Source organism: Xiphophorus couchianus, chromosome 4 (assembly GCF_001444195.1).
Source record: "Xiphophorus couchianus chromosome 4, X_couchianus-1.0, whole genome shotgun sequence".
Classification (NCBI taxonomy): Eukaryota; Metazoa; Chordata; class Actinopteri; order Cyprinodontiformes; family Poeciliidae; genus Xiphophorus; species Xiphophorus couchianus.
The window spans coordinates 20,922,292-21,028,298 of record NC_040231.1 but is presented as its reverse complement, the minus strand read 5'-3'; the positions used below and the strand labels follow the sequence as shown (position 1 = coordinate 21,028,298).

The window sequence follows — 106,007 nt, the reverse complement described above, 5'->3', positions numbered from 1 at the left end:
GTTTTTCCTTTGAAATATGTTGAACAAAGTACATACTTATAATTCACGTCATCGTATAACAGCTGAAATTAATGTGACATTAGTCAAAGTCCTATAGGCCCACTCACACTCACGGAGGATAAGATGGCTCATTGATGGGACTTTGAATTGGGTATTTCACTTCTTGCTCTTTTAAACAGTCTTGAGAGGGAGGGAGAAAGGAGCTGCACTTCTTGTGAAAGGAAGCCTGCTGCCGCAACAGCAGGGGAGGAGGATGCTCCCTCTCTTCCTCTCTATTCCCTGCCGCTGATTGATGCTGGCAGCCTTTTACCTTTTAGTACACCGGCTCAGTGCAAGGCTCAGCTTTGTCACTGGGAGCTGCACCAATCTCCGGTCTGCTGCTGGGCGCTGAGAGCAGCTCAGCAGAGACTGGCGACATTTACGTGCTCCCTCAACAACAACTAAAACCACAGCAGACAGAAAAAAGCTTTTTGGTCAGATGTCGAAGTAAAGTCCTTGCAGGAGAGAGACAGCGAGTCGAGGTTCCCAGTTTATAGCTACTCCTGGCTGCTAGTATGTCATGCAGTTTTCAAGTGTTTCCAAATCGTGTTTGCTTTTGTCAGTCAAAGCAATAAAGATGACAATCAGAAAATGACAATTTGACATTTTTAGCTATTTCGCCTCATCACTGTTTACTCCTTTATTAATTGATGAACCTATGAATGCAAAAAATTATCTTGGTGGGTTTTAATGTGAAACAAGCTACATTATGGTCAGTTTTCCATAGAGAATTGGGTTTTAGCTGGAATGTGTTATTATATTCTGCCTCTGTACATTCACTGAATTCCTTTTGTCTAACACAAACATGTACTGGCTAGATAATCTGTCATTTCTGGTTTAAGACCAGGAAATTATACCAGCAAACCACTCTGATTGTAACACATGAGCCAGTCTGTAAAAAAGTCAGTGAAATGTGTCACAGATGCCAACAACTGAAATCCCAGAGTGTCACAGCTCACAAGAATGATGTATTGTGACGTTAAAAAAAAAAAAACAGGGTTTTGTGAGATTTCTAATCCATAGGTGGGTTTAGACAAGAGGAATGGAGGGAGCTTGTTTTCTTATGAAGATGTCGGTACAATTTGCAGAACTAGAACAATTTAACGATGCATAACTTTTCACAATAGCAAAACAGGCATTCATATGGAGAGTTACTCTTTAGTAGTGCACAGTTCTAAGAAGTGTTAATGATTTAAAATCAGCAATAATACTTTGATTGCTTGGAAACAAACTGTTATGTGTTCAGGTGGTAACCAAGCACTGTCGGCCTGCACTGTGATGCTACAGAATGTGTGCTTTGCATTAGGCAAGACGAGACTCTTGTCATGCTTTAATCAAACAGTGAAGTGTTTACTCTGGAATCAGGACAAATATATTTTTAAAAGGCTTTACAAGAACTAAAGTGGATCATGCTTTCCATTTCAAAGTATCTCTGATGACCAACTATTGGATAACTACTGAGAAGATCTCCAAAATATATCTGTCACTAGAATAAATCTGGGTGGCAAACAGTTTTTGTTTGTTTTTTATGTATGTATTTGCTAACCTTCAACATATTTTGTATTTCTTTTTTTTTTTTTACTTTTTGACTACAGTGATTTGTCAAAATCTGAATTTAAAGAAATGAGACAAGCACACTATCCTTTGGGGAAATGTTTTAATTCCCCCATGCTGGAGGGTTTCAATATGGTTAATACTACAGTATATGTCGTATTTAAGTTGAGACTCTGATTGTGGCACTCCAAAATTAATTTTCTTCGTCATTCTATCAATCAGGTTTATTTATCACATTTCTGTAACAAGGTTTACCATTCGAAGCGCTTCACATCATAAAATTTCAAAGTCATAGAAGACATCACACAGTCAAAACTGAGAAAAGCAGTAAACATTACATTTGTCAAGTGCCATCGTTGCACATCAAGATGTTGGTCAATGTTTTAATTATGGTGAATTGCTACTATTCTTTGGATCCTCGTCCTGCTGCAGACCAAAGTGTGATGGGGCTTTAGTTCCTAATAGCTGAAAAGTTTGTCAAGATTTTCTGACGGAGCGAATATTTGTTTTTTTTCCAACACTTATGGAAAGTCATCCAGGTCTTGAGAAAGCAAAGACCCTTAAAGTCTTGCACTGCATGATGGTCTTTCTGTTTTAGGTCAGATGTAATGAGACACATGTCTTCCAGAAAGGTCCACTTTTGTCTCATCAGTCTACAGAAAATGTTCTCTAATGTCATGGGGATTGTCGATGTGTTTTGGTAAATAGGACTTCATGCTCTTCGTGGTTAGCTGTGACTTTCACCTTGGAGCTCTGCCATCTGGGGCTGTTTCAGCCAGTCTATCTTTCTCGCTCATCTGGGTTGTTTTCTGACTTTCTGGTCAAATTGTTGCTACTCTCTTGGAGTGCTTTTGGTCAGCCTTTCTTGGGAAGTTTCACCACTGCTGGATGTTTTCTACAGTTGAGATTTATGGCTCTTACTGTGAGCCTCTGTAGTCTCAAAGTGTTAGAAATAGTTTTGTAAACTTTTCTGGACCGATGGCTCACAATCCTTGTTTTTCTAATGTTCTCTGAATCTTTTTCTGAAGTGTTGCTTTGATGATCAGGCATGGGTTTAGCTCGTAAAATTAAGCTCAGCTTCCTACAAAATATAATTGCAAGACATAATTTAACAAGGGGGACCATTGTCATTTTCCAGGGACCTAGTTGGTTTGGATATCTTCTTACCTTGATTTAAATCATTTAAAAAATGTTTTCTGTAGTTACTCTGATTAACTATGTTCAATATTATAATCAGTTTGATGATCTGAACAGTTTCAGAGTGACGGCACTCAAAACCAGATGAAATCTCTAAAAGAGCAAATACTGTTTCACATCACTCTAAATTAAACTGAAGGGTCATACTTTGCATTCAATCACATTTCATAACTACGTTCTCGTGATTTTCAATAAATAGTTGCATTTTGAGCCTTAAATAAACAGAAATGAATGAGCATGTTGAGCTAATTTCCTGCCTTGAGTGAGCATACATGAATGAAGTTGAGCAAATGAGACGTCAAGATTGCAGTGGTTGAAAAAAAGACTTCTTTGGCTGAAGCCCAAGATGTACCAAGAGTAGTTTTTCCTGCTTTCTCACAACAGCAGATCTTCGAATGGTTGTGGGCCAAGAACATGTTTCAACTTCACATGTCTTCTCTGTTCCTGTCTGAGATTCAATTCAATTCAGAGTTAACCCCCTTTAACTACTGACATCAATAATAAATAGAAGAAAATTAAATACAACTTTTTTATATACAAGGAAGGTAGTGCCCCTTTCTAGTGGTTATTGGGTGAGGGGCAGGTTACACTGTGGACAGGTCACCTGTCTATCACAGGGCAACATTGACATACACAGTCATGCACTCATTCCTAATTTAAATTACAATAGTAACATAGAGAGCAGTTCACCCAACAGTCCTGGTTTTGGACTGTGGGAGGAAGCTGGAGTATCCAGAGAGAGCCCCGATAGGAACAGGGAGAATGTACAAACTCTGGCATCCTGCATGTTTTAGTTCTCTCCCTGGTTTAATGCACCTGGATCAAATGATGGCTCATCAGAAGACCTAACATTGACTTGCTGAGAAGGTTGTTGCTACCACCAGGGAGAGAACTAAGACATGCAGGATGCCGGCCCTCCAAGACCGACTTTGGGCACCGCTAGCCTAGTGTGTACCAAGCAACAGCTTGTCATTTTTGCGTTGTTTTGAATATATGTGGCATTAAGTTTAAAAAAAAAAAAAAAAACTAAAAAATAAACTCAAGTATCACTGTTCTAAACATCTGGTACAGTAGCAAATGGATGTAATCTCCGATTGTCAGATCTGCCACACACTTTATATACATGATGAAAAGTTCTCTAGGTTGTCACAAATCAGAAACGCCATGATATTTATATATCATAGCAAATGATAGATTTACTCAGTCTCCTGATATGCCATGTTATGCCAGTGTTCTGTCTGCACTGATGAAGTTTCCTTCATGATGATTTGCCAGATATCCAAAGCAACAGAAGTTGGATTTCTAGTTGAAGTTAATAATCTGTCCTTCTAGGGCACTCACAGACTGAGTGTAGCCATGAACTTTCAGCAGGCAATCCTTGAAAATGAAGACTTAAAAATCAAGACAAACATGTGACTAGTGCCTATACTAACCTGTATGCTAAGGACATGCATGCATGTTCTGTGTAAAGCAACAGTATTTGTGCTGAATAATTTTAACATAGCAGTTTGAATAATTAGCACAGTAGCTGTCAAATTTAACACAAAATGTGTTATATAGACACATTATTGTGTTGGGATTTGACTACGCTTGTGCTGAAATGATCACATTTGTTTAAAGAGTTGCACTATTTTCACTTTTCCTCCCAATGAATATGTAAGATGTGTAACTAGGCAACATAAATATATAGACACATTTTTCAAACATTACGAGACTTGATATTTCACAACAACTTTTCGTGTTACGCCCACGTAAAAAGTATTTTTAGACAGAGCAGCATATGACAAGATAAGGAAAACGGTGACAGAAACTTGAGAGAAGAAAAAAAAAAACAAATATGGGTAGAAGAACCTATTAGTTTAATTAATGCTCGCTTTAGATAAACTAGCTCTATCTCGAGGACCTTGAATCCAAACATCCTGAGGACTGTTAAAGTAGCTTATTAATACAATCAACCATAAGTTAGGTGAATCAAACTTCCTCTGTTATTTATTTATTTTTTTTACTTTTGGTGTGTTACTTGAAGCTTTCGTCAGGGGTGTCCAAGTCCAGTCCTCAAGAGCTACCACCCAGAAACCTTTAGATGGATCATTTCTCCAACACACCTGGATCAAATGAATGGCTCTTTAGCTCTGCAGAGCTGAGTAACAGCTACAAGTTGAAGGGTGGGAGGACTGGAGGATGAAAACTGAGTCGTTTATGCTTTATATTAAAACGTATTACTGAGACAAAATGTTCAGTTGTTTGAGATCTGAATACTTTCTGAACCACTTTTGAGAGTAGGTAAATTGTCAGATTAACCACTTCACAAGAAAACAAAACTTCAAGAAATAGTTTATTTTTTCTCTCTTAAATACATCTTTATGTTACATTAAGTACTCATTTGCTGTGTCACACAATTGAAAGTGTCATGTACAACATTGAACTTGTTGTGCTGGTGTTGTGAGGCTTTGGCTTGTAAAATAAAACAAACAAAGCGGAAAACTATGCCTGTTTTAATTTGATTAACTTATTTGTAAAACAGCAACTATACAGTTGACATTAACCAAAAACTTTTGACTGTGAAAAGGCCATTTTAGATGAAATGAAAGAATGTTTTCACATTCAGCATTCATCCTAGTTTCTCTTCTGCTCCCACACACCTGATCTATACAAAGACAAACAGAGCTTGAATTATTTATTCATGTGCACCTCTCTGTGTGAACAGCATGCTGAGTCTGTATACTGAAGGAGTTGGAATTAAAAAATGCAAACAGAGTTGAACACAAGCAGGTCACCATGTGCTCTAGATGGAGACTGGGAGGGAAAGTGTGAAGGATTTAGCACACTGCTGATATAAAGAAGGCCAGCAGGCTGGCGTTATCTGCAGCTCTGTAATTTGGCTAATTTGGCTCCCTTCTTCTGTCTCCCTCCTGCGCTTTGTGTACGCAGAAGTGTGTGTGTGCATGTGTATATGTGCGAGAACATTAATAGCATTTGGTGATAAGAGTTTTCTTCAAAAGAGAAAATAGCATGCAGTGAGTGAAATGTGCTTGGGAGGTGTTTTATCGGCAGCGACACAAATCTCTTTCACAGGGGACAGAAAATGTGATTGTGGGAGAAACTCTATTGCTTCATGTGAGCATAAGAAGAAAACAGGAAAATTTAAACCAAGGAAATTAAGCCTTTGAAATATTTTAACCAGCATTTATGACTAGATTTAGAACAATCAAACATTTCTAAGACAGGTTTAACTATGATTTTTTTCCATAGTATATTCAAATTTAGAGAAAACATGCTTAGCCTTGTTTTTTTTTTCTTTTATCTAGTAGAAAATAGAGTGTACTATATCCTGTTTCTGGAGCTGACATTGGGGGAAGAGTTGTGGTCCATCCTTCCTTTTTCCTGTCCAGATGGCAGCATCAGCTGACAGCAGATAGAGAAAGTCTCTTCTTTAGACATGTCAGTCTTTGAAGCTTCTCGGTACTGTAAATGTGCATGAGGGTTGGTAAAGTAAAGTAAGGGTGTGTGTTGGTGTGCCAGAAATTTAGGGAACATGGGCCGTCTTTAAAAACAATGTATTTTACAACGGCAGCTTCAAATGCTTCTCTGTGAATGATTCACTCTGCAGCTTCTCTAATATATATTTTTATTGCACGTTTGTATTTACGTTCACTCTCACACACAAATCCTTTTTTGTATTAGACTTGATCCTGGGACAGCTTGGATTTCTGCCCCAGGATCCCACAAGAGAAAAAACATTTGATTACTGTACTTGTCAGCCAAAGAGAAGCCCCTCTCCTCCTCCTCCCCCTTCGCTTCCCTGCCCAGGGGAGATAAAAAAGACTTCTGTGTTATGCTGCTTTTGAAAAACAGCAACCAAGTTCTCTTTTTCCAGCAAGTTGATGTAATGTTAGCTTTATGTGGACATTCAATATAAATCACTTGAATTCAATGAGCCTTGATTGGGAGAAGCTACCGGGGCGTTTTTCTGAGCTTGGTTTAAAATTCTGCTAAGTGTGCAAAAAGATCATAAAAAAAAAGCTTTTCAGTTAAAACAATTTCACCATTTAGCAGCTGATTTGAAATGTAAGTGAAACACAGGAAACACAAACACGGATGATTCTTTGCCAGATTATTTATATCTAGATCCAAAACAGTCACTCTGACTTCCTTTCTTCTTGACCTTTCAACCGTTGGCTGCTACAAAACCGTTGTGCCTTAAATTTATTTCAGCCAATATTTCAGCAAATGCTCAGCTGGCATTAGTGGTCACTGATTACTTACCTCTGTGCATAAAATTGTTGTTTTTCTTGGTTGCAGAGAAAAAAAGATGAGGGATGAATAGATCAGCGTAGGAGTAAAAAGGACCTGACTGTTTTTAAAGGAACAGATGATGATACAGTCGGTTCACCTCAGTAGATTGGAATGGCACAGAAGACTTGATGTATTTCAATAATTAATAAAATGACTCATGTTTATGATTGAGTATTCTATATGATTATTTCACTTAATTTAGTTGATTATGGCTTACAACTAATGGAAAATACATTAGTCATTTTCCCCTAATAAAACATTTTTATAATCTCATACAATGATTATAAATACAGAAACACAACTTGAACTAATCAGGGGGGGAACTGTTTAACTGTTTAGCTGACTGATGTCCAATATACAGATAGTGAGACCCTCAACAGAGGGTTTGTTAAAGAAGTTGGTTGTTCAGAGGGCTTTATTAAAAACTATTAATGAAACGTTGAGTGGAAGCAACTGGGATACAATTCATCCATTCAAGTATTTGGTAATGATTCACAAAGAATAAACTGTGGCTGGAGTTGGTGCTTTAAGAGCTGCCGCACACATTCATGTCAGGCCGATATTGATTTGGGATCCGGACTGAGAATCTGTGGAGTACTTCCTGAAGAAGAAGACACCAGGTCCAACAATGTAAACAAACCTAAGGCTGAAAATAAACCAACCTGGGAAACAGGGTGATAATCTCTATTCTGCAGTGAGTCACACAAAAGGAGTCCAGACCAAGTACTGAGCTCATATACTATGCAGTACATAGACCTACCTTCCAAAAGGCTGAAATTTCAGTATTTAAAAATCAGTTTCTGTCCTAAAATATGTATTTTTTTCTGACGGCATGTATCGAGTTGTCATCAGCTCTAAATATCAAAATGAAGTTGAAAATATTTGACATTTTCTACTCAATTTCCAAACATAACCTGAGTTCTTGATATTTTATAGTTTGGAAGGTGGAGTAAGAACAACAATATGGCAGATAGTGTTAAAGTGTCACACTTTATTTGCTGTGTTTTGAATAAAATAACTTTACATGATCTCAAAGCACAAAAGAAAACATATCAAAGTGTCATAAAAAGCAACATGGAACAATAGGAAACAAAAATGTAATAAGGCAACACACAACATGTAAGACTTGATAGCATACAAGTGAAAACCCAGACTGAATACAGTGCACATTCTAGTGAGTATGTTCCTCAAGCATCTCCACAGCGACATTACAGAGTAAAACACCGACAATGAGAATGCTGGGGTAGTTCCTAACATTTCTGCCACTCTGGGGAGAAAACTTGTCATGAATTTAAGAACAAAGCAGCTTCTCTAAAAGCCATAAAGGTCATGAGGCCAGTAGCCATAAAAATAACCCAGTGATATTATCTGAAAAGTCACGCTTGTCGTTGCTTGTAGTGGAGAGATTTATGAAGGAGTTTGAAGTTTCTTGCTGCAGAGAATCTGACTGACCCTAATCTGCAGACCAAGAACCTGAATCTAAAGGCAAAGTTGGCACTGGTATTATGTTAATTAACTTTCTGTTACTGTATGTAATAACAGCTTTGTTATTTCTCCCAAAGCTGTCGGTAGTCTGCGGGGTCCACCAGCTCATCGGCAGAAGACGTACTCAGTGTAGCTGGTCCACAGTTTGTCCTCCGATGGGTCGTTGCTGCCGTAAGAGCAAGTCCCGGTGGAGTTGCAGGCCACCATGTGGAAGCCAGTCTCCGCCAGCCGGTCAAACGCTTGCTCTAAAAAGTTATACTTCAGGTAGTAGCGAGCCGTGTATTTGTCCGGGGGCCGGTCCGGGTCGCGGCTCTCATTCAGGGTTTCCCCGAAAACCTCCTTGGCCAGAGAGATCTTTCCGCACACTGTTATCCTGGCAACCCTGCGGAATTTGGCGTCCGCCTGGATGTCTCTGCCGATGGTGTAGGTGCCTCTGTACCCGATGGTGATGTAGCCGGAGTTTCCCCCCGGAGAGCGCAGGGGTCTATCCGATGAGGAGGAGGAGGTGACCGGGCTGGTGAGTTCAGCCTCCTCCGGCTCCCCGCTGTCCTCCGCGGAGGAGCTGTCTTTACTGGCCACCGCCAGCCGCCTCGACAGCTCCGGTAGCTGGAAAAAGTCCGCCTCTTTCTGCAGCCTCTTCCTCTCTTTGAAAAACTCCGGCAGAAAAAGCTCCGAGTCCCGTAAGTAATCCAGAATGTAGCGGAACAGAAAGCCGTCCCGGTCAAAGAAGAAGCGGCCCTTGCTGTCTTTAGGCAGGTCGGCTGGAGTGCATTGGGTGAACTTGGTCCACAGGAGCGATCTGGGCACCGCGGTGAGAGTCTCGAAACGGGTCACATACACCTGACCACCCACGTTGAGCTCCACTACTTCAGGGAAAGTTGAACTTTGAGCCATCTCTGCCTCCCTCTCCCTACAGGGTCCCAAGTTGCTGACCTCAGGACGGATAATTGGGGTGGATCTTCAGAGTACAGTAATGTTTATAGTGGCTGAGGCTGTGTGGGAGGAAGAGGAGGAGGAGAAGGACGGCCAGCAGAGACATTAACTGTTTAGTGGAAAGCTCAGTGAAAAAAATCCTGCTGCATTCAGGGGTCGTCTGTAATCCTCAACGTTATTTTTCATATGTTTTATATGTAATTCTCAGCAGCACTTAGGAGCTTTTCTCCGTGTCGCAGTCTTTAAGTTATAAACAAACCGAAAGATCAATTATCCAGATTTGCAAATGTATGAGTCAATCCTCCCAGAATAAAGATTTATGATTTTTGCATGCAGCTGATTTATAGACATTTTTGTTGCTTGCTGTAACATCTTTATGGTAAGACATAAACTGGGTCATGTCTGCTGTAATTCCTAAGGTCTGTATTGTTGCAAAGGCCATTCCTTGAACCATTTAGCAGAAGTCTCATAACACAACTGAAACTTTTGATCATATTACATGAAACCCATCAGGGGAATTTGTTCATATTTTGGTTCTGAATCTTTCAAGAACCTCACCCAAACAGACATAACATTTAATCTTTCATCTCAAGTGTTTAAAAATGATTATAAAGTGGACATCAATGAGCACAGTGTGACACTGTACATAGTTTATTTTTCCCCAACTTTTCTAAAATAGCCTACTGTAAATGTGCTTTTTTCAAAATGCTAAACTGTAAAAGATGGCATATAGAAAGCTCATGTTACCACTATGTTTCCAAAAAACCTAAAAAGAGGAAATGGTACAAAAACCACAAAAATCCTTAACATTGGCTTGTTTTCAGCTTTCCAAGGCCTAAGGTATAATTAAGCTAAATTCTCCTTTTCAATCCATGATCTAAACTTGCAGTACAGAAAGCTATGTGTTCATTTCCCAAATAAGATTTACAACTGAATGCCAGATTCTCAGCCAATGGCATCATCTTCAAAATTTTTGAACGAAATATGTAGTTGGTCCACATGTCAGATGTTAGATATGCAAAGATTTTTCTGCACGTTCTTCAGAGATAAAAAAAAAAGAAAAAAACATCCATCTTGAAACAAGTTTTACTGATACAGAACAACGATTCCTTAGCAGCAGTAAAAAAAATCACTGAAGTCGGTAAAGACGTGAGCATGAGATTGAAGAAGACATTGGTCATTTATTTCTAATTTAGTATTGAAGCAAAAGGTTAACATAATAGACAGAAAAAGTTGACTGTCCAATTTTAAGTTGGATATATTTTAAGCAAAAGGAAAACAAAATACATTTTCAAATGTTCATCTTTTCCATCGCAACAAAGTTTTTGAGTTGTTCAGTCTTCATAAATATTGAGTTATTTTTTTTCTGGCGATGTCCTGGTCCACTTTATCTGGATTACACTGACATCTAGTGGACAGAATCCAAAGAAGCATTTTGTTTGTCTTCTGGTGGCATTGTCTGCAGATGTTGCGATTGGTGACATTTTACAAGTTTGGAAGCACTACTTTAAAGTGGCTTTATGCTAATACGTTTTTTTTCAAATGTACAGTAAAAAAACAAAACTGTTAAAATAATTTGTACTTATTTCACCTTTTTACGTTTTGTAAGATTACACCCATTCACATCAGTGTGTTTTATTGGACTATTGTTTGATAGACAAACACAAAGTAGTGCAAAATAGTTTTAGTGGAAGTGAAACAATATTTAGTTCAAATGTTTTTAAACTAACCTGAAAGTGTTTTGTGCATTTTTATGTAGCCCCTCTGACCCAATGTGTCATATTACCACTTTTTGCTGCAATTTCAGTAAATGTCTAGTGTAGCTGGGCATCTCAACACTGACATTTTTGCACAGTCCATTTAGCAAAATAACCTTAATCATATTCACATAGCATGTCTGTGAGCAGACAATATTAACAACTGAGACATTAAAACGCCTGAATTTGCTTGGATATGAACTAGCTCTAGCTTATTCTGTTTTAGAGTTGTTCTGCTGGAAAGTAAACCCCCATACCAGCCTGAAGGCTTTTCTTGATTTTAACAGATATTCTCCCAATAACTTTGACCAGCTTCTCTGGTCCTGCTGGCTTCCTCATGGTGGGCTGCAGCTCCAAGGGGGTCTGCTCATGTGGCAGCTACACTGAGTACATCTGGTGCTAATGAGCTGATGGACCCCGACACTACCAGCAGCATTGTTTCACTGTTCTGATTGTGTGTTTAATATTGGCCTCAATTACCCAGAACATCTTCTTCCACATATTACCTGTAGGGCTTGTGGGAGATATTAAATGGACTTAACATGACACTCTGTCATTCTCTAAGTGAATAGCAAAACAAAAAGTTAGTTGCAGTAATGTCTGAAAACAGGCACAAAGTGATTAAAGAAAGTAAAACTTCCAGACCCTCTACCTGCACCTCAAAATCCAAAAGGTTTCCTTTGGCCAGTCTTAATCTCTTGGAAGTGTCATTTTTGATCAGATGTGGCCTTTTTATTGCAGGCTGAAACAAGATAATTAGATGAAAGAGGTTGTAAAACTTATCCACCTCCTGAAGGAAAGGAAGGAAAGTTTCAACTCATTCATGGACCTCATAAGAAAGTTCTCTGTCTCTATCTCTAATGGCTGTCATTTCTGGGATTCAACAGCTCATGTAACCAGCCCAATGGTCTTTAATTGAGCTTTAGATTTTTAAAGTTTGATTTACATACACATTATGCCATTTTTTTTTATCTTCATACAGACTTTGCATTGATTTCCATTCATTTATCATTCATTTATATGGCCTAACTTACTCCTTATTCCTAACCATTACTAGTACATGCTAAACCTTAAACCTAACCTAAAATCAATTCATGCCTTCGTCCAAAACCTAACTCCAAAATGGCTTTAATTTTCTTGTAATGGGTTCTGGGCTTTGGGCCCCATAAGGAGCGATAAGTCCTCACTATTTTAGTATTTGTTTGAAAAATTTTATTTTTTAGGTGAGAAATCCTATAAACACACAAGTTTCTATTTCTACCCATATTAGGACTTTGTATTGACATATATTTTCCTCTTGAGCTTCAAATATCATATGTACATTTCAGACTAATAATTTCAGAAATGTCCCTTGGTATAAATGCTCTATTAGTGTTAGAACTGTAAATATCTTTTTTCCCATATATACTCATCATTAACTTTAAGAACTGCGAGATTCTTTTATTTACTTCTCCTATGTGTGTTTTTGTGAGAGATGTCTGCAGGAAACTGATAAGCGTGCCAGATTGGAAGCAGATACCAGTCACTCTGGAGCCATAACTAAGAGCTGCTCTTAGTAAAACACCTAAAGGCTAAAGGTCAACGGTTATGACCTAGGGACATGAGAACTGCTTGAGACCTCACATGCATTAAGACAGGAGATTCATTGTATAGAAAAGATTTATGACTGTGTGTTAGCAGTTGGGTTTTTTATCTGCCCCTCCCTCCTTCATCATCTGGTAACTTGTCTGTGTAACCAGGGTTTCCCCAATGATCAATAAAAGGAGGAGAAGCAAGAGAGGATTTTTAGAGCGAGTTTGGAGACTGTGAAAATCAGACCCTCCTCTTGCTCTCCTCGCAAGTAAAATCCAATTTATTTGTCTCTCTCTTCTTTTTGTCAATGTGTTTTAAGGTTGAACCTGACAATTACTTTCTTTAAAATCTATATTTTATGTCAAGAAATTGTAATAAAATCAGGACAATTTCACTATAAGAATCTATTATGATACTATTTCTGCCATATTGCCCACCTCTGATCTAGCAGTTGCATTTTATTTCTGCAGAAAGGAAACATGTCAGTCTCCACTTCAGAATAATGTTGATTTTAAATCATTATCCTGTATCTGAACTGAATAAACTACTGTGCTCTGACTGAGAAATAGTTTTAAAGCATCACAAATATGTAATTTTCTTCACAACTCTTACCTGAAACATTGCATGTGCGTGCACACAAACTGATCACGTGACCGCTGCTTATGTGGGTCTTTCACATGACGTAGCTGTTTGTTGACCCATTTGAACTCATTCTTTATGAGAGTGGACATTGCTTTGTGTCTTTGGGTGAGTGTGTTAGGCAGAGTGAGAGAGAAAGCACGGTAGAGAGCGTTCTTGTCACCTCTTCTCAGGGTTACATCTGCATCCCTGTGCTCTTCAATCAGCCCTAATGGACCTTCTGGCTCAGACTCAACCGGGACTCTGATTGTGATCCAAAAGACACTCAAATACACACACGTAAATGCGCACACATTGTGCAAAGTAAGACTGGGCGTGGCTCAAAGCTTATGTACGTCGGGATGAGCTAAGAGGTAAAATGACCCTTTGAGCATTTCCCCAAGTCTTTGTCCTTTGTTACTTCACCTGCACTTCCCTACAGTTCTTCTGTTCTACACTTTAATTTTACATTAGCTAATTAAATGAAATAGATGAAATGACAATTGTCATTCAAGTCCACTTGGGCCTTGGCTTTCATCTTAAAAATGTTCTAAAGTTTCATGATTACCAGCTGAAAACTACGTAAAATATAAGGTTTATTGTTTCAAATGGTCCATCTTCCTTCCTTTTGTCACTCCCTATCAGCCTCCTCATCAGGGACCTTCGGAGTAGCTGTGTGTATGTGACCGCTTCACAGCGGCCGATCCACCCTGCTTTTCTTAGCGGCTTCATTCAGAGGGTGAGCAGGTCCTCTGGGGATAATGTGTGCTTTCCTAAGTGTGTGTAAAGGAGTGTGTACATGGCCGCTCGATTATTCTCTCCACTGATTTTCAATGGTATAAGAAAAATGACAGTCCATCCAAGGCACTATCCTCCTTTCTGTGTTAATAAAAGAGATGGCCCTGCTTTACAGACATGCTGCAAAGCAGGGCAACACTACTGGATTTAAAGTAGAGGAATACTGGGAAACTTCAGATGTTTTTGGACAGATTTAGTCTTTTTTCCTGTTTCGTGTAAATTCAAAGACTGTCAAACAATTAATATTTCAGTGATTTACTTTCCTCAATAACATGTTTCATAGAAGACAAACTGTACTGCAAAACCAAAAACCATTTGACATGAATGTTATTTTATGCAGATGTCAACAATCCACAATTATACATGCAAATTAAAATCCGCTAAATGCTTAAAAATGGATTATACTTTTTTGCAAGATAATGATCTCAGATTAAACAAACAACAAAACACATTAACCAAAAATTATTTTCAACAAAATTATTGGTGTTGCAATTTTACATTTGCTATAATTCCTAGAAAAAACATGTAAAAAAAAAAAAAAACACTTTTGATTAATACTTTGATTTTTAAGATAATTCATGTGTCAGCATTTTTTATTCAAAACTCCTGACTTTGTTTCCCTGTGGTACCAAATCAGTGTGAAACAGAGATCTGCTTCTCCTAACACTCTTTAAGTTGAAAAATAGAAACTGGCAGTCAGTCATGGCAAATGTGTCTTCATCTTCATAAGTCAGGGAATGGCTAAAAAAATAGCAACTTCCCCAAATTTGGATTCATTACAGTGTAAGCGATACTTAAAATAACTGGAATTACGAGAAAGAGGCCAGATGACGACCCCTGTTTATTTTGCCAGAGATCATGATGGGTAGATAAAAATCCCACCCAAACCACTTATAGTTAGAGCTAAGATAACCACAAGAATGAGTGGTATGTTGGGGTCACTGAGTCTCCATAATAACCTTTAGACACTATTTTGTTATAAAGACATGACAGGAAAAAAGTATGTTCAATCTTGCCGTCACAAACTAGAACCACAGTTTTTGATCAGCTGAAATTCAGATTGAGCTTTTCCACACATTCAGTGTGGATCTAACAGACAACTATTTGAAATATTGCCATGAATAGATATAAATGTGTGGATCTGTGATGCTGTTGGTCTGAATCTTATATTCTTCTTCCAAACTTAGAACAGCTGTAAAACTGTAAAGACTTACCCTACAATTTTACTATAGAGTTTCTGAAAAATAATAATAAAGAATTAATGGCAAATCTAACTGGAAACCCAAAACAACAGACAGCAGTGTGTTGGACTTACATCACTTTTGTTTATGTGCCTACTCAAATCAGTTGAAATAATAGATTACTGAGAGGTCAAATAAATCAGCTCATCTTAACACAACACACTGGAATAATCTCTTAAAGTGGACATTTGCATTGATGTAACTTTGACAGGAATCTCCACATAACACAGTGATCATCTACATTAAGATTTTCTTTTGGTTTGTTTCTTTTATCCATTATCCACATACTGACCATAATACAATAAAAAAAAGTATTCGCAACCACCTACTGGAGGTGATATCACTGACAAAGTGTCAGTGATCCTGAGTGAAGCTGATTCACAGCTCTGACTTATTAAGAATTACTGAACTTGCAGATTGTTAGAAGCCTGTCTCGTTCCTGTGGTGAGCTCCAGACTGTGTGCACCTGCAGCCGACCCGAGTGGAGCAAGGCTGCTCTATAATCAGGTTCCCCTGGCTGATTTGATTTCAGCAGTCGCTGTGTTCGTTTTGCTGTAGATGCTCCTCTGCTCCTTGAAGGGACTAATGGAGGAGATAGGGAGATATATGGGAAACAATCAGGCATGACATTATCGCAATGTGTGTGTGTGTGGGTGTCCAACACCATGCATACTATTAAACAGCTGCACGTTCATCCCAAAAGACAATTTTTGCTCTCATTTACATCAATATAAGATGGAGGCACATTTTTACATTTTTATTTATTTTTTTTTTTTACCTCTCCTGCTTCCTCACCCTTTCCCAGTCTTTCATTGACCTGACTTCCAATTAAATTACAGGGGACATTACTTATGAAAGACATAAATAGAAACCTGCCATCATGATCATTGTTCCTTATCCTTATTTGAGATATGGAAGGTCTTGTGACGCATTGTCCTGAAAGGAGATGCAGAGACCACACCCAGTGGTTTGAATGCAGTCCCATTTAGTTATAACTGTAAACACAACATGTTGAACCTTTGCTGTTCAGAACTCGGGAAACTTAATGGACTACAATTTTATACTTGGTGAGTTAAGTGTTATGTTATTGATAAATAGAACATGATTGTGAAACTAAAGTATGATCTCAGGAACAATTTAGTGAAGCCCAATGATTTAAACTTTAAACAAATTAGCTTTTCTTGACAAGTGTGGCTATCTTAGTGCATAGATCAGTCCATACAAAATTGTAATCTGCTTCAAAACTTTTACAGTCCAACTAAAACTGCATGCTCATCACAATAATCCATTTGAACAAGTGCTTTGCTACCTGGACATCCAGTTTGCCTCGAGCCATCTCTCCAAAGTCATCTCCAGTTACAACACATCAGATGTTTACCTAAATGTATCATCCACTGCTGGTAATCTCATCACAGAAATCCCTTTCTTTTCATTTTTATGGAAGAAAAAAGGACTGTAACAAATTAGGAAAGACAGGGTCAGATCATGCACAGCAAAGAAACGTGCTTTCATTTAATTTCTCTAATCATGCCGCCTGCTCAGTTTGACTCAGTTTGACCCCTCCTTGAGCTTCTTTTGATTTTCAGATATCTGACCATCTTCAAGCCTGACTGAAAAGAGATACATAGGATGTTTTTACAAGAACCTTACCCTCCCCATTACTAAATCCAACATTTTAAAGTATTTTGCCCACATAAAACACAATAACATTGTAGGATATTATGAACATAACTGTGGCTGTAGCAAAAAATGTTTTGGTTTGTATCTAAACGTTCCACACAAACCATCCCCCATCAGTCTCCTCTCCTTCTGTGAAGCGCTAAAGAAAAATGGATCGCCTGTTGGACAAGCGACAGTTTAGTTTCATAATTGTTAATTATCATGAGTGCTCTGAGAGTCACTTTCTCTGAATGGAGGCAGGAATCTTTCCCCCCCCACCACCATCTCTCCTTTTTATGGGATTGGTCTAAGTTCTCAAGGACATCAAAGAGGTCAATGACTATGGGGGAGGAGACTCAGGGAATGCGTCAAAGACTTGCATCATTTCCTTGCATCCAGGTTGGCGAATTCCATGAAAATGGTCGTTGGTGGGCTTCTTGCCTCCGCCTTTCATCCATTTTCCCTGCCTGAGCAACAGCGACCCCACCCAACCCTCCCTGGCTCCTCCCCTTGTCCAAAGCCAGAGAGAGTACAGCACTTAAAGTAAATAAGCAGCAAGGAGAGCTATTTTAAGATACTGTCTTTTACTGTGGACAAGGAGGGGGACAAAGATGCAAGCCATGCGATTGTAATTTTAGTCACGTCTTTCGACATGTAGTCTTCCTCAGTCCTACTCGCTGAACGGCCCAACAGACATGAAAGAGCTTGGAACAACATATTTGTCCCGTTTTGAACAGGAAAAAAAAATGAAAATAGAGATTTTAAAAGACCAAGGCAATTGGCACTACTGGAAATCAAGCCTTATATCTATCAACTTTAGACCTAAAGATAAACACAAACAACATTAGGTGACGCTTGAGAGAGATGATTCAATCAGAAAGCAACAAAATAAAATATGTGAAGAAGTTCTGCTTTGCAAAACTGAGTCTGAGGTTAACATCTTTGGTTTAGATTAAATACACTGTTATGGCATAAAGACTTGGGTGCATTCTGTTAGTTGAGCTTCCCATCAAGCCTGAAGATTTCCTGGATTCCAAGACACATCAGCAATTATGCAAATGTTTGACATTTTTCTAAATATTGTTGAATGAAATCAAAGAATTTAAAATAAGCCTTTACCTTAGGTATTTGGCCATTTGAGTCAGTATTTTTCTTTTTTTTAACAAGAAGGTTTTTACAGAAAATTTACATGTTTTGGAAACTTTCTGTCAAAAACATTCTACAGCTTTCCCTTTGCTTTTAAGAAGAAGATTTAAACTTTATATACTAACAAGAAGTTCTGAACCTTTTTTATCACAACCTCATCAGTACATACCAACAACAAAAACAGTATGCACACATTAAATAAAAATATGGTGAGTCTTGGACTTTTTCAGTTAATTTGGTTTTTCAAAAGGATCAAAAATGCAGATGATCTCTGTTTTGTTTGTTTGTTTGTTTGTTTTTTTATAAATCATAGACCAATAAAAGCAGCTACAAAGAATTTACTTTGGCATATTTTATCGTCATCTTCACTCTTTTGAGTCTTTATTATTTTGTATCACATCAAAAATAAATAAACATTTATAATGAATGTTTTTTTTTTTGTCGCATATGGATAATTCAAACAGCAATAATTGTTTCTCTTACATATGTTTTACCCTTATACAGCATGTATACAAATACACATGTCACAAGAAAATAATCTATTCATTGCTTCTGCAAAAACAAGTAACCGGCAGAAGGTAAGTCAGAGCCTGCAAACACAACGCTCTGCAACATGAAGAAGGAGAAGAAGTGTCCCATTTAATTTAAACCAGATCTTCTGCAGATTCTACATTCATTGTAAAGTCTTTCTTACTCCAGTGTGGTCAGAACAATGAAAGCAAAACATCTCTTTTAGGAGCATCTTTAAGGCAGTTGAATACAAGTTCATCTAAAACACCAACCTTTTTTTTTTTTTTGACTAAACTGTTTCTACGGCCAACATTAATGAGAGCAAAAGCAAATGCTTCAGCCAACTATAATAATTTCTGCTTGGATATTTTTGATTCACTTCATTGCATTTTTTTCAAATCACTGTTTGTTCTTTAGTAAGAGCATAAAATAATAATAGGAAATATAGTGGTGTTTCTATTCAAAGAAACACTTCCTTTTTAAATCAGCAGCTTCAGATTTCACCGTGAACCACTGACATATTGAAGAATAGATGCATTTTTTCATAATTACCTACAGCTGATCTATTCTACTGCTATAGTTATCATCAGGTTACATTGCAATTGCTGCATGTGTGTGAAGTTGTATATCTTATTGCTTTTTATTAATTCCCTTCCAAACAGTAGTTGTGCTGTCAATTCTTATAAATGATTAAAAGATATTATTTGTCAATTGTATTACATTATTTTGGATGATAAAGAGAAATCTGAAGACTTTCTTTTCTTTAGTGCTGAATAGTCAAATAAATTGGACTTATCATATACCTCTAACCCAGTTAAAAAGGCATGAGGTATGCAAGGTGACAATGTATAAGTGCGTTCTATGTATATATTTAAATATGTAGGTGTGATAATCAGAAAGCGGCTATAATTAGAGTCTAATATCCTGACATGTGGCTCTTATCCAATTAAGTGGGATGTCCGAGTACTTTAAAGTCCAGAAAGAGGATATTTTCTTCTTGTCTCTTGGCCTCCTGCCAGTTCAGTCAGGTATTCTGTCTTTACATTTTTATGAAATCCAGGTTTTATTATTCTTCGTTATGTGAGAAGTCAGGGCTGGACTCTTCCTCTTCCTCTTCAACTGTTTCCTCTGGCAGCGTGTCACGGCGGGTAAAGGCGGCTGCCAAGGTCACACTCAGCCGCGGTTTGACAGGCGCTAACTCCGACAGCCCGATGTTGTTGCCTCGGGTAACAAGAGTAGTTTTATCCATTATTTCCCCACTGCGGCTGGACACCACGGCATCCAGAAAGTCATATTTGTATGAAATCTTTCCGCTCTCGAACAAGTACTTCGCCAGGTAAGAGAAAACAAAGTTGCCGAAAAAGGAGGCCAACATAGAGACAGTCTTAAAGGGGAACCTCTGTATGATAATTTCCTCCATTTCGTCTGAGTCCTGGTGCTTCCGCTGCTCGGTTGTCCAGCCTGGGTAATAAATGAAAGGAGGCAGGTGCAGGTAGGGCTCACCCCCGCCTATGCGCAGCACCAGGCCAAACATGTACGCAGCCACCGAGCCGTACGTGTTTGTACCTTTGACGAAGAGCACGCTGAGGAGCTGCGGGAAGATGATGACATAAACCAGATCTGAGCTCAGGTACCAGAGGCCATAAACCGTGCCAGCGCCCAGGGCCATCAGGGTGGCAAGGCCGCCAAATACAAAGATTGTGATTCGCATCACCCACACAATTTCACGGTCGGATGCCTTGGAAGACAGAAAATAGACATAAGCAACTAGATAGACAACTTCAGAAAGAGGCAATTAGTAACGAAATCCTTGTTTATGTTCCTGAACTTACTGACTGTCTGAAGGCAAGCTGGTAGATGTTTCTTGCAAACATGGAGCTTGCAGACAGAATGGAGGAGTCTGCAGAGGACATGACAGCGGCAGACACAGCGCCCAAACCGAAGAAAGAAACAAATGGCGGACAAAGGTGCTGCAGCACAATGGGGAGAATCATTGCTGCTTCATCTTTGTCTTTAGGGGCTTCACCACCATAACTGGTCATGTTCCAGTCTGAGTAAGAAAAATAATCATTAGTTCTAATGGACAAAGACATGCTCTGTTTCAATTTTTGTAGATTAAAAAACAGGAACAAACTTATTTAAAATTATAATTTAATTTAATGCATTTTCAGTATACAATCTAAAACATCCTTTATCCCTGGTAGAGACAATCTACTGCAGTAATCTCTTATTGAACAGTTTGGTGAAATCCAGAATTATATTTCAGTATATGTGTTGAGATGGGAAAAAAAATCCCATTACAATATTTACTTTTAGCAGAATATCAGACACATGGTTTGAGCATGTAGAGAAAGATATGTACCATTCTTCTTAGTACAATCTCTCTAAATGATCCAGAGCCCGGTTCCTCTCTTATGTTTATTTCTCTTCAGTTCAAAACAGATTTTTTATAAGATTAAATAAGATTGTTCAGGGTCTTAGATGCCTGTGAAATGATGCTAAATGCTGTCTGATCATTTCTAAGGTCAAACACTGATGCTGGACAAGAACACCTAGCTTACAGTCTGGACATTTATTCATCCTAAAAATTTTCTTTTGGGTTATGGTCTGGAATCTGTGGAGTTCACTGAAACCAAACTCAGTCTGGCATGTCTTGACAGCTCTTGTTTTGTGAACTGAAGTGCAGTGATGATTGAAATGAAAGGGGACCAAACCGGTCCCAAAGATGAAAGGATAAAATGATCCTAAATGTCAGATACATCTCTCCAGACAACATGTATCTATTGCTGAAGAGCCTGTTGGTACTTTACCCCACTGAATCAAACATTTTGCATCGGATTTGGGAATGTGTGGCTTGGTGCTGTAGAGACAAAAACCAAACCATAAAGCTCTGCAGGCTAAGACCTCAAGCCAATCTGAGAGCCACATGAGGTTTGAAGACCAGTAGTTATTGACTCTGTAGAAACTTAGCAACTCCTGCATTCTCTGTGCCTTTGCACAGTTGTGCTATACAATTAATTTTGTTGCAAAAAAAAAAAACTATTACATTTTTAACTGCAAGATTTTTTTCTGTGTAAGATTGTTATTGCAATAAAATATGAATACATGTTAGGGTTGTGAAAACAAGGAACATATTGGGATACCAACGTGTGTGAAGGGTCGAATCTGGACGCAGCAGAACATTACGTTTGTCTGTTCATCTTTCTTTATTTTGGTTGTTTCTATTTGGGCCGTCTTATGGCATTAAGCTGCACATATTGAGCAAATTCATAGAACATGATAGAACACATTTGTGTCATCACTTCTCCGTGGAAGAATCTGACACCTAAAAATCTGGAGATCACAGCACTAATTTGGTCCCTTGCCTCGCTCTAATGCAATATTTACAATCCAGCACGGTTATTAAACGGATTGCTGCTTCATTATGGATGAGGTGAACCAGCTGCTATTTACCAGGTTTTCTTAGATCTAAGGGCAACAAGAACCCACCCAGAGCCTTCCCCAGCAAAACAAACACACAGGTGAACACAACCAGAGAGTGTGTATGTGGATGTCTCTAACCTGTGGAGGCCCCAATGGCTCCGATGAGAACGGAGGGCACGGCCATGACAAGGCATCCAAACGCGGCCAGGAAAGAGAGAACCTGTGCATAGGTGGCGGAGGAGGCAGATAACACCCTTTGGAAATACACTTGCCAAGGTATTCCTCCCAGCATCTGCAGCATAATGACCACCAGGAAAAACATATTTAAAATCAGGTCCAGGATTGTGAAATCTGAATCTGAAAGCACCAAAGTCACAAATTCATCCTGCTCTGTAGATTTTAAAAGAAAGAGAAAATGAATATGCTGAGAGACGGTATTTAAAGTTCAAAATATGGAGGGGAGGACAGAGCAGATTTCTTAAGTGTAAAGGAACAATTAAGTAATTTCATAAGGGAATGATTGTGTTGGAATTAATTAATTCTTTACTTGGCCAAGTGTCTAACAATGTAACAAATTTATTTACTGAATAACTTCTAGATTAACAAATGAATAAAGTCAATTAAGTTCATCTACTTTTAAGCTAAACCCAACAAGATTAACACATTAAACAAAGTTGTTGATAAAATCATTTTGCCTGTATTCTGGAGTTTTAAGGTCTAATATTGTGAGACGAATAAACATGTAGAGACAGTACCAGAAGACAGAAGTTGTCAACCCACATCCAGGTGTCTTCCTTCTTGATGCTGCCTCTCCACGGCGACTGATAAACCCTCTTCACTGCAGTGACGGTGATGTCTGACACCGCAGCATTAGTCAAAGCAAAAGGGACGCTGATCCACTGCAAGCAAACAGACGTCAGTAAATACACAGGAAAAACAACACAAACTAGGAACAGAAGAGTTTTAAAACACATTGAATTTCTTTCTAGGGAAACATGAACTTAACATCAATGCATTTCTGTCCATTTCTGTCTATAATTCTGAGAGAGATTGACCAATGCATAACATTAATCAAATACAAGTCCTGAACTTACAAGGCCAATAAAGATACAAAACAGCTGCACCACATCCGTGTAGGCCACAGAGTACAGTCCTCCAACCAGGGTGTAGAAGATGGCTATGAGTGCAGAGATAACCACTGACATCTTGATGTTGATGTCCACAATGACACTCAGAGTAGCACCTAGGTCAAGAGCAGGTCAAAGGACATCACAGCCCTTGTAGTGTCAGAAATTCAGATACATTTTGAGGTATTTCCAAGAACATTTTTGTTCTGCTGTGTGCAAAACACGTGGACTTACCGAGGGCGGACAGGATGGCAGCAGACCAAAAAATCTCACCCATGAATGCAGGTATGAAGAGAAGACCACCCATGCGCTTCCCATAAAGTTGCTGGAACGGGTCCAGCATGGTGACATAACCCCTGGAGCGCATGGGCTTAGCAAAGAAAAGACCACCTGGGATAAAGAGGGAGAACTTGATGGAAATACATTTCAGAGCCCATGTCTTCAAAGATTCTAAACAAAAAATGGATCTCAATGAAATAAAAATTATTATTACTTTATTATTACTTGATATGTATTTAAATGTTACCACTGAAAGGTGAACAGAAGAGCACTTGAGACAGTCAGTCTAAAACTCTTATTCAAATATGTTTAGCCTATAAAGTAGTGCTTTGGTTTGTATTCCTTCCACATAATACATTTTGCCATTTAAGAACAATATACTACTTAAAAAAACTCACCAACAACCAGACTGAGAGCATATCCAAATGGGGCTTGAGCCCAAGCCAAGCCGTAGTCGGGAAGATACACATACTCAGCTGTGCCATTGATGTATCCTCCACCCACCCAGGTCGCTGCAAATTACACAAACACGTCACTGAACGTAACTTAAATTACAATTATTTTGGACCGAAAAATAATAATAAAAAAAAAAACTCTCAAAGGTAAGGAATAATTCTAGTATAAACTAAAAACAAAATGTTACATATTTTTTACACAATTCAAACAAAGTTTGCATCGAAAAAAGTCGCTCTTTAAAAATATATCCCAGAACTAACACAACAAGCCAGTTTTAGTGTTTAGTTAACACAAACTCCACCTGTCATTGTGAATCCACCGACAAATAGTCCGATGTCTCTCCCTCCGACCATGATGGTTTCGCTGCGGTCGGTGCCCTCCGCCTCCCCGGAGTGTTTGTTCTTCCATGCCGCCCAGATGCCCACGAACAGAATGAGGAGATAGAAGACCACGATAGCCACAAGCCCCTCTGCATGGATGGTCATTGTCGCAGTGGTCTTCTGCTAGGAACGGGAGGACATGAAGACCTGCAGAGCAGCAGAAAATATAGTTATGATGTTATGCGCGCCTTTGTGTTTGTGGCAAGTGAATTATCAACATAGTTTGGGGTTTGTAACACAGTTAGTTTTTTTTGTTGTTGTGTTTTTTTTTTTTTTCTTTTTGTTCCGATTTGAAATACTGACCAGACACGCTGAAACCTGGTTGAAAAATAAATACGGGTCTGAGAAAGACCAATGAATAATTTTCTTTAACCACTACGTAAATTACATGGATTTAAATATTAAATTGAACTTTGATATATTTTGTAAAATTACTCATAAAATTTGGTGATCCTATCATTACAAATAAGACGGAAATGGTTTCATAAGAAACCTTGAATATTAGTTTTTTTTCTTGTTGGTACAAATTCCCAATACAAATAACTGAAAGATTCAATTAATCCCCCCCACCCAAAAAAATCTAATATAAACTATATTTAAACAAAACAATTAACTCCGCATTACTATATTTTTGCTCTGTTAAATAAGTCATGTTCTTTTTGTTAATTTCATTTGGCTCTTTGTGGAGGATGTGTGTGCGTAAAAGCCCTATTACGCACAGAAATACTAAATCCAAAGAAGCACAAATTATGATAAAAAGATCCCTTCTTTGTGTCTTTCTTTCTTAGTTTCTTTTCCATATATAAAGGACTCCAGAACTTACCAAAAGTCTTTCCAGAGTCATGCGTGTGGGCAGATGAGCAAAGAAAACGAGCATCACAGTTCCAGCAGCATTGAAATACGCGTCCCTCTTTGAACGGTGGGCAACTGTAAAGCGAAGCGGCGGTGGGGGTCTCTCGGGTGACTTGCTGAGGCTTATAAAGGGGGCAGATGCCGTCAGAGGACCGAGACACGCGTCAGAGAAACCACCCGTCCCTCTTAATGAGCACCTGGAGAAAAAAAAAAAAAAAAACGTCACGATGTCCGGGCTGATGTTACTGGAAGAGGGTCGAAATTCCTTTACTCAATAACACTCTTTCCTCACCGGAAGGGTCACGAAAGGAAGGTTGTTAAATGCGTCGCATCACGCTTCGAATAATTACAAATTTGTGAAGGATTTTTGTTTTGTCCGCTTCTGATGCTACTTCTTTATACTCAGTGCAAACAACTCGTAAGCAACACAGTTCAGATTACCTTCTGTTAGTCAGTAACACTATTTGCTTTCCTTTGTTCATCTGAAGGATGCTGAGAACACACCATCAAGAAACTCTGGAGGGATGAATATGATATTATTAAAACATATAGCCAGGAATTACAAACACCCTCTCAATGAGAAAAATTCAATTTCCTCTTTTTTTTCCTGTGATCAAACGAAATCGTGGATAAAACACTCCCCACATTTAAGCAATTAGACCAGTCTTAAGTGTGTGTCTGCCTCTTCCCTTCATGATATATATCTTTGAGCTGCGTCTACTTAATGGCCACTTCAACTTGCGCTCCGTTTATCTGAACAAGACTTGTCGAAACTGGCAGGCATCCAATTAGGAAGGGTCCCGAGCATGCAGTGAGGTTTAATGATGCAATCTGACTTTTTAAAAATCCTTACACACATACACACAGCAACAGGAGAAAAAGAAAACTGTCTTGGAGAAGATGCTTATTCGTCATGGTAAATGGTGGCAAATGAGCAGGACTGTCTTAGAAGTCAAACAGAGCGATTCAGCACCATGGAGAGAGACCAAAATATGTAGAACAGGTTATACAGGGTGGGCCATAAGTTTAAATACATAGGAGAATGTAACCTGTATATTTATTTTATATTTCAGATACCCAAGAAGATGCGTTTGACAAAAGAGCAAAGAATAGAAATTATACTGCTGGCTGGATCGGGAAGCAGTCGCATGGTTGCACGAAACTTTAACAGAAAACGAACGAGCATCACACACGACACTGTGGGAAAACTTATTTCCAAGTTTCAGAAAACTGGAAATGTTGCAGATCAACCACAAAGTAGTGCAAGACGTGCAGCGATTACAGAGTCCCACAAAAATAAAAACAGTTGTCCAATATAAAATGTTTATTTTTTCTTCTATGTATGGAAACTTATGGCCCACCCTGTATGTGGGAGTGATGATACAGGACATCTATGTTGATATTTCATATTGCTTTTATGTATCATTAAAAACTATATTACATATGGACATTTAGCTTTTACAACAAATATATTCATGTAGATGATAAAAAATAGATTTGAGCTATATGTTTATAAATATTAAGCTTTTCTTAAAGTTTGTCACTAATTCCAAAACTATTGAAATGAAGCCTTAACTCATGTTTCTAGTTAGCAGTTAATACGCACAGTAATAAAACATTCTGCACTGGCAAACTACATTATATGTTTTTGTATGGCCGCATATTTAAAATCTATTACTAACATTACATGCGTTACACACAAACCAGCTTTTGGATCAAAATACAATTATATGTGAGAACTTTTGAGAGCTGAATGATTCTGGGAAATATTTATGCCAAAAAATAAAAGATCCGGCAGACAGCTGGAAAATCTGCTAACTGCATGTTGGACAGATGGTTGATGCAGAACCTGGAGGCACTTTTAAATCAAACACTGAATCTTAGCTTTGGCATTCGTGTGATTTGTTTATATTAAGAATCCCATTAGATATAATGCACATGTCTAGTGCATTTCTGAGCACAACTATTGTAAAACCGAAAAAAATTATATTGTGTTCATAGAAAACGTTTCAACATCTGTAACTTCACTGATTACATTCAACCAAATAATTTGTTCGGAGTCATAGGACTGGAGGTTTAATGAGCAGCTGTTGCTGGCAGCTCCACAAGATCTCTAAAAAAAAAGCCTGAGTAAAAGGAAGAGAGACGGAAAGAGACGCAAGATTTGGAATAACATCTGATATATGAACATTACACCTGAACATGAAGAAATGTTGGATTTCCACAAAATTTATTATTTGAAAATTAAAACACAGAATAGAATAGAATAGAAACAGGCCTTTGAAAAAATGCAGTTTCAGCAAATAATCTAGAAATGATATCAGTTTAAAATATAAAACATTATTAATCAAGGACAGTTGACCTTCAGAAATGATCTGAGATCTCTACAAGATACTGACTAAACTCCTTACAGCAAGTCAAGATATTTTACAATCACAGAAATATTCCAAATCCACATGGTTTCCACTGTTATAGTAAGGAGGAGTTTTCTTGATTTGGTTGTTTCACAGATGAAGCGCTGAAGAAAAAACATTGTCTGCTGATGTATGAGACTAACATGCTCCAGCTTTTCACAACGAAAACAGCATCAGAGGGTCAGATATAACATTTTAAATAACTAACATAAATTACAACATATTTTGCTATGCTTTCCTGACAACTATCACAGACTTTTAGCATATGTTCCCTAACTATCTAAACAAATTGACAAGGTTTTGTTAATAGTTTAGAGTATGTTCTATGTGTGTGAGGGTGAGTGAAGAGCTTTGAGGTTCTCTGAACTTTATTAGCTATACAAGTACGAGCTACTTCACATCTACCATTATGTTTTACAAATACCTCAATAACTCTTCGATATGATTGTTACTGAAACAGCTACCTCCATCTGCACCATTTTAGTTACATGTCATTCACATTAAGGAAAACATCTTTGACAGACCACAAGCTGTAATTAGTTAAATAAAGTCTTGCTTTTGGAACAGTTACTTTCTGAGTTGTTGCAGGAGGGCAACATTAAAAATGATGATAGAAAAAGTTGTTTCCGTTTCTGTTTGGCTTTTGCTGCTAAACCTTATTTAGCCACAATTCACAAACCTTTGACAGAGCATAGATAAAGAATTAAAATAAAGAAATGTGTTGATTTTAATTTAGTGCATTAAAGTAAATTATTTCTTAGAAATAAATGCAACCTAAAGCCTTTGTAGCTGCCACTTTTAAATCTATGAGCTGTTAAGCTTTTCTATCTATCTATCTATCTATCTATCTATCTATCTATCTATCTATCTATAATACTGATTAATTCTAACCAAAAAAGGCTTAAAAACACAGAAAACAGTTTTAGAAAGCAGGGCTGAAGTAGCCTAGGCTAACATGGACGAAACAAGCTGCTTTTATGGCCAGCTCTAGGTCAGTCTATATAAAAAGATCAAAACCTTAAAAAAAACAAACAACAAAAAAAAAACTATCTTTTGTATAGACTGTAATTTTATGCTTTCTTGTCTGCCTTTGATTCATTGAAGTACTGAGAGTGAACTGAAAGCAGCCTTTTTGAATGATTACATCTTGTTCAGTAGAAATGGAATCAAGCCAAAAAGAACAGTGGCTGGAATTTAGCTTTGTAGAGACTCGTTTTGACTTATATTTGCAGTTTTCACCTACTTATTTCACATCTGTATATATACCAACTTAATATTTGTATATGACCATTACAGCTAACTATGTTGTATTTAAAAGGGCACATTACAATTGGTATTATTACACATGTATTATATTTCCTTTAAAATAGGTAAATTTGTTACAATTTCTTTTTCATTTTTCATTTATTTTTTGTTTTATTATCGTAGAGAAACTTTGCTTAAAATTGAGCAGAGCTCCATTCTAATTTATGTGAAGTGAGGACAAAATGCCTGTTATTAGTGTAAGCACAAAACAGCCAATGTAGTTTTGAAAAAGGCAGGGATCTGAACACATTTAGCCTCTTTCTTCTTCTGATTCCCAATGATTTTACAATGAAGTCAAATTTACCCAAACAACAATGCATCTTAACAAATCTTAAACATTTTATAGGAAGCATTTACCACGTTCACCTGCTGCTTTTTGTTCACTTCTCTAACCAAGTGAAACTCTGGTCCACTTGCTTTTTGGACATTTGCATTTTTTTGTTTTAACACTGATATATCATCAGAAACAGCATCTGCTTCAAGTGGTGCCTCAGAAACAGCAAAACAATTATTTAAAAAAATATCTGTGAATCCTGGTGTTATTCTGGTGGTTGCTCCTCATGCGCTCATGTTTTCATTGTTTTGATTTGATCTAGGAAAGGAGGAAAATGGTTATTCAGCAAAATATAACACATATGTACAGTATTTTAATAACAGACAGCTGTTTCTTTGAATTCTCAGGATTACCAAAAGAAAACTGGACAAAGATGGGTCAGGATGAAGAGTTTACATGGTGGGTTTAATTTAAATCTAATGCTGAACATACTGCATAAAATAATATCTACTGTATGTGTTTAAGTAATATTCATTTCAGTAATGATACTCTTCAGGTACCACAATCCCTTCATGGATTTCCTATTAGCAAGAGCCAAGAAGACTAAGATCAAATTGTTTGATACTATTAGGTTTCTAACTTAAATACACTGCTTCATGTAAACTCATGTACTTAGGATACAACAACATAGGAAAGGGAACCAGTTATAAATCCTAAACAAATACAATTCAACAAAAGTAGTATTAAAAAGCAACCAGTACTCACTGTATAATTTGATCTATGGAAGGATTTGAATGAGGGCATTAAACATGACAGAAAAAAAGACATGGACATTCTTGGAAAATGAAACATATTTGTAATGAACATGCTTTGGAGAAATAACTCCGTCTTGTTAAGAGATAAAGACATCTTGAAATTTTAGATATCTATAGGTCAAGATAGCAATGAGAAAATGGCAGAAACAAAGACACTTCAATAAATGATAAGACAAAAATGGTGTAATAATCCTCATTCACATGACTGCTCCCTGTTATTGAGGTTAGAACTAAATGTCTCATTGTTTTATCTCTTCCTCAACCCACAACCACTCCACCTACTTAACCTGATATAATAACCATTTCTTAACAGAACTCTAACTAGGTTGGAAAAAGTAAAACTGGAGTATTACTGTGGATAGAAAACTAATCTGAACAGCTGCAGTTACATTAGAAAATAGGCAATAACAGTAGCGGTGGGTTAATTTGATATTACAACAGCTGCTTCGAATAAATTGGCAGTCTGGTATATTAATTAACCAAATAAATAAAAGCACTTCCCAATCTTTCTAACTCTGTTCTGTGTATGAAAACCAGCTGTGAGAAGTTTTTCCTCAGTTTTGGAGCCTAATTAGCCTGACCATTGCCTTTCTATGCAATTCTACTTAGTTATCATCTGCCTTCAGTGATCCACTGGGATTTCTCCCATTGACCTGGATTTCTCCGGTTGAGTTTTAACCTTACCAATCAAGAAAACAGAAGGAGGAGTTGTGACTGTAGTTTGGTAATGACAACAGAGGAAGTGCACAAAGCCATTCAGTTCTTATTGGTTAAACTTTCAAATTTTGAGGAATTAAAGTTGGAGCAAGAAAAATGTACAAGACAGTTTATTGCTGGAAAATATGTCGTGGCCTTACTCCCCACTCATTGTCACAGCCAAACGTTAGCCACTGGGTAAAATCAGATTCGATATTTTAAAACTTCAACAAAGTCTAAAAAACAAAACAAAAACGTGGAATATGACCAAATGTGTGTTTTTGTTATTTTATTAGATTTTGAATGCTATTCTGGTCTCAAATGGGCTAAAAAGTAATCATGTAAGAATAAAGTAGATAGCAGAGTAAACTTCATATTAATCTAGGGGGAAAAAACAATCATACAGCATTTTAGTCTTCAATTATGCACATCAGGTCTCTTACCTTGCAGCCAGTCGACTCCTTCTTGTAAACCGTCTCCTCTGATAGCATCAGTGGCACTGGAAAACAACAAATTTGTTCTGAAAAGCAAAAACCTGCAGCCACCCAGGCATTTCTACCAACCATGCAGAAAAAAAAACACTTTTAAGAAATCCCAAAACATTTTACAAATATCTATGACTACATTCCTGTGGTTTAATAGTTATGTTAGATTATTATTAGTAGAGTACAGTTTATGAGACAAGTACTTCAAAGAGTTTTAATCTGTTCATACCAGATGTACCAGGGCTTGTCTTTGATGTTCTCCAAACAGAGCAGCTGTGAGACCTTGACAGAAGACAGAGCATCTCTGACATCCATTTTGTTAGCAAAGAAAAGGATGGGGATCCTCCTGTGTTTAATATCTGCAGCAAAACGGTGAGCAAAGTGTAAACAACCCACAGTTGTGATGCTGAATAAAAAAGAACAATATTTTGACACTACTGCTTAATATTTGATACAATATCGCTTAGTATGTGTTCTGCAAAGTGGTCCACTGTGTTTCTCACTCGTGGAATACATTGTTTTCCATTCACACACACATACATACAAAGAAACATAAAATGGGTTTGGAGTCATTGATGTTTGTATCTTTTTATAAAATATAAACCAAAAATCTGCATTCATATTTGTATGGTTTAGACACAGAACAGTATAAAAAACTGTGTAGACAAATAAGAAAGAGCTTACCGGGATGATTTAATAATGTGTCCAATTCTTCTTTGGCTACAACCATTCTTAGCTTGTCTGCACTATCAATGACAAATATTACAGCCTGCCCTTCCCTGAGAAGAGAGTAATGGGAATAAAATGCATGTATAATCACCAAAAAGGCAAAAGATTGTATGTGTGCACTCACTTGTAGTAATGTTCCCAAAGATTCCTGTATCTGCCTTGACCGGACATGTCAAAGACGGTAAATGAAAGACTGGAGAATAGAAAAAAAATAAAACAAATAAAGTTGGAAACCTAAAAGTTATCACAAGGAGCAAATATTCTATCACTTATTAGATGAAATGTTCAAATAAAAACAAGGTGGTAAAACAATAACACATTACATTTTTACTATATGGCATTGAGTATCTACCTGGATGTCTTGAACTTCTCTACACTGAAGCCAATTGTTGGAACAATGTCTTGCACCTGGGCCTAAAAGAAAAAGACTTTCAGGAATGGCTCAAAGGCAAGCTCACACAGGCAATGTTCATTTTATTGTCATGTAAGAAAGGATTTTTGTTTTTTACTTAATTCCATTGTAAATAATGTTGTGCAACAGCAGATCAACATAACTACAGGACAGTCTTTTTGTAAAAAGACACTTTTTGTGTCTTTTTAAAACACAAACAGAACACATGCACAGCATATATCAGTGCAAGCTGTATTAAATACAACAAGTGCACACATTTCACTAGATCATTAACTTACATTGGAAGGCTTGAGTTTGTTGATGATGGTGGTTTTGCCACTGTTATCCAGGCCCAGGCAGAGAACATTCACCTCCTTCTTTAAGCCCAGCCATCCGACCAACTTGTCAAATAGTCCCATTGGCTAGCAAGCAACCATCGGCTGTGAGCCTTCAATGAAAAAAAAATTAAAAGTTAGTAGGTTAAAATTACAAATAAGAAGAGGTAAAGAACAGAAAATAAATCTGTAATAGACACAAGTTGATCACACTTTCCCAGCTGCAATGATGATATGAGTTTTAATGAACTCATATTTTTCTCTTCTTTTTTTTCAGCTATCATTATGCGCCTTCCCCTCTTGTGACCTTTAGTATCTCAAACAATGAGATTTAAATAAGATGTAGGTGGGTAATGTCTATCCAACAGGCTAAATATATTAATGCTTTGAAGAAAGTGGATCTTTGGCTACTAATATTATACCATATTATATACACTACTTTAGAAGAGTCCTATTCAACTACCAAAATGAATTAATATAGGGCCTTTCCATTCATTACGGCTACTCAACAGCTACATTCATCCAGTCACACTTTAAGAATGGAAGTTGTCTAATTTTGATATTACAATCAATGACACCTGCAACCAGCTCTGATTAAAATTAACATGTACTGTGCAAGTGCAAAAACAGATGCATCACACTGATCTGGATGCTAGCTAAAATGTTTTAAGGAAAACTACAGCCTCCTTTACGTTTAGAAAAGCCCAGTGTATCCTAAAACAGAGCAAAGATCAATGTGGAATAGAAATTAACTAAAAAGAAATCTCTCGTACTGTTACGTTCAGTAGTCCATATCCCTCATATTAGCTGACCCATTCAGAAAATATATTCATGGTGCTAAGAATCTTTCACAAAACATATCATGCAGAGCAAAATAATCCTTTGATTAATAATGAATGTACAAGGAATTCGTTTCTTTTAAATAGCAACCACTTTATTTTCTATGAACATCAAACTAACATTTAGCACACAATTGTATTTAAATCTATATGTAATTATGATTATATTAGTAATTAAAAAAAGAATATAAGAGCATTATCTACACACATAGGTGTTTGGTGGCTCTACCCAGATTTGGTCGCATTTACTACACGCTAACAGCTATTTAATCTGTTAAGATAGTCGCTAGCAAGCCACTGCTAACCGTTAGCTGTTTGAAAGTTAACTACTTCAATCATTTCAATACGACATAAACAGTGCTTTCCGTGGTCTTTCTACAAAAAGTTCACAATATCTTTGCACTCTAAATAAGCCAAATGTAGTTATGCAATTGTAGCTAATACCAACACCGCTGTTAGCCTAGCTGCGATATCGCTAACTTTAGCCCGTATTATCCTGTCGCAGATTGTTAAGTAGAGCTGTAACTTACCTGTAAATCGCCCGTGCTATGTTGCTAGTATTGGGTCAGCTAGTGCAGTCCCAGTCTTTGTATTTAACTAACTGATGCTTCATTCATTTCTCTGATGCTCTCTAATACTACCTAGAATAAAAAATATAACTGGACATTTACACTACGTTGCTGGGAGACCACTGTCTTGCCGCTAGGTTGGATCACCGGGGCAACGGAAAGCACGTACTGGTTTTCTACGTCAGCCGCACAGGGGTCTGCCGTAATTGGTCGTTGTGTTGCTCGGCAACGATTGGTCTACTCTGCTGTGATTACATTGATAGCGGCGTAATCACATCCATGGATAGAGGTGCAGTAATGTTTGGCAAACCCACAATTTAAAACCTTTAATCGTAATGACTGTAAAGGAGCAAATTGAGTGTTATTATTTATTGCCCGTCTGTTATTTTTAAAAAGCCTGCAAAGCACATATCTAAAACTTGGAAAATATGCAATTTTCCGCTTCTTTTGTCAGCTAGGACTAAATTACACAAAATAAAAAAAATGAAAAGTGAATTAAAATTGTATGACTACTAGTCTCGAGGTTCTTGTGGGGTGGTGGTAGGGTTAGAGCAGGGGTTCTGCAATGTGATTTAATTGTTGTTAAAATATACTTTATTATAATAAAATTGGTAACATTACTAACCAAACCTGTTTTCATGGCATACAGAAACCAGTTTCTCGTAAGGTTAAAATGTCCATGTAAATCAAGATTTAAAACAAATTGAGAAGAGAGTGATATTGGGTGAAATTTATGCATCCTTTCCTGATTTTCATCTTTTACCCGCCTGTTTGTTTAAGATGAAAATATTTAAAATATGAAATGATTTTACATCTAGTCAAAAACAGATTGCACCATGTGATTGATCAATAAGCAAAAAAGGACTATGACCATGTACTTATCACCATATGACCTTCAAGTGTCTGTTTACATACCTGATAAGATTTCATGCCTTGGAGACTGTTCACATGAAGATGATCGTCTACAGGTGCTTAAAGTTTCCCGTTTATTGTTGTGCATTAACCACAAAGCCAGCGTGGCACAAAGATGTTTTTTAGAGTTTGAGCAAAAAGCAGCATTAAAATATAGTTGTTTATTAAGGAAGAAACTTACAGAATAAAACATACGACTTTCACAACACTTTTTTTGTACAAGACATACTGCATTATCATGAGGAGAGAACATACATTTCTAAAAAAAAAAAAAAAACGTTTGACATTCAGTGGTCTTCAGTTCAAAAATCATTGTGGATTTTTTTTTGTTTAAAACCAGTTGGATATCTTAGAACCACATTGTTTCTCATACATCACCAGATGGTATATATCCTCTCCTCATCTTCCCTGGTCATGAGGTAACTGACTTGACACCTTTCAAAGTCAATAGAAACCATTGGATTGTCACTCGGAAAGATAAGAGGTATTGGTGAACACTTGAGTAGACACTAGAGACATGAAGTCCTAAATTCAAGTGAATGCTAGTACTTGCTGAGATAATAAAAAGACCTGGTTTGGCCAATGCTGACAGAGGTTGATTGTTGTGGAAGCTGTCCGAAGAGATGATAGTTGGGATTATGAGTGCAACTTATCTGGGCAGCCATGGGTCTAGTACCAAGACCCCTCCCTCATGAGCAGCATGTGGTACTGGCAACACCTAACAGTCCAGTGTTTGTGCAATTGGTTGGATGACGATGCCAAGGATCGGCAGCTGGATGTGTAAAAACACAGTCTGGTTGTGTGACATGGTCTCAAACTTGAAATCCACTCTGATGGATGTGATGAAGTTGCAGTCGAAGAGATTGTATGCTGCTTATGATTCTCCTCTGGTGGCCAATCAAACAGACTCCAATGCGTTTGATGTCTCTGAAGAGGAAAAGGAGAATTTTAAATAAGAGCATAAGACAAAACTTTTGCTTGGACAGAAACCTGAACTTTAAGAGCTGAAATCAAAGAACTTTGAAGAAAGGTAGGTCTAAAATGTTTACATATTTAGTATAGCAGGAGTGGTGTAATAAAAACAAACATCCATCCATCCATCCATCCATCCATCCATCCATTTTCTGTTCACCCTTGTCAAGGGTGTCATGGGGACAAGGGTGAACAAAAACAAACATCAAAATAAAATTTTATATAAAAATATTAAGGATCCTGAAAATGTGATGAAGTTGTATATTTAGCTGCTTTTAATGTGAACTCAAACCAGACCTCCATACATTTGTTTGGCATGACAAAAACCACTAGCATCCTTCTTTAACCTTTTGTATCAACTACATGCCTTCTCATATACATCACTTTGCACAATCCTCACAGTTCTTGATGCAATGCTTTGACAGTGTTCCCATTTCTCTTTGAGTTTAATGCAATTTTTTATTCTATTTGTGTGTAGCATCACTCTTTATAATTTAGCTCCACTTACTCTATACTCATAGTTGCAATAGAATCCAATGTAGTGTATCCTGCTGCAAGGAAGTTGCTCTTATACTGGCTCATTTTGATGGAGTCTAGCCAGTCGCCGATAGAGATGAAAAGAGGGTAGTCTGGCATCTCCTCAGGAGAGTCTGAAAAACTGAGAAGACAAACAGCATATTAGCTGATACAACGTCAAGTTGGCATGCCAACAAACTGAATGGTTGATTTTATTTGGCTGGTTAATAGTGCAAAATGATTAAAAAATAAATAAACAAATACACTTCAGAAATGCTACTCTTCTTTCACTTTGAGGTACAGGATGTACTGTATTTTTCATTATTTCACTTCTTAAAATATATTCCAATTATTATTAATAAAGAACAAAAACAAACTGAAAAATAACTACTTTTTGTAAAAGTGTAATTGTAATTTTTGCTCTTAGGGCTATGCTAAGAAAAAAAATATTACAAGAATAAAGTCATAGTAATATGACATTATTATGACTTTATACTTTATTATATTATATATAAAATATTATGACATTATTCTCATATTATCTCCACTTTATTCACATATGACTTTATTCTTGCAATATTATGATTTTTATTCTCATAATACAACCTTATTCTCATAATATTATAACTTTATTCTCAAAATGTTATGACTTTATTCTCGTAATTTATTTTTTTATTTCTTTCTTAGTATTGTCGTAGTACTCCGTCTTTGTTTGTGGTTTGAACTCAGGCACAGACATTTATAATAAACTGACATTTACCTTAGAGCGTCATTGACCAGAGTCAGCATACTACTGGGATTAATTATGAGTTTGTCAAGGAAAGAAACCACATCGTTAAAGCTTGGACGTTGGCTGTACTCCTTCTGCCAGCAGTGCAGCATCAACTGGTGTAGGGTCACAGGACAGCCAATTGGTGCTGGCAGACGATACCCTTCTTCAATTGATAAAATAACCTAAGAGAAATGTCAGCAAAAAACAACTACTGGATTAGATTGTTTTTAATCTTAAAATGACATCAGTTTGATAATCTTGCAGCTTTTATTGATTGTATGTAAATAGAAACTTACATCTTGATTGGACATTTCCCAGTAGGGCCTTTCACCATATGACATCACTTCCCACATAACAATGGCATAGCTCCATATGTCACTAGCTGAAGAAAACTTTCCATAAGCAATAGCCTCTGGTGCTGTCCAGCGTATTGGTATTTTTCCTCCCTGATTCAAAGTAACACAGAATCATCCTTTGACGCTCAGAGTTTGTTTAACCATAAAATTATTTTTGAGCTGCCATTTCCACACTCACTGTAGCTGTGTAAGCGGATTCAGAGTCATCTTCAAGGATCCTAGACATGCCAAAATCTGACACTTTACACACCAAGTTTTCATCCACCAAGATGTTGCGAGCAGCCAGGTCTCTGTGAACGTAGCCCATGTCTGAAAGGTATGACATGCCGACTGCGATGCCTCGCAGCATGCCAATCAGCTGGAGCACAGTGAACTGGCCCTCACGGGTCTGGAGTTTGGAGATGCAGACAACAGAGAAAACAAGATAAATAAGTGAGTGTTTTTTCTTTACACTATGATGATGTACAAATAAATATCTGAATAATAAAAAAAACTCAATACCCGCAGGAAAGCGTCAAGTGCTCCATTTTCCATGTATTCCACTACTATCATCACTGGTCTACCTGAGAGAATGGAGAAAAGTACTTGTGTAAAACGATCTGAAAGTTGCATGCAGGAAACAAAAGGGGATTGGATTTTAAAAACGAGCCTCTATTGAAAGGTGATTACAAATAAACATAAGTAGACTGCCGGTAAGATATGTAAAATATCAGAAGATAATAAAACCATTGTTTTTAAGAATAAAATACAATGGTTTTACACAAAAAAATAATAATTCAGCTCACTCTTAGTGACAACTCCCTCCAGCCTGATGATGTTAGAGTTGTTGAACTGTCCTATGATGGAGGCCTCGCGCAGAAACTCCCGTCTCTGCTCTTCCATATAGCCACCTTTAAGGGTCTTTATTGCCACAGCAACGTCCTTTCTTCCAGGAATACGCAGGCGCCCACTACACACCTCTCCAAACTCACCTGTTAAAACAAATCAAGACTAACTCCTGTGTACTGTATCAGATTCTTTAGTAATGTATTATAGTTATTTTCCTTCTGGTATTAATTAACTCTTTATATTGAGCTTTAGCAGACACAACTTTACATAGGGTAATAAAAAAATATTTGAATATTTGAATATTAAATGTTTAATGTAAAACTGTAACAGAACTTTCTCATTTCGCCTTTATCCTGAATATTGGTAATTGCGCTTCTTGTCCACTAGATGGAGACTGTGTGACAGGAAATTATCAAATGGCAGAAACCCTTGGTATTTAGTGCAGGGCCCATCTGTTCAGTTTAATGAAAGGTGTTGATTGCAGTCCGCAGTTTCAACTTTTCATGTCTAAGCCACAAAACCATAAATTTCCTTAAAAACAGCTACAATTAGACCCCATAAAAACCTTCAATGACATGTTTATAGTATTAATCATTAATTTTTACTATCTTCCTTGACATAAAATGAGATCATGTCTCTTTCTCAAGTGCCCAATAACAATAACTGAGACAGCTGAGGCAGACTTGTGTAATATTTTTAGAAAACAGCACCTAATTTAAGGTGACACCACACTTCCAGGCACTGTGTAGAAGTTCACAAATTGTAGCAATCTACTGATAAGGATTAGTAATAATCTCACCAGCACCAATCACTCTGTCAATGCATATGTATGAAGGGTCTATCTCCTTTGCAAATTCTTCCACAGCCTGTGTCGGGTCTTCATATGTGTCTGGATCCACGTACGTCTTTATTCCAGAAAATGGGACTGATGCATAAAAGACATACATGAACATTACAACATGATATTAGATATTTCTTTCAAACTTTCCATGGATGTTTATCATGGAAATGTTGGTATGAAAAAACTACGCAATATATACATGCAAAGTAGAGAGATTCTGTAATAACACAGAACCACTTACATGAGCTGCACATCATATTTCATTCCTTAATCAATCTGTAAATGTGTGTTTAAATCACAAGCTGACAAGCAATTGTTTTCTGATACTGTTTCAGTACATGTACTTTTGATATTGATATTTATACATCATGAGCTTCTTTAGTGTCCTCTTTCCACTAGAGTTTGTCATTTGCTTTGGTCTGTCTGCACATGAAAATATATATAGTAACTATCACAAATGTGTACACTTAAATTACTTTTTTAAATCTTATAGATACATATCTTTTAATTTGACTCTGTCTCCCTGTTTTGAGCCTTGGGTTAGTTTCAAAATATATATTTTTTAATCACTCTGAGCAGTATGTGCCAAATCTTGAACCTTAAGATCTCCCAACAACTTTCAAATTATGAAGTAGAAAACTCCTCAAAGATTGGCTTATAGCAGCTCATAGCTGCTCATTATATGTGGGCTAATTTTTCTTAAGAGACAAGGCTTTTTCAACCTAGACATCTTTTTTCAAACGCTGTCAGGGAAAGTCCCAAAGAAATTTGTAAGCCAATAACTGGTGGAGTACTTGTTTCTATTATCTTTTAACTTTGCTGTATTTCTGTCAAGAAATGGAAAAAAAAAACTGTGGAATAAATATGAAGTATGAAGGTGAGAAAAATCCCCAAAGTTATAACCCCAATACTAGAGGCAGCCAGACTCCAGCAACCTGCTGTTTGGGCGAGCCTTGGGATGTTGCTGCAGAGCAGGGTAGATGATGACTGGCACAAACGCTAACTGGAAGGAGACCATGGGACACCTCTAGCAGGAGAGGTTGGGACAATATGTACTTTATAGCTTTGTCAGCTCACATTGCAGAAAGTTGAAAGCTTTGTTTGAGACAGATTCAAGTCTGGAGTCTGAATTGCACCTCTGCCTCTGGGGTGTCTGTAGAAGAAGAAGTAGAAGAAGCTGTTTTTTACTAGTTTGTTGAGCCTGCTGGCACTACCTGCCTGACTGAGCCTCCAGTAAAAACAACAGGAAAGAACAAGCAAGGAAATACCAGGGAAGGCAAGAATTACAGTTATCAAAATAACATTAAATTCTTTCAGGGATTTCAGCAAATAAATGGAAACAATATCATTCTACTTTCTGAGCTAAATGTAGTTTAACATAGAGCTATCCATCCATCCACTGTCTATTGTTGTGCCTATCCAGCAGTCATTGGGCAATGGGCTACACCCTGGACAGGTCGCAGCACATCACAGTAGGTTAGCATAGATCTAATTTATCACAAGAATTTATATTACGATACTTAATTTCTTGGTTGAATTTCACAACATAAATAATATGCAATCAAAACATATTTCTTTATTGTCAAAGACTTTATTCTTTAAATATGATAATTATGTTTTCATCAAATTAAAAAAGTATCTACTTGCAAAAACATTTAGCAATTATGAAACAAAATAAATCAATTTTGGTATTACTGTTTAACTCAGACTTGTAAGCAATAGCTTAAATAAAATTATATAAAAGTATCTAATAAATTATATGTCAGGTTTTATAATTTGTGTTTTATTCTTTGAGAAATTCAAAGTGCCAACTGCAAAAGAAAGCATAACCATACAACAAATAAAATGTTTGCCTTCAACAATGTATGTTTAATGTGCCAAACTGAGTCTAAATCAGCCTACATAATCTACTGGAGGCAAAATCATAAATGTGCAATACTTGATGAAAGGCCTCGACACTATGCAATTAACAAATTAGTGAATAAATTTAAATAACTTCAATCTTTGGAATCATCGTCAACCAAGAAGAAAAAAACCCAGTAAAAAAAACAGTCTTTATTCATTAAGAGAAGAACAACTGAACACAGACAATAATCGCAAGCTCAAACAGAAACTGTGGTAGGTTAATGCAACAGCACAGCAGATCTGTGAATATATTGGTTAATTCCCTGTGTTGTAGTATTAATCTTCACTGTCCTGCTTGTTTGTTTCAGATCAATCAAATATCTCGCCATCCGGCCCAAACAAGACAGAACAGCTTTCTCAAGAGCCTGACTAGCCCCCCCCCCCCCCGATGGAATCAAATTGAAAATCCACGGCACAAATGGTTTCAGTATAACACGGAGGATCACTTAGTTCCCAAAGAAAGATACATTGTTCCTTCAGGGAAATCAATAACTCTCAGTTATCTGTAATTTTAGCCCCATAATATGGCCAGTGCAGCAATTCTCAAAGGAAAGAGCGTATTTTGTAAAAATCCAATAAAAGGAGTTTACTATGATGTTTGAAAGGTAGAAAAAAGACAAAAGCTCTCCAAAGCGGATGTGTCTCATTGCAGTTTTCTTGGATATGCTTCTAAATTAACCATACAAGGCACATACTGCAGCTGATGTAATTTACATTTCATTATATAATATTTTAAACTCCACTTTGCGACAATCTGAAAGTGAGTTGGATTTGTTCAGTCTTTCTACACAACTACTACTGTTCATCTGATGTATCCTTTGGTCATTTGCTCATTTTGCTAATGTGTTCCTTCACTTTCGGAAAGCAGATTTCTTTTTTCCTCCTATTTGTCTCTGATTCTATAAGGTGAACAAAGACAGCTGCTGATCAATTCTCTTTCTTCTTCAGTCACTTAGCTTTCTCAAACTATAAAGCAACATGTCTTTCTCAATTTGTATGCCAAGACTCACATATCAACTTATTTTGCCAGCCTTCTTAGAGCTAATCAACCCCTGCTTCAATCAATATTGTTATTGGGAATCTTTAGAGATATTATTCTGATTATCACTTGAAATTACGTGAATGATGTTTGAGAAATTTAGGCATTTTCTCAAGGATTCTGAATAAATTCAGTTTAGTTATTCTTGTAAGCAGTAATTCCTTCAAGCCTTTTGAGACTGTCTGTATCCTTTTCTCCTTAGTTGTCAATGCTACCTCAAAAATCCTTTCAACTAAAATGTCACTCAGCTCCAAACAACCGTTGTATTTCTTTTCAATATTTTAACTTTTTCCAACAAGTGATGCATGAAAGAAGGGATTGTGGCTTTAGAGCGACTTAAAATATATATTTCTGGTTTACTTATGTTTCAACAAACAGAAAACAAAGATAAATAAAGACAACATGTATTAAAGGATATAAGCTTTCATTACATGTTAAATCTAACAGCAACATTTACATTTTCGCACTCAGATATTGTAAATATCTCTCTCAAATCCATATCCTCATATAGAAATGCACAAATATTGCACATTTGTAGTGGTGACTAAGACATCACTGCCTTCTTTGGGATGTTTATGCTACATAATTAAATAACTTTGATTGTATAAACTGGTAATATTTGCATGTAAATATTCATTTAAATATAAATCTTTTTAACAACTTCAACAAACCCATCTTTTGTTGCAGAATTTCAACGTGATCTTTTACAAATTGTCTTTACAGGTGGGACAGACAAACCTCCATTTCCTCCATTTAGGTGAAAATTTAAAACAACAACATTCAGTATTCTTTAATTGAAAATATTGTGCATATAGTTTTTTTATGTAAATATAAAAATATTTAAATCATAAATATTTTTCTCATGAGTAAGTGTCCACAGTCATCAGTACAAAGCACCCAAATTCAGTCAGTTTGCTGTTGTGAGCTCTGTCACAAGAACATCCAAACAAAATAAGTGATGTTACCTTCATGCTGTCATTCTGTTAGTTGGGACAACCAGGCAGAGTAACAGTCTGGGTTCTTTGACAGTGCAAATTGGGTCTGTGGGACCAAAATGGTAGACCTGAGACACCACTGTCTTCTTTGGGGTGTTTATACAGCCACATGACATTGATTGTATCAAGCCCTGCCTAGGTTAAATCTGAGGAGGGCATGTTTGAGTGTGAAGAACAGGAGGAAAGCAGTAAGAAAGAGTATTTATGCATGGGGAACTCAGTACGAGTCCAGAAAGACAGGACAAATTTGCAAGCAAACATGGTTTTTTAATGAGAGGACGTTTCAGAGACGAGTAAAATATTTGAGAGTGCAAATAAGAGCACCTGCTTTTAAATTGAAAAGAGAAAGAATGCATCTTTTCCAAACTAGAGTCTCTTGCACAAATTTATGTGGAAATTAAAGGTTCAGGTTACTATACTAACCAGTGTGAGGCAAACTAAGAATAAAAAACACACTTGTGCAAGGGAAAGAGAGAGAGAAAAAAAAACACAACTTTATATACAGTACCATGTCCACTGTGGAAACGAGTTCTTTTATCCTCTGACTTCATCCTGGCTTTAATGTACCCCTGACACCTGCGCAGAAGAACCAAATGAAGAAAAGTGTAATTTGGCCTAAATCTGATAAGAATAACTTTCAAGAGATGTTTTTGCTAATGAGAACTTTGGATTTTCCAGAACCACATAGTTAAATTGCTAATACAGCTAGCATTCTACCTAGAATCTGTACTTATAGCACATTCCTTATTTGGTATAAATTGATACAAAATAAGCAATAAAACTAAAGGAGGCATTTTTTTAAGTAAAGGTGGAAGCTTGCTCTTTGAAAATGTCATGATTTAAAATGCAGCAGGACTTTTTATTATTGCTGTGACCATATATGTAAATAGTTTTACCATACTTTTATTGAGTCACTGATGCTTATATACAGGTCAAATATAATGGATTGTAAAGGTCATTTTCATGCAATACATTTTCTGACACGTACTCATAAAAACTGGTACTGCATCTCTCCCAGAGTACAAAGTACAACAAAACAACTTTCATTCATATCTGGTTAGGAATATGCACTGAAACAGAAATGTTACCATAAACGTTTTTCCACTCAAATACAATGAAATTCAAGTAAAATTGGAATGGAAATGTTAGTGACTACAGTCAGGAACAAAGGTTAGCATATTAAAAAATAGCCACACCATTTGTGAAGGACAACAATTTTCTGAGCTCAGATAGTTTCAGTTTACATCACTGCCCAGAGGTAAACTGAGTAGATAATTATCAGAACTACAGCTGTGGTTTATTTATTTTTTTGTTAATTTTTATAGGTTTTTTTTAACATGAGCTACTAAAGGTAAATCCCTGTTAACGAGAGGTGAAGAGACGACAACAGCCTGGGCAAACCTGTGGAGGTTAATGGAATGGAGCAAACTGCTGGTACGTGTGTTACATGCTGGGCAATTAGGCAGAAAATGGGTTCAGCCATTTGGAAAATAAGAGTGTCTGCTCAGTGGCAAAAAAAAAAAAGAAGAGTCCATTAACAGATTTCTGAAGCATTACTTTGTAGAGTTGGAGTAGGAATGGTGTTTGTACAGAACGGCAAATGTGTGAGCAGTCGGTGCAGAAAGAAACCGAAGAAGCCTCACCGTCCTGTGATGAGGAGGAAGAGAGTAAGGATGACCAGGAGGGAGAAGCCGCCAACAGAAGCTGTGACAACGACCAGAACCTGACCCTGATCAGCAATGTCTGAATCTACAGAAAGAAAGGAAAGTAAAAGGTGATGATGGAAAAATGATCAAGCCGTTTTCAAGCACAACACACAAAAAATGGAAATATCATGAAATTTATTAAAATTTTGTCACTTATTTCAGGAAGTGAAAGTTAAATATAGTGTTGATTTATTTACACCTAAACTGAGATATTTCATAACCTTGTAGCTTATAATAAAAACCCAATATTCAAAAAGTCTTAGATAATTTGAGTAATAAATAAGAGCAATTACAATTGGATATTTTAAACACAAGTGTCATTTCAGAAAAGAAAAAAAAAGTGAACCAACACCAGTAGATGTTATGGCAACTAGAACCATCACTATCTGTGGAAGCTTCACACTGGACTTTACTTTTATTTGTATCTATGCTGGTGGATCCCAGCTGATCTTTAATTCAGCTGCAGTTGTTGACAGAAATTCTCAAGGTAGCTTCTGTCAATTTAGGGTGATCTGCCTATGATAGACAGCAGTACAGTTTGTAGATCATTGCATTGATTTGATCACTTCCCTGAGGAGGGGCTGCAACAGCAAATAACATACACCAAAGGGTAATCTTACAATTAACATAAAGAAAAATGTTCAGATGCGGTTGCTAGAAATAGGTTTTGCAGACAATTGGTGTAAAAAAAATTTATATAAAAACAAATATGAAAATCTCCAAAATTATATGTTTGAGTTTATTGTTTAAACTTATGAAGAGTCATATTACATTATATTATTATATTATATTATGTTATATTATATTTCTAATGAAATCAAAAGCAGATTTGAAGAAGTTTTGAGCTTGTGGTATAGCTCACAGCTGAACAACAGTAATTAGTTTTATTGATCTGCGGCAAAGAAAGACCACAAATTTCTGTAAGGATTTAGCTGATGATAATGATTTGAGCATCCAATGGATTGCTTGAAAAGCTTGTGACTTGAAAACATGCCCTCTTTCTACCTCAGACCGAGCCTTTATGAACACAAACTCCAACATTCACCCTCATACCCTCAGGTGCAGTTGCAAACTCAAAGTTGGGGCTGTAAGCTGTGTAGCCGGCTGAAGTGCGAGCCCGCACATGAAAGACGTAAACAGTCGAGGGTCTGAGGCCTGTGACCACCACTCTGGTGGATTTGGTCCGGGTTGACGAGTAGCTCAGTTGCTCCTGCTCCTGGACGGGCGTGAACAGATAATGAGTAAATGCTAAACAAGAATTAGATAACTGGGTTGTACTCCTGCTTGTTATCAGAGACCAAGACACATCATTTTTTATCTGAATATATTTAAAATCAGACGATAAGAGTAATAAAGTATCACTGATATTTAATAATTTTACCTTTTCATAGTATTTGACTTCATAGTCCACAATGTCTGAAGGCGGCTGTTCTACTTCTGACCAGGAGAGGGCGATGCTGTTGTGGGTGGCCCAGTCTTTCCTTACTATTCCCACGAAGGCAGGACCTAAGTCAAGGCAGAAAAGAAGGGAATTCAGAGAACTGAAATATTACATGAAAGACAAAAAAAACTGAAGAAATGCTCCTTAGTCTTAACAAGTTTGGAGCTGACTCAAGAAGAGTCCTTCTTAAGAAGAACAGCAGACTATAGAAACTAATGACCTAAAAGAGTTCAAGTCATCAGAACACAGTGTCACTCACTAAACAAAACCTTTCAAAACTTCTAAGAGCTAAAATAGCACAACAAGAAGATAAAGTAGTGATTTTGGGAAATGCCGGGTCCTGTAGATCGTCACTTCAAAACTTGTAGAAGAAAATCTTTATAAAATGATGTAACAACTTCAAAGCAATTTACCAGATTTCAAGAAAAGCTAAAAGTAAAAAAGATGAACAAGCACTTATTTTACCACCAAACGCTTGTATAATGTGCAGAATCAAAGCAGAAGTCTTTTTTTCCCTATCACCACACATACGTGCTGTTGAAAATGGTTGCATCACCTTTGAATTTGTGCAAAAGGATTCTACAAACATGATCAAATCATCAATCAGAAGTTCAAATATTTACCACCAATTATCCTCAGAGCTGGTGCGGTAAGATTCAACAAACTAATAGAGCTCTGTTGCTGAGCTTACTGTTTGAAGGATTATCACTGGAATACTAATTCAGGACCAGACTTGTTTCCTAAAGGGTTCTCACGCTCAGAGAAGCAGATAACCTGGTCCAGACAGATGGCCGCAGACTCAGAGTGGACAGGGCTCTCAAAGACTGCGACATGTCACTACATTCATTCACTTGTGCTTGTGTTGCAAACCCAACTTTCCCATCTTGTCGTGAAGCCAAGATTTTCTCGGCTCAGACAGAACACTTCACAGTTCAGCAGCTCAAACACTCACATTTAAAAAAGCAGCAGAGGAGAAGTGGAGCTCGCCGAAAGCAGGAATCGAATGCTGACACTTGCAAAAATATCAGTTTTTCATATAAGCACACAGAAATTCTGACTTTTGATACAAGTCTGGTTTCATACAGTCGAAAACATATTTTTATTTATAAGCTATAAAAGGTTACATAAACCTTTTTTTTTTACCCTCACTGTCTGACATTAAAACAGACTGGAGCTATTTTCAGCCAATTAAAGATACCAAAATTATTTCTATTTACTAAATGCCACAACAATTTCTCCAAAAGAGTAATGGTTCAAAAGTCAGATTAAAGCCTACAAATGTATTCTGAGGCGAATACCTACATTTTAGGAGACAGGCTTGTGTATCCCTAAGAAACCATCCTAAAGAAGGGGATTGGCAGCATTATGTTGTGGGGGTGTTTTGTTGCAAGTAAAGAATAAAACTGAATAAGAAGTCTCTCTCATTCTGATATATGGAAAAAAAAAAAATTTTTCTTAATCCTAACAGACTTGAATTAAGAAGAATTTAGTTTTATATAAAGTCAGACACAGAGAAAAATGTTATATTTTTTCACACAGTGTATGAAAATATTTGGTTTCAGCTTATCATGAGGTGAAAATGCTACATTGCTCTAATTGGTATACATGACAACAGGATCACATTCTGTCAAAAGCACCAACTCTTTTGACCAGTATTGTTGCTATTATTGACAAACTTAAAATAATAATAATAATAATTTAAAAAAACATTTGTTTCATGACTTAAAGTTTGAAAGCAAACAAATTCAGTTTGCCGTTCTGTGACCAAATTCTGGTTTTCAGTTAAATGAAAATATATAGTCCTGTCCACTCTGTTTATTTTATAATTTCACGTTTCAAATTCTTGAAAATGAAACACTGAATGTTTTTACTTCTGCATTGCCTAGGAAATCCACAAAACTTTAGCAGGGAATATAAAGGGTTAACTTTAACCCACAGAGGCAGAACATCCACATGCAGAAAGGAGACTTTTCTTTACGTGGTGACAGTTTGTCAGCTTTCGTGATGGAGACGCATAATGCTTGGGCTCTAAGGCCTTCAGGGATTTCTTGCATGAAATAATATGAGATTAATTCTTGTGATTTGAAAGGATCTGTTGAAAAATATCTTAAACTCAGTAGCGCTCAGAAACTTTGAATAAGAATAGAAAATTAGTTGTTAGTAGCTGTTAAAGACATACTGTACGTAAACCATATAAGGGACATTACTATGCAAGATTTTCTCAGCATGCTTTTTGCACAGTTTATTATTTAGGCTCAAATCCAACAGAAAAAAATTCTTTATGTGCATCAAGATTAAAAAAACAAATTTGAATATTTAAAAAAAAAACCATACCTTCTTATACAATAACCTATTTTAGTTTGGCTCAAAGCAATCGCCTTTCAAGGTACCTCTATCTATGAGATTCTCTAGGAAAATTGCTTTAATTTATTTACAGAACTCTCAGCCTAAAGTAATAGAAAATCTGAAAACATGTGAAAATGGGTTAAACCTTAGCAGATGCTAAACAAGATGAAGAAAACGAAGGAAAGGAAGCCAAGAGGAGAGAGCGAATGAGTGAACAGGGAGAGCTGCAAAAAATCCCATGAGGTTGCATCTCCCCAGCATCTGAGCATAAAAATAGAAGACAGTTTTTTTTTGGTTTTTTCCCAGAGCATGGGGGTGAAAACAGAGGAGAATCAACTGAAGGGAACGGGGGGAAAGCATAGAGTGAGAATCCTCCACTGAATCAGGACACCAAAACAGTGGAAAACGTTCACGAGACCAGTTGTTCCACAAAAGGATAGATCACTCTAATGGGAGCAGCAGAGCAATAAAGTTTACAAGTCAAGATAATTTGCTAAGAATAAATTAGATGCATTATGCATGTACAGTCACACTTTATCATTTCTAAAGTTTTATGCATCAGATCATAATAAAACTGAGCGGATTTTCACCATGCACTGAAAATATATAAGCCTAACTTAACATGTGAGATTGCACACTGGATTTGTTTATTAAACAAAAGGAAAAGATAAAGTATGTCTTGTTTTCTGTATGAAATTATGAATCTCACATGGGCCAGTCTACTTTACAACATTTCATTGTTTGCATAATCCAACATTAGGAAAGAGTCAGTCGTTTGGAAAGTGTCCTAAAACTTGATTCAGGTGCTACTAAACAAGCCCAAATCATTACTGTAATGAAGGAGTAATGTTTCATTACTCCTTTGACATAAATGGCTCAAACCAAACATTCACCGAGTGTCACAGACATAAAGCTTTTGTTCTTTTACAGAACATGCAGACAATTTTGAAAACGTAATTTTTCTATTGTAAAGCAAATAACAAATAGGACAAAATAACTGAAAACTTTCACGTGCATATCTATTCACCCCCCTAAATTTGGTACTTTTTAGAGCTGCAGTTTGCAGCGATTACAGATGCAAGTTTCTGAATAATTCTCAATGAGTTCGCCGCATCTTACCACTGTGATTTATCCCCATTCCTCAAAGTCACACTGCTCCTTCAAGTTAAACGGTTTCCACTAGTGAACAGCATTCTTCAAGTCTGACCTCTGGTTCTCAATTTGATTATAGTCTGTGCTTTGAGTAGGCCTCTCCAATACATTTACATGTTTCCCACTCAAGTGTTGCTGTGGCAGCATCTGTGCGTCACTGCCATGTTGGAAGATGAACCTTCATCCAAAGCTTAAATCACGAACAGACTGAAACCGTTTTTTATCAAGGATATTCATCTTCCCCTTGAATCTGAATGGTTTCCAGGTGCCTGCTGCAGAAAAATGTCCCCACAGCATGATTCTGTCACCACCATGTCTCATTGTGACGATGGTTTTCTTGGGGTGATGAGATGTGTTGATTTGCACCAAACAGTCTTATTGGTAGCTGAAAAATGTAATTTTGGTCTCATCTGACCAAAGCACCTTCCACCATACATCTGACGATAATAGAATTTGTGGTATTATGATATCTAATGGATTTGTGATATCTAAATCTGTGATAATCTGCGGACCATCATAAATTTAGATATGATTTTTAAAACCCAAACCTTATATTACTTCTGAACAACTATGTCCCTGGCTTGTTTTTAGATGTCTTTGGTCTTCACGGTGTTGTTTGGTTAGTGATGGCGTTGCAACATTTGGGGTCTTTCAGAAAAGGTGTGTATTTACCGAAGATCACGTGACACTTAGATTGCACACAGGTGGATCTTAGTTCACTAAGCATGTGACTTCTTAAGTTAATTGGTTGCACCAGAACTTTTAAGAGACTTCATAGGAAAAGGGCTGAATACATAAGCACATGACAATTTACAGTTATTTCATTAAAACAATTTTCATGTGTTTGTATTTTTCATTTCAATTCACCAACCTAGAATACTGTATATAATGCAGATGCATTATACTTTAACACACAAAATGGCAAGGGGTGAATACTTTCACTAGGCACAGTAACGTTAAGGTTGACAACTTTCCTGAAATTTTTTCCACTTGTGAATGATGCTGTTTCACTGTAGAACGATGGACTTCAAAATGTTTGAAAAGGGCCTTATAACTTTTAACAGATTGACAGACAGAATCAATGCTTCTCTTAGATCAGTGCTGATGCCCATCCTTCCTGGCATTGCTCTAAAACACATTTATTCACTCCAGACAAAATGTCTAGTTTAATAGACGGTTTTAGAGCTGCTAATGATAAATGAATTGCTTTCATTAGCACAACGTGGCTGCTGCTTAGCATTTTAAATGAGATGGAAGCAGCAAAGGTATTCTCAGGTTTTTACTGCATCTCCATTTTGGCTTTGCTTTAATAAACAAATACAGGTGGGTTCTCTTGCATGGTTTCGTACACTTATGGTTAGAGTCTAGTATGTTCTTCTAGATAAATAATCTAAATAAAAAAGTATAAAACTTTAAAACTTCATCCTGGTAACAGTGCATTTTCGCAACAGTTTTTATATTATTTACGCTAAAAATATACAACGCCTTTACAAAGTATTCATATTCCAATGTCAATGTATTTTGTTGCAATTTTAGAGATAGACCACAATAATACACTATATGGAAGAAAAATAACCTGGTTTTTACATCTCTGTGAGGTGTGGGAGCTGTAGGTTTTAAATGCTTTAGTGTAAAGACTTTGGAGCCAACTTTTGCTGCAATTACAGCTGCAAGTTATTTGGGTTATTTCTTTACCACCTGCGACAGACTGGCGTCCTGTCCAGGGTGTACCCCGCCTCCCGCCTGGAACGTAGCTGGAGATAGGCACCAGCAACCCTCCCGACCCCATTAGGGACAAGGGTGAACAGACAATGGATGGATGGATGGATTTCTTTACCATTTTTACACATTTAGACACAAAGTTTTTAATTACTCTTCTTTACAAAATAGATCACACTCAGCAACTGAACAGATGCTGTCTGTGAACATCAGTGTTCAACCTTTGCCACTTTCCCTATGGACCCAGCACATATATCCTCTAAATTAAACTGTCCTATTGTACGTCTGCCTGTGTGTAGTGCATTATTGCTGTGTTGTTTTCTCAGGTCTTTTTGCAGCCTGTAACATGTTAACTTATAGGATTGCCTGGTTTTAGCTTCATCTACTTTCCCAATAATTCCAACCACATTTCTTGTTGCTGCTGAATAAAAGCATACCCCAGCATGATGCTACCACCACTGTGCTTCTTTGTGAGGATGCTGTGCTCAAGGCAAAGTCCAATGTTAGTCTTAGTGATTTCCATTTGCTCAGAAAGATTTATTTTGGTCTCATGTGATCAGGAGACTATCTTTGAAATTCCTGCTGGGTCTTGTACAATCTTTAAATATACCTGAAACAAGCATGGCTTTTTTTCTGACCATTCCTCTCTAAAGGCATAAAAGAGACCAATAGTGTTCCAGTCTTTTTTTTATCTTAATTATGTTGTTTGTTCACTAATATTCTGTAACAAACCATGGAGGCTTTCCCAGAACAACTTTACTACTAATGTGATTCAGGAAAGTAATTGTTTGCACTCTATTATATTCAGAGATATGAGAGTAAAGGGGGGTGAACACAAATGCACAACAAACTAGATCATATTTGTTCTGATATGCTTCATACAGAGGGAGGCTATGTTGGTGAATTCCTGTTGGTGCTGCACATTTCTGATCTGTGCAGCAAACCCCTTGCACCAATTTGCACTCACTTCTCTATACTTCTTCAAAGAGAGCTGCAGTGAAATAAGTGGGAGGAATCTTCAGTGACAAATGCTCTGCTGAGCAACAACTAGCTCACAGCGTGTTCTGGGCAGAGCGCAGCTCAGTCTTCATAAATAGAGAGATCATCCAGCTCTCCCAGCGCTGCGCCACTACTTTGAGAAACGTCAGGATGACAGCTGACCATCATTGGCCGGGAAGAATCTTGGCTCACCATAAAACTAGTTATGCAGCCACAGATGCACAAGCAGCTTGTAAAGTCTGTTGAGAATTAGTAGCTTAACAGAGATGACTTTAATCTGATTAGTCTACAAAATCCAAAATATCAAATTATGTATTTTGTATGATGGATTACCTACAATATATGATATGAAGAGCTTTAGCTTTAGAGAACTAAAGTTAAACAATGAAAATAATAATTGTAGTGATTATATGCAAATTTTGTTAATCGGGTTTAAAGAACAAGATTTAAAGCCACAGGAAAAAAAAAAAGTGAATCTTGTTAGGAGGAGGAAAATGCTAGAATCCAAAGATGGCACTGAAAAAATCTTTGGAAAACAATGTGCATATCTGTAGGTGGTAATTGTGTGCAAATGTCATTTTTATGAATCTTGTTTGTTTACATATGTGCCTCGTTGTGCATGCATACAGTATGTCTGCTGAAGAAAAGCAGTTTGACAACTTAATCCAGCCTAAACATCCTAATAGGAACATCCCCACAGGCTGCCTGTTCTCCTCTGTGGAGATTACTTTGCATTCTGACATCCTCCCATCAGTCTAGCAGCTTTTGCCAGGGAGAGTGGAATGTGGTGACACACATACGGCCGACATCTGCTTTTACAGAAAGATGAATGTTTTGCAGCATATCTACTCTAAAAACAGATTTATAAATTATTGTTCTCTATGCACTAGAAGGCAATTAGGTAGAGATACGGTTACAAAACCTGGTATTATGTTAGCACCAGTGGACTCTACATCAGCTTAGTCAAGCAATTTAATTAAAACCTACACGGCTGGATAAATGAAAGTTGGGTAAACATGACAATAAATTATTAGAAAAAATCTTACGATTAGCTTTTCCTATTTGAAAACACAATCTAAATATGTCCAGAGGCTTAATTCATGACAGTGAAAAAAAACAAAACAATATTTTTCCAATTGGTCAAATTTCTATTTAAAAATATAATGACTTAATTACTTGCAAAGCATCTTACTTGAGTCACGTAACAGCAAAATCCTCCACTTTTCCACTTATGGATATTGCTATGGATTCCTTTAGTGAAATTGCTACAACATGAACTGATGATGCATGTTTTGGAACAAACAAGTCCAATGGCTTTCTGAGATTGTACTAATAAAGTCCTGAAGGATCGCATTTTCCCTGCCAGTAGGAACTTACTAATGGTATAACAACTGAACGGCACACTGTGCTGCAATGTTACTCGTTCAACAACATGCATTCACTGACAATTGAAACATGGCTTTATTTATTTTATTATTTATTTATTTAGGTTTATTTTCCCATTTGCTCAATAAACTATAAGGTGCAGTTACTGGTATTTTGAAGTTTTGGAGGCCAAATTTCAGTTTTAAAAAAAAATATTTTCTCAAACTCTTCTAAAAATTACAGAGGTACTTCTCAGTAGACAACTGGAAGCAATACAAGGAGACTAAAATGGTAATGTGGTTTATGCCAATGTGACATCCAAAAAGCTCAAAGTAAAGTGTTGTCTGTTCTTTTCTTCATACACACAACTATTTCACAAACTAGTGTTTTATAACCACTGATTTATTGAAACTGGCAGTACTGAACTGAATTAGATTATAACTCGGATTGTTTTGGGTCGTAATATTGAATTAGAATGGACTGGAAAGAAACAGGATTAAATTAAACTGAAAAACTCAGAGTAATTTTTTGTTTGTTTTGGACCCTTTCAGACCTGCATTGTGCAGATGAACGTTCTGATCAAGATCACTGTTCCTGCAGAATAATGGAAGATTTCTCTCCCTTAAGAGACAACAGGGATGTCAGTTGTTTGTAGTTTACTTGTCAAAGTTGCCAGAGGACTAAACTAAACTAAACTAAATTAAACTTTCAGAAAAAGAAAACAAATCATTTTCACTCTATATAAAGTTAAGTTAATTTTGTATAAATTGGACTTTTCAATGGTTCAATCCATATGCATGGACAATTTTTATTTATTTATTTTTGTAAAAGACTGTTTTATGTGGAAAGGTGAAAACTTGGCCAGAGGCAATCTGACATTGACATTGTGGCACCAAAGAGTCTATGAACAAAGAGGGCTGACAAGCAAAACACATCTGTGGGGTCATAAAAAGCTCAAGCCAGCATAGTGAATAAAACTGAAGGAAAAACGAAACGCACTGCCACAAATTGCAATCCAAAGTCACAGCAACAAGCTAAAGCTTGATTTTGAATGCACTAATGATTATTGTAGCTATTTATTACAACATTAACTATAAGATATGACTGATATTGGTGAGTATACTTAGAGTGAAAGCTCTGAAGCATTGTAAGAGATATAATTATAGGATCTACATTGAGTTTAAAACATAAAAGCTTTGAATGTTGCACAATCTATCTATCTATCTATCTATCTATCTATCTATCTATCTATCTATCTATCTATCTATCTATCTATCTCCATAGATATAGATATATGTATATCTATATCTATATATACAGTATATACTTGACTCCATCCTCAGAGACCACATGGCTATAGCTGCATAATAAAACCCTGATGAACGGGATCAATGTACAAGAGGTGGATGTTCGTCAGGCATTTATTATTCATAGTAAGCTTCTCACAGCATATGAGAGAAGAAATTACACTGTGAGTCTGAAAAATTATTTTGTCCCACTAGAGGCTCACTGTGGTGTGAGCGTTCCTCATTGGAAAATAACACATTCAGTGGGTGGTTTCTATTGTTGCCTGGCGCTAATAATCACTTCCATCATTAGAGCTTAATAAGTTAGGAGAATTGCATCAAATGTCACAAATTAACGTTTTAAAGAATACAAAGTAAAACATTCTCCCAGAAAAAATGAAAACACACATGCCACATTATAAAACGTATGATATTAAAGAGGCATCACTGCTTATCACTGGAAAAATTATTATTATTATTATTATTATTATTATTATTATTATTATTATTATTATTATTATCAATAATAATAATAATAGTATCAGATTGTGTTCCACCACTGGAGACATTTGTCATCCTTATAAGCTGTGTTATTAAAAAACAACAGGCTAAATATGAGGAAATTCATATGATCTGTTACAAGACAGTCATAGGATTTATCACAGATGTACTGTATACATTTTTGGTGCAAATGGAGAACTGATCAGATTGTAATATGCTGCTAGGGGAAAACAAATACACTGGAATAATGTATTAACCTACCCCATTCCACCTTCATTTTGACCTTATTAATCAGCTATTCCTTCAGTATTTCTGCCCTTGAAATTTAAGTTTGAGGTTAGACCTCAGGTGTTTTTATTTTTGCTCATTCAAGTCCAAGACAATGATCCCTTGTGAACCCGTGGCGCAGCAGACTTCAGGTCAGCTGGGTTCTGCTAATTAGAATTAGGTTCAGCTCAGAGAGGCTCTGTCAGCTCTTCGAGGGTCACAAGTATGCGTCACACATTGACTCATTAAGTTGGACTACAAGGCTGGTCAAGTGGGAGCACGGTGCTCAGGAAGCAAAACTGCTAATTTTCTAGTGTATCATTACGAGCTGCAAACTGAACATTATTTAAGTATGAATCATAATGAAGCACATACATTTACATATTAATACGCACAAAGTAATTAAAGGCCAATTCAGTATTGACCCAAAAAAGAAAAGCAAAGTTTAAGTAAATCTAGTGCATGAAATTTAACTTTGTGAAGGCATCTGTATATAAAGTACCCAAAACAAGAAACTGTTTTAAATCAGTTGCAGCAATTAAAAACTCTCGCCTGAAAATCTGGAAAATTTTTAATCTGTCTCCACATGGCTGGACAGGCAGGATAACCCACTGGGACTATTGCAAGCAAATTAACCAAATACCTCTTCACCGTCTCTCCCTCATTCTTAGTCTGAACTTTACCTTTTGCACATTCATGCTAGGGCACAGGAAGTTCTACTTATACCATTGTTTTAGTAGTAAGAAAATAGTTGTTATGACATTGTGAGCCTAAAAACAAGGATTTTTTAGTGGCACATTTTCCCAGAACCTATGTGATGAGACTGCTGTCTGGGAACTGCCAGTATTTTCAGATGTTGACGTTTCAGAGTCATCTGACCTTGAACCTGGTGTAGTTGTTATGCCAGGACACTAAATGGCGCTATGATTTTGGCTTGCATAAAAATATGCATGTGCTTTTGACCCTTTACTTCCACCTCATTTAGAAAACAGTAACTTGTCTGTCTCTGATGAAACAAATGCTGGACATACAGGTACATACACAAATAGAAAAATTTGTTCGCACCTAGTTATTATGGTTTAAAGTAATAGACTACCATCCAAAATGTGCTGAAATGTAAAGGTGGAAGACTTTTTTAAAATAAACTGCACAAAACCAAACTGCAGAAAAAAGTCAAAAAGAGGAACTATGATTGAGATCATAACCTGCGATACAAAAGACACAATGTGTAATAATTTTATAAAATAAAATGACTTCCGACTTGTATAGCACTTTTTAGGAACCTCAAAGACCATTTACAAAGAAATCAGTCATTCCCATTCACACACAGATGATGGTAAGCTACTACATAGTAGCCACAATCACTCTGGGGCAGTCCGACAGAAACGAGGCAGCCATGTTGCACCATTGGTTCTTCTGACCAGTACCAGCAGCCAAGGTGGTAAATATATTGTCCCAGGGCACAACAACAGAGGCAAACAGGGTGGGAATTGAACCAGTGACCCACCAATTGCTGGGCATCCCAGAAGTAAAACCAACTTCAGTTTAAAGATAGTTTCCAATTATTCACACATCTTATAAATAAAGTACATAAGAATAATCACATACAAGAATGCAGCAGTGTGTTTACATTATTCAAATTTAACCCTAACCCTACTCAAAACATGAAGTCTGTAAAATATTCAAAAGCGCTTTGATGAGAGCTTTATTCTCAGAATATGCAATTTTGCGACAACAGCTCACTCACCGACTTGTTGTGCATTGACGGTAACATTTGCCAGTGATCGCGGAGCCACACCCAGTCCAGAGACGCCATTCACAGCTTCAACGTGGAAGGTATAATTGGTATGCATCGCATAATCCAGTATCGCCACAGATGTACCGGTTATACCGAGCGGTCGGGGGATAAATCTCAGGTCTGGTTCACATGGCTCACATTGGCTCACACCAACATCACCACCATCACATCGTTGGCACAGAACGTTGTAGGTGATGTCACTTCTTCCTCCTGTGTTGATTGGAGGCATCCATTGCAAGAAGAGAGCAGTGTCATTGATTAGCGAGATCAGATTTCTTGGAGCTGATGGGGGCCCTGAAGAGAAGCGCAAACAGTAGAACACAGGAATTCATATAAAAATAAAAATAAAACATATTTTTTTAAACAAAAACCTTATCCTAAATTCGCTCCTCATATGACAAGTGGGGGGACAGTGAGTGTTGCTGAAAACTTAGGCAAATAATGTGCAATGAGAGTGAGTGTGTAGGTTGTTGAGGATAAATATATCTTTGGTCCTGGATAGAAATCAGCTGCTCCTCGTCTTTATTTTAGCTTCCAAAGCTGTCCATGATATCATTTGGCAAAGAAATGTGAAGTTTTGTGAGCATGTCCTTAAATGTCTGTGTGAAGTTGTGTGGGTGGTAGGTTTTCACAGAGTTTTAAATGTTTTGTTCTAGCATCCAACTTGTCAATCTCTCGCACACAAATATCTGAAATTTCCATGCCTGTTATGGAGTACTTTGTTTTTAACTGCTTTTGAAACCAAAAAAATACAACTTAGACTGTAATGAAAATCACCGTAAAACCATGTTTAAACTGAGGATCACAAGTTAGAATGAAATAAGATTTTAAATGAATTAAAACATTGCTCAAAGCTTGGAAACTGCAGCTTCGTTGAAGCACTGCCTTGGAGTGGTTGCACCGCTCGTTTTGCGCAGCCAAATGGCCGCCACTGGAGATTAAAGGATTTCTCAAACATGGATTAAAGAATCAAGACAACACCCCAGGTATGTTTATGATGAGAAAAAAACTTTATAACGTCATGTAAAGCTCAAAAAATTTGATTTTACATAATACTGCCCCTTCAATGTCAAGTGAGTATGATAAGAAAGCTTAAAGTGTTTATAAGGATATACATAAATGTGGCTACGGTAGGAAGGAGGATACATTAACATGCAAATGACTACAGTAGGGAAATGGATTCCCACAGTCCTGATTATAGCAAAAGTTAATGAGATCATGATGACCACTGATAACAGAAAATAAAAAATATATTGAAAATACAATAAAATATATCATAGTTTATAAAATGTAAACTTGAGATATCCAAGGGAAAATCCAACCTTCTGGATTCATACTGTGGATGCTATCTTTACCCATCTGTGGGATTCTCTGTTCCCTTCTAAAAACTAAAATGGCTGCAACTTGAAATGTTTCCTTCATTTATAGTTCTACTTACTGGTACAGGCCATTGATGAAGGATCTTTGATACCTCTGTAGAAGCCTTTATCGCAGTGACAGATTGTGGCAGCCTGGTCATGGCTGGAGCTGTGCTGAGGGCATTTGGAGCATTTAGTGTTCCCAGCAAACGCCTTGAAGTAGCCAGGTTTACAAGCTGGAGAGCAGAAAAAGACAAAACAAAACGGCTGGGAAAATTTAGCATCCAAAGGTAAAGTACCATGTTTGAAGAGCACCTACTTATTTGCTCACCTAGATAATTGCACAAAGCTGTACAAGCGCAGCTCCAAAAAATTGTATCTTTTTTTTAAAGCTTCAACACTTTTTGTCACTCATTTCAGAACGTGAAACTCATGGCTCATTTTCATCACATTCAGATTTTTGAAGCTGTGCTTGTAAGGTTCTGTTCAAAATTCAATTCACAGTTCACTAACATGTTTTGAAGTGAAAAGAAAACAAAGACACTATGAGATTGTTAAGACACCTACAACCTCTGGATTTCCTACTCATCTCCAGGGAAGCTCATTTTAGCTGCATGTACCAACGATTTCATTCAGCTCATATTTCCCTATTATCAGCCCGTGGCACTGCTTAGGTGTAATGAAAGTGCAGGTTTCTTATCATATTTCTTTATCAACACTCTTTCGAATCAAGAGCTTTGTATTTTGACTCTTTACAGCTACACACTGAATTGATGTACTGAATTGATGGAACCCCGTGAACTGTGTAAAAAAAATACAATAACAATGATGACAAATGGCAGATCAAAAGCCACAGACCAAGTTTGAATAGTAATAACGATGACTGTGAGGAGCTCATTTATTTTCATTAAATTGGATTACAAGATTTTTCACACTGAGAATACCTTGAAAACAGACAAAGAAAGTCCATTTATAACTGAGTGCTATTAAAATACTAAAGCGAATAATAATAATTACAACTGAACTTCATAATGTTTAGTTCTATCAGATGGCCAAGGTATTCTCAAATTTTCATCCTTACACAGCTCGGTTGTTGAATTTCCAAATTAAAATTCTACCTTTCCATTTCTATTTTTCTGTCAATATTTCCTATATTTTCAATATTTCATATGTAGCTATTCCATTTTCACCTTTTCTTGTTTGCCATCTTTCTTCCAATACATTTCCTCTTCCATTTGCCTCCCTGCTTTACTCTCTGTTGCCTTTTTTTTTCAAAACTTATCAGAAGATGGAAATAGCCATTACACATTTACTCCTATCTTACCTAACTTCCTTGAATGAAAAGTAAAGCAATAACGGTGGTTAATTTCTGGGAATTTATTTTTCAGGACGATTTGCATGGGAAAACATTGTATGCTCCTGGGAAGGATAACAATTACAAAATTAGCGAGTACATATGCCTGCTACTGGACAGGAAATGAAATGATAGAGCAAAAAAATTAACACCCAGAAAACAGGGTGCGGGTCACATGAATTGTTTTCTCTCACTCTGCCTCACATATATTCATTAATCCAGACACATCTTGTATGTTATGCAAGAAACTTCTAATTAAAATTTACATGTTAAATTGAAGCTAAATAAAATACAACAAAATACAGGCAATTAATAAGATTTCAGGTTAGAAAATAACTGATGTGTGCAATATCTACAATCCAGCTTTGTTCAGAAGTAGACATACAATCAGCATGAACTTGAAAATGACTTTGTGCACAGTCTAAACCTAGACAGTGGTGCTCCAGCAGCTTTTTGCTCATGGCAGCTTTGACATTTGGTGATTCTTCCTAAGTGTCCCTGGACGTCCTAATTTATTTCCTTTAATCAGAGAGGAGTAGGCTTAGTCTTTTCTTAGACATGTAGAACCTTTTGAACAATGATTTAGAAATCACCCCAAAAAGATTGATCATTTGTGTAAATCTACACTTTCCTTGTCTTTCTGAATTCCAGGACGTCAAGCAAGGTCTGTGTAGTAAACCGTTTTGTAGCTGGTTGAATAAACAACAGAGAACTCTAAATGTAATGGAAGAGTGATATGGGACCTTAGGCAAATCTTGCATTATGATTTTCATGACTGGTGAGGCACAGATTGCCTCAGAATCAAATGTACAAATCTAAAATCCAAAATCTTAAATGTGTTGCATTTTACAATGTCAACTTGTGGAAAATGACACAAAACATCTGCCTTAGGTTTAAATCTCAAGGTGCAATTTAGTAAAACCAGATTCAAAAATTGGAAAACAACTAAGTGACATAGTAACAAGCTTTTTATGGGAGGTATGGCTCCTGGATTTAGCCAATCTCCTTTTACCTTCCATAAGTTAACAAACAGCACTAAAATATCTCCAGCTGTCCCCCCTCCCCTGATATGAAGTAGGTAGCTATTATAATGGAAATTACAGTAAAATCCACCCTGAGTAATTAGTACTGAAACTTTGAATCACTGTAGATTTTTTTGGGCGTAATTCTAACATACACATTCATCCAGAAGATCAAATCTATGGTTTAAAAACATCCATTGATTTATTTTCTACAGCTGCTTCATGTACAGGGTCACAGGAACAGAAATGTATCCTTGTTCCCTTGGGGGACAGTCTACACAGTGTGCCTTCAGCTGATCTAAGCACTAACCATCTCTGTGAAAAAAAAACAAAGCACCCCATAGCAAGCCGATGAACACCACCTCTGGATAAAACAAGAAAAGCACAAATGAACAAACGAAGGGTCTGGAATCAGACCAACACTTAAGCATGAAGAAGGAAGAAGCAGTTTTCACAGTCAAGCACAATCAGTAGCTTGTTTATTGCAGTACTTTGAGTACACATATACAAAGAACAAAGCATTTTTTTAAAATACTTCTTTCATCCATCTATTGATGGATATATGTCAGTTATTTAACTAAAAATGGAAAAGAAGCTACAAAAATATTTTAAAAGAGTTCAAGTAAGGTATCATTGTTTGGGCTCAGTTAGTTTTAAAAGCTAGACAAATTCTTACCTCCAGAATCAATAACTTCGAAACAAACCATTATAAAATCACAAGCTTTACCTCCTCAAAGTAGTGCAATAATACAAACTAACGTTAATCAATATAAGTTATATTTTGGCTGAATGAGTTCTCTGAAACATGATGCAGACCAAAGTACCAGGAGCTCAAACTCCTTGGAGGTATGGACTGGAAAACTCAAGTTGTGCAAACTATTCACCACACTCAGGAAAAAGCAACGCACAGAATCAGGCTCCACTGTCACAAAGAAAGCATCAAGGTGTCTGACTGAAGAGGCAGAATATTTGGACCACTGTGACTCATTTTGATCAACATGTCTGTACTCACAGTGTACTGTATGAATTGTGTATATAAATTCACAAGATGTATGTAAGAAATCAGCATTTTTAGCTGAACGTTTAGCCCAAAGACGTACAAGAAACATAGTTGCAAGTATTGAAAATTATTTGTAATACAGTTGATAAGACATGTACTTCTTTATACATCTAACAAATATTGGCATGAAACAAAAGAAACCACTGCGGACTAAACGGGCTGAAAAAACAAAGAGGACTATTTTTCTGACACCACACATGATTTTAAAAATCACGTATCTTGTTTAGAGCTTTCTTGCATATTTTTTTTTGCAAGAAAAAAATATGCAAGAAATATATTTCTTGCATATTCATATTTTTTTATAGAACTTGTCAGTCAGTAAAGATGATTGAAACTCTGCCAGAAAATGTTGCCAAGAAGGTGTCTCCACAGAATTAATTTCTCATCAACAAATGTTAACAAAACACTGGGAAACATTCCATGAAACACTCAGACACATCCCCAGATGTTGGTGTTTATTCTGACTGTTTTGTCATTCTGTTGCAAATAAAAGTCTAGATGAAGTAAAAGCCATATAAGCTCTGCTCTACATCCACATCTTGTAACAATAACTGTTGGGAAATTAGGTTTGAATTTATGCTAAAGCTTGTAGAATCTCATTTGCTCCAGATCTGCTGTCCTCAAGCTTTTTTTTTCTGCACATGATGAAATCAACAACTAATTTCCTCTGGTGCTTAATTTTAAAACACATTCCAGGATGCAAGGAAAACTTCATTTTCCTCCACAAATAAAAAAATCTGCTAATTCTTTCCCTTTTAATGAGGAATCCACATAAATAAAAATAGGAAGGATTACACAGTCATCAAGCTCATCTTTTGACTTCAGCTTGAGTATTTCTACTAAAACTTCAGTTTCAGCAGGTCACCCTGCAAAGAAATGGTCCATCAAAGAACATCAGTTGTGTATTTATCAAGAATGCATTGTAGGTCATTTTGAGTTTACCGTCCAAGGTTATAAGCTGTCTCTTGGCTTTACGTTGTCAGAAACAGATGGTGCCAGAGAGTATGTTTACCCTGCCTGGTCTCTCAGCTTTGATATGCAGATGGGAAGTTCACACAGAATGAGATATGTTCTAGGTTGCCTGCCTGTGCTGAGTTACAGGCCCGAGTAAACAATCCTTAATGGACCTAAGAGGGGCACAGCAGCTCAAACATAACCAAGACCTTATCGATTCCCTCATTTCTTATTCCATTTTACCTTAAATTTAAGATCAGAAGGCAGCATTGTATGCCTTCTATGTATTCAATTTTAGGCCAAAATATACACATTTTATTGTGTCACCCTCAAATCAAATACCATTAAATGAACATTAACAGGATATCTATCAGGGACACGTATGAATTACAATCAAGATACAGAAACTCAGAACTGCTACGTTTAATCCCAAAATATCAGAATGTCTCTGCTTGGTCTGGTCTCGTATGCGACTGGTGGGTTTTTGATTTTTTGCAGAGTATCTGCGCTGATTCAAATGGAATTTGAAAAGACATCTCTATTAGCTTCCCCCCGCATTTCGTTGCATCCTTTTGAATGTATTTCGCTGCATCCTTTTGAATGTTGTGCTGTGACGAAAGGATGTGGAACAAATAGAATCAGCTCTATGATGTTGCCTTATCTAGGTCATGATATAACCAGCCTATCTCTGAGTAATCCTCTTGTGACTGACACTGAAGGAAAGCAATAGAATAATAAAGTGCATGATTGAGATGTCAGAACAGTCTGGTAGAATGCTGTTGGGGTGGAAAGCCAAGTTTGATAAGCCCCAACGCCTTTGTTTAGGCAGCTGGGAGGGAAAGATGGACATGTTAGTGCCGAGTTCTGCTTATATTTGAGAGCGTTGGGGTTTTCCCTATTCTCTCTCTGACTCTCTCATCCTCTCGCTCCCTCTCTCCCTCTTTTGCTTTTTTCCCCATGCTGCCTCTCAGACAGCTTTGATCACAGCACCCTTTGAAGCAGTGTTCCAAAATGAAAACGAGGAGAAAGCAGAAGTCATCGAAAGTTCACGCCTAAACTTCCTGCAACTACTGTTGAAGTGCATATCTTTATAACAGCATAGGCCCTGACAGGAATATAGAAATTATTCATCCAAAGAAGAAAAAAAAAAGATTGGACATAAACCGTTAAGGCAGTAAATAATTGATCATAGTGCCATGCTGTGTTGTTACTACACACACGTCCTTTTGACTAATTACAGTGAGTTGGAGGATGCTGTTTGCAAATTCCACAACAGATTTTTTTAAATATATTGGTTATTGAATACTTTAATAAATATTGTTCAGACAAATAACAGAATTCAGTAAAAAAAAACTCTGATTGTGACCCTAGTGTAGTGAAATATGAGAACTAAGATTCGTTAGGAAAAATGTGTTTCCTTTGAGCGCGTGCATATTTCTGAGGTTTTTCAGCAAAATGAACAATGATCTAAAATGGTCCTTTACTCAGGTGTTGAAAAGCTTTTGAGGCTTATATCTTATCTTTTAATCTTTTAATTTATTTAACTAACATTTTTCTTATTGGAAGTAATGTTAACATTTTGAATTCTGTGCTGAATCTGTGGAGGAGGTAAACAAGGTGACATGGTAATGGCAGGGACTTACAGCTCACAATCAAAGACAAATTGTAAATCACTGATTCTTGTGATAGGTATAAATAATGTTTACACATTTTTATGCAGATGTGAACAAATACACTTTTTTTTTTTTTCAAAAGTGACACCTCTTTTTCATGCTTTATCACATTTTGAGAGGCTGCTGTCTTGTTTTGAACCAGAAACAAGACTCTTGGAGCATTTTTAAATAAAGGAGTTTCTTCTCTCTTTGCTTCTACATCTGACCACGCCTCCACGGCCAATCAGTGAACAGCAGTAAGTTTACGTGACAATAAAGTACATACTCATCTCCGGCAGGCCCCTCTCCAGAGCAGAGAGTGTAAAAGCAAAACGCTCGCTAAGCAGGTTGGGTAGAATGGAGCCAGGTAGAGCAGAGGCTGTGGAAAAGGATCATCAAGATGTCTCTCTGCTTCAGCACATCTGGCTCCAATATTGGCTCATTAGCAGAGCTCTGTAGAGCTAAACTACATGCTAGTGAGGCACTTCAGCCATTTAATGCAAGTATGTAGGAGAAAGGAAACATCTGAAAGTTGTTGGAATGACACCAGCAGTTTAATTTATTAAACTTAAATCAACCAACTATGGTTTTAATGAAAACTGACTATTTATTTTGCCGTTACATCCATCTGGGGCAAAAAAGTAAATAATTTTTGGAAAGTACAGTTTATCACTATAAACATAAGTCAGCTTTGCAGTGTATACTGACAACACTTCAGCAATTGCCTGAGGTATCTGTCACATTGTTTTCACAGTGCTAAGTGGGTCACAACTCCACAATTTATGGGCATATAGCTGCTAAGGCAGCCTAGGGTTTTGCAACTACTGAACTATCAGGAGAAGCCACCACTGTCAGCAAAAGAGTGAACAGGGAGAGCATAGATTTGGGACGTATACAGGAGACTTCATGAGACGGCTGCTTCTAAGCCGCCGTCTCACTGGTAATCTCTCCTGACAGACTTCAGCATTGTTTAACTTGGTATGATTGAGTGTGAAAGTGAGTAAAAAGATAAATAAAAAGCAGATAAAAGAGACGAAGATAGAAGAAAAATTACACCCGAGGAGCAAATAAAGAAGATATTACAGACTGTCCTACATATCAGCTACTAATGAGTGTTTGAGCTGCAAGACCCTGAGCAACTACATCTCCACAGGGGTACAACATGAATTTCACCCCAGCCAGCCGAGACTGCTGTAAGTCTGCAGAAATGCAGTAAGAAACAGGGAGGGCACTGTAATTGTAATCACGCAGTGTGGCTCAATTTAGCTACTGCCTTAATTACAAGAGTCAGGCAGGGATGAAAGAGGGGGATGGGGGAGTTTTAGAAAAGACTAGGTGCAAGCTAAATTATCTGTGAAACTAACAAATGAAGGCAATTAGCCAGCTAGCTCCCAGTCTGGCTGCACAGTCGAAATGAAAAACCAGGCCAAAAGACTATCTAGAACAAGCTAATGGTTTCTTTAACTTTTCATTAATGTGTTCAGTTCATAATGCGCTACTTTCAGGTGATGCTGAGAGTACTCATTAGAGAACAAGCACCCTAAAAAGCCATTTGCTGAAACGTTGTGGCGTTCATCACCGCTTTTTACATGTGGACGTCTGTGTGTACATTGAATTCCAACTGATTCCTGCTAAAGTAATGGTGTGTGTGTTGTAGTGTTTATCTCCTGAAGGAAAAGTGTGAGAGTTTGACTCATCAAGGAGCAACTGAAGGACAATTATAACAAAGGGGGAAAATGAAGAGTAAACAAAGTGGACAAGAAAGGAGGAAGATGATGAAAAATGAAATTAACAGAAATTTGGATTGAAAGGAACACACAAGGAAGGGTGCCTAATCTCAGATGAGAGGGGAGACTATAAGCTCCCACTTCTCCTAATTTCCAAAAGGGCTCTGAAGACCTGATAGTGTGACGTAAGGCTTTCTTTTCTCATTAGTTTCCTTCTGTTTACAGTTTTGCATACTGTTTAAAAATTGAACTGCTCTAAAATGATCACAAACGCTTTCAGAAGAGCGCAAAATGCAACTCCTTACCTCGGCAGTGGTCGTCCACCTCCTCGTGGCCAATGCTACAGATGCAGCGACCCAATGGGACAAGCCAGTCTCCGTCAGCGCCACAGTAAAGTTTGGGCGTGTCCCTTTCCTCTGCGTTCTCCACACAAGTCCCTCTCACTTCCACTAGAGAAGATGAGTCCATGTGCGGCACGGTGTCAGGAAATGCTGCCAGGTTTCTTAAAGTCGATGGGCAGCGTTTGTAGAACACCTTAAGCAAAACAGCACAAATTGAATTTTTGAGAGGGATTTGACAATCATTGGAAAATTTGATGAGAGTCACTTATGCAAATAAATGTCACACAGTCCAGTTCAACAGACCTTGACAGAGACAAGGGCAATACAAGCCCCTACGTCTTGAAATGCTAAGTAGAAGCCCTTCTTTGTCACGGGCCCCACCTCCCTGACCTCTGTATTGAGACGAAGTACACGATCTCCAAGATCTGTCTGTGTGAAGCTTTCATCTGCTGCAATAGTGTCCACCTTAAATCCAACAACAAATACTTTGTGCTTAGTTTTCAGATATGACAGCAGTGTACCTTAGAAATATAACATCGTTGATCAGCTAACCTTGGCATAGTCAGTAGGGCGAAACCGCGTTCCTCCAGGAAGCGGTTCATCCGTCTGCAGATAAAAGAGGTTGAAGGTTTCCTTACACGTGCCAGACACCCAGGGAATGGAGTTACAGTCTCTTAGTGTGAAACGTAGCTCTACATATACCTGAGTAGAAACGTTTTCAGAAACAGAAAAAAAAATAATAATTTGTGAGCATCTTTTTCATCATTTTAGTTTGGGTGAACATGTCTGCTTTGGCTCAAGAACAGATTTGGCTTCCTGTAATTCTACTATTTAATTGGCTGCATTTAGAATGTTGGCATAAACTGTGCAATAATTAACTGTGCGCAAACATCTTGGGAGACAATTATTTAATTTTATAAATGTGCAAAACAAATAGGAAGCACTCGAAAGTCTACAATAATATCCGCGCTCCTACTTATTTTGATGCAGCATTCTTTCAAGAGCAACATTTTCTTATTCTAAAATTTGCCCATCATTTTTCTTGTATGAGATGTCAAAAAGTAAATTCCCTCCGGGGATTAAGACATGTCCTCTGTCTAAGCTGTGACAAGCAAAACCCTGCTCTTGCATAACTTGATTCCAAATGGATTTCACAAGAAAATGTCTAGCGTAGCAATATGGTCCAGACCCGCTGAGCAGCTTGTCGCTGGATCCATCCGGATCGCAACCAGTTGTTCTGGTTTGGCTCCATCACATGGCAAACCTGAAAGGTGTGAATGGGTCTGTTCTGTTCATCCATTTCTGTGATGGCATCCCACTGCAGACAAGTATCAGACAAAACAGACACATATACTGTAAGTAGTTAATGCAATGTTAAACTTGTGAGTCTTCTTAAATGTTCGACATAACTTTTATATATTTTATATTTATATATACAGAAAATCATGAAAATTGAGAGAGCATGAATCAGTTTTGCTAAAGTTTTCAATTAAACATCAAACATTCAAACTCATTTGTTTTCTCCTCTTTAACAATCAGAGCTCGAAAAGCCCTGAAACATCGGCAAGACTCATCCATTAGAAATACAGCAGCTGATATTGTGCCACTTGTACAGAATATTATTGCTCAAGAACATTCGCTTTTTGTACCTAAGATTTTTGAGCAATAATGTCCAGCTGTATGAAGATGTTTTTGTTTCTATTTGCGGAGAGAGAATGGCAATATTAAACATCACAATGACAGTTTTCATGCAACTTTAAGTTTCTGGAATTCAATTTTAAACACATTTTAAGGGGAATTATATTTTAATTTCAAGCTAAAAATCTTTTTGTATGCAACTTAAACTCTTTACTATTTGTATTTACTTTCATAGCCTACAGAGTGAAGTCTACACTGCAACATTTTTCTCAGGGCATTTTCAGTCGGTGTTCTTCCACAGATCATCAAGCATGGTTAATTAGATTAATTGGTGACTCAAATTAACCTGTGGAGGGAAGAGGGGTTTCTGTGTTGGACATGTTATAAACTCATGATCTGTTTGAGGAAGCTCACCCATCCACTATCCCAACCCTGAAGCCGTGAAACATTTTATATATCGTACCTTTAAGTCTTTGAAAAAAAGAATCAGCGTGATGAGATGGGGAAAGTAACCACCACCTGACAGTTTGTTCCTGCTACACCGACACACACACACCTTCTATCTGGGGGTGTTTATGAACAGCAACACACAGACTTTAAAGATGTAACAACGCCTGGTGTCCCACAAAATCATTTTCACTTCCATGCTTTGACCAACATAGCAACATAACACACATATACTGTACATACATATGCAGAAAAAATTTACATAAATAAAATTGTAAAATGTGGTTTTGTTAGTACAACTTAAGGTATTTTAAATAAAAGCTGGGGAAATGTTTCTCCAAGATGGTTTTATTCATGTTGTCAGATGGGCTTTAGGGTTCCATTACAAGCTTACAAAATATGGGAGAATTTGATCAATTCCTTAATTTCTCACTTATACCATTCACAGTCTGCAATCCATAAGATATAAATAAGTTAGTTTTTCCTCTGAATGACTAAACCTTATTTCATCAAAATGAAAATTACAGTGATCAAATCTTATACTGTGTTGTCATGGATGACAAGGATGCATTCACAATATATTCAATAAAAAAGAAATACCAGAATTTATGGGAATTTGTGCCCAGCAAATTTCCCTAATCAAAACAGCAGCCTATTAAAAAAAACATCTACATATTTTTACGTAATAAAATTTCCTGTAAATTTCAGTGATCAGGCATTCAGCCAATCATGGATGTAGAAGGAGAGAAAATTATTAAAAATACAGTAAGCCATAAAAGATACATACAGAGTACCTCAGGTAAATTTTAAAATATGACTAATATCAGTTTATCATAGCCTCAAAATAAATTAAAAGACAATATTTAAAGCTGAGCACAGAGACTCTGAGAATCAAACAGGAAATTAAACAACTGAGGTAGAGTGTTCTCAATTATAAATTATTGAATAACACTTTAACCTTGACTGGAGTGCGCCAAAAGCAATTAATCTTATATTAATTAAGCTATGTAAATTATCTCTATGTGACACCCCCAGGCCAAATGATTAATCAATCATACTCATTTTCTCTTTCACTTGGTCCTCTGGTCATCTAACAATGCTGTTCCTGTCCCTTAATAATGTTTAGTAAACTTGTTAGACTGTAATTATGTGCAGTTCTTTGTGGTGTTAACTTAAAAATAAGAGTACGTTTGGTTTTGCAGAGTGTTCATGCTTCACAATATTTTCTGCATGAATACACCCTTATATACAATTCATTAATTCAAACCATTAAAAATGCATCAAATGTGTTTAACTCAACTGTTTTTCCCCTCACTAAATAATCTGATGCCTGCAGGGATGTAAACTGTTTTAAAAGGAATCTGGTCTTTATGCCAGTTCACCATTTCATACTTTTGGAATTTTGTCATTTTGCTCTGTAAAATGGTTTGTTTACATTTTCAAAAAAAACATACATGTTCTCAGGGACAAATGTGGAACACTACAATGCAAAATATGGAGACAAACTGATTTGGACCTGTTATGGTTACATTTATTTTCAGCAGTGTCTTAAACAAAAGTTACTGGAAAACTTAAGTTACCGCTTGTATTTCAGAAATTCAAACTCTAAAATAAAAACATATATATATTGGCAGCTTAAATACAAAAGATCTTAATAAGGTTTAGGAAATAATCAAAATATACAATATACAAAAAATACATAAGCAGTTTGTAATAACTAACTGGAGCATTCTTTGTCATTTTCTGTATTACCACTGTTGCATGAAAATAAAGTCACCAGAAGGTCAAAAATACCAAACTTTTTTAACACGTGTCTTTGGGAAGTGGAGTGACAGCAACTAAAAGGGAATTGCATGAAACTCGGGTTAAAACTGAGTGATTTGTCCTGATTACAAATAATTGAAAGTGTTAGAGAGATGATTAGATTACAGGCGTTAAAAGTGTTGCTGTGACATTAGTAGTGTTACTTTAGCTTTTAATTTGTTCACAAGCAAGAATCCAGCCAATATAACAAAAACTATTTGAGGATGACTGATTGAAGCCTGACATTTTATCAGTCTGTCATGATTTGTACCAATTCATCCAGTGATAGATTTTTCATTATTTCAGCTTTACTTTATCTACTTTCATATTCCATATTAAAAAACATTGTCGTTGTTTTTTACAATACCAGGATGTATTTACTGAATAAAATTAGATTTCATATACAAATAATAAAACCGAATCGGGCCTCATTGCACAGCTCCCATGTTTTATGTAAGAGGAGCCTATTCTCTCATTTCAGTGCCTCCTTTGGAGAACTTGAAAAGAAAACTGAGGATCTAGAAAGAATTGTTTTGCATATGATCGGCATTAAGTAATTAGAGTTCCATGATGCATACAAACAAGCAAAAATGGTGATTTGTCACTGCATTTGCCCCAGCCTTTGAAAATGTACCCCTGGGATAAAACATGGTTCAGAGCAGATAAAACAAATGCGATGAGTATGAAAGATGAGCTGCAGCTCAGACTCTAAGAAGCGATCAGATCTGTGCTTACTAATCGCTTTGACTATTAGTAACAAGCTCAGCAGACAGTAACACGGATTGTAAGAGCAAGAGGAGAACAAATTAATGTACAGAGGCTCGTAATAATGTTGCAATAGGATGGTTCAGTACAATATTTTGAGACTTTCATTCCTACAGGTTACTTTGCATTGGTAATGTGATGAAACATCACAAAACACAAAACTAAGATCAAAACTACCGTAAGGACGCTTTCTGTACCCATGCTTGTGTTGTCTTGTGGTTATTCATTTGAAATATTTTCAAGACCATACTAGATTTATTCATGCTTGCAGCACAGCAATTAATTTTACTGTTTGCATTCATTTTTCGAAGAAGGGTGAAAAATAATACAACAGTTAGTCAAAACACATAAGTCTCAGAGAATTAAAAAAAAACTTAAGGGTTCAAAAAGTTGAAAATAGGAAAAGCTGTTTTGCGATGCAGCTCGGTTTCCATCATAACTTTGCATTGTTCAGGGTTTTTTTAGTTTTTCAACTTCTGTATAAGACGTACAACCTTGAGACAAAAGTCCTTGGCAACGCAGCTTATCGGGCTTTTTTCAAACATTTGATTATTTGTCTATCTGTCATACCTATACAAAGAATTACAGATTGCGTTATGTCGTGACCATGCCAAGTGATGTTTTTGAAAAGCTTATGCATTTCTCAGTCTTGCTCATTGAATTTATAAACCTTGATTTGTTCATGTATAGCACTTATTTGGTTCTGTTTTGTCAATTTTAATATTAAGATGGACTGGCAGAAAAAAGACAATAACTAAACCAACTAGACAAGGATCAAACAGCACATTATGTGTATACAATAAATCCTAATGTATAACCAGGACTCCAGAAAGGGCACTTAACATCTTAGGTAACATACACATCTTATATCACCTCCTGAATAACTTTCCTTCAGATTCTCTCCTTGACTTCTTGATGCGCAAAGCCACATCATTGTGCAGAGATGTTCAGACATTCCTACAAATACATTTTTTTTTTCTTTCATCATGTTTACCAGCAGTATAAGGTCTATATTCTCAGTTTCTGACGGGTGCCTTTGACAGCCACTGAATTTATTCTGTCTAAAGTTATTAAAGTTTAGATGCAACTTTGTCTCACAGATTCCTAAGGACACTGCTAAGAACCACATCAGACATGAGGGAGACCCATGTGTTCAATGACGCTATGCAACAAAATGTCTCTAGGTTCACAGTCAGGATTTAAGTCGAGGCTGTTGATAAAGTTGTGTTCGTCGTCACAGATGATCAGAGGTTTTTGTTTGTCTCTTGTCAATCACAGAATCCAGAATTTAAAAACCATGATGTATCTAGCAAGAATTAAGTCCTTAAGGTGTGTTTGGATTCCTGTTTTTTGTGTGTTCCCACATAAATGCTCAGTGGCACAAACTCCTTATCTACCACTGCAGATCTGTCTGCACATCACTGCAGCAAAACGCTAAAATGTTTTGTGCTGTTGAGCTAAAACATGTCTACAGTCATCTTCACCCATTCTCAGATTAACAGTATTGTGGAACATCTTAATCTGCTGTTGTTGCTCTTTAACACAACATCATCAAAGACAACAACAACAACAACAAGGGGACATAAAGAAACGGGAAAAGTAATTTAAAAAAAATTCAACATTTTTGGAGACATTCCTGTAAGGGTTTAAATATTTCATATAAAGACATTTGGATGTTGAGAAAATTAGAGACGCACATATACACACACACACCATCCAACCAATAATGCGGACATGCTGCGTTGCTTGAGCAACAAAGGTGGGGGCTCTCATCCCGTTGCAGAGGTTTGAGGTTTTGATTAAAACAAAGCAATTTGTCTTCGTCAGACTAAAGGGAAGAAAGAGAGTAGTTGTTATGGAAATATCATTAAATCTGTGTAGTTTTGATGAATTATTGATTTGATATGAATCTGGGTGGCATCGTGCTGTGCTTTTCTTCAATCACTTAATGCTCTTGTTGGTCCCCACTGCAATAAAGTCTGTTTATAGAGAAACAAGTAGATTCGTCCGTAGAGGTGTTTTCACTTTTAAAAGATCTACAAAACATGTTTGTGTTTATTGGTCTTGCTTAATTGATTTATTAAGCTTTTAATAAAAGATTAAAAACACCAACATTTACCCCAAAACTCTCTCTCACACACATATTACTTTGTGTTAGACTATACAGATTGTCAAAAAAACCACACAAAAAATCACTGCTGTTGCTATGGTTTCTCAGACCCAGGTGAAATATTTGTAAGAATGAACTTCACAGATTTTTTTTCTGTTTCCCTTTAGGCTTATTATAATATGATACAATCAAATTAGTTTAATCTCTGGATATTTTACTAGCTCTTTCAGTTATGCTTGTACAACATATTAACATTGCCCTTGCTTCTATAAAAGCAGATATACAAATGAGAATGTGTTTGCTTTGCTTTTTAAGCCTGATTTAACATTTTTACTTATATTTAAAGCAAATTTTTATTTTATACTTGATAGCAAAGAGAGTTATGGACTAGACTTGCTGTACCTAAAAGAAGTGCTTAGTTTAATCTCACATGATTTCAGAGATTTTTTGTGTTCTCCTAGTCCTTTGTGTTGGATTTTTACTGGTTTTATTTTCTGTTTTCTTGTAGTAAAGAGATGCTCTGTTCAAATACAGAGTATGTTTGTGAGTGATGTGCCATACGTCAGCATGTTGCCCTGTAGAGGTCTTGTAGTTTGTCCAGTGTCTACTCCACACCTTTTCCATCTGACCACATTAGATTAGCACCATCCCGATCAAAAAATTGCGGTGAATAGGTAAATATAGAAAATGCATGAGTGGTTTTATACTGTCTTGCGTGTTCTAATCTAAATCTTAAGGTATTACTATTAGTTTTTACCTGCACATCCTCAATGCTTCTGTATTTCAGGTGTTTTGAGGAGGAAAAAATGGGCTATTTTCTTGAGGGCATTTAATTGTTTTAATGCTACAAAAATTACCACATAAATTCAACTTAGTTTGTTATCAGCCACCTCAAAAAAAAAGTGTTCTTTTCTTTTGGAAAAGTTTGTAAAGTCACAAACATGGTTCCAAATTGTCTGTCATCTCAAACTAAAACTGGATTTTTATCTTATCAAGTCTGTCTCCAAAGAGCCTCCCCAAGCAGAAAAAGATTAACATAGGATAAAGTTAACATGTTGTGGTTAATCGTTGAAACAAATCTGTCAATGATTATAGTTATTGACCCTTTGCATATGATGTCAATCTTCAGAAAGTGGCCCACTCCACCACGAGGGAAGTCAAAACAACCTATATGTGCATTCACTCCTGTAAAGCTTGTTGGTGGCCAAATACTGCTTTTATTAACTTTATTTCACTGCAGAAATTATAATAGGGTGCTGTGCACTCAGCTACACATTTGGACAATTGTGCACAATTGACTTGTAAAAACTTTAATCGTAATCCTTTTGGTGAGGAAATAATATGATTGTTAGCAGCCATCAATCAAAAGGACTGGCAGCCCTTAGTGCACATTTGCAGCAAAAGCTTTTCATGAGGTAAAATGATTAACTCTACCTCATCATCATCTAGTCTACAATGTACAAAAAAAAGGTAAAAATCTAGAGCTTTGTATACGTTTAAGTTTGTTCCGGTATGAGGGGAAAACAGCATTTTTATGTCAGTGGTATAGATTATGTGGTGTGAATTCAGGTAAAGTTGGCAATTCGATCAGATCAACAAACATGCTATGTTTTATGCTAGGTACTTCCAATTTTTGTAAATATTGCTTTTACGATCTGAACTAAGTGTGCTACTTACACAGACCATTTAATCACGCTGCTAAATACTCTCGTCCCTCACTTCAAATGTGTGTAATTTTGCTGCAATGTGATTAGGTGACATAGCTGCTAAGAGTCTACGCTTTGCATTGAGAAAGTACATCCACATGTTTAGAAAAAATTACAAGTGCATCTTTAAAATTGTACACAATAACCAATTAGGCATGTTCTTTGGTTTTAAAGTAATACTTCAGTGTTGGGAATTCTCTTCTGGACAAAGGGACCTATGTGTTGTTGCCTCTTATGCTGTGCAGCGTTATGGACTGTGTGAATACTGCAGGCAGCTGAATTTGGACATTAGCTGATTTACTAGTGAAGTTTACATTCAGCTGGATGCTGTTTTAAGAGAAAAAGTGCAGAGTGAGCCAAAATATATTATTGCTGTTGAAAAATATGTATAGTGAGGTACTCTATGTTTTGACTTTCCACATTTTTTATCTGTAATAGCATGAGAATCTATAACATTCTCTAACAGCGGAGTTTAGTGATAGCTGGAAGTCGTCTCTCTGCCCTGGTTTTGTGTCACTTTTTAAAGTTGCACTACAGAATGTGGGATTGTGCTTTAGTTCCACACATAAACATTTTGAATGTTTTCATAAACCACACTCTACTTGTTTGGTACATGCGCAGACCAAACACAGGAAGAATTTTTTTTGGAATGAAAGCATGTAAAATTGCACCCCTATTAGTGCTGTAGTATTTCTAGATCATGGGGCAAAAATATTGTGTGCGCTCATATCTTTTGGAAAATCAAGCTTTGTTTAAATGAGTTTTAAATAAAACTGCGTTCACCTGACTAATTAGCATGCTCAACATCGAACACCTGGCTATAATTAAGATTTCTATGACATCTACTTACTTTTGTTTCTCTTCCTAATATATTTTCAAGCACATGCTGCTTACACAAATACAAAATATGCTTTAATCAACAATTTTTTATGCCACCACCCTCTAACTTTAGGGGAAGTGAAAACAACGTGCAGTTCTCTAGGGAAACAACAACCAGCTAGTGGTGCAGATACAAGATGACAGCTGGGTCAAAATCAAAACCCAAGAAGCAGAAAACTTCACAAAGCACATCAACACCGTGGACAGTAGCATCAACTTCAAAAGAGAGGATGCCAGGGGAACAGGCTGCCTTTTTGTGCTGCGCTCAGCACATTGCGGACATTCAGGTAAACACCGAAGTTTATAGAAATACACACACACAAGCCATCACCTGCTTTTATACTCCCACTGTCCCCTAAAAATATGAAAGGCTCGGTGGGGAGGCATGAAAACCCCAAAGCCCAAGGCAGAGCATGTCCCAGCTAAGGCACAAGAAGAAGAAAAGGAGCACACCAATTTTAATAAAGCACTTAATATCTGCGGACACCCCACTTGGGACTTCTTCAAGTCAGGCAAGAAATAACACAACAACGCTGCATTTATAACATGGAATCTGCAACACACCTGAACTGAAAGCTCGTGTGCGGCTGCTGCTCTCTCTGCTCACGGTTCACAAAGACATTCAAAAGCCCCACATCCATCCCGGATTCTGAGTCTGCCTTTCCCTCGGGGGAAATTAGTGCTGTTACTCTTCACTCCCTGCTGTCCTGTGCTTCGTGTTCACTTATGCTGAAAAGGTCAGGGCCCAGATTCCAAACACCAGCATGGTATATAGTCTATTTAACAAAGATAAGCTATGTTTCCATTTTAAAAGAACAGCCTTAAAGTCACCCTTTAGCACCGGTGTTAGCGGGGATAGAGACAGTTTTTCACAAGACTCCACTGCTGAAGAAAAAGCATGTTGAAGTTTATGTTAAACTTCAATAAACGTTTGTGACAAAACCTTTGGACAAACCTGTAAAATACAGGAAAAATAACGTCGGGGTCAGATGAGACCAGAATTTAGCTTTTCGGATCTCTGTGTACGCGCCATGTTTAGAGGAGGAATGGCATCACCACAACGTATCAATGATAATGTGATATACATTTTCTCTGATGTATAACAACAGCTAAGTTTAGAGATAAGGACATCATGTCTTTTGGCATGTGGAAGTGACAATCTTGAGACCCTAATAGAAGAATGAATAGAGAAATGTAGATTCCTAATATAAAGGTAACAATGATGTTGAACCTAGAACACCATTCAAGATCTCCAGATAATTTATAGTAGAAAATACTTTAAAAAAAAAATAATAGCTTTAAAATATTTCATATGAGGACGATTATCCCATGTATTACTCTAGTCTGTAACTACTAATAAACTTGAACATCTGGTTTGAATCAAGCTTCACGAGACAGAAATTAAATAAATGTTGGCATGTTCAGTACTAATCTTGATTGCCGTATTTATCTTTATATTTTTAAAGGTTTTTTCTTGTTCAATCCAAAGAAAAAAAAAAAATGATAGAAAAACTCTGAGAGGTAATTTCACTCACCCCATTAACTGGAAACGTCTTCCAATCCAGTTCTCCCAGTACTGTTGTGGTGTCCAGTAAAACCACTGCAGATAGAAAAGAGGTGAGAAACGCAAAGCAAAATGGGGGAGATGTGTTGGTGGAGCAGAAGAACAACCGAGTAAGAAGAAAAAATGACAGTGGGCAAAGTAAAAGAGAATAGAGTAAGTGCAGGAGAGGTTGTACAGTGAATTTAAGGAAGGGGAGAAATGAAGGTGACAAAAGAGGAAGAGAGCACACAGTAGTTATCAAGCTGTCAATGAGAAGCTTGCATAAGCTGCAAAGCTCTTAACAGATTCAACCACCTATGAAATAACAGCTTTCAAGGAAGTCCAGGACAACTCTAACACAGATCTATCCTCTTTCTGGCTGAAGCTTACAAAATTAGTACTTTCCTTTTCAAAGGTCAAGCTTTTTTTTTTTTTTGCAACATATCAAAAACAAACAATACAGAAATACCGGGGACAGACAGAAGCACTAGAGAGACAATAAAAGTCAAATTAAGAAAATACAGAGGTTTCCACTGTGAAAAATGGAAGCAATTGCAAATAATATAAAAAATAAACACAACCCTTTTACAGCTTTTTCTGGTAGTGAAGAAAAGTGATTAGTTTATGTCTGAAATCTGCTCAGGCTGACATTCTGGGATTATACGCTTGCATTAAGCCAGTCTTCACCTTAGCAGGAAGAGATGTGCGTTTAAAAACTAGTAAAGAGAGCTCCAGTGTGTTGACGAGTGGCAGCTTTCACACAGTGAACAGAAAACAGAATTTGGTTCTGTTACAAAGCGATATTTAACAGCTGTCATTTGTAACAAGTAAAGTACCTCTAGTCTAATCTTTTTTTTCATAAGGTGGGAAAAAGAATTTTGCTCTTTTTGCTACATTAAACACTAACAAAAAACATAAACACATGTGAACGAGTCACAATTTCTGTCAGGATTTGGCATAATCTGTCCTAATCAACAAAGAAAGTACAGATGCAGAGTAGTTTTTTTTACCATGTAGTCCCACTGAGAGTTTGAGTCTAGTTAAAGTGTTACTGCATTAAGAGATGGATTAACACATTTACAATTACAAGCTAATCAAACAAACATATGTTTTTAGTAAATGAAGGTACCCTGAAATAAAAAAGCTAATTCCACTAAAGCTTTAAATGTTTTACAAAGAATACATAGTTTTGACCAACTATAGTTATTGTCAAATATCCAAACCTTCTATAAACCTGCCAGCTCTTCACCTTTAAATGAATCTTTAAAACTCATGCAAAACCTCTTTCTAATTACAATGTAAGCACCAAGTTGTGACTTAATTTGAATTTACTACAGATAGAAGAGATGCAAAGACTTTGGTACAACAGAGCAAAGAAAAAATATAAATTAAACACTTAACAGATGATAAATTATAAATTAATATATCATTTTAAGCCATAATGAAGATACTAGGCAAAGACTATTAAACAGATTAGATTAAAACATTTAAAAATAAATAATACTCATGTCAAAGTTTGACTGTAGATTGTTTCATGAGATGGAAGAGGCAGAAAAATGTGTCAAACTTGAGAATGAACTAAAAGCAGCGGGTTCCTGCAACATAATCTAATTACACTGGTGATTTTGATTAGAGAAAAACAAAAAAGATGACAAAAAGTTTATGCTTGAAGATAAAGAAAAAACGCTTATTAATGATATCTGACATTATTTTTATTGATTTCATTGATAACCCATAGCAGGACAATTAGGTGTAGTGTGCTGTAATAATAAAAAGGAGATTGGCTTTGTTTAGCATCTAACAAATCTGTGTGACAGTATTACCCGCCAGTTGGGAAAATTAATCCATTAAATCACACCTGTGGGTGCGCCTTTACCTGCTGTGAGTGCATATTAAAGCCCCACAGCTACAGGCTTACCTTGTGTCTTGCTTTTATTCATGACGCTGTGATCACAAACACGAACATCAGTTGGTGCTCTGGGGTGGCATCATTAACCACCGTACAGCCATGCCAATAATTCATGCCTCTCAAAGCTAATCTGACACGCTGATCATTTCAAAAAGGCACAAACAGCAGAGTCTGATCTCAGTATTAATGCCTGCCGGTGTTTTTGCATGAGCATGTTAACTAGCGTCTGTTCTCTTGAATCCAAAATGGCATGGTGTACATACAAACATAACGCCTGTAGCTGTCTGCACTCTGGTCACGGCTCCGGCATGAGGAGAACCATTACAGGGCCCCTGCTATAAGCCCCCTGAGCCAATTTGATGTGATGAATGTGCAATTTCCTTTGTCTCCCCACAGCCAGTTAATTACAATCTCTATCAATAAAGTATGTCCCACTTCAGTGGTCGACATTATAGACCAAAGAGTCACATCTTCAGATGACCCGTCGCTCCGGTGCACCACAGACTTTGGCAAACCCAGATTCTTTAATGGGGGCCGGGCTGTTTTAAGAACCGCCCAGATAACCAGAGAAGATAAACGCAGTGAGAGACTAAATTAACCACTTTAGTATTTACAGAGACTTCACTTAACCTGAATTCCCTGCTGGTAATTAAGTAGTGAATAATAATAAGATTTCCTTCCCTATGTTGAAAGGAGGACAAAAAGAGAGACAGGGGAGGGAGAGACAGACAGAGAGACACAATCATATTGATTTCTTGACCAAATTAGAACAATCTTTCATAATCAGGAGCAATGTCCCATGACATGTTTGACAGTAGCAAATTTTTCCACTTATTCTCTTTGTACATCCTTTTCCTACTCAAATATATACCAATATACTTGCACAGCAATGCAGTCAGAAAATTATTTAATACAGAAAATATCTATGGAGCCAAGAAACAATGAAGCAAGACTGAAGTGGTACATATCATGCACAGACTTTTTAAAGTGATCACAGACACACAATACAGCAAGAGGCTGGGTCACGTTAGTTTCGTCTGAGTATTTTATCTGGAAGAATAAGTTTCTGCTACTGTCTCTTCAGAGGTTTACTGAGTGTTTTGGAAACAGTGGTATGCTCAAAAAATCTTTTACTCTTGGGCGTACAACAGGATGTACTGGGATGTCCAGAGTGAGCTTGTAGATTAAATCCCCATAGTCAAAATATTTTCTGATTCACTGGATATTTCATTTTGGTGGTAGTTTGTCAATGGCCACATATTTTACATTGCCTCTAAATGCCTGTAAATTATCACCCCATTGTCTGTTACTGTTATTAAATCACAAAGTGAAACAGTAGAAACAGTCCTATGAACTCATATAAAGGCATTTATATAAACAGACTCCCAAGTTTAATTGATTCTGATTGGCTTCACATTCATTCTCCCTAATTTGTACAGCTGGTAATGAGCAGAATATAAAAATAAAACATTTTGTGTCTGACCAAATTACTTTCAAAATTAACACTGTCTTGCTTCATGTTGTTTTCCAGTAGACATGTTGTATCCTCATAAAGAATCTACCTCATGCAGGTGATGTATGATGTAAACAGCTAAAGAACAGATCCAGAAAAGTTATCAAAATTGGTTTAATCCCTTATAGATGATTGTCTTGAATTTGTATTTAAACCAACCAGGTGGCATGTATGTATAATGCCTCTTCATGTATATTCTACACATACACATATGCAGAACTTTACCACCATTTAGTGCACACAATTATTACATCACCAATTTGCATACAAATATAAAAACACATTTTTTTATATTTGTATTTTATTGGTGCTATATTCAATTAAGTGTCAACATAATTTAGGATGTGATCAACAAAAAAACACGATTAGTTTTTGTAATAAGTATAAGTAAAGTCTTATACTTATTAAGATAAGTATAAGACTTGCAAGTGGTTAAATTATGAAATATTACATGTGCATTTAAAATGAGCTTAGCTTCATGAGTTTATAAGAATAAGCTTTTTTAAAAAGAGCTGACAGGAAGTGATAAATTACAGAAATTCCTTTAACACATTGTTTTACACAATTAAAAAAACAACAGGCAACGACAGCCTGTCATGCATTTTAGATTTTTTAAACACAACTTTTTTAAGTAAAACAGGTTAAAATAATTTGATCTGTGTTTTGTTTGCTGTTCTGCAGCAGTGGGACTCTGGGAAGTAGTCAATCAAAAAGTATGGTAATGAGTTTGGAGTGCATGTTTTAACCTGAGCAGTCTACGGATATATAACTGGATTTAGTTTTTTTTTGTAACTTTAGGAAATACTCTTTACTTTCTAAGCTTATCAGCAAGGGAAACCTAAAATGTCACAAGCCAAGACAAAGGTAATGTTTTGAAAATTTCAAAATCCCCTTATCATTTTATTTTCTGACTGATTAACACAACGCTTATTAAAAGAAAACTCTTTCCCCCAAATCAGCGATGAAGAACATATCTGCAGTGTTTACAATGTCACACCTCTAACCACAAGCTGTAAGGTGAGACTTTATACATATTGAAGGTTTTATTTTTGAGGTGTTAAAACTAACTGAAGTGTAGCGGCTGAACACTGAGCCACAGGCTGAGCCAGAAGGAAAAGTTCCCATGTGAAGTGGGTTACACTATTAAGAGACAAACTAAGGACCTGAAGACTTTTTGACTTACGCATCAGGTCTTCAGTTTTATTTATTTTTTATTTAAGGCAACATCTTTTAGTCAGTTAAGCTGTGTACAGTGACTTGCAGAAGTATTCACATTCCTGCACAACGTCACATTTTGGCATGTTGTAACAGCGATCTCCAACTTGTTTCATTGTAATTTGATATAGACCTCAGTTTTGAAGTGAAATAAAAAATAAAAATATGAAAATTGCGGAGTAGGTGAGTATTCAGTCATTTTACTAATAAAATCCAGCACAACCAAATGCTTTCAGATGTCATCTAACTGATAAATACAATCCACCTGCGTCTCACTTAATTACACTCTATTGTTAGAGAACATGGGTAAACATAAGGCATCATCAAGACAAAAGAGCACACCAAGCACACACCCAGGTCAGAGGTCAAGCTGTGACTTAAACAATGTAAGTTTAAAGCAGGTTTAGATGTTCAAACAATATACAAATCTTTGATTATCTCACTGATCAATGTTCAGTCTATAACTTGAAAATGGAAAGAATATAACATATTTGTAAACCTACTTATGCATGAATGTCCACCCAAACCGACAAATTGGACATTAATTAAAGACATCAAGAGACCAATGGTAACTGGTTGAGCTGCACAGATCTAAAGCTCAGGTGGGAGAATCTGATTGCAGGACAACTATTAATCATGCAGTTCATAAATATGACCTTTACAGAAGAGAGGCAGGAAGTGAGCCAACGTTGAGAGGAAAGCCGTAACAACGGCCATGTAGGGGAACACATCAGATGTGGGAAAATGGGAACTTGTCAGATTAAAGTTGCTTCTCCATTGTCAAATCTCACTCTAACCAGTTAATGTCTGGTTTGGTCCCAGTTCTGAGCATCTCCATTATATTCTGTTCCTCACTACTGTGGGCGTGTAATTTCGGCGGGTCGGGATCACGCAGGAGTTTTGGTCTATTAGTTGATGATCTTAGCAGCAACACTCAGCAAACTAAACATTATCAATTTGCCCAAAAGAAGTTCAGTGATGGCTCAAACATAATGAAAACAATTCAGATTAGTTGATTATGTTGCTGTAGATATAAATATATCCAGGCTGCAGCACTTTATTGTTTTTCAACATGCAACCTTTGATTTATACAATGTCAAAAGATGTAAGCCAATATTCATAAATGAACTTTACTTAAACGAAAATTCCAAAGAATAGTGTTGTGGAAAAAAAACTATTTTACCAAGCACTGTCAGGTGAAATCCAAACTGCACACCAAACTAATATTATGTAGTTCCTGAGTTTCACACTGGTAGGAGCAAAATTATAAATCTGACAGAAAGTTGGCCAGAGCTGCACAGTTCCTCACTTCTCCATTGCACGCCTGTTGTTCAGAGAGAAGTGCTGCTTGCAGGGCTTTGAAATCACAGTTATTCTGCTGCAAAAGTTGACGCATTTGTTCCTGGCGCTGCTTAAGATTAAACTCATAATTACGCTCCTCCACACTGAGCAGCTCTCTGATGGCAGATGGCATGTCCGCCAATGCAATGCAGTGGCTGAAATGTTGTTTGGAGTTTGCAGGGACATAAATCAAGGGTCAGTCATCAAATGAAGTTTATTGTCAATCAAGAGCATGTTCTGGTTCGGCATCTCCTAGCCCTGAGGATAGTAATGAATCTGGCTGGGATGGACTGGAACAGAACCTGACCGGTTAAAGCTGCTTGAATAGAAAAGCTGCACAAGATTCACGCCAAATGCCAAAAGAAACACTAAGCATCAGCTTGAGCTCCAGTCAGTCAGTGAAACATGGTAGTGGCTGCATCATGTCATCCCTTGCAGCAGAGACAGGGGAGTTGGTCTGTGATGTAATCTTGGAAGAGAAAATATATTAGTGTTTAAGTTTATGAAAGACAGTAAAATAGGAACCTTTAACATAAAGTCAGAGCAACGATTGAAGGCTTTAGATAACACCATAACTATGTGATAAAATAAGACAGTCAAGTTCTAGACCTACATGAAATTTTCATCCAGTTTGACTGAAACTGAGCTGTAAAAGACAAAGATTTGAGTTTGTTAAAATGCTAACCTGGCAGAGACAAACCCCAAAAGAACTGAACCTATAAGGAAAAGTTGATTCTACAAAGGACTAACACAAGAGTGGACCAATCATAGACCACACTAATTACAGTTCTTTGTTGGTCTTTCACATACAGTCTCAATAAAATAAAGTGAAGTGTTCTAATAAAATGTGAAAAAGTTTAAAAGGAGTGAATTTCAAGACACTGGGTCCCTCAGGAGCCTTTCAGAGTCATCGCAGATGCCTATTTTCTGCGTCATAAACCCAAACGATCAGAAATAGGGGAAATCCATGAATAAAATGCTAACCTTTAGAAACAGAAGATGTTAATTATTATCATGTAAAAATGAATTAGAGATGACTGCAGCACTGTTCTGCAAATGTAAAAGAGAATGACTGAAAGGGCTTAGAACATGAAAGGTTGAGCGTCTTAGCTGAAATACGCTGTGAGTTGTTTGTCGTTAACAAAATAACAATGCAAAAAACTTGTGTTGTGGCTATGCAGCCTTTTTTTTAATCTTATACCGAAATGCGTGGAGTGCTGTAGAGGGGAAATGAACTTTGGGTCAACATTTATGAATAACAATGAGGTCTACCAATGTTTAAGGCCAGAACCTCGGGCTTTTAGACAACGTCGTTTAAACACAAAGACACTCAGAACCATCCCCGCTAACAAAATGCTTTTTAAGAGTCCATTTGCAGTACAATGCAAAAACACGGCGAAAAGCCCTTAGAACAGGTAGGTGACTTGAGCAGACCACTAGTAAATGCTTAATGGATCTGTTGCATAACTATAAAAAACTGCTTTTCTGTGGTTCGGCATTACGGAGACTTGATTAATGAAAACAAACTTTTTAGCCAGAATATGCTGCGTTAGATCATGCTCTTAAAGCCAATATTTCAAATGTGCAGAAGCAAAGGGATGTGTGACCTATTTATACTGGTTTGACATAATAACATAAACTCCAGAAATGAGTGTGTTTTCAAATGTCCCATCTTGACCTTGAAGTAGGCTGCTATTATTACAAAGACAATTTCAGGTTCAACATTTATTTATACACGGTAAAACCACCTAAAGTGTTCCTGACCTCAAAAATCTAAACCACCTATAAATAACCGGCTATATAAAAACAAATGATTCTCCTCCCTCAACTCCTCAAATCACGAGGAGGAAATCACATCCATTACAAAGCTAAGTGGCACATATTGACTCTTTCTCACTTCATTTTAAACATCTCACGTTGTCTTTTTTTTTTTTTTTCCAAGTTTCCCCTGAGTGTACCTGCTCTTCTTCCAACCTGTCACCGGCAGACAGGCGTCCTGGTGGGAAAATACACATACACTCACAAGAAAAAAAGAAAACAAGTAAAAGAGACTTTGACATTTGGCTGTAGTGAGAAGGCTCATGTCGTCTTGGAAAATGTGTGTCCTAAAAATTAGGCATTCAAAGGAGGAATGCTGAACTCACCCTCGCAAATGTGCAAAGTGGAAGATGTCGAGAACAGATTACATTACGGCAACTTTTTTTGCCCGTGTGACGCTGCGGGTGAGGAGGGATAACATTATTATGTCCTGTGTTTCTCATGCATATGCAGCTGCACAAGCTACATCCACGAGACAGCAGGGGAGGCGGGTGAGAGATTGCTCAAGTGAATTTTGTCAAAAGTAGGCAAACATAATGAAGTAAAAAAAGAGTCAGATGGTGTGTCTTCATGTATGAGCAATCCTCTTCAGACTGGGAGAAACCTCTGATATTTTTATACTCTCTATGAACTCATCAGGAGGAAGACAGATGCACCTCCACAGCACCAGCTGACAGAGTTTGCCAGAGGCTTACATCTACTGTAGCATTCAGTGGCCCCTATTGCAGTGGGGATGTTTACTGCTCTCAGACTGTGGAGGTGAAGGAGTACGTCTGATTTGATTATTCTGATAATGTATCAGTGTTTTTTACATTATCCTGGTCTATTTTGTGAGCTGAGACTGTAATTGCTTTTTTGTTTGTTTGTTTGTTTGTTTGTTTATTAATTCCGGGAAAATACTACAAAAAATACATAAAATAAAACTGAGATACACCGAAATTAGACAAACATTGCATTTAATAATAACAAAGCACGTGTTCCACCAGGGTGCAGATATTTGTATTTCTGCGGCACTCCATGCTTTGTTGCATGACAGAGTCCCGATTCGTGATCGAGCTGTAGTCTACTTCTATTTTGACGTGTCTGCGCATAGTTGAAAAGTCTTTAATTACTTTAAATGGTTACATCTGGCTTACAGCCTCGCTCTGAGTGCGCTGTTGTTGCACGGCACCACTCACCTTGGTTAGAGGCTCCCGGGTCCGCCAGGACACTTTTAAGCAGGAGGAGAAACACGCAGTATTTCCCAGCGGAGCGCATCGTTGAGTCAGACACAAGCGCGCTTTGAACTACACCGTCGCACAATCTCCCGAATAGATCCACGAAATGAAAAGTTGAAATGGAGTATGAAATGGGGGTTTCATAAAGAGCGGGGTGAAAATAGCTTTCCAATATCCAGAGTCGGGAAGTCACGGCTGAATCCACAGGACTTGTCTTCTTCTTCTTCTTCTTCTGTCGGGCATCCCGGATTCCCCTGACAAATGACCCTCCCAAAAAAAAAATAAGTGCAAAAATGGCTGCTTGAGTTGCAGTAAGTTATAAAAACAGATTAATTTAAACCTAAGAAAAACACTCTAGAGTTGGTCAACAAAGGCTATGAAGAGTCACTTTACTAATTTGGTTTTTTTATTATTATTATTATTATTTCAAAATATGTTATAAATTGGAAGACATGAGGGGAGAAAAATCCGGACTTTCCGCCTCACTTTCGGCCAGTGCATCCCTCGCTGTGACTCTGTATCAATTCTTGCATCTCTCTCTCTCTCTCTCTCTCTCTCTTTCTCTCTCTCTTTCTCTCTCTCTCTCTCTCTCTTTCTCTCTCTCTCTCTCTCTCTCTCTCTCTCTCTCTTTCTCTCACTCTCTCTTCTCAGGAAGGGAGAAATGCTCCTGCGCAGGCTAACAACTCGCCCCCCTCCCCCTCCCTCTACCCCTCACTCCACAGCCAGAGATTCTGGAGCCAAGTCCAGACGTGCAAAAATAATTTGTCCTTAGCGATATTTCTCACTGTTCGTCGCTGAAAACGCGTTGTTTCCATCAGACGGAAAGTCTGCGGGGTTATTGATTTGAGCAGGGCACAGCGGCTGCAGAGATGAAGGAGGGGGGGAAATGTGAAGCCGTTATTACACTGACATATCAAGCCTGTGCTCTGGGTTTTACCTGCATTGAATTATGTTGTAGGAATAGTAATGTGTCTGGGGCACTTTCTATTTGTGGTGGTGGAAGAGGAAGGGAGGCAGACGAGGCAGATGGGTTGCAACTAATTCCACGGTGGGTTCAGGGTCCACACAGAGCAGTGGGGAAACGAACTCCATTTTTGAGTTTTGTTTAAGGATTAGTCGAAACAAAGACCAGTTTTTATCTTCTCTTCAACCAGCCCTGGCTGATTACCCCACAAGCTTTCGCAATACCAGAGGTGGCTCTTTATAAAAGTCAACTGAGATCCCCAGTCAGGGAGGAGATGCAGTGACCTTTTGGACTCCAAAGTAAGAGCTCAGCTGATAAGGTGCTAGGGGTCACATTAGTCACTCTCCGTCTGTTTGGCTGAGAGGGGGGTGAAATTGCTGGTTGCTCTGAAGTTGGGAAAAGCTCAATCACAAAGAATTCACGAAAGAAAACAAACATAACATATACTTGGCAAGGTTTTTCTTGGCTTCTTGTTGAAGTCAAGCTGCTGCATTGCTATCTTGGTGAGTTTATAAAAAATAAAAAAAAGACAGAAATGTTGAGTCTCAGTGGGATTCCTGGTTAAATAAAGGTCAAAGACATAAAAAGAGAAATTAAATGGATTTCTTGGTTTTGTGTCAGGCTTTGCATTGACCTTTATCTGTGGTTGTTGACAATTTAGCCATTTTAGATGAAAGCAAACATGTAATCTCAAACCTATTCTAATCATTATGAAACTCAATAAAAAAATAAAATAAAATAAAAAACCCGCATGAGCTGCTTTTTCTGCCTGAACTTGAACTTTGGTTTTATTTAAACAGGGGCTATCTAAAACCCAAACATAAATATCACCAATTGAAGTGTTGCACCAGGAAACTATAGCTAATTCACATATGCAGTTCCTTGATACTTGATAAAACCGTTCCAAATATAGCTATGCAATATATCACAGTCATCATCACAGTTCCAGTGTGAGCAAAATCACCATGACAAAATACTCCTTGGATGGAATTATAAATAATCTAGGATATTTTATTTAAACACTACTTGACAATATTTATTTGCCAATTTGCATCTAAAAAATTAGAGCTGAATAGTGAAATCAATCAAAAGATTAAAAATAATAAATCAAAATGTCCTACTTTGGACATTAGTTGACCAAAACCAGCAGGCTGCCCAAATCCTCACTAACAGTGGAAGCTTCTCATTGGGTCTCAAGCAACTTCAATTCTGTGTCTCTCTGCTGCACACCTGGATTTTACAACAAAAACTGAAAATCTACTTTCATCTGAAAAGATTAAGTTGGATCACTGAGCAGCAGTTCAATCTTTTCTTCTTTCCTCCTTATCTCAGTTAAGATGTTTCTGATGTTGTCTGTAGTTCAGAAGTGGTTTGACATGACGGCTGTAGCTCGTGTCCTGGATGCATCTTTGTGCGGTGGCTATTGAGACACCTTGTGAATGCCATTTGAACTCTTGGCTTCTCTTCACAATAATTTTAAGATTAAAATTAATAGCACAATTAAGCGATATATTCCCACCGTCATGCCACCCTGTTTCTGTACATCTCTAGTTTCGACACAACCCTGTACACAGCTCAATGGAGATTTTCAGATAAAACAATCCCTCCTCTTCTCTCCATGTCATTCAGTGGGAACAGAATCTGCTTCAGCACCAAGGACAGTTACATCGACCTTCAAGCTGCTTTGCCTCTGCAAGTTTCACTCTATCCTCAGTGGAATAGAGAAAATTCTTTGTTTAAATAAGACTAAAAGATTTCCCTAAAATTATCAGTATGTATTACATTCACTCTCCTTCCAGTGACAGTTGCCAAAGATTGCAGCTGTATGTGCTCCACTTGCAAATATTTGAGTTGGCTAACTAAATTACAGTTTCCCACTTCAGGTTTTAAGGGATTATGTTAAATCTTTCATGTCTATATCAAACATTCTCTTCATATAAAACTATATCTCGATAGTGCAAATATAATTAACCCAGAGACCTGGTTTTTGTTTAATATTCTTCTTTCTGTTTCATCTTTCTCCCTCTATAGAATCATTTTGACTGTTTGAAAAACTCCAAGTAAAAGGCTATTGATTCCTGTGGTCAACAGTGGATCTATTTCTGCAACAGAAAGAGAAAGGAGAACAGTTTCTGCAGATGTGTTTGTACTATTTTTGATCTTTAAGCGCCGTCTATTTGTCGTAGACGTGGCATTGTTTAAAGCACAATGCCCTGATAATGCCCTGAAAGGTTCTGAGAAACACTGTAGAGTATTTTTAGTTTTTCCAGTGAATTATTTCTAGCTATGGGGCAAAGATGCGTTATAAAGATGTTTATAAAACAAAGTGGGGATTTATGCTGAAATACCATTTATCATTTTAACTGCAACTAATCATTCAGTCTGTGAAAATGACATTGTTTAATCCCAAACATAACCAACCTAACCAGGCTTTATGTTCAGCTTTTAGCTTCATTCTTGAAACATTAAACTGGTTGAAAATTGAAATTTAATCATGTCATATTATCACACACACACACAGATAAATAAATCACTGATTGTATACTGTTAGTATCAGGTTCCCTTAATCTTGTTGTGCATAATGTATTATAGCAGAGAGCAGTGAAATAGAGTTGTTGAACTTTTGAGGTGACTGCTACAAAATAAATGTCCCTTTTTTTTTACTATTTCAATATACATGCAACACCTGTCTGAATCTTTTTGCTACAAATTGAAATTTGAAGTGAATGTTTAAAAAACGTACACCATTTTTTCACAAGTGTTTTAGTTGAGCTTGCTTCTTGTTTAATAAATAGCTGTAATCATTAGTGTGTGGTTTTATGCACTTGAAGATAGATTTTTTTTAGAGCCTGGTAAGACTTATACACCTTACATGTTATCCTAAGATTGAGAGAAAATTTACTTTTTCAACATGGCTGTAATCTTTATATTTTCACATTATTTCATTCTTTACTTTTTCTGCAACATTAGTAATATTAGTAACATTTAAACTAACTTTTTTTTCTCTTTTAAAAATAGCACACAATCTCTTATCTTCAAGCAAAAGCATTACAGATACCATCTCTTACAATAAGTCATATTTGACAAAAATATGCCCGCAGAAAGATTAAAAGTTAAATTAAATGTAAATGATTAACATCTTGCTATTGGCTACACTGCGGGTGTTTTCAAAACGTAATAGAGATTGTATTGAATAATGTGTAGCTTTAGGTCTTAATCATCCTTGAAAGGATATGATTAAGTAATGTCACTGTCATTGATCACTGCTGAGGAACTCTTATGAAGGAAAGTTAACTAGAGCTTTTAAGGATATTAACCTCATTAACAATAGTTTTGTAATTCCTGCTAAAATATAAGACAACATTTGAAAGAAGGGTAAGTCCTTTTCTCTACAATTTAAGTCAGTCATATCAAAAATAATGGGTATGTGTCACATTATTAAGATTGTCCCCAATCTCAGCGATTTTATTTTTCATACAGTCAGGTGTAATACGAATTGCTGTGCAGTGGTACAAACACTGGACCAGAGAAGGTACACACAAAAGCACACAATAAATAATCAAATGGATAAATTAACCTAAGACCTTTGAAAAACTAAAAAAAAAAAAAAAAAAGAAATATTTCAAATCTATACCTACGTAGCAACTAATTGTCATGGTTGCTCCTGACTTTAAAAGCCTGGTTAAAACCTGACTATTACACAGAGCAGAATACTTTGAAATGCACTTAGGTCTTTTGAAGTTGTAGGTATAAGTAAGTGGCTGCAGCAGACAAATAATAAATACAGTCCTGTGATCTTCCAGCATCACAGGATTGTATGACCTGTGAAAGAATAAACCCTCATTAAGCCGCGGGCAGGGATTATCACTCTCTACTTGCAGACTGACTGGGACCATTAAGAGCTTCGGAGCATCGTTGCTCTAGTCAATTTACTCAAATTGCTGTGGGACAACACAGATTTTGTCAGACAAACATGCCTGACTGTTCCTAATGTAGTTTGCCTTGTCGATCCCAATCTTTGCTTGCCATCCACATTTATCCTATCTTCCTTTTTGATCATTTCTTCATCCTGTCACACTCTGTAGCATCTTTCCTTTCTGTATCTCATTAGCCTTCAGCTCTGTTGTTCATCCCTCTAACTTCCTGAACGTCTCTGTTTCTCTTCTCTTTCTCAGCACAAATCGCCCTTCATATCTTCTGCTGTTTTTAGAGTCACCCAGCCACTAACTTATCCGCCTTGTCCTGTTATGTGACCTCTCTCCTCCTCCTCCTCTCATTCTCTTCTCTTTTCAACTCTTCCTTTTCCCTCTCTCCTTGCTCCCACCCTCCTCTTTCTGAATATTTCATGATATGGTGGCACACTGCTGAGGTGAGGAACCTTCCACAGTCTAGAGCTCGCACTGCACAAATATTTACTCCCCGAGCTGAGCTTAGTTGAGCGTTAGAAAAGGCTAACATTGTGTGTGTGTGCGTGTGTGTGTTTGCCTTATAAGTCACAGTGATTACATGTGACACTGGCCCCAGAGCGTGAGGGACGTCTTTCATTGTAGCCTACATTGATGTTACTCCCTGTTTGCAGCATAGATAGATAGATAGATAGATAGATAGATAGATAGATAGATAGATAGATAGATAGATAGATAGATAGATAGATAGATAGATAGATAGATAGATAGATAGATAGATAGATAGATAGATAGATAGATAGATAGATAGATAGATAGATAGATAGATAGATAGATAGATAGATAGATAGACAGACTGTTTTACATTGGCAAATGTCTCCTCTGTTTTGGCTGCCAAGAGTGGAGCTCAATTGCAGGTCTGGAAGAACATCAAAACACAATTAAGGGCTGACATGGGGCTGGTCATGCAGAAGAGCGAGGACACAGGAAGAAGAAGAGGAACTGGAAGGAGGAGAAGTGCTCAGTGAAGGACAGGCAGCAAGGCGTCTGAAAACAGAAAGAGAAAGACATGTTTGTTTTCTCAGTGGTTGTCACTACCTGGAAATACTTGAAATTGTATAATTAGAATTAACAGGTTTATGTAAATTTTAAGAGTGAAATGTTATATGTGGGTTTGTAATGACTTTGTTGAGTGAATCAGTTTACTATCATAATAGTGCAGTGTGGTGTAGAAATCTCTTCAAGATAAAGAATAAGGTTGAGAAGTGAAAAATAACTTGAAATTTGTGAAGTGCTCTTTTTCGAGGTGTAAATGAAAGAGTGCTGTGTAGTTTCCACACCCACACATTCTGAAGAGATTTTTGCCTGAGCATTTAAATGTAAGCACAACTATTCAGATTACTATTAGATTGAAACACTGGAAGTATTACTGCTATAAGAGGTAAATAAAACATTTTTAATGAAAAGCCTCACTTCACTGACTCTTAAAGAGCATTATTAGGTATTTTCCAGGCACATAGTGCCACTTTATAGCACAATCAAGTAATTAAGTTGCCTTCAATGGTTTAAAATGCTGTATGTATCAACATAGACTGGTAACAAAACAACCTATTTTACTACATTTTGCTTAAAACAGAGGGTCTGGGCTCTCTATTATTGAGAAACTTCCTGGTGGCGTGGAGTGTGTTGAGGTCTTAAATTTTACCCAATTGCTAATGTTTACTTCTGACGTACATAATGCACCAGTTCGACGTTCGGAAGCTTAAGGGAAATTGGCTGCACTGCAAACATCCATCCTGCACCGCGAAGAGAGAAGAGCTGATCCATATGAGGGGACTGTTAATGTTAATTCAATATTTGCTGTTATTTTGCACAATACGCCCCCTTTAAGTGTGTGTCTCAAATGTGGAGATTGTTGTAAATTACGGGTTTGCATTTTAAGTAAAAAAAAACGGAACATTTTCTTGTTACCGGAAAATTTACAAAACAAAAACAGCTGTAGTGGAAACAGAAAGAATATAGAGTGAACAAATCCATCTTTCCTGTTACTATTTAACAAAACTTTAGCAAAGCTCCACAACCATTTAAGCGACCACTTTTCAGCTAAATGGCAAAGTGAACATGATTAAACTTAAAAAGAAAGAAAATATGGCATTTGCCATATGAATGCATATACAGTATATGTTAAGTTTAATATCCATTCTAGTCTTGTTCTGCCCTTTTGCAAGCTTGTAGTACTTGATTGATAAATCTTTTTTCCCTTCAGGGGCAAGTTTGAAAAAGGTCACAATTAACATTTTGTTAATGTTTTTTTGTGATCCCTGGGAAGAATAGTTATGACCATGGCAAATAAATAGATACACACTAAACAACACAGATAACATACATTTCAATCTTCTGACGGATATGCAAAGCAGGACATGCTTCATGAAGGCATCACACACTATCATTAAACAATCAAAACACTTTAAAAACATCTAAAAGTTTGAACAGAGTTAATTCAAACCTTTTTTTTAATGCAAACATGTGTGACCTTGTAAGATTTAAGGTAAAGCCATGACAAGATTAATAATCTCAGAGCGGAAGCTTTAGTCTTCAGACTACTGGACTTCAGATTATTGGGTTTTAATTGCTGCACATACACTTTTCCTTTTGCATTAGTAATGTGAAAACATTTTAAATGGATTTCTGAGCACCAACAGAAACAACCTCATTTGTGAAGACTTTGAGCTTGACTCGACAAGGCCAAAACCGTGTGAAACGGTCACATCAGCTGACATGTTAGATATTCAATCCAACATCTCAGGGTCAAAGAGAAGGTGACACATCAAACATTTACAAAGGACATCTCATAAACTGCGATTCTTCCTCTCCTGCTGCCGACTGAGCCGATTTCCTTTGTTCTAAAGCTCAGAAAAGCTTTCCGTCGATGGATGGACACATTTGAACACCTGAGCACCTGTTGTTACAAGATCGATCTCGGTGGCAGGCGGGGAAACCCAGATTTGCGGTTGAGGAATTGGATTGAAGCTGTGCCTAAGAGGCCCAGTGGGAGGCAGGATCCTCCCAGTGATTAAGGGATGTGAAAGGATTCGTGCCCTTCAAAAGTATTTGATAGCAACAGCTCTGCTCACACTAATCCTAGTAAGGCCCACAGACATCATCTAAACTACAAATTAAAAAAAAAAAAAAGAACCTGTGTTTAAAGCTCTGATACTGCAGAATACAGTGTGTGTCTATGTGAAGAGACACAAGAGTTAATAAAACTCCAAATAGCTGTAGTAAGTAATGACAGAATGCAGTAATGAAAAGTTCTCAGAGCAGCTTTTTCTCCATCTTACGTCAATTTCAGTCCAGACGAGGATTAGGCTTAGGGCTCAATTTGAAGATGAGATGATGAAGGCCTTGCATCTCATTTCTGGGAGAGAGTTCTGGTGCTATTTTTTTCTGTTACTCTGATAACAGAAAAACGCTGATAAATGTATCACTGCAACATGAGGATATCCCTGTAAGGGCTTTAGTTACACACTTGGTCAACAAGGGACTCAGAGGTGCTTCTCTTCTACACTTCAGCCTGTTTTATGTACTTTATTTTATTTTTTAAAGATCTACTTAGTTTATTGCATTTAAAGCAGCACCCTAAAACAAATTTGCTGAATAGTTCTGGATGAAACTCTTGGAAAGGTAATCAATGCTGTAAGTATGCAGAATGACCTCAAGAACTCAGGAGAAAATGGGAAAAGTAAAGTTGGGTGGGTAACAGTATAGCACAAGCATAGGAACCTCTGATTTGTGATAAAATGATACACACATTTCTGATTTATTGCTTTCTCCTTTTCCTAACAAGTGAAAGCCAAAGCCCAGATGCACACAAAGCATGAATGAGTCCTTGCAGTTTTCATTACCTGTAATTTAATTTACATAGAAAGCTTTCCATTGGTAATGGTTTTACTGAACTTGCAAAACAAAAGTGCAAACCATTTTTATTTCACTAGCTACGACTTTGGTTAACTTAATTTACAAAGTCGTATTTGGCAGATATAGTACTTACTGATTTCAAGGAGATAAAAGGGTTTCATTGATTCCAACAGTAATATTATGGCCATCAGCCAAGAGTCACATTGATTTGTTCCTGTTCCACAAAAAGAAAAGTTTGAAGTTATGAATAAGTCTGTCTTATAAATATCTAGATTTTATTCACTTTGAGAAAAAAAAGGTTTTTGTCTAACTAAAGGTGATAAAGAATAGAAGTAAAATTAAAATAAAAAAGGTATGTGAATGTATATATATATATATATATATATATATATATATATATATATATATATTTATTTATTTATTTATTTATTTATTTTTTTACAGATTCTCATTATAAGCCAACAAGGGACATCAAATTTAAGCTATAAAAATGCAGGATGTCCAGGGGCGGTCATAAACATTTTGGTTCCCTGGTAGAATAACACCCGTCACCTTTGAGTTGAATTGAACTGAATGTCAGAAATACTGTTAATTAAATTAGCGCCCTGCCCACAATACACCCACTACTACCCACCTATTTGGTTAGTAAGTCAGGCATTTCCAATGTCAGTGTAATCTCTTACAAGAGACGGCCTTAAAATTGTTACTGATATTTTGTTTGACGTGCGTTAGTTTAATAAAGAAATAAAATAAAATAAAATAAAAATTTTCCAAATAATTATTTGAGTAATTAAAAATTTATGGTGACAACCAATTTATGGATTTAAACAATGTATACAATTCTATATCAATGTATTTTTCCTCCCTCCTGTGTATTGGGGTTTATGTGTATTTATGGCTATTTACCCAGCTGCTTATGTCTTTATGTTTACAACGGCAATGTTAAATGCTCTCCCGCTCTCTCCCTGCATCCCCATTTCCTTGGGGTGAACAGCCTTGAAAACGTATGTTATAGGTCTTGAGTGCTGAGTGCACTTGTAGGTTTCACAAGAACATCAAAACACAATCAAGTCGTGTGGATCCCTGAGGCTCCAGGCTGCAGCACTTAGGGAAAGAGAGGATTAGGAGGAGGGAAGGAAGGGAAGCATCAGAAACGCAGAGATGGAGGAATGAAGGTAGGCAGAAGGATGAGCAGTCAGAAAATAAATGGACAAGCCGATGTAAATGACTTTATACCAATTCATTCGATAGAAAACAGAGGAGGTTTAAATTATGCATTCTATTAAAACACACAATTAAAATAAAAGTATTTTTAGATCATTCTGAAGGAATGAAGTGGTCAGCGCTAATTGATTTCATTATATTTCTTCACACTTTAGCTCCATCCTCCGTCATTGAGCACTGAGCTCACTGAATTGATCCATAGCTCAGCTCCTGCCCCGAAATCTTTTAAAATTACTGGTATAATTCAGTACAGAGCTCAGTGAACTCTGACAGTCAGAGAAGGGGAGTAAAAAATTAAAAGTCTCTTCTTCTTTCTGTCTTTTTTTTTTTTCCACAGAACCCTGCTCCATTTTGTTCCCTTTTGAAGCCTGAGTGTGAGGAATGGTAATTGAGCCATCACTCCAGGAAAGAGAGACAGAAAGATGAAGAGACTGAGAGAAGAAAAAGAGGGAGAGAGAGGAGAGATGAGTGGAAGTGGTGTAAGACCAGCTCACAGTGCAGTCAGATGAAAGCTTGTGAGTCTACTTTGAATTTTGTTCATTTAGATCTGTTTAGTTTTTTTTTTAAATGCAAAGTCTTCAAAGTCAGCTAATAACTGCTTTTTGAAGTGAGTAATTTCTTTTGTTTCTTGATAATATTCACTCAGTCAACAGGGAGATGGTGGAACAATAAAAGCAGAACTGGCACATTGGGATTAGGCTGATGATTAAAGAACTCAAGAGTAAACAAACGTCTTGTAGGATGAGCTTGATTTACTCTGTGATATGAATTTTATACACTACTGTCTCTAAATCTGGTCAGTACAGTATAAACTTAGTATGGTAGAAATCGATTAAGCTTCATAGTTAAACAATGTCTTTTGAATTTTCATGCAAACAGCAACTTAGTGGATTGTTCCACTGGTGACAGATGATCAATAATTTTAGTCATTTCTTTGCCAGTAATGCAAATGATTTCCAGCTTCTAAAAAATACAATGTGAAAAGCTTCACTATTTCCACAAAAAATTACAGTATTTACATTTTTTGATTTCCATTTTCTATTGTTGATCCAGAAAACCAGCAGCCAGCGTGAAAATGCCGCAACCTGTTTCCTCTTAATCACACTAATGACTCGACGCAATCAGCTGAATTCCTAAGAGATCAAATTTAACTTAGATGATCAGGTAATTTTGAATGTGAAGTTTTATTATTAGACAGTTTTCTGTTTTGCAATATAAGTTGGTTTATTGGGAAACGTGTTATGCCATTGTAAATATAAAGAAACAAGTTGAACAGTCACATATTTGCAGCATGTGTGTCACATTTGACATATTGCTGGTTTGAATAATTCAGGTATATTAGGAATAAATTTGATGAAATTCTCCAGTTTTGTTACTTATTTGCTCCTAAAATAAACTGATTTGAATTATTCTAAAACATGTCTTGACTCGCCATCATTCAACGTTTTCTACAAGGTGGACTTTTTTTTTTATAAGCGAATAGTTCTTGAATTGGTTTTTCACACAAAATGTGAGTCTTACGTGAGCATTTTAATATCATAGCTTTCTTTTTGGCTCACTGGGGCGGAAATCTTTTATCTGCACTTTAGTCTTGTTTTGTTTGCATGTGAGAATCACCTTTATCGATCACCCTTTATGTCAGGATTTAAAAATTACTGAAAAGAACATTAGACTTTAATCAGATTGTGTAAGCTTACATTTAGAAGGAAGACAGTTTTGTTTTGTTTGCTACCTGAAAAGTTCAACTTTTTGAGATATGAGATATCTATCGTACAATCATGATGTATAAAATTGCAAAAGGATGTTGATTTCAGATGGTGAAAGGCGTTAATGAGTTCCTCCTTTGAGTTGCAAACAAGTGGAGCTGATGAGGGGATATTAGACAAGTTCTTGTACGTCCTGTAAATTCACTCATTTTTTCATAAGAGCAAAGAAGTGTGTGGTACAAAGAAAGTCATAAACCCTCTAATCTTTTCAATATGCATATTTACATAGGCTAGGTTTTAGGTATATTTCTAAATGTATTGTTACATTTCTTCCTAGCCACAATATGGTGACGGATAAATAGCTGTCCCTGTGAATCTTGAGCTTTAAAACATCTTCTTCTCTGTTTGTGTGACAGTCTGAAAACAATCTTGGCACCCACAATGATGCATATTCGCCTGGATTACCTTGTCAATGTCCTGGTTGCTGTCTCTTCGCAGGCAGCCTTGCCTGTTCTCCGACCCCTCTCCTGAGTATGCCTTATTGCACTGGCAGCGCCTGGTGTGCAAGGCTGGACCAGCTGCGACTCATTATTCACCTACTTTATAAAAATCTGGTTGCTCCATGCTCACATCACCAGATCGTAGTATTGCATTTGCAAAAAAAAAAAAAAAGGGAAAAAACTGCTGGAGCTCAGTCTCTTCGCTTCCTTCTGCCTCATGGAGAGAGAGCACTTGATCGCATCATTCAATAAAAAAAAAAAAAAAGTGGGACTCAGAAGCCAAGCCGTGATCAAATGGATTAAAGTCACCACCATGAAACGTGAGCCCAGCCCAAAACACCACAAGGGGCTGGAGCAGGATTTGGCTCTAAGTTTGCTTCTGAGGTGGATTCAATAATTTAGATGTCAGTCCAGAACTCCCTACTAGACAGTTATTATAGTCTTCAATCCCCTTAATGCTGAATGTTCATCAAAATTTTTTAGTGAAATTCTTATGGATGTGTTTTGTACAGTAAATCACATTTAATAACACTGTCCCATGCATTATTTATAAAGACAAACAGGCAATGATTTCATCACATCTTATCACTGCTTGTTTCAGCTTTTCTGAATTCCAGACCTCATATCACACACACACACACACACACGCACAGTATATAGGCGTGTACATACTGTGCGTGTACACCCCTACACGCACAGTATGGTGTGATTAAGAGTGTCCAGGCCTGTCATTACACAGTATGGTGTGGGGAAATGATGTCTCAGTAGAGCCCCAGCAAAAGCAGGAGTAAGAGTTAAGACATTAATAGGCAGAGAAAAGCCATACACCATCACTGTCTACCTGTGTGCTGGGGCTGGCGAGATCAAAGCCCGACTCTGAGATGGGGAGGGTGGAGGAGGTGGAGGGGAGGTGGTAGGGGAACAGCCAGCTACTCAGACGCTGAGAAAAGAAGAGGGAAAAAGTCATCTGGTGACAAGGAGACTTAGAGAATAGCAAGTCCTGAAAGAGCAGAGGCGACAGGTTAAAAAAATTGATGGAGGGAATAAATAGGAGTCATTTCCTCTCTGCCATCTGCCTTATTGTTTACAATAGTTTATGTGCTGCATTGGCCTCTGTGTCACCTTCTGCAGATGGAAGACTTGCCAGGTCAGCATGACTGCCATGAAGTTAAGCTAATTGGTCAAAAGTCTTCAGAAAAAAAACCAAAATGTTTTCCTGAAGACGAGATGGCACTTTCCAACAGAGACCATTGTAAAGATCATATGAGTATCAGTGTTGGTTTATTGGCCGGGGTTTACAGCTCAACAAACTTCCCTAGTTTTTTTTTTTTATTGTGTTATACATTGAGTGGTGAAAAAGTATTTCCCCCTGGCACATTTCTTCTGTTTGGCTGTTTTTGTTACAATGAAAAATGTTCAGCACTTCAACAAACTTTAAGATAAACACACTTGCGTAACAAACTAAGCCACAGAAGTACAGTAGGTCCGCCTCTCAACGCCTTAAAAAAAAAATAAGAAAGTTTTGGAGAAGCCTGCTTAATGTCCGGAGTTTGCTCTGCTCCTCGGAAATAGAAAAGACTTAGTCCCAGTTATCATGAACATTATGGGTTCTGTTACCACCCAGGATGACCCAACCATCCTTGGGTCATCCTGGAGTTATTTTTTCTTGCAGGGTCAGGTTGGTTTGGATAACTTTTCACCTTAAAAATATGAAGCCATCACTAAAAAGCAAAACGGAATGACTATTAAATGGGGGAGGTATTTTTTCACAGAAGTCTTTGTGTAAAGATAAAGAGATGCAAATCTTTTCCATCAGACTAACTTGTCATTGGAAATACGTTTGTTTAATTGTCCCATTGTGGTTGTAACCTTTGATGTCTCTGCTATATGTTTATTTTGTATTATTAACACTTTGTTTTTCTTTCACACAGTGGCTATAAAAAACATCCCTTCCCACTGGCATGTATAGAGTTTTCTATATGAGACTTCAGGCACAGAGATTATCCTTAAGTTTTCCCAGAGGGTGAATCCTTAAGATTTTTTGTTTTATGTCTTTAAGTGGCTTTATTAAAACATTAATGGACCCCTGGGCAAACATCTTGTAATGGGTACTTTACTGTTTAGTCTGCTGCCACCATTAAGTTATGCGAGACTTAAAAAATATCTAATATTTGAGATAATTTGATTAAAAGCACCGGAAATTAGAAAATTATAGAAAACAGAAATAATCTCCGAAGAGGTGGATTGGAGGAAATGCAGTTTAGTCTGGCAAGAAAACTGGCAGAAGCTAATGAAAATCCCCCACAAACTTATTTTTATACAAATACTTTGAAACACCGTTGTTGTAAAATTAGAAGTGATGCGTTTTCTCCAGCAAAAGAACTGGGTATTTTTGTCATCACCAGATTGCTAAGGCAAACTGCCCAAATTTTATGAAAACAGAAAGTGTGAGAAAAATAGCAGTGCAAGTGATGGCATGCTGCATTGCTTCATAGCTGCACACATACATACACAGAGAATATGAATAATAAATGGATTATCTGTAAGTGCTGATGTGAAATGTGAATAGGCTGTCAAATATTCATCCTGAGCATTGTAAAGGTAAGCTTTGGCAGGGCACCATTATACCTCAAATCAATCTGTGAATTTTCACTGCGAGAAGCCGTAACCATCGCCGTGCTTCGATTAAGATCTGCTACTAATGTTTTCAAAACCGAAACTAAACACTGGTATGAAATCTTTCAGTTTTAATGAGCACCTTTATTATTCTCCTCACTTCTCTTTCCCCCCTTTTTTGTCCTGAAGGTGAGGGATGTTTTATTCATGCTATTCCTTTTCCTCAGGCGTGTCCACTTCAGCAAGGTTTGAAGAGGGAAAGATGAACAGAGTTGAGGTAAAATTAAGATGAAGCACCTTTGTCTCAGGATAACTTTACTGGAATTCATCCCTGGGTGTACGTATCACAGGGATTCATACTGGGGTCAAACAAGAGTTAACACGGGTCGTCACCGCATGTCTTTATTCTGGGAATATCACCTGAACTGGAGCCGTGGAGCTGAATGTCATGAGAAGTACAGACAGCATTTCTGAGATCCCATCAATGTAATGATACAGAATGCCAGACGTCCGAGAAAAGTAACATGATATAAACTCTGCATGTCAAGGATGAGTGTGTTTAATATCGCAATGCTCACTTAGTCTGTAAATCAGCTATCATTAGACCACCTTCTTCAATAATGCATAATTCCCCATTAAAAACCTCTCAGAAAAGAACATTACAATGTTTTGCTTGTATATTTGTAACTTTAACAGAAACACCCATGAAGAAAAATAAGCTTTAGCAGAAAAGCTGAAAAGCAAAAATAGATGTTTCTTGAAGGATTTCATTTACACTACTTGTGCTCCTTTATTGTAGCTTTTGTTGGTTTATTAGCTCAGATCTCTCTATTCACCACACCATGTCAAACTCTCCACAATAATCACCTGCACCTCTACGATTCGTCTCCAGCCATCATCTGTCTTCCCACTCTGAGATGCTCTGTTCAGTCATTACTGAGATCTCCAACCTCTCAGCTCTGCACTGAGTTCATCCTCCTCCTCATTACTGCTCCATCCGCAACGCATACATGCTCCTAACATAGGTGAGACCCTCACGCGTTAACAAATACAGCCAAATGTTACGCTCCAAGTCCATGCAGGTGTTTTCTGGCAACTGCTCTTGAAGGATTTCTTGAATTGGATTAAGCAAGCTGTTCCAAAAAAAAAAAAAAAAAACATATGAATTTATCAATTAGAAATGCGAAAACAGTGCTTGATAGGATAAGTTGGGACTGTTTTTGATATTCTATAAAGCTACACCATGAAGTTTTTTAGTACAAAATGCTTCCCTTTTCTTGATAAGTTTATCCATTTCCACTGTAGATGTGTTTAAGGATTAAGCAGTCAGCGGTATAAAATCTCATATCTAAATGTCATGCATTCAGATCACGTTAGACGGTTGGCCCTTTCCTTTTTGTATTTAACTTGGGAAGAGACACATCAACACTTAAGGCTAAGAAGACCTGGTCATTTTCCTCTAAATCAAATGTTGCTACAGTTTTGTCCAGGGCTTTAGTTTTATGTCTCCAGATCAATTCTGCCTTTTCTTCAAAGGATGTATGAATGTCTAGGCCAAGGTAATCTGTCCTGTCTTCACTCTGTTAAGCCTGCGCTTGGTCTTGTGGTGCTGCTGTTATAGATGTCTCCTTCCTGGCTGCTGCTGAGGCTCGCAGAAATCTTTGGAAAAGAGAAACTGACATCTCTGTTGCTACAGTTTTTCAGGGGCCACACTGCAATCAGACTTGCTGTGTCATTTATTGTCTTTTTTTTCTTTTCCCCCCTGGAATTTAAATTGTGAGCAAAGTTTGATGAAATACCAAAAATACAAAGAAAAGTTGGATTAGACAATCTAGTACCTACATGCCTTCTACAGTCAGGGTTTAGCTTAGAAACATTTCCAGTAATTAAATTAAAAATGCTTTAAAAACTTGTTAAAAATAACATGTTTCAGCCATAATTATTAATTAAAACCATACAACAAAACCCCAAAAAGAAAATCACCTTCACCCCTCCTCCATTTGCTATCACAACTCCCAATATGATTACGTCAGAATAATGACAGTTGCAATAAGTTGATTGATATCAGCCAACAAATAAAAAGGAAGAACTACTGTACCTTGTATTAATAAAAAACAATGGCAATAATGGAGTCTACATCTCCTGCTGGCCAAGGCCGTTCACCTAATTTGGTCATACAATGATGTGTAAGATCTTTACGCCGGTTATTTAAATCTCCAGATAAACAGTATCCACCAAATGAAGATTTTTAAGAGAAGCATCATGCCTGTATAAAACGTCATCATAATCCAGTACAGATGTTAAAGTAGCTCCAGCCTGTTGTTTTTGGCGTGAAACAATACACAAGACTTGATCCCGAAATAAAATCCCTAATTTGATTTCAACTTCTTCACCAACTTTTGAATCCAGCGTGTAAAATGCAAATACTCAAACCTCAAAAATCATTAGTTAAAAATCTATGATTCAATCTCTTAAACTATTTTTAGAAAAGTATTATTTTTTAAAATTTTGAGAACTTTACATACATTTTCTTAGTGTATATAAGAATCATTCCCACACCCACAAGTCACAACAATCCTGTCCAAAGCTCAAAAAGCATAATGTGAGGCAGAATGGTTAATTGCACAGGCAACATGATCAGTGGAAAACTATTCAAGCCTGCTGCTACGGTGAACTGGAACTTCACATTTACAAATCCAAAGACTTGCTTTCCATTTACATACTTTCCACATTTTACCCTTCGCTCAAACCGTTCTGTGAAAAAGAAATCCTGAATTTTTCAGTTTGATTTGCAGTGAAAGCAAAGTAGCAAACAAAGCCTCTAGTTTAATTGATCTGAACCTTGGCTCATGGGACCTGACTGGCAGACAAGACATTTTTTAAATGACTTGCTGATTTTGAAGAGGCAAATGACGAAACAAAGTTCTATTTTCCTCTGTATACTTAACATAGTCAAAAACAGATCGTATCTGGGTCCTACTGGTTGGCGAGTTTAGCTTCCAGTGTTTTTCTGCGGCTGAATAAGCTCAAGCTATAGAAGAAGAAGAAGAATTACTTTATTCATCCCAGCAGGGAAATTATTTCGCAATTACAGCAAGAATTTTTTATACACAGATTAACACACACACACGACAGGAGCTGCGTCTGCAGGCAGCCAGCTGAGCCGGTGGACAGGAGGACATGCGGCAAAGGTCGTCGGGACCGGGAGTCGAACCCGCGACGTCCGCGGGTCTAAGGCCTCCAAATGTGGGGCGTGCTAACCCCCTGCGCCACCACAGCCGCCCCAAATCACCACCCTTTCTACTGAAGGTCTGAGCAGAGACAACAAAACACTTTTTTTCCCCCTCCCATACATGACAAACAGGAGATAAAAGAAGCAGGCATTTCTGTTCTTTTCTTTTATCTTGCAGGTGGTTCAGATACTCTTTCTAGTTTGTCCCATTAACTTTCCTCTGCTGTTGTCTGTCAGCGCTAACTTTGATGGGATCTGATGTGCTTCAATTCCAGGCCAAAAAACACAAGAGGAACAGTTTTCTTCTCATCCACCAAGTCTTTGACAATAAATCCTGACACTGATTATGATCTGTGCATTATCTGAATTACATATAAGCAGTGGGTCGTGTAAGGATGACTTGATATGTTCTTGGTGTGCAGAACCTTTAAATTGAAACCCTTTTCCTTTGTTGGATTTGTAATTTTTTTGGGCGTTACACAGTCGTGTCTTCAATTTCAAGTACTGGGGGCTGATTATTGATGACGGTTTTTTATTTGTGTTTTTGCTTGCAGATTGAAAAACAAAAACACAGTCTGACTAGCCTCAGCATGGGTTCTTCTTGTCTTTTCCTTCAAGACAAATGGCGTAGCAATCAATCAACAGCAGCAGTCGTGCTCTCCTTTTCACTGATGAAATAT

The 106,007-nt window shown here is 37.1% G+C and overlaps 4 protein-coding genes and 1 long non-coding RNA gene across 5 annotated transcripts; 1 reads left to right on the top strand and 4 right to left on the bottom strand.

Annotated features, from left to right (window-relative positions):
• Nucleotides 1–8,057: 8,057 nt before the first annotated feature.
• On the bottom strand, nucleotides 8,058–9,551 carry LOC114143594 (BTB/POZ domain-containing protein KCTD12-like). Its single transcript, XM_028015786.1, has one exon. The coding sequence runs from the start codon at nucleotides 9,463–9,465 to the stop codon at nucleotides 8,677–8,679; it is 789 nt and encodes a 262-aa protein (XP_027871587.1). The 5' UTR covers nucleotides 9,466–9,551; the 3' UTR covers nucleotides 8,058–8,676.
• A 1,954-nt stretch (nucleotides 9,552–11,505) lies between these two features.
• On the top strand, nucleotides 11,506–31,721 carry LOC114143392 (uncharacterized). The gene is made up of 3 exons (XR_003595237.1): nucleotides 11,506–13,136; nucleotides 16,563–16,568; nucleotides 31,710–31,721. It is a non-coding gene; the product is annotated as an uncharacterized LOC114143392 (long non-coding RNA).
• On the bottom strand, nucleotides 18,633–25,625 carry LOC114143390 (high-affinity choline transporter 1-like). Its single transcript, XM_028015361.1, has 9 exons — nucleotides 25,294–25,625; nucleotides 24,392–24,617; nucleotides 24,033–24,146; nucleotides 23,590–23,745; nucleotides 23,323–23,471; nucleotides 22,984–23,127; nucleotides 22,367–22,520; nucleotides 20,638–20,855; nucleotides 18,633–20,543 (listed from the first exon to the last, which is right to left on the bottom strand). The coding sequence occupies exons 2-9, from the start codon at nucleotides 24,573–24,575 to the stop codon at nucleotides 19,872–19,874; spliced, it is 1,791 nt and encodes a 596-aa protein (XP_027871162.1). The 5' UTR covers nucleotides 24,576–24,617; nucleotides 25,294–25,625; the 3' UTR covers nucleotides 18,633–19,871.
• Nucleotides 27,486–34,339, bottom strand: arl6 (ARF like GTPase 6). Its single transcript, XM_028015363.1, has 8 exons — nucleotides 34,136–34,339; nucleotides 32,731–32,879; nucleotides 32,393–32,454; nucleotides 32,165–32,233; nucleotides 31,996–32,090; nucleotides 31,541–31,670; nucleotides 31,270–31,325; nucleotides 27,486–29,633 (listed from the first exon to the last, which is right to left on the bottom strand). Exons 2-8 carry the CDS (start codon nucleotides 32,848–32,850, stop codon nucleotides 29,608–29,610), a joined length of 558 nt encoding a protein of 185 aa, XP_027871164.1. The 5' UTR covers nucleotides 32,851–32,879; nucleotides 34,136–34,339; the 3' UTR covers nucleotides 27,486–29,607.
• An 893-nt stretch (nucleotides 34,340–35,232) lies between these two features.
• Nucleotides 35,233–87,418, bottom strand: LOC114143653 (ephrin type-A receptor 6-like). Its single transcript, XM_028015892.1, has 20 exons — nucleotides 87,224–87,418; nucleotides 78,242–78,306; nucleotides 68,548–68,676; nucleotides 67,911–68,060; nucleotides 67,662–67,823; nucleotides 67,323–67,551; nucleotides 59,329–59,484; nucleotides 57,840–58,184; nucleotides 46,398–46,522; nucleotides 46,070–46,232; nucleotides 44,954–45,059; nucleotides 43,819–43,886; nucleotides 39,330–39,455; nucleotides 38,488–38,673; nucleotides 38,204–38,265; nucleotides 37,881–38,090; nucleotides 37,643–37,792; nucleotides 37,335–37,528; nucleotides 36,567–36,716; nucleotides 35,233–36,013 (listed from the first exon to the last, which is right to left on the bottom strand). Exons 1-20 carry the CDS (start codon nucleotides 87,300–87,302, stop codon nucleotides 35,899–35,901), a joined length of 2,970 nt encoding a protein of 989 aa, XP_027871693.1. The 5' UTR covers nucleotides 87,303–87,418; the 3' UTR covers nucleotides 35,233–35,898.
• Between the last annotated feature and the right edge of the window lie 18,589 nt (nucleotides 87,419–106,007).

Coding starts and splice junctions, on each gene's coding strand:
- arl6 (XM_028015363.1), bottom strand. CDS start 32,850: ATGGGACTATTTGACAAGTTGGTCGGATGGCTGGGCTTAAAGAAGGAG. Junction 32,091..32,164: donor CTTTGGGAACATTACTACAA/GTGAGTGCACAC, acceptor CTCTCTTCTCAG/GGAAGGGCAGGCTGTAATAT. Junction 31,671..31,995: donor CACATTATTAAATCATCCCG/GTAAGCTCTTTC, acceptor GTTTTGCTGCAG/ATATTAAACACAGGAGGATC.
- LOC114143594 (XM_028015786.1), bottom strand. CDS start 9,465: ATGGCTCAAAGTTCAACTTTCCCTGAAGTAGTGGAGCTCAACGTGGGT.
- LOC114143653 (XM_028015892.1), bottom strand. CDS start 87,302: ATGCGCTCCGCTGGGAAATACTGCGTGTTTCTCCTCCTGCTTAAAAGT. Junction 45,060..46,069: donor GTTTGCAACTGCACCTGAGG/GTATGAGGGTGA, acceptor TTCTTTCTGTAG/ATTCAGACATTGCTGATCAG. Junction 43,887..44,953: donor TTCCTCCTCATCACAGGACG/GTGAGGCTTCTT, acceptor TCTTCTGCGCAG/GTGTCAGGGGTACATTAAAG.
- LOC114143390 (XM_028015361.1), bottom strand. CDS start 24,575: ATGACCATCCATGCAGAGGGGCTTGTGGCTATCGTGGTCTTCTATCTC. Junction 24,147..24,391: donor CGGTGGATTCACAATGACAG/GTGGAGTTTGTG, acceptor TGTAATTTGCAG/CGACCTGGGTGGGTGGAGGA. Junction 23,746..24,032: donor TGCTCTCAGTCTGGTTGTTG/GTGAGTTTTTTT, acceptor TCTTTATCCCAG/GTGGTCTTTTCTTTGCTAAG.